At 45.1% G+C, this 144,179-nt stretch overlaps 1 protein-coding gene across 1 annotated transcript; it reads right to left on the bottom strand.

The window, feature by feature from the left end:
• Positions 1 to 27,379: 27,379 nt before the first annotated feature.
• SLC14A2 (solute carrier family 14 member 2) lies at positions 27,380 to 105,833 on the bottom strand. Its single transcript, XM_025365218.1, has 22 exons — positions 105,823 to 105,833; positions 104,650 to 104,653; positions 97,574 to 97,589; positions 84,997 to 85,180; positions 83,954 to 84,134; positions 82,659 to 82,848; positions 77,328 to 77,456; positions 72,219 to 72,411; positions 68,064 to 68,211; positions 66,538 to 66,672; positions 64,687 to 64,736; positions 63,712 to 63,886; positions 44,673 to 44,795; positions 42,369 to 42,451; positions 41,485 to 41,644; positions 40,569 to 40,758; positions 40,116 to 40,244; positions 39,086 to 39,278; positions 35,546 to 35,693; positions 34,778 to 34,912; positions 29,145 to 29,194; positions 27,380 to 27,841 (listed from the first exon to the last, which is right to left on the bottom strand). The coding sequence occupies exons 4-22, from the start codon at positions 85,144 to 85,146 to the stop codon at positions 27,641 to 27,643; spliced, it is 2,763 nt and encodes a 920-aa protein (XP_025221003.1). The 5' UTR covers positions 85,147 to 85,180; positions 97,574 to 97,589; positions 104,650 to 104,653; positions 105,823 to 105,833; the 3' UTR covers positions 27,380 to 27,640.
• Between the last annotated feature and the right edge of the window lie 38,346 nt (positions 105,834 to 144,179).

Below are 144,179 nucleotides of genomic sequence, written 5' to 3'. Positions count from 1 at the left end.
ATTGTAATGAGTTTGGGGTGTGGGGGGTTTTAAATTTTTCTTGGTGGTTCTAATGTGCAGGCAGGGTTGAGAACCACTATGTTGAATCTACTTAACCCTAATTCCCCACTCTCCAAAACAAGGAACAGCTTCACAGTGGGATCAGATAGATTTTGGAGTTTAATAGACCAGGTTCAATTTCCAGCCAGCAGTAACACCTCAGGGAAAATCACTTCACCTTTTTGAACCTAATTCCACTATGAAATTAATGAAGATTAATAATACCTACCTTCCAAATGTAAGTATCAAACAAGATCATAGAACAGGTCAGGCATTCAAGCAAAGGTAATTATTATTATTATTTCTCCTAAACAGTTCCTGTATCTAACTTCACGATTTCCTTCAATGGTGTTACCATTATCTCAGTTCCTGGGCTCAACAACTGCTTGCTGAGTGAGCACCAGATGGTGGAGCTGATCATCCTCCCTTGGGAAGGAGAAGTGCAGGTTAAATTTCACTCACTTTGGTGAATGTTTTCAGGTCTTGCCACTCAGAGTGTGGTCCCCAGATTGGCAGCATTGACATCCGCTGGAACTTGTTTAGAAATGAGACATCTCAGCGCCACCCAGACCTTCAGAATCAGAATTTGCATTCAGTAGGTCCCCAGGGGATTTGTGTGCACATTACTGTTTGGAAAGCACTGCTCTAAAGCATCCCTGTCCTTGAGACTAGGTGAAAAGGCATGAATTCAGCCCCTGGAGTGGGGACAGTTTACAAATTCCAGTGTCTTGTTTGGAGATGCCATGGTGAGCCCAAGTGAGTCATGGTAGCATTCCAGCTGGCAGCAGGGAGGGTGCTGTTGCATGCTGGGCCACACCAAAGGAAGGCAACACTCTAGGCCAAGCCTTGTCATCCCATTAAACTCCATCAAGTCTCCATCAGGTCCTGCCTTCTGCATGGTGCTGGTTGCTTCACATAGGTTTGGTGGGTGCCTTGAGGCCATCAGTTAACATGAGAGATCATCACATGTCATGGGAGGGTGATGCTCGCACGCACAGGAGCAGGACTTCCTCCAGCCCAGGGAGCCTGGCAGCACCTCCAGTGGTCTAGCCAGAGGCCTCTGCATCCTGCCCACCCACAGGACTGACACCCACTGCATTGCAGGAGCAATCCCCATCCCAGGGTCTCAGGGAACTTCTTGAAGCATTTTCTTGGTGGGCCCCATGCCCAGGTTTTTCCACCTTGGATTCCTTGACCTTTGTAAATTCCAGGACCCTGCAATAATTCTCTCCCATGCCACCCCAGTATACATGAAACTTCTTTGTCTAAAAAGCCAAAAAATAAAACACTGTGTGGAACTATACTTTCTATAGCCTACATTATAACAATAGACATATTAAGGCAATTTTCTAAATGACACTGCCATCCCATCTGCTATCCTTCCTACCCCAGGACAAGGATGGGTAAGCATCTTCCATCATGACTCCCTGTTGGAGGAAAGGTCAAACTTCAGGCCACAGCCATTGGCATGCATCTCCCAAAATATTTCTCTTTCCTCTCACCGTAATTACAGGATTTTGCAAGTGTCTGCTTTATAGAGCTTCCGCACTCACTGGCTAGCTTCTTGAGGGCAGAGTCTGGGATGGTCTTGTTTACTACTGTAGCCCCAGGTTCAGTGTCTGGCTCGTGGAGATTCACAATAGTTATTTGTTGAGTATATGGATGAATAAATGGGTGAACGACTCTGACACTTTTGAAGACTAGGATGAGTTCCTGTGAGGTCCTGAGATAGGGTGTGTGTGTCTCTTGGTTGGCAGGGAAGTCGGGGCAGAATTCCTCTAAATATAGCCCTCAGATCAGGGGTCCAGAATTATAACTGGGACAGGTAGCCCAGGGTCAGTGCCCTTGCTACTGGGGACACACGTGGATCTTAAAGCTCCTGTGGCTGGTGAATCAGCCTTATGTGTGAAGCTCTCAAGATGCCAGCCTTGCAGATCTGCCCCGAGGGGAGAGGCTTTTGCTTGCTTCTAGGACTGCCCTGAACCTGGGGAGTGTCAAGTCTCAGCTCTAAGTGCATAGATTGGTCAGTTCCAGGGACACCCGAGGCGTTCTGAGGATGGCAAGCAGGAAGGAAGCCTGTATCTTCAGGGCCTCTTTGGCAGAGATCATTGTGGATGACACAGGACAATCCCAATCCCAGCTGCCAAACCCGGGGGCCTGAGGTCCCTAAGGATCAGGTGCGGAATGGGACCGGTCCTCCTTGACATTGTGGTCACAAGCTGTAAATTCATGATCTCTTGGTTGGCCAGTTCACCACCTTCCTACTCTCCAAACTCAGCACCTTCTCTCAGGCTGCAGGCCATGCCCTTCCAATTAACTGTCATTTGTTCACCCCCAGTTTCTCATCCTGCTGAGTGTCTGGGTAAGTCCTCAGGACTCCAGGGAATGGTGTGAAGTGTGAGATAGTTCTCGCACCTGGGGCAGCAATAAGACACAGGGAGCATCAGTGAAAGTCAAGGCTGCATAAGATCAGTGGTGACCTTGGGGCAGAATAATGCTTCTTCCTTAGCACACAAGGGGTTTGTAATATCATGAGCTAAAAGGGAACTCATTATGTGGTCTTCCAGGGATGACCATCAAGTTCAATCAAGAACTGCCAGATTTTAAGTCTCCCCTAAATGATACTATGTGACATGCAATTAAGTGCTAAATTGTGGGCAGACACGATTTAAGATTAAGAGAGTTTGGGTAATATCAGTAGAGTCTAAGCAGAAGGAACTTTACTAAAGAGATCAGCCTAATAAGGCCCTTCATATTTGAGTAGCATTTAGTGAAGGCAGGAAAAGAGAGAAAAGCCTTCAGGGGAGAGACTTCAGGAAAAGCCGAGAGAAGCATGGCTTGTTTTAGGGGCTGCAAACAGACTGTGATCAGACTAGAAGGTGTGTGCTGTCAGTCATGGCCTACAAATCTAGCCCCCACTTATGTCCACAAGAAAAGCACTGCTCCTTTTTGTTTGCACAAGGCATCAGAACTGATAGCATCTTCTGACATTCCCTTCCTCATGTTGTATGATATAATGACCAGGCATGGAGCCCCTACTGCCCCTACCAAAGGACTCAGCATCAAATAAAGTACAGGTAAGAAAAATACTACATTACCAAAGACAAGATGCAACTATGAACCCCTATGCCATTTAAAATAGCGAAATTATGCTCTATGTTCTATAATATGGGCAATATGGACTAGAATGCATTGGGGTTTCCTATATAAAGCAGGAGTCAAGTAATAACTATAACAATATTCTATGTTGTTATAACATTCAATATATAACATGTTATATATAACTACATAACATTCTAATAACTATATAACATTCAAGTAATAACTACAATAAACTGTAAGCAAATATTAAACAGAGCAGTCTGATTTTTCTTCTTAACGTGGGAGAAATAAGCACCATTTCCCTGCTCTCTATTTTCCATGCGTTTCTATGATTCTCTATAATGATGGAAGGTTTCAAACACTTTCTGCTGGTCTAAAACCCCTCTTGGCCAGGCATGGTAGCTCACGTCTGTAATCCCAGCACTTTGGGAGACCGAGACAGGTGGATCACCTGAGGTCCGGAGTTCGAGACCAGCCTGGCCAACATGGTGAAACCCCATCTCTACTAAAAATACAAAAATTAGCCAGGCGTGGTGGTGGGCACCTGTAATCCCAGCTACTTGGGGGGCTGACGCAGGAGAATTGCTTGAACCCAGGAAGTGGAGGTTGCAGTGAGCCGAGATTGTGCCATTGCATTCCAGCCTGGGCAATAGAGCGAGACTCCATCTCAAAATAAATAAATGAAAATAAAACCTCCCTAAATGCGGCAGATGCTTGATAACTGTAGCTCCAAAGTTCTGCCTGCTTTCGGATCAAATAAAGAATACCAACAAATAAGAAGTGGTGGTTGCCACTTTAAGAAAGTTATGAAAACCTGCCAAGTCATTAGGATTTTTTAAAAAGTTCTTTACAACTTGGGGCTTCTCTGAAAACAAGGGTGTTGGAACAAGTTTTCTGAGGCTTTGCCGCCACTACCCTCTCCAGCTAGGGGGGAGGGGGTGTTCCTTACAGAACTGCTAACAAAGAAGACAGTTTTCCTGCCAAGCAAGCTGATGCTGGAGACTTACTGGAAGAGAGATTATGATGTTGGAAAATGATATGTGGGAATTATGAAGCCCAAAGGAAAGATGAGGTCTTCCTGATCATTGACTGGGTTTGCAGAGTGTCAAAAACCAGACGAATAGATATAGCTCTGAAGTAATTGGAGATCAGGAGGGACTGAAGTTCTGTGGACAGAACAGTGTGAGGATGAAAGCAGCACTTAGGGAGCTTATCTGGGAGCAGTCCATGGGGTGGCCTGAGGGCCAGTGCCAGGGACCCTCACTGTGAGCTCTCCTGAAGCAGGACAGTACTGAGAGGAAAGGGCTGAAAATATGAGATCATTCTGGAGGAAAAAGAAATACCTTAGGCATGGGGGTGATGGAAGGGTGAATCAAAAATGGTATCAAGTGTTGGCAGGGAAGTGGAGTTGCCAAATCTTACCCACACTGCTAGTAGAAATGTACATTGATACAGTCACTTTGAAACTGCTGGCACCAGCTAGGCGTGGTGGCTCATCCCTGTAATCCCAGCACTTTGGGAGCTGAGGCAGGCGGATCACCTGAGGTCAGGTGTTTGAGACCAGCCCAGCCAACGTGGTGAAACTCCGTCTCTACTAAAAATAAAAAAAAGTAGCCGGGTGTGGTGGTGGGTGCCTGTAATCCCAGCTACCTGGGAGGCGGAGGCGGGACAGTCACTTGAACCAGGGAGGTGGAGGTTGCAGTAAGCCAATATCACGCCACTGAACTCCAGCCTGGATGACAGACTGAGACTCCATCTCAAAAAAAGAAACAAACAAAAAATGCTGCTGGTAGCATCTATGAGAGCAGATACGCATACCCCATGGCTCTGCAGTTCCTTCTTGGGACTATACACAAAAGAAATGCGTATGTATAGTCACAAGAAAAGACATGCACCATCAAGTTCAATACAGCAGGACTTCTCATAACCCCCAAAGGGAAACAATCTGATTGCCATCAGCAGTAGATTGGGTAAGTAATACTGTACTTGCACAGCAAGCGAATGGGTGGTTTACACCTCCATGCAATGGTATGAGTGAATCTCACAATGTTGACCAAAAGAAGCCAGACATGGAAGAGAACAGACTGTATAATTTCATTTATACAAAGTTCAAAAACAGACAGAAGTGAGGCCATTGGCCACCCCGTAAGAGGGCCTTGGGGGACTTCTGGGATGCTGATAATGTTCTGCTGCTTGATCTGGTGCTTGTTACCTGGGTGTGTCCATTCATGAAGGTTCCTCAAGCTGTGCACTTGTGATGTGTGCACTTTAAATCTATCACGCTTTAATAACAATGTTAAAATGAAAATAGGAAGTGGAGCAAAGCGACCTGGGAGTCCGTTCTGTGACAAAGTCTGAGATGTCTGGGCAGGTAGGTGGACATGGCCAGGATGCAGTTGGAGATGTGGGACTCTGGTCTGGGCAAGAATCCAGGGCTGGAGACACTGAATTTGGCGATCGTTTACACAGAAGTGACAGGGAAGGTGAGAGCACGGGCGTAGGGGAGCAGTTAGAACCAGCTAGAAGCAGTTGGAGCCAGCTAGAAGCAACTAGATCCAGTTAGCTGTTAAAGGCAGGAGGATGAGGAGTGCGCAGAGCCGTTCATCAGGGGCATGTTCAGCATTTTCCCCCCGTAGGTCCCTGCGCTTGGTTCTGCCAGCTGTGCTTTCTGTCCTTTAGGACTTACGTTTTAATGGGGTGGGGCAGATGCTTCGTCATCGTTTCATGTGGCATCATCTTTTACAAGCTGAGGAAACAGAGGGTTGGCGAGGTGAGCTGTCCAGGGCTGGTGAGGGGCGGAGTGATGGAACCTGTTCAGCCTCCCGCACACTTCACGGTATGCGGTGCCTCTGACCCTGCAGCTCTCAACAGCAGAGGGCGGACCCTGGGCAGGTCAGCTGGCCTCACAGAAGGGCCCTGAAGCTCAGCCGAGGGGGTGGTGAGCAACATGCTGCTCTGCACTACTGCCTGGAGTACAGGACCTCTCGGGATAAAGGAGGAATGTGTTGGAATCCACGTGCACACACAGCAGTGACACAGGCTTGTTTTCCCACTGCCTTGTGTGAGCTGCTGGGCTTGTGCTTTTCCTGTAAGCACAGCAGGCCAGGAGGTCAGGGTGCCATTCCAAACTCCTGTGTATTGCCGGGGGCCGGGGTGATATATCAGTAGCAGAGCCAGCACATTTTCTCTCAACAGAAAATCCCAGGGCTGTGGGGACTACCAAACGCACCCACATGAAACATCAAGACATCTGCAGAAGAAATGCAGAAGAAAAACTACACTCAAGATCTCACATACGCGCGCAAAGTCTTCTCAACCATCACACATGGAGGGGTCAAGTAGCAGGTTGGGGCCAGTGAGAGATGCCCTTCATCAAGCTCCTCTATCTGTTTTCAGGACCCTCCCTATGTAATGGGGCATTACTTCGCCCCTCCATTCTTAACTCTCATTACTCCTCAATGGGATGTTGCATGAGGGTGTCAGTTCCTTCACAGGGGAAGTGCCCCAGGACAAATTGTCCTTATTCCCATCCCAGGCCTTTGCCTGTGCCGTTCTTTCTAGGAAGATGCACTGGGAGCCAAATGGATTGAGATCCTGGTTTGGGGGCTTCTGAGTATCATAATATGTAGATTTGGGACAAGTCCTGTTACCTCTCTCTTTTCTTTAAAAGGGGGACGACCCTCTCAGTGGTATCAGTGAGATGGCATACGTGAAGTTCTTAGTAGAGAGACCAGTACCGAGTTGGCAGGCAGGCAATCACAGTTGTTCTCCACCTCACTTCCCTTATCCCTTGCTTGGAATGTCCTCATAGTTGAAGTCATCTTGTTCTCCAGACATCTCTGGTTGTTTTGAAACTGACCCAGCTGTCACACAGATATTATTTTTAAATTTTTATTTTTTGGATAAACAGAAATGGACCCTTGTCTTAAAAATTGAAACTTACGTTTGTTTTATCTGAGTTCCTCTTTTAGGAAATGACCTTCAGGTCTCTCAAAAAAGTATAAAAAACTGAAACTCTGGAACAGATTGCTACATCCAGACAATGAGATGTCAAATCCCTTGTTTATCATAATTGCTTCCTCGCCACTCCCTAGTTCCTGTTTTCTTACACATTGTTAAATTTCTTTTCTGCTATGTAAATCCCTACTTTTAGTCAGTGTGGGAGATGGATTTGAGATGGAGCTCCCATCGCCTTGGCTGCAGCACCTGATTAAAGCCTTCTTCCTTGGCAACATCATCTCGGTCATTGGCTTTCTGTGGGGTGAGCAGTAGGACCTAGACTGAACCCCTGGTTTTCAGTAACAGCTTCACTCACTTAGATAATGTACCTGCTGCTCCTGCACCTGGCTCAGCTCCAAGGCTCAGGTGACTTGAGGGCTTGAGTTTTTCTTTGGAATGGAACACAGTATCTCCAGACCCTTAGAGTGACTTCCTCAGTGGCATTTTGGCTTCTGTAACTTCTAAAATGTCTTCAAAAAGCTAGTAACTGCTTGCATATTTGAAATTTGATAACTTTTAACAGTAAGTTTAAACATTTAAAATGCATTTTTGTGTACAATTGTTGAGAATCTTGTGGATAGTGGTAATATTCTGTTTCTTGACCTGCATGCTGGTTACATTGGTGTGTTCATTTATGGGAAATTCATTAAATGGTACATTTATGATTTGCTTGCTTTTCTGGATAGATGTTATACTTTAAGAAAAACATAAAAAAACAAAAAACTTGTTACAGGCTTTCTGAGCCCAGAGCACATCCTGCTGTGCTGCTCGACCTCATAGTATGTGTGCGATCCTGTAGTGGAGTGACTGGTGGCTTACCCTGAGGGCAGCAGGTCAGAGTTCTCACATCAGTCTAGAGGGGTCAGTGGAGAGGTCAATCGAAAGGCCACCTATGGTGAGAAAGGAGACCCCACCAGTGTCTTAAAAGCCAGATCAGAAATATTAGAGATGAAGTGTACATAAGTGTTGAGGAAGAAAACTTAACTTTGCCTTGAGGATCAGAGAAGTCCCTACAAAAGATGCTGGTGACATTTGAACTGCGTATTAAGGACTGAATAAGTGTGTTTCTGGTGGAAAACGGAAGAAAGGGATGACAAGAATAGCATGAACAAAGACAATAAAATTAAGATGCATTGGGTCTGAGGCTCAGAGAGTAATTTAATGTGGAAGAGCTTAGTGAGTAAGTGTGAGTGAGATTGAGTGTGTGTGTATGGGGAGAAGTGAGTCTAAAGAGATAAGCAACAGCTGTGGCATGAAGTACCTTGTCTGTCAAGCTCAGGAGTTTGGGCTTTATCCTTCAGACAGGTAGAACCTCTAAGGGATGCTAAGTAGGAAAATCTATCACCTCCAGTACCACCAATACCACTACCAGTGCCACCACCAGCTTCACCACCACAAATGCTGCCACCAACTCCACCATCACCATCAATTCCACCACCAAGTCCACCATCACCATCAATTCCACCACCAGCTCCACCTCCACCATCATCACCAGAATACCTATTACAATAATTGTCTTCACAGAATAAATTTTCATAATGCTAATTACAGCACAATTAATTAGGGAACACGTTTGTTTATTTATTTATTGAGACATAGTCTCACTCTCTTGTCCAGGCTGGAGTGAAGTGTTGCAATCTCGGCTTACTGCAACCCCTACCTTCCAGGTTCAAGTCATTCTTGTGCCTCAGCCTCCTGAGTAGCTGGGATTACAGGCGCCCGCTACCACACCCAGCTACTTTTTTTTTTCTGAGACGGAGTCTAGCTCTGTCACCCAGGCTGGAGTACAGTGGTGCAATCTCCGCTCACTGCAAGCTCCGCCTGCCGGGTTCACGCCATTCTCCTGCCTCAGCCCCCTGGGTAGCTGGGACTACAGGCGCCTGCCACCACGCCCAGCTAATTTTTTGTATTTTTAGTAGAGACGGGGTTTACCATGTTGGCCAGTCTGGTCTCAAACTCCTGACCTCAGGTGATCACCTGCCTTGGCCTCCCAAAGTGCTGGGATTACAGGCATGAGCCATCATGCCTGGCCAGGGAACAAAATTTTAACTATACATCTTTAAAAATTGATGAGCATAACGTAGAGAAAGAAAGCTGAGTGAGTGGAGTGTAAAGCATGAGAATGGAGCTGATCTGTTGGAGGGAGACCTCTCTTTTGTAACCTGCGCTCTTCTGTTCACCATTAGTGCTGCCAGCAAAATTACAAGGTTAAGACCAAAAATTATGGAGGAAATGGAAGGATTCTGAGTATATGGATGAAAGACAGCCATGACTGAACTTAGACTTGTTAATAATTTGTTAATGATAAAATTTAAAATTTATTTTAAATTACAAAATTACAACATTATTTTTGTAATTCAAGGTTTCTGATTTTCTAGAAATGCAAATAATTGCCTCATGGTAAAGTAACAGGAGCTGATCAAAGAGCTTCACCTCTGTTATCTCATTTTTTAAAAAATTGTAATTTATTTCAGGTTCAGGGATACATATACAGGTTACACAGGTAAATTGTGTGTCACAGGGGTTTGGTGTACAGATTATTTTGTCACCCAGGTAATAAGCATAGTACTTGGTAGATAGTTTTTTGATCTTCTCTTTTCTCCCACTCTCCACCTTCAAGAAGGCCCGATTGTCTGCTCCCTTCTTTATGTCTATGTGTACTCAATGGTTAGCTCCCACTTATAAGTGAGAACATGCAGCATTTGGTTTTCTTTTTTTTTTTTTTTTTTTGAGACTGAGTCTGGCTCTGTCGCCCAGGCTGGAGTGCGGTGGCCGGATCTCAGCTCACTGCAAGCTGCGCCTCCCGGGTTCACGCCATTCTCCTGCCTCAGCCTCCTGAGTAGCTGGGACCACAGGCGCCCGCCACTTCGCCCGGCTAGTTTTTTGTATTTTTTAGTAGAGACGGGGTTTCACTGTGTTAGCCAGGATGGTCTCGATCTCCTGACCTCGTGATCCGCCCGTCTCGGCCTCCCAAAGTGCTGGGATTACAGGCTTGAGCCACCGCGCCCGGCCTGGTTTTCTGTTCCTGTGTTGGTTTGCTTAAGATAATGGCCTCTAGCGGCCGGGCATGGTGGCTCACACCTGTAATCCCAGCACTCTGGGAGGCCGAGGACACCTGAGGTTGGGAGTTCGAGACCAGCCTGACCAACATGGAGAAAATCCTGTCTCTACTAAAAATACAAAAATTAGCCAGGCGTGGTAGCACATGCCTGTAATCCCAGCTACTAGGGAGGCTGAGGCAGTAGAATTGCTTGAACCTGGGAGGCGGAGGTTGCCGTGAGCCGAGATTGTGCCATTGGACTCCAGCCTAGGCAAAAAGAGTGAAACTCCATCTCAAAATAAAAAAAAAAGAAACATAATGGCCTCTAGCTTCATACATGTTGCTGCAAAGGATATGATCTTATTTCTTTTTATGACTGCATAGTATTCCATTGTATATATGTATCACATTATCTTTATCCAGTCAACTATTGATGGGCATTTAGATTGATTCCATGTGTTTGCTATTGTGTATAGTACAGTGATGAACGTATTTGTGCACGTGTCTTTTTGGTAGAATAATTTATATTCTTTTGGGTATATAATAATGGAATTTCTGGGTCCAATGGTAATTCTTTTTTAAGTTTTTTGAGAAATTGCCTTGTTGCTTTCCACAGTGGCTGAGCTAATTTATATTCCCATCAGCAGTGTATAGGTATTCCCTTTTTCCTGCAACCCTGCCTGCATCTGTTACTTTTTGACTTAATAATAGCCATTGTGACTGGTGGGAGATAGCATTTTCTTGTAGTTTTGATGTGCATTTCTCTAATGATTAGTGATGTTGAGCATTTTTTCATACGCTTGTTGGTCATGTGTAGGTCGTCTTTTGAAAATTGTCTCTTCATGTCCTTTGCCCACTTTTTATTAGAGTTGTTTTTTGCTTGTTAATTTAAGTTTCTTATGTATTCTGGATATTAGACCTTTGTCTGATGTGTAGTTTGCCAATATTTTCTTCCATTCTGTGGGTTGTCTGTTTATTCTTTTGGTCATTTCTTTTGCTGTGCAGAAGATCTTTAGTTTAATTAGGTCCTACTTGTCAACTTTTGTTTTTGTTGCAATTGCTTTTGACAACTTTTTCATAAAATCTTTGCTAGGGCCTACTTCCAGAAGGGTATTTCCTAGGTTATCTTCCAGGGTTTTTATAGTTTTAGGTTTTATGTTTAAGTCTTTGATCCATCTTGAATTGATTTTTGTACACGGTAAAGGAAGGGGCCCAGTTTCAATCTTCTGCGTGTAGCTAGTTATCCTAGTACCATTTATTTAATAGGGAGTCCTTTCTCCATTTCTTGTTTTTGTCAACCTTTGGCTTTTGTCAAAGACCAGATGGTGTATGTGTGAAGGATTATTTCTGAGCTCTCTATTCTGTTCCACCAATCTATGTGTCTGTTTTTGTACCAGTACCATGCTGTTTTGGTTACTGTAGCCTTGTAATCAAAGGCTAGTTGGTCAAAGTATTTGAAGTAGGGTAATGCGATGTCTCCAGCTTTGTTCTTTTTGCTTAGGATTGTCTTGGCTATTTGGGCTCTTTTTTGTTCCTTACGAATTTTAAAATAGTTTCTTTTTTTTCTAATTCTATGAAGAATGTCATTGGTAGTTTGATAGGGATAACATTCATATGGTTTGGATCTGTGTCCCCATCTAAACATTTTACATGTTAAAATGTAATCCCCAATGTTGGCGGTGGGGCCTCGTGGGAGATGATTGCATCATAGGAGCAGTTTCTTATGGTTTAACACCATCCCCTCCTGGTGCTATCATCATGAGAATGAGTTCTCATGAGATCTGGTTGTTTATGTGGCACCTCCCCTTCTCTCTCTCGGTCCTGCTACTACTATGTAAGACACCTGCTCCCATTTGCCTTCTGCCATGAGTAAAAGCTCCCCGAGGCCGCCTCAGAAGGAGATGCCACCATGCTTCCTTTACAGCCTGTAGAATCATGAGCCAATTAATCTTCTTTTCTTATAAATAAACCAGTCTCAAGTATTTCTTTATTGCAATGTGAAAATAAACTAATCCAGAAAATTGATACCGAGGACTGGGGCATTGCTATAAAGATATCTCAAAATGTGGAAGCGACTTTGGAACTGGGTAATGGGCAGAGGTTGGAAGAGTGTGGAGGGCTCAAAAGAAGACAGGAAGGCAAGGGAAAATTTGAAATTTTCTAGAGACTTGTTAAATTGTTGTGACTGAAATGCTAAGAGTGATATGGACAATGAAGTCCAGGCTGTGGAGGTCTCAGATGGAAATGAGGAACTTATTGGCAACTGGAGTAAAGGTCACTTTTGCTATGCTTTAGCAAAGAGCCTGGGTGCATTTTGATCCTTCTCTAGGGATCTGTGAAACTTTGAACTTGAGAGTGATGATGAGTTATCTGGGGGAAGACATTTCCAAGTAGTAAAGCATTCAAGAAGTAGCCTGGCTGCTTCTAATAACCTATGCTCAATGTGTGAGCAAATAAACGACCTGAAACTGGAACTTATATTTAAAAGGGAAGCTGAGTGTAAAAGTTCAGAAAATTTTCAGCCTGGCAATGTGGTAGGAAAGAAAAACCCATTTTGATGGGGAAGAATTCAAACAGCCTGCAGAAGTTTGCATAAGTAAAATGGAACCAAATGATAACAGCCAAGACAATGGGGGAAAAGGCCTCAAAGGCATTTCAGAGAACTTTGCAGCAGACCCTCCCATCACAGGCCCAGAGGTCTAGGAGGAAAGAATGGTTTCATGGGTCAGTCCCAGGGCCCTGCTGCCCTGCACAGTCTTGGGACACTGGACCCTGTATCCCAGCTACTCCAACTGTGTCTAAAAAGGACCCAGGTACACCTTGAGCCACTGCTTCAGAGGGTGCAAGCCAGAAGCCTTGGTGACTTCCATGTGGTGTGAAGCCTGCAGGTGCACAGAGAGCAAGAGCTGAGGCTTGAGAGCCTCCACCTAGATTTCAGAAGATGTATGGAAAAGCCTGTTGCAGGGGCAGAGACCTCATGGAGAACCTATGCTAGGGCAGTGTGGAATGGAAATGTGGGGCTGGAGTCCCCCCCCGGCAACATAGACCCCCCTGGGGCACTGCCTAGTCAAGCTGTGAGAAGAGAGTCCTCCAGATCCCAGAATGGTAGACCCACCAAAGGCTTGCACTGTGTACCTGGAAAAGCTGCAAACACTCAACAACAGCCCTTAAGAGCAGTCTTGCAGGCTGAACCCTGCAAATCCACAGGGATAAACCTGCCTCGTGAGCCCACAGGGATGAATCTTCCCATGACTGCCCTGCTGGGTTTTAGAATTGCATGAGGCCTATTCCCTCTTTCTTTTGACTGATCTCCCTCTTTTGGAATGGGAGTATTTACCCAATGCCTATATATCCATTGTATCTTGGAAGTAACTAATTTGTTTTTCATTTCCAGGCTAATAGGCAGAAGGGACTAGCCTTGTCTCAGATGAGACTTTGGACTTTGGACTTTTGAGTTAATGCTGAAATGAGTTAAGACTTTGCAGGAAAGTTGGGAAGGCATGATGGGATTTTGCAATGTGAGAAAGATATGAGGTTTGGGAGGGGCCAGGGATGGAATGATATGATTTGGATCTGCGTCCCTGTCTAAATCTCATGATTCAACATGTAATCCCCAGTGTTGGAGGTGGGGCCTGGTGGAAGGTGATTGGATCATGAGGGTGGTTTCTCATGGTTTAATACCATCCTCCTTGGAGCTGTCATCACAACAGTGAGTTCTCATGAGATCTGATTGTTTAAAAGTGCATGGCACCTCCTCACTCTCTCTCTCTCGGTCCTTATTCTGCCATGTAAGATGTCTGCTCCTGCTTTGCCTTCTGCCATGAGTAAAATCTGATACCTATCCAGAAGCTGATGCTGCCATGCCTCCTGTATAGCCTGCAGAACTGTGAGCCAGTTAAACCCTTTTATCTTTAGAAATTACCCAGTCTTAGGTATTTCTTTATAGCAAATGTGAGAATAGATAAATACAAGCACTGAGTCTATACATTGCTTTGAACAGTATGGTAATTCTAACAATATTGATTCTTCCTATCCATGAGCACGGAAAATTTTTCCATTTGTTTGTGTCATCTCTGCTTTCTTTGAGGAGTGTTTTTGATTCTCACTGTAGGATCTTTCACCTCCCTTGTTAACTGTATTCCTAGATATTTTATTCTTTTTGTGGTTATTGTAAATGGGATTGCATTCTTGATTTGGCTTTCAGCTTGGACATTGTTGGTGTATAGAAATGCTACTTTTGTACATAAATTTTGTATCCTGAAACTTTGCTGAAGTTTTTTTTTTTTTAAATCAAATCTAGGAGCTTTTGGGCAGCAACCATGGAGTTTTCTAGGTATAAAATCATACCATCTGCAAACAGAGATAGTTTGAATTCTTCTCTTTTTCTATTAATGCCTTTTCTTTTTCTTGCCTATTTGCTCTGGCTAGGACTTCCAGTACTATGTTGAGTAGGAGTAGTGAGAAGCATCCCTGTCTTGCTCTGTTTCTCAAAGGGAATTATTCCAGCTTTTGCTTATTTAGTATGATGTTGGCTGTGGGTTTGTCATAGATGGCTCTTACTATTTTGAGGTAAGTTTCTTAATGCTTAGTTTGTTGAGGATTTTAAACATGAAGAGATAATGGATTTTATTGAAAGACTTCTGCGTCTATTGAGATGATCATTTTGTTTTTAGTTCTGTTTATGTGATGAATCACATTTATTGATTTGCATATATTGAACCAACTTTGCATCTCAGGGATAAAGCCTACTTCATCATGGTGGATTAGCCTTTTGATGTGCTGGTGGATTCAGTTTGCTAGTATTTTGTTGAGTATTTTTGCATTTATGTTCATCAAAGATATTGACTGGAAGTTTCCTCTTTTTATTGTGTCTCTGCCAGGTTTTGCTATCAGGAAGATGCTGGCCTCATTGAATGAGTTGTGGAGGAGTCCCTCCTCCTTATTTTTGTGGAATAGTTTCAGTAGGAATGGTACCACCTCTTTTTTACATACATCTGGTAGAATTCAGCAGTGAATCCTTTTGTTCCTGGGCTTTTTCTGGTTGGCAGGCTTCTTATTACTGATTCAAGTTCAGAACTTGCTATTGTTCTCTTCAGAGATTCAGTTTCTTCTTGGTTCAGTCTCGGGAGGTTGTATGTTTCCAGGGATTTATCCATTTCTTTTATGTTTTATAGTTTGTGTGCATAGAAATGTTTATAACCCTCCATTGCTGGAGGGTTTTATTTTTGCATTTCTGTGGGGTCAATGGTAATCTCCCTTTGTTATTTCTGATTGTGTTTATTTGGATCTTCTCTCTTTTTTAAAAATTCATCTAGCTAACAGGCTATTAATCTTATTTATTCTTTCAAATAACTAACTCCTGGATTTGTTGACCTTTTGTATGGTTTTTCACATCTCAGTTTACTTCAGTTCAGCTCTAATTTTAGTTATTTCTTGTCTTCTGTAAATTTGGGGTTGGTTTGCTCTTGTTTCTCTAGTTCTTCTAGATGTGAATTAGGTTGTTAATTTGAGATCTAACTTTTTGATGTAGGATAACGCTAGAAAATTTCCTCTTAACACTGTTTTAGGTGTGTCCCAGAAATTCTGGTATGTTGTATCTTTGTTCTCGTTAATTTCAAATAATTTCTTGATTTCTGCCTCAATTTTATTGTGTACTCTAGTCATTTAGGAGCAGGTTGTTTAGTTTTCATGTAATTGTATGGTTTTGAGCAATTTCCTTAGTAGGTTTTAAAATTAATTAATTTATTTATTTTTTTTTGAAATGGAGTCTTGCTCTCTCACCCAGGCTGGAGTGCAGTGGCACGATCTCAGCTCACTGCAACCTCTGCCTCCTGGGTTCAAGTGATTCTCCTGCTTCAGCCTCCTGAGTAGCTGGGACTACAGGCATGTGCCACCATACACAGCTAATTTTTGTATTTGTAGTAGAGACAGGGTTTCACCATGTTGGCCAGGCTGGTATTGAACTCCTGACCTCCAGTGATCCACCTGCCTCAGCCTTCCAAAGTGCTGGGATTACAGGTGGAAGCCACTGCACCCGGCCCCTTACTATTGACTTTTATTTTATTGCTCTGTGATCTCAGGATGTGTTTGGTATGATTTTGGATTTTTTTGAATTTGATGAGGATTGTTTAATGGTTGGTTGTGTGATTGATTTTAGAGTATGTGCCATGTGCAGATGAGAAGAATGCATATTCTGTTATTTTGGGGTGGAGAGTTCTGTAGATGTCTGTTAGGCCCATTTGGTCAAGTATCGAGATTGGGTCCTGAATGTCTTTGTTCATTTTCTGCCTTGATGGTATGTCTAATACTTTCAGTGGGATGTTGAAGTCTCCCACTATTATTGTGTAGCTATTTAAGTCTCTTCCTAGGTCTCTAAAAACTTGCTTTATGAATCTAGGTGGTTGTGTTGGTTGCATGTCTATTTAGGATAGTTAGGTCTTCTTGTTGAATTAAACCCCTTTACTATCATGTAATGTTTTTTGTCTTTTTAAAATTGGTTTTGATTTTAAGACTATTTTATCTGAAATTAGAATAGCAACCTCTGCTTTTTTCTATTTTCTGTTTGCTTGGTAGATTTTTATCTATCCCTTTACTTTGAACCTATGAATGCCATTGCATGTGAGATGGGTCTCTTGAAGACAGCATATATTTGGGTCTTACTTCTTTATCCAGCTTGCCACTCTATGCCTTTTAATTGGGACATTTAGCCTATTTACATTCAAGATTAATATTGATGTGTGTGGATTTGATCCTGGCATTCTGTTATTAGCTGGTTATTATGCAGACTTGATTGTGTGGTTGCTTTATGGTGTCAATGGTCTAAGTACCTAAGTGTGTTTTTGCAGTTGCCAGTAATGGCCTTTCCGCATTCAGCATTCCCTTAAGGATCTCTTGTGAGGCAGGTCTGGTGGTAATGAATTCCAAGAGCATTTGCCTGTCTAAAAGGATATTATTTTTCCTTTGCTTACGAAGTTTAGTTCGACTGCATGTAAAATTCTTGATTGGAATTTATTTTCTTTAAGAATGCTGAATACAGGCTTCCCAGTTGCTTCTGGCTTGTAGAGCTTCTGCTGAAAGAGCCACTGTTAGCCTAGTGGGATTCCCTTTGTAGGTGACCTGCCCCTTCTTTCTAGCTGCCTTTAACATTTTGTTTTTTATTTTGACCTTGAAGAATCTGATGACTATTGTATCTTAGGGATGGTCATCTTGTATAGTATCTTGCAAGGGTTCTCTGCATTTCCCGAATTTGAATGTTGGCCTCTCTAGTGAGGTTGGGGAAATATTCATGGATGATATCCTCAAATGTTTTCCAAGTTGCTTGTGCTCTGTGCTCGCTCTCACTCTCTCGCTGTCTCTCTCTCTCTCTCTCTCTCTCTTTCAGGGATGCCAGGGAGTTGTATATTTGGTCTCTTTACATAATCCCATATTTCTTGGAGGTTTTATTTATTCTTCTTTATTGTTTTTTATTTTTGTCCATTTTGTAGAACTGGTCTTCAAGCTCTGAGATTCTTTCCTTAGCTTGGTTGATTCTGTTGTTAATATTTGTGATTATATTATGAAATTCTTGAAGTGAGTTTTTCATGTCAGATCAGTTTGGTTCCTCCTCAAAATGCCATTTCATATATTATCTCCTGTATTGTTTTATTATATTCCTTAGATTCTTTGGATTGGGTTTCAACTTTCTCCTGGATGTCAGTGACCTCTGTTCCTATCCATAATCTGAATTCTTTTTCTGTTATTTCAGCCATTTCAGCCCAGTTAGGCCCCATTGCTGGGGAACTTGTGTGGTCATTTGGAGGTAAGAAGACATTCTGGCATTTTGAGTTGCCAGAGTTCTTGTGCTGATTCCTTCTCATCTGTATGGGCTGATGTCCCTTCAACCTCTGAAGTTGCTGTCCGTTCAATCTGTTTTTGTTTTTTTGTTTTTGTCTTTTTTTTTTTTTTTTTTGCTTTTCTCTTCTTTTATGAAACCCTTGGGGGTTTCGTTGTGGTATAAGGTGGGTTCAGTTGACTGGGTTCATTTCTGGAAGATTTTAGGGGCACGGCTCAGCTCAGCACTCCTGGTGGACTCTAACTCTGGGGAGCTGGTACCAGGACCCCAGCTTTGTTATCTGGCCCCCTGAGATTGGGAACCTGCTGCATCAGAGGGGTCAAGGTGTTCCCGGTCCACTGGCCACAACCCTCTGATGGGTGGTGCCAGACAAAGTGCTTCTTTGGGGCGGTGGCAGCAAGATCTGTGCTCACTCACGTGTTCTAGCACCTGTGGCAGGGTGCTTATGGGGTACCAGCAGAAGTAGAGCTGCTGCATTCCTGTGTGCACTTGTACCTGTGGCAGGGTGCAGGTGGGAGCAGGGTTACCAGTGTCTATGCTTACACTTGCACCATTGGTCACAGGGGAGGGTGCTGGCAGTCACAGGGCTGCTGACCTTTGTGGGCACATTCACCTGTTACCTCATTTAACCATTAAAATGAGGTTAAATGAGGTAACATTTAACCTGTAATTGTAGTTACAATAACAGGCTAATAAATTAGTTACAATTCATTACTATATTATAATTACAATAACAGGCTAATAAATTAGTTCCTTGTTAGGATGTGAAATTTGGGCTCAGAGGCAGTAAATAAATTTCCAGGCCCCATAATCAGTGCGTTTCTTAGCAGCTGTGCACTCTCCTGAGATCCAATGTCCCTTTGAATATCAGTGAGGCAGGAGACAGGCCTAAGCCTGGAAAATTAGATGCCTAGAATAGAATGCAAAAGCCTGGAATGCAAAAGGAGGGCAACGAGCAAATGGAACCTTCCATGGCTTTTGGAGGGGCTCTGGCGCCCTCTGCTGACACCGTGAAGGTTTCATAAGCCAAGGAGTGAGCAGTGTGCTCAAGTCCATTGATCATAAGGGAGGATGTGTGAGCATGCAAAAGGGCACAGAAGGTGGGCAGTGCAGATGAAGAAGGGAAGGGACAAAGGTACAGAAAGAGCCATCTTGGTCCTAGGTGCATGTCAGTCTCTGTCCCCTATCTCTTTGCAGATAACTGGGTTCACTGTCTCTTAATTTCAAGGAAAAGCATGCTTTTCAAACTTCGATGTGCACAGGAATCACCAGGGATTCTGGGGTCGGGGGGTGCAGTCTGGGCTCCAGCCCCAGTGTTTCTGAGTATTAGGTCTGAAGGGGCCTTAGGGATCTGTGCTTTTTAACTACACCTGAGTGATTCTGATTGAGGTGGTTCTTGGACCACACTTTCAAAAAGTAAAACAAAACAACAACACACGCATTAATATTTCAGTTTAAGAAAAATGGCACTTCAGAAACAAACTAAAATTGTGGCTTCTACATTCGGTTTCTAAATAAAACCCCAGAGGAATTCGTAGTTTATTGTGTTATTTCTGCTTTGCCCTGGTTAAGTTAAAGATAAAAGCTACAACTCTACAAAACACACACACCCCAACCATCCTGTTAGCCTAACTCTCCAAGATGAAATTAAAACAACCCAATAGTGTTCAAGTCAGTAAGTCTATTCTTACAAAAGAAAGATTCCAAAACTTGAGGTGTTTGGAAGTATACTCCTAGAGATGTTAATATGTGGACATACACACACACACACACACACACACACACACACACACACACACACAGCCTTCTCTGGTAAAAGAAGGATAAGTGATTCATTAAAAGCACACTGACATTAAAGTCTTTGAGAAGCCAATGGTATGAAAGATGTTTAACTTTATTTGGCTTAATGTACCTGGATCTCCTTGGATCATATGACTTTTTCTTATTTAAAATTTTTTCTTTTGGATATGTATTTATTAAGATCCTTGACTGATGAGTTACAGAAATACTACCTTAGAGCAAGAGGAATGAGAACTAAAGATTTTTCTAGATTCTGAAAAACAATCCCATATGCAAAAAAGAATAGTATTTTCAATAAATAGTGCTGGGACAACTGAATATCCACTTGCAGAAGATTGAGGACTCTACTACCATACACAAAAATTAACTCAAAGTGGATCAGAGACCTAAATATAAGAACTAAAGCTATGAAACTTTTAGAAGAAGAGTTTTGTCTCCTCCCTAGCCTTAGCCCTTAGAAAACTCAGACAGTTTTGTCTCTCCATGGAAGCACATCCAGCATCCTCTTATTCTTCTCGGATAACGGTCTCAGAACCAGGAGTTCAAATAGTAAGTGAATCAAGCATCAAGGATATCCTGTGCTCAGTAATGTGTTTGGTCTCCAAAGTATGTTGTGCTCAAGTAATTATAAGATGAGGTCTTTGACCTTAGAGTTTCCCACCTTGCTGAGCAAATAAAACCCTTCACCCAGGTGACAGGTGATACCAGATAACATAAAATTAAATGTTGAAGTATATGGTCAAGATTAAATTTTATGTAAAAACTAGAGTTTTCTTAAAGAATACAGAAGCTACTAAGACATTCATAAGGGATGTAAACTGAGGTTTTTCGGGTGTGAAAGGCACAAACTATATGTCCCTCAAGTTACGCCAAATCATATTTCCATTCTTTTCTCCCAGTGTCAACAGTAAGTGTGGTTCCCACGAGCTCCTCTCTGGGCCATTTGGGCGACTGCTGTGATGGTAAGGAGGGAGGGTGGGCATGGACCACAGAGGCCATGGAGCCAGCCGCAGGTCTGCTGCTGCTCTTGGCAGATGGTAGCCACCTGCCTTGACCCTACACCCCCATCCGCAGTCCCTGTGAGGGCCTTCCTAGGATAAGGCCTTACAATGACTGGATTTGCAAGCTGCCCACTGACCCACGGCCACTCATGCAATCATGTCCTGGGCTTCTAAGTGAATTCTACTCAAATTCCTGTGCTGAGGCCCCCCTCTCTCTACCTGCCTCCTTCAGTTCTTCAGACAGTCAGGAGAATTGGCCTTAAGTCACTTGCGATGCAGGTAAAAATGCAGATACCCCATCACTTACTGAATCCCATTATCTTGGGGTTCAGGGGAGGTGCTAGAATCTGCATTTTGGTTAAACATTACCTCGCTTAGTACACACCTCCTGGAATCAATTCCAGGTTTACAGGGATGCTGAAGGAGGGATCCATCTGTCAGTCAATATGTATCAAGCATTTGCTGCGTGCCAGGCCTGGAGATGGGGGCCATGAAGATACATAATCTGTCCCCTCAGAGGTTATAACGTGGTGGGGAAGATGGGTTACTCAACAGGTTGTGGTGTGATGTGTTGGGCAGGAAGCCAAGTCATGGTGGTACTCCGCGCTCACACACGCTTGTGATTGGGTGAAATCCAGCTAAACGTTGATTCAAAGAGCCCCCAGGGTGGTATGCAGGGATGGACAAAAGTCCGGCTGCTCTTTCTGCCTTTCTCCAGTAGGGAGTTTCACGAGCTGATTATGAGTAGGGGTCTGTCTCGGTCTTTCCTTTGCTCCAGCTGGAAAATCCACAAATATTTTGGTTGCTGGGTGCCATCCTGGTTTGTTCCAGTCCCTGCACCATGGAGCCTGGGTGTGCTGGGTCTTCAGGGTGGAAGGTGCACTTCCTTTGCTCCCTGGGATGCTTGTCAAGTGAGTACCTCACAAGTGAGGCTCTGTGTATATCGCAGCTCTGCGTTGCTCTCTCATGCTGTCATGAGTGAGGAAGGAGCTTGAAAGCAGAGAACTAGCCCAGGGGGATATTTGATGCTGCAGCCATGGGAGAGCAGGCTCCAGTTGCCACCAGGAGCTCAGCGCAGGACCAGCTACGTAATTCATGGGGCCCAGTACAAAATGTAAATATGGGTCCACTTGTTCAAAAGCTATTAAGACTTGTGAGACACTGATGGGAGGACAGATAACAACAGAGAAGGCAATGCCTCTTTTTTGCTGGACATAATTTGGAGGACCTACTTTAGGATAACTGTGTCTGTCACTCACTCACTCATTCACTGCCCCTGGGGAGAGAGGCCCCAGTTAGGGGAATGTACAAAATTCATCCCTGTTCACAAGGAGCTCACAGTCTGTTCATGCTGAGAACCTGGGGCTAAGGCCAAGGAGCCACGGTGGGGCCTGGGAGAACAGGAAGTCAGCCCCTGAAGGCGGCTTGTGGCCCAGCTCCAGCCACAGCCCAGAGTCCCTGTCCTGCCCTCCAGATTGTCACTTTAATCTTGTGTCCTGAGCTTTCCATCTTGCTGTATGCTAGGGTTAGAAACTAGCTAAGCATCAGTGTCTCTCTGGAAGCTTAAAAACAAGAACAACACACAGATGAGCAGAATAGGATTCACAGGTCTTTAGAGGGGCCAAGAGCAAAGCTTACATTTGTCCAGATCCAGAGGTTAACAACTGCACGGTTGCAGGTCTCCTCTGACCCCAGGGACTGAGACAATCTCCACTTGACAAAATCATGCTGCCTGGGGCTCCTCCCACTTGAGAGCTCTTTAGAGAATCTTCTCCCTGCAGCCCTGCATAGTGCAGCACAGCACCGAGTGCCCCCCACAGCTTCTACTGAGGGGGCCCCCTGAGGAGCTTTGAAAACCACCCAGGCGTGGGCCGCCCCTAAGATTCTGAAAGAGCTGGTCTGGGCTGTTGCCTGGGCACCAGGATTTGTAATGCTCTGCTGTAATTTGTAGTGCCTGACTTGCCCATCTCCCCACCCCATGACACCCTTTACAACTACTGCTCAGGCCATGCTGTAAGTGACACGTGGATCCTAGTGACCCAGACTGACCCCTCCAGAAGCAAGTACTGGGGAAAGGATTGAAAGCTACCCCATCCCTGTCCCAGCCCAGCGCTGGCCCCACCGGACAGTTCACAGAGGGGTGGAGCCTCACCCCACCTCCAAAACTGCTAATATTTTTTTTTTGCCCTCTTCCTGTTACAGTGCCAGCTGGCCACTAGTACCTGCTCTCTACATGGCTCCATGTTCTGCTTTTCTCCACCTCCTTCACCCCTGACCGCAGATGTCTGCCTGCACAGGGCTCCCTGCATGCCTGTCTCAATGGAGCTGCTTTTCTACACCCACTGCCTGCCCACCGGCTTGCCCTCTTGCAACAACTGCTGTCATCACCATTCCCCCCAACTTCCACCTTCTGCCCTCATTCCAGGCCAGCCCTTAACCCCATCCTACCTGCTCATAGGGCATACCTGCTGCTTCTCACTGGGGCCACGCCTCTGACCTCTAGCCAGCTCTGCGGGTGCCTGTGCTGCCTGACTGAGAGCAGCATGGTTGGAGGAACTCCGGACAATCCCCTGCTCCTCTTTTCTAGTGCCGAGGCACTCACTCAGCAGGCTTCTAGGGCCAAAGCAAAACCTTGTTTTTGTGCTCAGCGAACTGAGCCGGATGTTACTGGTTAGTGGTTTTTTTTTTTAAATCTAGTCTTCTTTGGGGTGCAGGGTGAGCCCCCAACAACAGTGAGAAAGAGACAAACTTCACTTTAGAGGATTCTCTGTGCTGTCTGTGCTCCTCCTGCCTCAGTGCCCAGCGCTTCTCACTGCATCCCATGGCAGGTCCAAACCCACCTGGGGACTGAGGATGGGGACTGGGGTTAACGAAGGGCTGAAGAGTGACTCAAATTAGAAACAGTTGGGGCCCAAGAAATAGGCAGCACAGTTGTTTTCCCATCCCAGCTGCATGTTAGAATCACCCCAGGAGCTTTAAAAAATTACCTGTGCCCAGGCCCATTGCTGGCTTAATTGGCCTGAGGTAGGGCCTGGCATCAGAATCAGAGGATCCTAATCTAGCCGAGAGTAAGAACCTGTGCAATGATCTCTGAACTTGGATCCCGCCACATCTGTATAATCTGAGAGTTTGTTAGAAGCACAGATTTTTGGTTCCACCCAGATCTAGTGAATCCAAATCTTTGAGGTTGAGGCCCAGGGATTTGTGTTTTAATAAGCCTTGCAGATGATTCGTAGATGCACAACCAGTGTGTCTGTTCTTAGATTTGCAACCAGTAAATTACAATATGCAATGAAAGGAAAATAAATCAGTGGAGGCAGCATCCTATTTCTAAATCTATCTCATAAAGTATGGGCTCCTAGACCCACAGCATCAACATCTGTGGAGAATTTGTTAGAAAAGGAAATTCTCAGGCCCTGCCTCAGGTCCACTGACTGACAGTCTTGGAATAGGGCCCACTAATGTGTGTTAAATAAGGTCTCCAGGTGATTCCGACACATACTCGAGTTTGAGAACCAATCTACCATCGATCTACCTGCTCCTCACCTGAGAACATTACATAGTTTAAATGTCTGAATAACAAAGGCTCTGTAAGGAAAGGATGGTTGTAGAAGACTGTTTGCAAAAGGGCCTTGAAGTTATTGCTCATAAAATGATGGAATGCTGAGGGCTAGATATCATGCACCACTCTGAAAAGTTCTTTTCCTGAACCCTACACATGTGTTTTGGGAGGAGGCTACAGGCAGTAAGTTCTGGAGGCAAGTCAGTTGGCCTAGTTGAGAGCCTGTGTATCTGTTATAAGTACGTTGTTGTGTGCGTGAAACGGTTTTCAAATTCTAGCCAATAGAGTCTACAGAATTTATTCTGTAGAGAGAATAGAAAAGCAGCTCCATTGAGACAGAGGGGTAGGAGGGTGTTTCAGTCAATTACTCAGTTGCTATTTCTCAGGGCTATTATGTGCCATCAATGGGCTAGTTCAATGAAGGAAAAAAAACTTGTGCGTGTATGTGTTCATATATGTGGCACACACTCTGCCCCACTCATTTGAAAAATTTCCTCGACAGTTGAGTTAATCATGTGCCTTGGTACCCAGCGTATCTTCATGGGCCCATGTAAGGCCCTTCTCTGGGATACATAGGTGTGTATGTCCTTTTATGTATTTTATTTATTCATTCATTCATTCTGAGATGAAGTTTCACTCTTGTCTGGGCTGGAGTCCAATGGCATGATCTCTGCTCACCGCAATCTCTGCCTCCTGGGTTCAAGCGATTCTCCTGCCTCAGCCCCTTGAGTAGCTGGGATTAGAGGCACGTGCCACCACACCTGGCTAATTTTGTATTTTTAGTAGAGATGGGTTTTCTCCAAGTTGGTCAGGCTGGTCTTGAACTCCTGACCTCAGGTGATCCACCTGCCTTGGCCTCCCAAAGTGCTAGGATTACAGGTGTGAGCCACCCCGCCTAGCCCTGTCCTTTTATTTTTATACCCTACTCCCTTTTCCCTCTCACATTCCTGTATACCTTTTTGTGTTGTTGTTTGTATGTGCGCTCGTAAAGCATGTGTTGGTGTCTTGTGTGCATGCCCAGATTTATAGAGTTTGCTGATTTCTGTGATGTAAATACTCCCACTGTGGCCGGTTTCAAGCTATCAATGTGATGTCACTGAATGGCATGGGGAGAAATGTGCTCACGTAGTGGGTTCGCAGGAGCTGGTGGAACCGGCTGCAGCTCTCCACTGTTGGTGCTTAATTGAAGTGCTGGACTAGACTGGCTACTTTGGTATTCTGTAGACCTTGTATGTTTTCATAGATCAAATTCTTCTACCCCATCTATTTCTACTTTGCTTAGTATCGTGGGCCAACTAAGCTTGCTTTATAGCCGAGGATATTGGAATACTTAGAACAGCTGAAGGGCTTTATTAGCGGTCAATAACCAGAACAGCATGCACGTGAAGGGTTTCCTGCTCTTAATAAAACCAGATTATAACACTTTGGTGGAAAATGCATGAAAACTGGTGCTTTAATAGTTGTATGTCATCATTTGGAGGTTCTGGGGCAACTGAGTGAGCTGTGAGCATAAACAGCCTTCTGGTGAAATTCCTGGATGCTTAATCCTCAGAGAGCACTCATTCCATGGTCATTAAAATACAGCCTGAGACCTTCTTGGCCTCAAGGTGTGATTGCAAACTCAGAGGTAGCCTCTGGAGTGTGACTCGCTTTTTCTATGTGGAGGATTTGTTTCTACCCTTAAGTGCTGCATTTTCCTGGAGAAGTCGTATGGGCTAGATATGATGTTGAAGAGAAATATGCCGCCCAGTGCTCTTGGGCTGCTAAAAGATGGCCAGAATCTTGGGGGCAGACTGAGAAAAGGTAAACATAGAAATTAACTTTTTCTAAATGAATTACATTTGGTAAAATGTAATTCTTTCTTTAAAGCTGTGGTTATAGAGGGTCTGTTCCTGCCTCTGCTCCCCCACATTCCCTCTTATGTCCTCATCTCCATGACACTAAACTGGGAGTGCGTGTGTGTTTGAGGGGTGGTGGGAGGCCCCACTGTGGCACTATGAGAGGTTCATTCCCCCTGGAGAAGGGGTGGGAAGGTCCGGCCACATGGAGTTCCACAAAGAAGGTTTGTGGCTCAGGAGCTTGAAACTATAACCAGAGTTGACTAAACAAGCGTTACTAGCCACTCAAGACTGGCTTGATTTGTAATTTGGGGGCACAAAGCTAACAGACTCTACCCTAAATAGTGAGATGGGTTATTAACAATCTGTGCTTCAACTCAAACAGAAAACCATATCCAAAGTCATTTCTGTGTAATTCACTCCATAAGCAAATCAAACCTGTTCTGATGATTTTGAGCCCATCCTTGTCTCTTTTCAGGCACATGCTTGACCGTGGAAAACCCCTCAAGTAAGCAATGTGTGAACCTCTAGGTGAGCCCCATTTTAAGAAAACCCTGATGCTGACTTGCAAATTTAAACAGTTTAATGAGAGTACGATTATGAATATTACAAAAGGAAACACATTTGTTTATAACATGATTTGAGTGTTGATACAGATCAGTTTTCATCTGACACCTCCGGAAATATTTCTGTAATGTAAAGGAAAGCACATTGGCATTTTCAGTGAATTTAGATTCCTAACCCCAAGTCTGGAGAGCATCTTCCCATAACCCAAAAATAAAACTTTATAGAACGTTAACATTCTCCTGCCTCTTCTCGGGTAACCCTTCCATCCTTGACTTAAAGTAATTACTTGTTGTCATGCTGATTTCATCAGACTATAGAAGAGAGAGAATAATCAACACTTCTGAGGTGGAAAGGACTTTCACATCCCTCCCTGTCACGAAACTGATTAAGAAATTGAGGCGGAGAGTGGGGAAGGACTTGCTCAACATGGTAGGGGCTCATTAGCAGCAGAGCTGGGGCAGAACCAGCCCTCTTGCCTTCCGGGCTAATGCACAGCTCCTGGTATTGTGCTTTCCATATTAAATGACTGAGTTGTGTGACCATGTCGCTGACCTCTATCCCTTTCTTGGTGACTTCTCTTTAAGGATGAGGCTTATTTCACAGAAGAGGGCAAGTTCCCCTCAAAGGGAGCTCTTATGGAACAAACTATGGGTATAAAGTTTCAACTAAACATATCTTTGAACAGTGTTGTGCATCTTAGAAAAGAGAGGTTCTGGAATGGTGACTACATACATGTTTCTTTGTGTTTGGGGAGAGAGTCCCAGAGCAGACCGAAGGGAAGGCTAAATGGTCTCTTATCCTGGGGACCTGGACTGCCTGCTGAAGGCTGAATTTACAGTGATGTGTTTTAGAGAGGGAAACTTAGGAGATGTCGTAGGCCTGGTACTTTGTTATGATTGATGCCCTTCTGTTTCTCTCCTGGGACAGGTAGTAGATGCGGTTGGCCTCTGGGTAGGTGACTTTGCTGAGCGGGAGCTTGTAGATGGCGGGGTTGTTGGTCGTCAGGAGCAGGAAGGTGAGAGCTGAGAGACAGAAGGGCCAAGTGCAGGGTGGCAATCCAAACTGGGGGGAAAGAACACAGATAAGCCTTGGTCATATCAGGTGCTTGTGCTGTTTTAATCAGCCCTTATCAATCACCTACAGCCCTGGGGACAGGAGGGGCTGCTTTATGGGCATTGATGAAGATACTTCATTGATGACCAATATAAATAAAATCATGCCAGTGCTATTCATTTGCATTATAACAGGTGAACACACAATCTTCAAAATGCAGCCACTGGGAACCCTAATAGTTGGGCTAATATGCCCTTATGTAGAAGTCATCAAAGCATAATATGCCTTTTGTAGAAGCTGTGTTTTGTCAGAAGCTGTGTTTCTGGCCAGGTTAGACTTCTAACTCTAGGAACTATGGTCATCCTGTGTCTTCTTCCATCAGCCCCTGTTGGAGAAGTGTCTTTTGCATCTAGTACAATGAGTACTAGACTCATCACAAAACTGTACAACATCAAGTGTTTAGCTGAGGTGTGCACAAATACAATGAGGCCCAGAAAAGAGATTTAGTTCACTGGGGAAGACAGGATAGTATCAGGGAAGGCAAATTCTACTGCTTAGAAAAATTCCTTCCTATGCTAAGTCCAAACCACCCATTTTCACTAAAGGTAAGGGAGAGATTTAGGCAGGTGTGACTAGAATGCCCACCCCCTCCTTATCCACAGGATCACCTGGACTCCTCCTGGTTGTCCGCGCAAAGTGTGCCCTTGTACCCTTATCTGAGAAGGGGAGGCACCAGCTGCAAGTGGGGCCCTGAGCCCTCTGCACTGGGGTTGGGGGCCAGCATGGGCTCCTCCTGACCTCACACATCACCCTACTGGAGCCCAGATGAGGAAGGGGTTCCCAGACTGGCCCGTGACCTTAAGCTTCAGCTCTGGCTTCTCTCTGGCCTGGCTGGGGCTTCACTCCCCTTCTTCTATGGAGGGGAGCTGGTTAGTTGCCGTGGGGCAAGGATATATGCTGGCTCACAAGCTAGCTGGGCAGACACACACAAATTAAATAATAAATATTTAAAAATATTTACAGAAGACGATAGAGAGGAATTTGATTTACAAGATAATGCTCCTCAAATTGTCCTCTAAGGAGCTCCTGGCCTACTGATGATAGGAATGGATTGGCCCATAGTTGAAATGTAAACTTTTAGGGCCTGGCTCCCTCTGCCTAGCAGGTGCTAAAGTGAGTAGTGTGACTTGAAATGAGGGAGATGAACTGGGGAATGGTTCTTAGAGGAGAGAGGTTTTCTGCAGGTTTGGGGGAAACCAAGAGGACACCAGGAAGGATGTTGTAGGCATGTTCTGAACCTGTGTCGACTCACCACAGATAACATGTTATCCAGGGCAGCACCCAGATAGGCAGCAAACAGTGCTAGGAAAAAAAAAAAAAAACAAGAAATAGACCAGTAACTATTTAATAGCACCTCGAGATTGGTCTACATATTCTCTTCCCATCAATTTTATGCCACAAATGCTATCTCTAAGATTTTTTAAAAATTTGAGTTATGTTTCCATTCCTTGGCAGCTTTAAAAGTGTTAAATTCCATGCAAATGCCGGCGCAGCGAAGACAGCAGATGAACTTGTTAAAAAGGGCCAGAATTGAGCTGTTACAGTTCTCTTGGGTCCCACCACCTTGCATTCCAGTAAAGGAACATTTAACAGCATAAACCATAAATGAAAATTTTACTATACGGCGAAGGCAAGTGAATCCCAGAACTCCCTACAGGAATATTTCATCACAAGTTATTAACATAATATGGGTTTCTAGGGAAGAGCAGCATTCTGAAAGCTTGAAGAAGACTCGACATGCCCAGTGCCTTGTCGTGTAGCCCCTACGGAAGGCACGATGAGGCTGAGCACTGGGAATGAGCCCAGTGTCGGCAACAGGGGAGAAGCTATTAAAGTGTGCTAGTGTAATTGGCCTTTGCTTCCAAACCCTTCATTTCTCACTGAGAGCATCCCAGTTGTCCTTAGGATTATATTAACAAGAGCTGACCTTTATTAGTGTGTTATTGTATGCCCAGCTAGTAGCAATACTACCATAGCTTTCAGCATTCCTACAGTGTAAGCACTATTATTGTCATCATTTCACACATGAGAAAACTGAGATTCACAGAGGTGAAATAATATGACTGTTTGGCCTGTATTTCAGTTGGAGAAGTCTCTTTTGTTTTGGAGGTGGAGATTCAAGGTGAAAGAGTAGATGAGATTAAAGAATGAGTTACACAGCCGGGAGTGGTGGCACATGTCTGTAATCCCAGCATGTTGGGAGGCTGAGACAGGAGGATCACTTGAGCCCAGGAGTTTGAGACCAGTCTGGGCAACAAAGCAAGATATCATCTCTACAAAAACCAAAAACATTAACTGGGTGTGGTGGCATGTGCCTGTAATCTCAGCTACTTGGGAGGCTGAGGCAGGAGGATGGCTTGAGCCCAGAAGTTTGAGGCTGCAGTGAACTATGATCATGCTAGTTACTATGCTCTAGCCTGGGTGACAGAGCAAGACCTGGTCTCAAAAAACAGCAAACAAACAAACGAAAGAGAATGAGTTCCATGAGTTATATGAAGTGGAGTGTGCGGCTGTCAATGGGCATCACAGGTCACACGAGGCAGCTTATTCTCTGAGACTGAACAGGAGCCCATGCCATCCTTTGTGTTTGCTGAATCCTCATTAATTAACATACATCATTTAACTAGAGATAATAGAGCTTAGCGCTTACTGGATATTCCCTATGTGTCAGCATTATTCTTATCATGTTCACAAATGATCTAATTTGATCCTGACAACAGCTGTAGGAGTTGGGCACTGTGATTATCAGGCATTGAGAGTTCAAGCAACTTGCCCAGGATTACATGGCTAACCAGTGGCGGAGCCCCAGCCATCTGGCTCTGGGAGTGGGCTCTTAACCCGCCTCTCAGATCTGAGGTTGAAAAGACAGAGTCAAACCAAGCACCACCAAGGCCCCAGGATAAAGGGGAGCCAGATGGCCCGAGAGGGACTCTGGGCTTGGTCTGTGAAGAATGGAAGATTCCAACTCCATCCATCTTCCCTGGAATCCAGAGCCAAAGGATTCATTCTCTCTCCCTCTTCCCCCACTGATATTTGCTATTTTATCAAATTCGGTGGTGTTACTAGCAGGAAAACCCTCTGAAAACCCCGCGTGGACTCCTGTGTGGCTGTAGGGCTTGCAGAGTTGGGAGAGAGGAGGAAGGCTAGAAGAAGGAAGACGAAATGAGACATGCAGCTGCCTGGGCTGGAGGGAGAACTGTCTGTCTCAGATGATGTGCAGAGCAGGCTGTGGTGGAAGGAACCTTTGTGACAGGATGCCTGGCCACCTGGCCTGTCTTATTCATCACTGACTGTGTGATGTTGGAAAAGGGCCTAACTGTTCTGGGCTTGAATTTTTTCACTGGTAGAGAAAGCACTGGCTTCAGGAAACAGTGTGGTGTCCTGAAAAGAGCACAGTCTTTTACAGTCAGGCAGATCTGACTTCAAGCAATGTATTTAGCTTCCTTTAGCCTCATTTCTCCATCTGTGAAATGGGGGTATTAATATCATCCACACACTTTACAGGGCTGGAGGGAAGATTAAATGAGATGGCCTGTGCCAAGGTTTCACAGCTCCAGCTCCATGGACACCTTGGACGGGGCAATTCCTTATTGTAGGGGGCTGTCCTGTGTATTGTAGGGTGTTTAAGAGCATCTCTGGCTTTTACCCATTAGATGCCAGTAGCACTTCCCCCAGCCTCAGGTATGACACACAAAAATGTCATCAGACATTGCCAAATGTTCCTGGGGAAGGGGAAAATCACCCCTGGTTGAGAACCACCAGGGTAATATCTGACATAATTTGGGCATTTAAGATTTGTTTGTTGAACATGAATATTCCTTAGTGAATAAGCAGAACTTGGAGTTGGTATCCAGGGATATCCTGTAATGTCCTTTCCCAGCTGGTATCCTAGATATCCTTGTCCTCTGAGACTCTGGACAGAAGTTACAGCTCCAGGCTTCAGATGCAGCCACCTGCCCACCCCGCTATGCCCCCCACCAACTCCCCAACCGGGCCACCTGCTCTGATCTTACGTGGAGTTCGTGGGCCACTAAGAGAGCCTAGAGTGGCACAGTCTTGACTCTGAATCTAAAAATTTCAGGACTCCTTGACTTTTCATTTCTAGCATTCAAACTTTTAATTTTTAATGGGATGAGGCCCAAACCAATTTAATAATATAAATGATGACATATTTTAAAGATAGCTGAGCATTTAGAATTTTTGTCATTGGGACATTTTTATGGAAGGAAGGAACTTAGGCATAGGTCTAGTTTCAGATCATGTAAAAATGCCAGCCTATTAAGAAGTTAAAGTTAATTTAAATTAAAATATTAACAGTGACATTTATTTCCAGTGGGGCTGTTCTGCCTGTGAAGGAGCTATCATTCCCTCCTGCTCTCACTGCCTCCTGGTTGCCTATCAATGGGCCCTACACACAAGTAAGCTTGACTACACGTTCCAGATTTTCTAGATGGCCTCAACTTCTTTTTTTCATTGAACCTATAAAAACATTTGTTTGTGAGGCTGAGTGGGCAGATCACTTGAGCCCAGGACCAGCCTGGGAAACAGTGCAGCCCTGTCTCTACAAAATATATATATAAAAATTAGCTGGGCATGGTGGTGCATGCCTATAGCCCCAGCTACTCAGGAGGCTGAGATGGGAGGATCACTTGAGCCCGGGAGGTTGGGGCTGCAGTGAGCCGTGATCATGCCACTGCACTCCAGTCTGGGCGACAGAGCAAGACCCTGTCTCAAAACAGCACCAACAATGAAATGCCCCCCAAACTCTACTTGTATATGTTATAGACTGCTTTCCCATTTTTAGTCTATAAGTATATCACTGGATGCTTCCAGATCTTTCTTTAACTTGTAGAAGGAGGGTTGACTCTACCTCTGCCCACAGGCAAGTCCTTTTACCTCCCTTAGCCTCAGGCACCATGGCTATGAAATAGAGCTGGAGTTTTCAGCTTCTTAAAATGATATAATGAAGTAATATTTGGAAAAGTGTTTTGGTGAAAACCAATAAATGTCAGATATTATTACTGTGTAGTCTGTCTGAAAGTTCAAGGATCCACCTAAAAGGGCTTAAAATTCACTTTAGTGTATTTTCATGTTTCCTGAAGTCGTCAGGCCCGTTGGCACTTTTGGAAGATGATGTGACTCAGTTTCATTGAAGCCAATGAGTGCGCCTTGGTTTATGAGAGGCTTCAGAGAGAGGTGCCATGCTGGAAAAGGGGGCGGGGAGTTTGAGTTTGGACTGAGGAAGACCTATCTTCATGTCTCAGCCTTGTCTTTTACTACGCAGTTGAGCCGCTTCACCTCTTTGACAAGGCTGGGACTTGGGGAGGTGAGTGAAGCACCTGGGGTGCAAAATTTCAGGTGGCCTTCACTCTCAGGGTCACGGGGATATGTCAGGGTCATCACTTGCTTGACCCTGAGAGTAAGCACCTCCTTAAATTTTGCATCCCAGCTGTCTCCCTTGTCTCACCTTAGTCTTGCTCTTTGACACAACTTTTCCTCGTTTGTAAAATACGAATAGTAATACCAACCTTGGAGAATTAGTGTTAAAGGTAGAGACACGAGGTATTTAAAATTCCTACTTCAGCCGGGCACGNATTAGTGTTAAAGGTAGAGACACGAGGTATTTAAAATTCCTACTTCATAGTGGGTGTTAGGTGAATGGCTACCTTTTATTTGGGCAATATGACAGCTACTATTTTTTTTTAAAAGTAACTACAGTGTGCTGGCCTTAGGTTGGGGTAGCAAAACGTAATTTTAAGAAGAGCAAATGAAAAAGACAGCAGCTTTACCCTTCGTATCTTGTTTAGAGTTTGTGGTGACTGTCATAAAATGCAAAAGAAAATATATCTACAAATTATCTTAAGGAAACAAATATATGGCCATAGCTGATCCAGAATATCTTCCCTAGCAAGAATATTTGGAAAATTTTTATTATAAATGTATTTTTAAAAATAAGTTTATAGGCTGGGTGCAGTGGCTCACGCCTGTATCCCAGCACTTTGGGAGGCCGAGGTGGGCGGATCATGAGGTCAGGAGATCGAGACCATCCTGGCTAACACAGCGAAACCCCGTCTCTACTAAAAATACAAAAACATTAGCCAGGCGTGGTGGCGGCGTCTGTAGTCCCAGCTTCTCAGGAGGCTGAGGCAGGAGAATGGTGTGAACCTGGGAGGCTGAGCTTGCAGTGAGCCGAGATCGCACCACTGTACTCCAGCCTGGGTGACAGAGCAAGACTCCATCTCAAAAAAATAAAATAAAATAAGTTTATATAGATAATGTTCACAGAGTCTACGGATGTACTGAAATAGAACTTCAGTTTTAAATGTTCTGCTCAAAAGGAGTTTTGTTTGGTTTCTGTTCATATAACATCAAGAAATAAAGGATGGTCAAGGATGAGGACATATAAATCTAACAACTTGTTAGAGTTGATCTAATTTCCTGGGACTCTGAACCAATACATAACAAACAGGGGTCATTTGAAGGGCCACAGCTAATGTTTGAATGCTTAAGGTGAAACGCTGTAGATGATGTAAATCACCCAATTCCATATGTAAGGAGTAACCTGCATAAGAGTTGCTCGGTCAGTTTGCTCCAACCCCCGCCAGGAGAGTAGCAATCATAGGAGACAGCCCAGGAACAACACCCAAACCTCCACCACTGTCTTCATGTGACTGAACATTGTGTATTCGGTGAAAATAGCGTTTAATCTATTAATTACTAAATAACCATGGAAGACAGTTTTATGTAAAAACCCTTTTATAAAGGAAACAAATCCTCCCATCCATATTTGGGGGAGTAGCAGAATTTTCTCGGGGTGGTTTTCTCTGCCAGGATAGAAAAAGGTCTCATCTGAGGTCATCAGGGAATTCTGTGGGCAGTACCTACCGCAGGCGATGGCGAGGAGGTGCGTCTGCCAGGTGATGACGTAGAACATGCCTCCTATCGCTATGCATGCAAGGGTGCTGTTGAAGCCACACAGGCCGAAGTAGATGGAGTCAAAGGGCGTCGCAATACTGAGCGCTGTGAGAGAAGGCAGGCATCAGGGTTGAGTCTAGGGTCTTATGGGGCCCATCTGCTGGCCCTGAAACCTACCACAGTCCTCAAAGCCCAGAGCCAGTTATCTTCTTAGGTAGTTATACAAAAAGGACTTATGGCTTTATTCTGTGAAAAAAACATCTAAAGGAAACAAATGGCCATAGAGTCCCATGAATACTAGCAGTTAAGCTGGCATGGGTTGAAGAGCTGCTTTGAGTAAGGACAGAAGTCTGATTTAAACAGCCCAGAGAATATCCTTCCCCTGCCAAGAAAGAGAACCTCTCCTTCATCGATACCTTAATTCTCTAATGGAGAACAAATCTTTCTTGTTGTCACTGGAGATGACTTAACATGTAAATATGCCTGGAAGAAACTTCTCCCACACTTTAAATTTATACTAAGGTGTAAATGACTAACACCAAAGCCTTTCTTGAGGGCAGCTGTAGCTCAGAGGAGGATAAAGGGACTAGACCAAAAATAGAGTAACAGGGTACAACAGAAGGAGGGAAAGTTCACAGGAATCAGCAGGTGTAGTGTTGAAGATGAAAGCCACCATTTTATTTGGAGCCAGCCCCAGGCTCTAACCCCCTCACAGCCCAGGGAAGTGAGGACACAGACCTGCTAGCATCCCCACGGTGGATCCAATTGCTGCATGCAAGCAAATGAGAGGTGAGGATATGAACAGAGCTGTGAGAAAGATGCCTCCAGTCCAGGGGTTATCACAGCCATACACTTGGCCAATTCCAACGGGGATGGCTCTCAAAAGCTGTAGGCACAACAGGATTACATGCTTATTATGGAGGCAAAAGAGACAACTTGACCTTGGCTGCAAGAGACTTGGCACCGAACCCTCCCTGCTAACATTTTGCAACAGATGTCCAAGATTTTTATTTCTATTCAAATAGGTTAACCTTTAACAGGAACAAAAGCTTTATTATCTTAATATTGAGTTCTTAGAACACTGATGGATTAGGATGTTGAGTTTCCTTTATTTAGAAATATGAGTGTAAGACATTTATTCCCCAGGGAAGAGAACCTGAAAACCTTTCAAAGTAGGGTACTATTCTTTAGAAAAGTAATATATGTCTGATCAAAGTTGGGGTTTAAAAACCCTTTGCGATTTTTTTTTTTTTTTTGAGATGGAGTTTCACTCTTGTTGCCCAGGCTGGAGTGCAATGGCACAATCTTGGCTCACCGCAACCTCCACCTCCCAGGTTCAAGAGATTCTCTTGCTTCAGCCTCCCGAGTAGCTGGGATTACAGGTATATGTCCCCATGCCTGGCTAATGTTGTATTTTTAGTAGAGATGAGGTTTTTTCCATGTTGATCAGGCTGGTCTTGAACTCCTGACCTCAGGTGATTCGCCTGCCTCGGCCTCCCAAAGTGCTGGGATTACAGGCGTGAGCCACCACGCCTGGGTGTGATTTTTTTAAAAAAGCTAAAAAGATGATGAGAAGGCGAAATATTAGACAAAAAAATGATCCTGTGTGTTTTCAAGAACAACATGTTTGGGGTGTGATTGTGTTAGTAAGGTCTGGAGGAGGAACTGGACTAGTATCTATAGGAGGGGCCAGGAGAAGGTAGTATCGCCCAGCATCTGCTGTTTTGATTAGTAAACCCCCGGGGCACCCTGCTTGATTCCATCCTCTACCTATCTCCGGGGCTGGTGGGACCTGTCTGAATGGAAAAGCACTTGAAAAAGTCTGGTGCCATGTGGGCACCTGCACAAGGGTCCTAGAGTTCCTGGAAATGCCAGCTTCCCCAGCCACAGGGACTGTCTTTTGGAGGGTCTGGCCAAGGCCCTTGGGCAGGAAGCTGAGGAGAGGCAGTGTCCTGGGGCGAGTCTGTGTATAGGTTATGGCAAGGATGATCTTCTCTAGAGAGCTCTTCCCACTGGGCATGGCGGGGGAGGGAGATCCTGCCGCTCGGGGGCCCTCACACCATAGTGAGTGTGTGTACAGGAGACCGGCTGAGTGAGTTAGGCTTTGGGCTCGGTCTCCTGTTACCCAGGGCAGAGAACAGAATGAGGGCTCTGGCCTCACTATGCAGGACAAAGGGGACAGGCGAGAGAGAGTTGTATATACAGAGGCAGCAGCATGGGCAGTTTTGTTCCCAGCCAGTTGCACCCTTCAGGGGGCTCTCAGTGGTCACAAGAGCAGAGGAACCTGTGGGGACTCAACATTACTGGGAAGTTTAGATTCTCCCTCTGAAATTCACCGCTTATTTATCAGAAACTCAAGGCTCTAATTTGTCAAAAAGACAAAACATATGAATCATTGCTATAATCTATTCAGTTGGCCAGAAAGTTACTTCTTAAAGAACAATGCCACAAAATTGAATTTTTCTTTCCTGGAACGCTGGTGGAGTGGTGGTGGTGGTGGGGGTTCTCAAGTGTTTGTACAAGATCATTCATTGTTTTTCCATTTCTATAAAATTTCAAAATATCTTCTCAACCGAAACTGTGACAGAGAATGCAATATCTAAAATCTGCATTTTCTAACATCTATTTCCCCTTAGCATACCACTTAGAGCAAGTTTGTCTCCAAAAGATATTAATTGGGTAGACTAAGAATGGGCAGCTTAAGAAGCTGAACTGCCAGCACAGCACCTTTTCTTGTTTCTGGTCCAAGAAGGTCCTCTCACACCCAAAATGATCAACAAGGATGCAACTAACACAAATAGTTCTCAGCCAGGTGCAATGGTTGACACCTGTAATCCTAGCACTTTGGGAGGCTGAGGTGGCATGATCGCTTGAGGCCAGAGGTTTGAGACCAGCTTGGGCAACATGACAAGAGCCGATCTCTACAAAAAAATATAAAGAATTAGCTGGGCCTGGTGGCACATGCCTTACGTAGTCCCAGCTACTCAGAAGGCTGAGGCGAGAGGATCGCTTGAGCCCGGGAGTTTGAGGCTGTAGTGAGCTGTGATTGTGTCGCTGCACTCCAGCCAGGGTGACAGAATGAGACTCTATCTCCGAAACAAAAAAGAAAAAAACCCAAATCGAATAGTTTTCTTGCTAAATACTGGTGCTTCTCAGTGTAAATTCAGGGCTCTTTCTACTACACCACACTGTTGCTTACTGTGGAACGCTGAGAGAAATGAGGCATCATTATTTCAGAGAAAGTTCCTTCAACAAGCCCAAGTGACTTTGTGGTCAGATGATGAGTTGCCAATAACGAAGTCTCAGAGTGAGTGCCAGATTGTGGGGCCGTTTCGTGTAACGGAAAGTAGGAGGGCCTCGGAGAAAACATGCCTAGTTAGATAAGGCGGCTGGCTAATGGGCACATTTCTCCAGGCTGACTTAATGCTGTGAGTGCAGCTTCTTCTTAATCACCTTGGCTGACTTCCAGAGGTCAGGATTATATACAGAATACTTACTAAAAAAAAAACTTTAAAAGCTCTGTTATATGTTTCTTAATGAAAGAACACCTGTGCTTTAAAACCAACAGCGTGGTGTAGTAGAAAGGGCCCTGAGTTTACACTGAGAAGCACCAGTATTTAGCAAGCAAACTATTTGATTCTGGGGTTTTTGTTTTTGTTTTGGAGATAGAGTCTCATGGAGTGCAGTGACACAATCACAGCTCACTGCAGCCTCAAACTCCTGGGCTCAAGAGATCCTCCCACCTCAGCCTTCTGAGTAGCTGGGACTACAGGCATGTGCCACCAGGCCCAGCTTTGGCGAGTGAAGGGAATAAACTCTGGAGGTTGGAACAATGACTTCTTAAGCTAATAGATGGTAGCATGATGTGTACGACTTGAGTGATTCCGTGTGCTTGAATGAAATAAAATGCACAATGTAAGCTGTAAGCGTCAAAAAGACTTTTTAAACATCCACAAAGAGCCCAAGCCTGGAAGTCAGGAGGCTGAAGTTCTAGTCTTGACTGTGCTCCTCCCTAATTGGTTGTAAGACCTAAGGCAGGTCTCTTAACTCAGCCTCAGTTTCCTTCTCTGTACTATCATAAGGTGGGACCAAAACTAGCCCTTTTTGCTCTCAGAAGTAGAAAAGGGTGGTAGCTCATGAGATATGTATGTAGCATGCCTGGTACCATGTAATTGTTAAGAATTATTACTTGTGGATGTTTCTGATGTGCAAAATATGCAAATGCCATTAATATCCAGTGTGGATAGACACTGCCCTTCCTCCTTCCATGATACATACCAAGGGCACTTGGACCTCTGACCAGGTGATGTTGGGTGTGGCGGATGCAGGCTGCACCAGCGTCGTGGGGAAGAAAAGGTTGTAGTGACCCGTGGCTGCCAGGTACAAAGTCACAGTGATATTGAAGGGCAGTGTGAAGACTGGGAGGTCCCACTTGCTGAAGATGGTACCCAGGGCGCTGGAGAGGATGGGGCTGACGGCAGAAGAGATGCTGGTCAGGAAACCGCCTGGTCATAACACTAGACTGCTGCAGTGGGGGCTCCCTGTGCCTTCCTAGAGAGGAGCAGCCTGCTGGGTATTCTCTGGAGCCTGACTGGCTCTGAGCAGGTCTTTCCCCGGGCCTCTTCCTCCCTGCACAGTGACAGGGTGGGGCACCCAGACTCAGCTTCAGAAGGAGATACAAGGCAGGCGGTCTTAGAACTTCCTTCAGGAGTCCTACAGCTCCATCTCCAGGCATCAGGAGAGAGGGCAGGTTGGGGAGGCAGAGGAGAGGGAATCACATTCATTCAACAGATGCTTTTTGAGTGGCCGTGTGCATTGGCTTTGTGGCCAGGGTGCCCTGTGTTTTCTCAACATGGGGTAGAGCAGGCACTGAGGGCTTACCTGTGGCTGGGCCTTCAGCCTACCCTGGGAGGTGGTTTTGGTCTGCACAGGAGTGCCAAGGATTTAGAAAAGCTGGGGTGGGGGAGGGTTGAAAAGATTTCGAGAAACTGACAGGACCCTATAGTGCAGCTCTTAACCAATGTGGGCCTCGGTTTCTTTCTCTGTGCTCTCGCAGGGTGAGACCAAAAACCCTTTAGATTAAAAAAAAAAAAAATACTAAAGAGTGGTCACTAATGGGATACTGTGTATAGACCTAGCATGGGGCTGCCATGGTATAAACTTAGTCATTATTTTCAGTGGGCATTTCTGATGTGCAAGCTAAATACATCCCACTTTAGCATCACGTTTAGACAGACGGTCATGGGCTTGGGATGAAAAGGTTGGTGGCCTTTGATATGAACCCACAACCCCTCAAAAGCAAACTTACCAAGACATGGACATGATGATGACGGGGAGCAACAGCCACCAGTAGTAGTCACCTTTGTCTGAGAACACGGCCATCAGCAGCCCCACCAGCACCCCATTGTAGCCGTGAAGTCCTGCCGCGATGGCCGACCTGGCAGGAGAGGGAGGGGCAGGTGGAGCAGGGGCTTCCCCAGGGCCTTTTACATTTTCCTATTGAGGCAGATTCTTTTTACCTGGGACCTGACTACATACACCTTCAAACAGACCAAGCTTCTGGGAGTGGGGAGGGAAGACAACCCTATGAATCTTTCATCTTTCTCTAGACCATGTGTTGCTATGACAAAACCAGGGAACAGTCATTTTTAGTTATCAGTGTCCTTATTTTGAGGGTTTCTGAGCTGGGAAGAGGGAGAATGGTCCCCATAGGGAGTGACTTCTTGGCCGCATGCTTGGACCCTGAGCCTCTGGGACTTACTTGTCTTGATTCAGGATGAGGGCTGTCAAGGTGGACATGATGGTACCTAGGCAGCCTGAGATGGCCCACCAGGGGTTCTGGATGAAGAGGCCGAGGATGATGAGGATGCCGCTGAGGGGGTTGTTCACAAACATCACTTGAGATGTGCCTCGGAGGACCCAGTCAACGAACTGGAACACTGGGGACTTGTCTGAAATGGAAGCAGGGCAGGAAGTAGGCGAGTGCTCTGTGTGGGTGGCCGTAAGTGGGCAGGCAGAGGGTGCGAGGGCATCTGGATGTCTGAAGTGGGTTTGCAGAGAGCCCGCCACCTGCTGTCACCTGCCACCAAAGACGGTAAATAAAGAACCCAAGAGAGCATCTGACTGCCAAGGAAACTCTCGAGGCCCGTCTCAGCCGGATGTGACCTTCAGGCTGGTTTTGTGGCAGGGGGGATTAGGTGCCCTGAGCTGTCTCTGTCCCCTATGGTGGTACTATGAATTTTCAAGAAAATGTTCTTGCTGCATAGAGGGCATTAAACCCATGGGCTGAGCTCTGGAAGGAGTGCTAAAGAGAACCTATTGGCATGGCAGACACAGTTCTCCCACGAGCCATTCAGATGGTGTTTTTCTAGAATGCTGGCTCTAGAATCCCAATGCGAAAAACACCCGTCTGCAATATTTAGATGGGATATTTGAGATACCAGAAGTGTTATGTTCAGAAATGAGAGCTCATGAGCTCACACTCTTACATGTATTGCTATTTATATTCCAAGAGGCTGTATGTCTGTTATAACAGCAGAACTCCCAGCTTTCAGGAAAGACCACAGTAACCGAGCGCATTCTAGTCTATAGGGAACCCCCATGGCAATAGGTTTCCTGGCGATGGGTGGAGGTGACTTTTTAGGGTCAGGGTCCGTGTTGCTCTCATAAAATTTTACCTTCGAGTCCCTCTCCACACTCCTTCATCTCTCCTGTGATGTAGCTGAGGGCTTTGCTAACCCTTTTCCCACCAGCAACCATAGAACTCCGAATCCAGGATGTCTCGGAAATGTTTGTTTCCACTTTTATCTCAGCGCTCTCCTCCATGGTGTCCAGATCCTGTCCAGGACAGAGATAGGCAAGAGTCTCCCACATTTGGTGGTTCTTACACTGAGAATTCATGCTCGTGGTCAGTCAGGGACCAAATAAGATTGTCATTTGGTATTTCATTAAATTACAATTTAACATTCTCCCTGTTTCTGTAGATTAGACTGTCTTTTGTTTGACACGTTACCTCATCTAATAGGTTAACTACTGTGAGGCACAATAAGATAACATCTTGACTCTCATTCTGTAGATGAGGACTCTGGCATGTGCAGGTTCTCATTTTTGAAGGTCAAGGTCAAACAGCAGAACTGAGTTAACCACATATTTTTAGTCTTTTTTTTTTTTTTAAATAAAACATTAATAGTCTTTCCAGAAGAAATGCCTTTCTCCCTGGCATGTCCAGTCTTTAAGATATAACTGTTCATAAACATAAGGGTATGAAATTGAACATGGGAAGATTCTGTTTTTGAAAACAGGCACCAGCTTATTTCCTAAATGCTTGAATACTGGGTTTAAAGGAAGCCTGATAATAATTCAAATAAAAGGAATATGAAAAGTCACAAAGTAAACTGTGAAAGAGACATTTTTGTCCCAGGTAATTACATTTCAGAAAATATGAAGGCAAGAAAAGTTTGCCTATATCGGAGAACCTTGTTTACAGCTCTCATCTCCTTCATCTGCTGTGGGCTCTGTGACTGCAGGGTGCTGTCCCTGATCCAGGACACTCAGTACTCACAGGCAGCTCCACTGTGGGCTTCTGGTGTTGATAGGGAAATGGGTCTTTGGTTTGTCTCTCCTGGTGGTCGCCTTTTCCAAACACTGGAGTTAGAAGGAAAGAGGACCATCAATTAGGACACCTCTACTCTGGCACCTCAGAAGCTAATGTCCTGCAGGGCTCAGGTGTTAGACTAAGCAGTATTTCCTGTTTCTCCTGAGGAAGCACAGCATCATGGAGCCTTGCAGCAGCTTGAAGCCTCTTTTGTTCTTTTACTGGTCATGGATCCATCTGGGCCCTCGCTTTGGGGAAAAAAGTATACATCTTCATATAAACAGGGCATGTTACAAGGAATTTAGGGAGCTCAGAGATTCCACTATTAATTAAGAAGCCCTCATTGAGCTCAACCTTGATATTTTTTTAGATGAGAAAACAGCAGCCTGGAGAGACAGTGACTTGTGCTTGATCCCGGAATCCAGGGCTCTTTCTCCTGTTCCACATGGGGAACTTGCAGGTGAACAAACAAAACAAAACAAACAAACAAAAACTTGGATGTTGTTGAAGCCCTTCACTTCCTGTTCATAAAGTATTAAGCTGCCTGAGCCATGAGCCATGCATGATCTGTGTTTGAATTTGCCCATGATTCTCCTCACCTGGATGACCTCAGGCTGTTCTGTTTTTGTTGTTGTTGTTGTTTGTTTTGTTTTTTAAGGTATTGTAGTAGCAATGGCTGGTGGGATTAGGACAAGAGACATCCATGTAATCTCTTGAAGCAGATTTTGGCAAGCCTTTGTAATTCTAGAAAACTCTTGTAATGTGGATCTAAACATTTTTTATTATTACAGGTTATTTACTTTTAGAGACGACCAATTTCAGTAGAGTATTGTGCATCATGAAAGATGTTCAGGCCCTTGGAAGTTTCCGTCTTGATGCTTTGGTTCCCTCCTGTGGTCAAGTGTGAGAATAGCAGGCTGGGCTCTGACCCTGTGTTTTCAGTCTGAATTGCCTGTTGCCCCGTTCTGCACTCATGAGTCATCAGGGTGTCAAAACACTAGAAGGGATATATCAAAGGCACTGTGTTCCCACTTCTGAAGGGGCAGGGACTGCAGATACCAGTATGGTTAGGAGGTGACCCTATTCAGGAGAAACAAATTCACTTTGAAAGCTTTGAAAGGAAGAGTAGGAAGCAGAGAGGATCACTTGAACTTGCAGGCCTGTGTGTGTGATATCCCCACTGACCCGCTGCTTCTGTCTGAAGCTCCTCTCTGCCTGCCAGTGCTGCGGGGCTCTCTACTATGCTCTCCCCAATCCCAGCCCCTGTCCTAAGACGATGTTAGGAGGAAGTTATGAAGCCTTTGAGGCAAACCATGGTCTCTTCCACACTCTGCTGGGGAACCCTTGTCAAAGACAAACTCCTGAGCTACAGGGGCCCTTGAGATATGCAATGTCCTTGGCAATCCCCACTCCACCTCATGTATTTTCCCATAGTCATTCCAGGTCCAGTTCTCTGGGCTGGCTGACTTGTGGTATGAAATGATGAGACTTGGAGGAACTGGAGAAAGAAGGTCACTCAGGCATCTTCTGGGGAGCATGAGATGTTGCACTAATTCGGGAGTCACTTTTATTCCAACAGTGGGTTTAGTCTGCTGTGTGACTCTGGGCAATGCTGCCCCCGTATCTGGAGATTGGGGGTAGGATTAGCTTGTCCCTGTGTCCTGGATCTTTACGAGGCTGCTCCAACCTTGCAGCTGGTTGAGGAAATCTCCCCAGACTCCTCCCTGTTTGCTGCCACATGTTCTCAGCTTCCAAGTCCAAGTTTCTGGCCTCCACTTATTCAGCTTTAGCGGTCCTTGGATACCCTCTTCCTGGCCTTTGGCAGCCCTTTCCCCACCATGGGTCTCTACCTGTGCCCTTGGCCTTCCCACCATTGCCATAGGTGAGAACTTTTCATCTATAGCCTCCTAGACCAGTGGTTTTGGATTTGCTGGCAAATTGGAATCTCCTGGAGAGCTTTAAAAGCTCCTGATGCCCACCCAGGCTGCTCCCCAGATGAATTAAATGGAGGAGATGCAGGTGGCTCCAATGTGCAGCAGAGTTGAGACCCCAGAAGCTAACTGCCTGTCCCAGCTTCAACCTCTCGGAGACCCAGCGGGCATCCAGACACATCCGGGGAACTGTGGCCTTGGTCAGAGGTCAGGTATGAGAGGTCAAGTCTGACTCCAGCCGGTCTCCCCACCACCCTGTGAAGTAGGTATTGCCATTGTCCCTGCTTTATTAGAGACTAGGAAGGCAGGGATCCAAGCGCGAGGGGGAGGAAATGCACACCTTTGCTCCTCCTCCGAATGGATGACCGCTCGATGTGAAATACACTCCTGTGCTCGGACAGCACAGCCTCCGAGGCCTCCTCCACCTTTGGGCCCGCTGTGCGTGGCTGCTCCCCACTGCCTCCTAGTCAGGGGCAAAACAAGACAGGTCAGTGTCCCACCTGGTCCACACCTGAGAGCGCCAAGCAGCAAGCCAGGAAAAATCACACAGATGCTGGAAAGGAGAGAGTGATGAAGTCTGAAGCTGGAGTAGTAATTGTATCAGTCTCCGCATAAAACACTTAGCTCTCTATTTCTCCCATTAAAACTTCTGCTTCCTCTCCCCACAGTAACCCAAGTTATAGCCCATCAAGAGATGGATGAGCAGCTTGCCTTATTTCTCCAGCAAGGAAGCACTCTAAGACCCACTTAACTGCAACTTGCACTGGCATGAGCAGGTGGTAGCCAGCGTCTTGGACTTCATCTGTGGCAGGGAGTCCCAAAGCTGCCTGCATGTTAGAATCACCCAGGTGCTTTAAAAAAAATGCCTGAACTCCACCCCAGACCAGTTTTTAAAAATTAACGTTTTGAATGCCCATAGTATTTAAAAGATGGCTCCAATATGCAGCTTGGGCTGAGAACTGACATCGGTTCTTGCTACTCAAAGTGTGGTCCCTGGACCAGCAGCATTAGCATCATCTGCCTGGGAGCTTGCTAGAAGTGCCGAATCTGAGGCTTTAACCAAGACTGATGGAATCAGGATCTGTATTTTAACAAGATCCACCGGGAGAATTCTGTGCTTATTAAAGTTTTACCAATACCAATTTATAGGGAGCTAGGAGTCCTGAGTCTGTGATCACCTACAAGAAGCTCTCTGCTGTACCTTATTATCTTCAATTTTCACACTATCAGGAGAGCAGAGCACTCTTACCACTTGGGCTAGGGTTTCTCAGTGTGTGGTTCAAGAACTGACAGCATTGAATTACCTTGGTGTCTTGTTAAAGTGCATGCTCCTAGCCTCACCCCCAGGTCTCGTAATTGGAGAATCTGGTGATCCTGGGGGGTATGCAGTGTTAACTTGCTCTGCTTCGGGCTCCAGTACACACTAGAGTTAGATGGTCCAGCAGCTGCTTGGAACAGTAGAAAACATTCACACTGTTACATCTGTACACTTTCTGGGTTGACGCACTTGGCCCTTTCAGTAGTGCCTTGAACAGAAGGGGCACTATACATTATCACTAAAAGGAGGAAAATGGAGGCTCAGAGTGATTTCTTTAGCATCCTATAAATGGCGAGTCACGTGACTCAGCTCCTAATCCTTTTCTCTGCATTTTTGCTACTCAGAGTCTGGTTTGTGGACCAGGGAGCTTGCTTGGAATTCAGAGTCTCAGGCCCCACCCCAGAACTACTCAATTTGAATTGGCTTTTAACAAGATCCCCAGCTGATTCATGGGCATACGAAAGCTGGAAAGCACTGGGGTAGCTCCTACTGCTCATGTAGAAACAACTTTGGCAAAGCTCAGAACAGAGCAGGGCCAACAACTAGAGAGTCTGTGGTGCATGCATGATTAAGGAAAGCAGGTCTTGTCTACACTTTTTTTTTTTTTTTCCTAAGACGGAGTCTTGTCACCTAGGCTGGAGTGCAGTGGCACAATGTCAGCTCACTGCAACCTCTGCCTGCCGGGTTCAGGCAATTCCCTGCCTCAGCCTTCCAAGTAGCTGGGATTACAGGTGCCCACCACCACGCCTGGCTAATTTTTGTATTTTTAGTAGAGACAGGGTTTCACCGTCTTGGCCAGGCTGGTCTTGAACTCCTGACCTCGTGATCTACCTGTCTGGGGTTCCCAAAGTGCTGGGAGTACAGGCGTGAGCTACAGTGCCCGGCCTTGTCTATATTTTCATGCTGAAAGTTAACACACCTGATCACGTCCCTTCCCTCTGGCTCAGAATAGAGAAGCAGCTACTGTTTCAGCATCCTGTCCAGGGTTCAGTGTTGAGCTATAACTCCCGAGGCTGAGAAGTGCCCCTCCACTCTGCACTTCAGAGACACCTGGAGTGTCAACTTGTCTTGGGATGCCTGTGCAGGCAGGGTTCATGCAGGATGAGAACTGAGGGGTATCATTGCATCACCTGACCAAGCAGGGCATTCTCCCATAGTGCCATTCCCCAGAGCACATCTGCCAGACTGGGAAGGCACCTCTGCCTGTCCACTGCTTCTTGTTCCTCATATGCCAAGTGTCTACTACCCCAGTTATCCCCTTGGTAATCCTAGTTTGACCTTAGAATCATAAACTCAGAACTGAATGGGAGTTTCAAGATCACAGTTCACCTTCCTCGTTCAGAGAAATTAACTCACCCAAATCATACAGTTCATAATCATGGCAAAGCTAGGAATTGCACTTGGGTCTCTCAGTTCCTAATTCACTGCTCTTTCCACCCTGAGGCTGCATTATATTGAATGGCACAGACCTGTTTGGTGCAAGAAAGGAGTTTTCCTTTTAGTCTAGGGCCTGAACCTGGATATCGGAGGGCATGACAGACATCATTTACTAACCAGTGTTACTCTTCATATATCCAAAGAGGATTTAACGAAAATAAGGCAACATCTACCAGGAAAGTTATTGGTTGTTAAGATACTCCAGATTTGTCCACTGAGGAGTCAGCCATAGTAACACAGGTGGAGAGTGCTGAGCTTGCTGGTGGAAGATCTCTGGGTGGGTGGGTGGGTGGGTAGGTGATTGCCCTGGCAGAGCTGACAGATGGCTACAGAAGGCCAGTGGCTCAGCCTCCACTCCTTGATTCTTCACAGTTAGCAGTCCAGATTCTGCGCTATGTGTTCCCAGAGTTGATGGCCCAGCTGCAAAAATCAAAAACAAAAAGTACCTTTCTCACGTGGCCAAGACTGGAGTGCTGGGCTATAGACCAGCTAGGGAGGGCAGCAGCTCCTCACGATGTGGCAGCCAAGAGTTGAGAATGGGAGAGAGGAACAGATGCCACAAAGAAGATTAGAGATAAAATAGCAAACTTCTCAAGGCTGTGCAAACACTTACAGTGAAGGTGACAGCAATTTACCACTGGCCTCTGGGACAAATTCTTAGGACTTTCATCATGGATAAAGACACTTTCAAGAATATTATGAACATGTCTATCACATGTTTAGAAATGAGATGTGCCATTGGTGAGGTGGGGAGAAAAGAAAACAATAACGCTGGCTGGGAACCAAAGTCACTAATGTCTGCATGGTGTTTTGAAAGTCACATCATCTCATTCACAGTTTCCTCAATGGCAGGCATGAAATTCTCCCAGAAAGAAATATACAGACCCTGTAGGGTTGACCTTGCAAACCCAAACTGTAGATGATGACAGATATCTCAGGGGTACCTGCCATTTCTTTCTCATATTGTTATGGAGATGAGATAATGCTTACAAAATGCTCTGGAAAATAACTTTGCAGTGTTCACAAATTAGGCATCTCCTGGGGGAGGACACATTCCTCTGATGGAACTAGGCCCCTCTGCTCCAGGCAAGATAGTTCCTTATCCTTAGGTCACACCTGGCATTTTACACCTACCTGCACTGCCTCTTACCTTGCTAAGAGTTAATTACGTGTTCTTGACTATCACCTTTATATTATGGTGAGATCTTTGACAGCCAGGATTATGCCATTTTACCTTGGTCCCCCACTAACTATCATGAATCTGGTATACTGTTGGTACTCAGAAGTGTTTGTTGAACACATTAGCGAGCGATAATTATCCTATGACATTTTAATATTTTTTTGAGACAGGGTCTTGCTTTGTTGTCCAGGCTGGAGTGCAATGGTCCAATCATAACTCACTGCAGCCTAAAACTCCTGAACTTGAGTGATCCTCCCACCTTAGCCTCCTGAATAGTTGGGACTACAAGCATGCCTCACCATGCATAGCTAATTATTATTATTATTATTGTTGTTTTTAGTTTTTGGTAGAGCCAGAGTCTCATCATGTTGACCAGTCTGGTCTCAAACTCCTGGGCTCAAGTGATCCTCCTGCCTCGGCCTCCCAAAGTGCCAGGATTACAGGCATGAGCCACAACATCCAGCCTGCATTTTAATTTCTGAATAGCATAATGGACAAAGTCATTAGATATTTCAGGGTATAAACAAATTAAAAAAAATGTATCTTAGGGTAAATGTTAAATGTTTGATAGACATTGAAATACAGATGAGAGTCCTTCATAGGCTGAAAAAAGTTATAGCTGAATTGTGTACGATTTTGGAAATTGCAGGGCAAGGACTGATTATTTCTAGTGTTATTTGGATAAAAGAGTAGAAGTTTATAGATGGTGATATAATGGTTGGTCATTTATGATCAACTAACCAGAAACCTAGGAGCTCTGAAAGAGTCGCTAGAAGAACTCAATTAATGAAAGACAAGAAAATAGGCTATTGAAGATGGGGATCTGGCTCCCTGTGATTTATTTTGGTTGCTAAGATATTACATAGGTCCATTCCATCTGGCTGTGAAACCCTAAGCTCTTTGAGGTGGGACTGGGCATTCTATAGCTCAAGAGTAAATTTTGTTTACAGTAAGCACTCAATAATTGCCTTAATCACTTTTTTCACTCCCCACCTCCAATACCATGGCACACATAGAAAATAGTATTTGTACAGCATGGTGCAGTAAATGGATGATGTTTATGGCCAGAGGGCCTGGGCCCAGGAACTCTGCCACAGTACCTGGCTGCTTGGAGGTCAGGGGTAGCTCTCTTGAGCAGTTACACACATGTCCTGGAAAAGCTGTTGGGTGAGCCTCGGAAGCTGAGTTAACTCCTCGGCATGCCTGCCTGGTGTAGGGGCTGCTGCTCTCCTCTCCTCTAACTAGCCTTATTAAGTGTCCAGGTGCATGTAGCTCCACCCTGGGGGCCATTCAGGACCGTTCCAGGGGCACGGTCCCTGCCCTCGAGGATTGCCATCATCCTGTGTTTTAACAGGCAGGAGGCCAATGGTACTTTCTTCTCATTGACTCAGGGAAGGAAAGAACAGTTATGAGCCATGATGGTTTGCTCAGGAACACTTTCCTTGGGAGAAGTGATCCTGAAGTACTCGTGCCTCTGACTCATGCCAACTGTTCAAATATCAGTGGTTAAAAAAAAAAAAAAAAGATTTCATAGAAACGCCCACTGGTGAAATAAAGTTATAACACTTATTACAATTTCTTTGAGAGGAACAAAATAAACCTAAATCATATGTGACTTCTTTCAGAGGGGAAATAATAATCTACCCTTTTTCTGAAAAATCGACCTTTACCCAAACAGGTCCATGCATCTACACTTTTTGTGAGTTGCCTTTCTCAGAGTTGTTTTTGTTTTTGTTTTTTTTTTTGAGTTGGAGTTTCGCTGTGTCACCCAGGCTGGAGTGCAGTGGCACGATCTCGGCTCACTGCAACTTCCACCTTCCGGGTTCAAGCAATTCTCCTGTCTCAGCCTCCCAAGTATCTGGGACTACAGCTGTGTGCCACCACACCGGCTAATTTTTACATTTTTAGTAGAGACAGGGTTTCACCATATTGGTTAGGCTGGTCTCGAACTCCTGACCTCAGGTGATCTGCCCACCTCTGCCTCCCAAAGTGCTAGGATTACAGGTGTGAGCCACTGCACCCAGCCCTTTCTCAGGTTTTGAACAGGATTTACTCTCTCCTGGGGGCGAATCGATGTTGTCTATTTTTCAGTAGCAATGTCCAACATAAGGAGCATAAGAAGCTACCATCAAGACCTACTTGCCATCCCTCCCCAGCTTCCTGGGCCTTCCAGCTTCCTGATCTGTTGTTTGTGGACAAACCCACACATCGCAAGGCAATTTCCTGGCTGCAATACCAGAACCACTTTCTTTGAAGTGACACATCATATATAATTTGATCTTTTTTTTTTCTCTACAACCAGTTCTATGCTTTGACTGACTATGCTTTGGCCACAGTTCGGATAAATGTTTCCCCACATGGAAGTTGAGCTTTGCACTAAGACTTGTAATTTCTCTGGCTATTCTCTGTGTGTGTGATATGGATACTTGTGGGTGGTAAGTGGGGTGGTACCTTTTTCTGTGAAGTTGTATTTAGTAGAAATTTTCAAAGATCATTCTCTAAACTCTCTAAGGCATTGGATGTTAGAATTGGAAAAGGCTTTGAGATGATCTTGTCCAGCTCTCCCATTTTACAGATTTGGAAACTGAAGCCACAAGAAATGGGATGACTTCCCCTAGGCTACACAGCTATTGGCAGAGCTGAGCATAGATAAGACATAGGTCTCTCTTCTCTCGTATCTTGTAGTCTAAGATTAATTTCCGTAAACCTTACTCCCCATTAGGGGTTTAGTTTGAATTTCTTTCTTTCTTTTGTTTTTTTGAGACAGAGTCTCGCTCTGTCACCCAGGCTGGAGTGCAGTGGCATGTTCTCAGCTCACTGTAACCTCTGCCTCCTGGGTTCAAGCAATTCTGCTGTCTCACCCTCCTGAGTAGCTGGGACTACAGGTGCATGCCACCACTCCCGGCTTTTTTTTTTTTTTTTTTTTGTATTTTTAGTAGAGACGGGGTTTCATGGTGTTAGCTAGGATGGTCTTGATCTCCTGACCTCAGGTGGTCCACCCGCCTCTGCCTCCCAAGGTGCTGGGATTACAGGCGTGAGCCATCATGCCCAGCCTAGTTAAAATCTTTCAATTCAACTCTGCTTTGGAATGTAATGGCCAAAGTAGGTATTCTAGAATCAATTTCTCTTTAAACCGTGGCTTCCTTTCCTCAAGAAAAACCCCAGTCTTCCTGAGACTTCCTATCTGGACCGGGAGGTGGGATGAGAGATGCATGTAAGGAAGAGGAAGACCAGGTCCATGGGAACACTTGGAGATAAATTACTTGGAAGCCTCAACTTCTTACTCCATTAGCCAATTTTTTATTTTTAAGAAGGTGGGGGTATAAGTCACTGTTACCTTGAAAGAAGTGAGACTCATCCTTATAGCAAATGCTTTAAACTTTCTCTTCTCCTTCCCACGCAGCTCACTTGTTGGCCAACGGACTAGCCTAAATTTCGTTTCTTTCAGTGTCTTTGGCTCATTCCGTGGGGAAGATGTTAATTAGCATAAATGAGTTGATGCCTTATTGAACCTCGTGATACCTGATGATAAAGCCTCATAAATGAAGTTAAAGAGAGTACAAAGGTCAGAGCACCCCATCTCTAACTGCGGGACACCTGACTGATTTTTCTCCAGAATGTCTTTGCACTCTTCTCACTGTTCCTACCCTGGCCCACACCCTCAGAATGGCATGTCTATATCATCAGTTTCCCTAATCTTCCCTCTTTCAATCCATTCTAAACTTCAGCAGCTAGACCATATTATTATGTCACTCTCTTACTCAGTAACCTACATGGCTCCCTATTGCCAAAAGTATTATGCTCAAATTCCTCTGCCTGGCTTTCCTGATGTTCTTACAACAACTTCATCCTCAAGCCTCACCCGTTTCTTTCCCAATGCACACCGTGCCAAGGTGTTCTGGCCTTATCACTGGCCCTCTGTGCTCCCTCCATGCCTCTTCTTGCTTAAGTTCTATCCATCTTTCAAGGTCTGCTTTGTGTTCTACTTCCTCCATGAAGCCATCCTTGGCTTATTTGGTCATATGGGTGATTCCAGCCCTTGAATTCCCATTGTACGTGCAGAGGGTACTCTACGCTACATCTTTTGAAGTTGGGGCTGCAGTGGAGTTTCCTATTGATAGTTACAATGCACATAACCAGTATTCAATACATACATTCCAATCTAATGAAACTATTTGGAATTAGCAATTCCGTGTAACCAAGTGTCCTTTGAGTTTGAGCACTGGCAGAAGGAAACTGAGGCCCAGAGATAAGTAGCATACCTGAGGCCACACCTGGTCAGTTAGGAAGCAAGGTTTTGACCTCCTGGTTTTGGATTCTTTACTCCTGCAATGTAGGTGTTTTACAGACAGTTGGAGCCTTCTCAAATGATATCAATGGATTTTCAACTTTTTAAATTAAAAAAATTAAGAATTATTTTGTATCTCAAAATGAGTTACAAAAATTACCAAAAATAATGAACACTGTTGTGTCATCACAATCGCAATACCCCCTGAAAGGCCATAGAAAGTTCAAAGTTCTTCTCTTTCATACTCCCTTTCTCCACATGCTCTTCTATGCCTTCTTCTTCACCACCTATGGCAGACATAGCTATGCAGAAGGTATGGCAACCTATGGCAGACATAGCTAATTGACCCCAGCACTCTTTCCCTATAAGTCTAGATACAGCCTCAGAATCCTTCTCAACACAATGATCTTGAAAGCCAGTACCAATCAGGCACTTTAGAGTAAATGTATTTTTCCCTCTAGCCACACAGAAAGGTGTGGACATTGCATACATTTCAGAGAAGGGGTCCAATGAGGCCAGGGTGGTGATAGTAGGTAGAGGCCTGGCACGACCTACCACATCTGGGCACATCCACACCTCACAGGATTGCTTTCCCTCACCAAGTTCACCAAGGCTTATATTCTTTGGTACTGGTTTTGGAGGATATCACATACTTTACAAGGCTGTCCATTCTCTGATAAGAGAACTTCAATATCCTGGAATGTTGTTCCTTATGGCATGGCTATTTGTCTTCCAGACACATCCGCTGTCAGTGGTTGCACAGAATAGGTCTACAGTAATCTGAGTGTGTAGAAGAGGGACAGGAGACAGGTTGTTAGGAGCTGGGATGTTAAGATGTTTGTGGACACTGGAGAACCCAGTTCTATTGGTGTTTCTGAGGAAGGGGTACAGGACCTGAGGAGAGAGGCCAAGGAGCCTGGAGCAGAAGCATCTTCCCTGGAAGCTGCAGGTAATGAATCGTGAGCAGAAGGTATTCACTTCTATCTCATTAGCCAGAGGTGATATCCCAGAGGCCCAACTTGGCACAGTGCTGCCCTGGAAATCAAACTGATGTCACAGCCATGGGTCATAGAGTCATGGAAAGGATGACAAATAATGAGATGGCTCATCCAGTGGGCGTGTGTGGTGGTGAGGGATTTGAGGGCTGATGGATGAGCCTGGTTTCAGCAGGAGGTGAGCAGATGAGCAGGTGAGCAGGAAGTACTCAGGGTTATGAGTTAGGACACTTGGACTTTTGTCCAGCCTCATTTACCACCTGGACAAGTGTCTGGACAAGCCGTGGTTTCCTCATCTATAAAATAAGAGGTTTGAACTATAAATATTTAAAGGCCTATCCAGCTTGAAGCTTCCAATATATACATTGTCTCTGGCATTCTTAGTAAGGTTCCCACCCCAGGACTGTCTTCCCCAGATGCAGTTCAACAGAAGGAAGAAACAGAACAAGACCAGCCTTTCTTTCTTCTCTTCCTTTGAAGAGTTAAGTGGTCTTGTTGGCTAGGACATGTGCCTGGTTCAGCTCTCCCTCCCAGGACCTCTTACCTGGGCTCCTTTTGATTTCCTGCATGCAGTGGGAGGAATCTAGACCACTGGGACTAGAAAGCAGCAGCTTCCTTCTGATTGGGCGGCGTCTCTGGTCCTCAACTCCAGGTGTTGTGACTTCTCCTAAACACCAACCTCTTCACCTCCCTGAGCCCTCCAGGTCATCCTCTGGCTGACTTGCTATAAATTCACTAGCTTGCATTCCTTGAACTTGTGCCTGGCACACGTCTGCCAGTTGAGGAAGGGTACTATGGAGGACCGGGGAGAAGAAAGACAAATGCCCCTTCTCACAAATGCTCACCCATGTCCCCCCAGCCTTCCTGCCAAAAGACTATTTCCTAAACTCCCTGGGGAGGACTAGCTTCAGCTACCATAGTTCCCCCAACCTGGTTGGATCAGGTAGGTTCTCTTTAAAGAGGCAGAGCTGGGGACTGTCTGGTAGCTTCTCTCTTGTCCCATAGGTTACCTCCCAGTTGCACCTCTCATTAGAATTATTGCTCCAGCATTTGCCTTTAAAGCAATTATTTAAGTGTTATCTCCTCAGGGGGCCAATTTGCCTTCCCACCTCAATAAACTCCCTTAATTCCCCATAGGGGCAGGGCACAGGGGAACAGTATTGCGATCAGTATCTGAATGGAAATTTCTGCACAGCCCAATACTAGATGCTGCCTTTCTAGTTCTATGGAAATTTTCAGACCTTTCTTCCTTCTGATTCCTGCTGACTGGGGTCCTGGGGACCTGGAGGCTTACTGCCGGACCCTCTCAGAGCAAGAAGGGTGTGATGAACCCCCACCAGCAGGAAGAACTCTGAGATCTGTATATTAGGGAGCTGGCCATTGCAAGTCCCATGAGGCCATAGGGTCTGGGGGCCTGGAGTTTGGGGAGGGGGCCCAATCCAAACATGTTTTGTTTGGCTTTGTGAGTATGATGGGTCATGCATCAACCCCCAAGCTTTTGCCCTCCCCACTCCACATACACACACTCAGTGGTGGGGTGTGAGGCAGTCTACCCAGGTTCCTAACACTGAGGAAATTAGCTACACCTGAGTAGACAAACTCCGCCGCTGACGTCAAAGGCCCCCTTCCCACGTGCCAGGCGTTTTGGAACTGTTAAAGAGGGGTCCTAATCACAGAGGGCCTTCTGAGGAAGGAAAGCAAACAAAGGGGGTGGGAGGAGCCCAGTAGGCCCCGACATTCCAGGGAGAGGTGGGGAATGGTGTGGAGGGGAGGTCGGTCGCCTGCATAGGGGCCTGTCCTTGTGTTGCTAGTTCAGGGCCCATGGCTATCTGCTGGCAACACGGAGCCTTCATGTTTTTCTTGTCCCTGCTGGCTGGCCTATTGGCTCAGCCCTCACTGCTGTCCCTTGTTCTCTTGCCCTGGCTTCTCCTAAGGGCTCCTGAACTTCTTGAGATGAGCTCACTCCAGCTACCTAAGCATCCACCTACTCCAGACATAACAGGGAGCCACCTGTGAACAATATGTCATTAATTTGAAAAGACAGGAAATGATGACCTTAAGAAGGCTTTCAGGAAGTTCATACACATTCCATTAGCCAGATGGAACTATGGTTCTTCAAGATGTACTGAGTATCTGTCACACGCACTAGACTCAGGATGGGGCAATAAAGTGCTATCTTGGAAAGCAGAAGGCCGAGATGGAATCTTGTCCCCAACAGGTCCTACTAAAGACTGGAGCTCAGATACCAAGGGCTCTTCAAGAGATCAGTTTATGCCTACAGACTCTTTATTTGAAGGCTCAACTGGAATTCACTTGAGAACGAGGTTTTCTTCACAATGCTAGTGGCTTCCTTCAATTCTACGTTTTCAGCCTTACAGAGGGAGGAGGCCTGCATTGACCACCAGGAGCTAAACTTGGGGAGGTCAGATCCTCCAAGGGAAAGAGCCCAAGTCCGTGTGGAATAAATGCAAGCTGGAGCTGGAAGTTCTCCAAAGGGCTACTTACTTTGCTTCATTCTGCTCCAGCAGCCTGTGCAGCGGTAGAAGGGGGCTGGGAGGTCCTTGTTATCAATTTGCAGAGGATTAAAAAGGACTTGTCATTTTCTCACTTGTCCCCTTCTTGGGGTCTTGGAATTTCTAGTTCCACTTGGGGTAGAAGGGCTCCCTGTGGATTCTTTCGTTTTTCTCTGAATGACTAGAGACAGGAAAAACCAGGCAAGTAAAAAAAGTCTCACATAAAATGTGAATGCCTTTAAAGTTGCCAGATGAGACCATGGTTTATCGAGTAGAAATCATACCCATACTGAAACTGCCAGTGCCTGCCTGGTTTTAGATTAGAGCTGTCCTCAGGCCATCACAACCTTCATGACCCAAGAAAACTAAGCTCAGGCTCATACAGGAAAGCATGAACAAATGTTCCATGATGTTTGCACACTGGTCTGATATAACCACAAACTCAGGCTGTGAAGACATAGTTTTCTGACAGGCAGATCTTAGAGGGTTGGCCAGAAAGAGAGTCCCTTCAGAGGGGAGAGTGATGGGAAGGAGAAAGTCAATGTGCAGTTGAAGAATGTTGGTCTCCAGCTTTTGTCCATGTAAACAACCATGTTGAGCATTTTGGTAAAGTGGCCAAAGGGCTAACTGGTCAAGCTCTAGAAAAGTAGTAAAGGCACTTGTGGTATATTTTTGGTACACATGGTCTTCATGTTCTTACCCTTTTACCACCTCAGTGATAACTCCTCTTTATTCCTCCTTGGGAATTCAGGGTCATAGAATCACAGAAAGTTGGGAATTGGAAAAGAGAGGCTGCAGTGGTCATCTGGTCTGGTTAACCACCCAAAACAAGCATCTCCAACTGGCCTCCACACCCTGCTCCTGCACTATGAGGGCAGGAATCCTAGGACCTCACAGGACATTATCTCTCAAGCAACTTCCACTGTTAAAAAGCGCCCTTCTCCACTGATTCAAAGTCTGTTTGCTTATCACTCCCACCTAGTGCACTCCCTCTGTGCTCTGAAGAAACATTGAACACGTTGACTTCTCCCACAATCATTACCTAATACTGCAGACACACATAGCCCTAGCTCTTTCATCTCTTCTCCAAGCCAAACACAACCAGCTTCATCATCATCCTCCCCTGTGAGATGAGGGTGCTCCAGACCCCCATCCATCCAGCTTGGCCTCATCTTGCCATGCCCTCCTTTGCCAAAGATTCTCTCGAAATGTGCCACCCATTTTTCTTTGTACTCTTTCTTCCCTTTTCATCGAATCTGTTCTCAGAAATGGCTCCTTTGGCCTAAGATACAAATGATTGATCATGCTTACTGTGGTACCTTCTCAGGACTATTTACAGCTGAACAGATTCAAAGCCTTAAGTTGAAGGAATGGCTGGGAATACTTGGGCAGCAGGTAATGGAAAGATAGGGGATACAAGGGGACAGGGCACTGAAATCTTCCTGGAACCCTTAAAATCATGCCTAAAACACTTTTTAAGCAGAAGATTAGCCTGACAAGGTCAGGAACTCAAGACCAGCCTGGCCAACGTGCTGAAACCCCGTCTTTACTAAAAAGTACAAAAAAAAAAAATAGCTGGGCATGGTGGTGGGTGCCTGTAATGCCAGCTACTTGAGAGGCTGAGGCAGGAGAATCGCTTGAACCTGGGAGGTGGAGGCTGCAGTGAGCTGAGATCGCACCATTGCACTCCAGCCTGGGCAACAAGAACAAAACTCTGTCTCAAAAAAAAAAAAAAAAAAAAAAAGAGGTGGTGCTGTGACCTTCAGTGGGCTCAGGCAGTCTGCATCCTCATCTTCACCCTAGGTGAGACTACTCACCTGGCCGGGTATATTCCCATAAAATGAATTCCTTGCAGGCAGGAGCTGTTCTGATTCTTTCCTAATTTGTTGTCAATCCTGGGGCCTGAGTAACACATTAATAGTTCCTCACGCAATGTCTTCTGGGTGAATGAGTGAATAAGGTTAGGCCATGAGGCAGACAGAACTTCTCAGCTCATGAAAGTTGGCCAATGGCCCTGGGCAGGCTACACAGGGGCCCATCTGTGATGGATTAAGGGGAATGGGCAGAAGCTTGGGGCCAGGAGTTGTGAGAAGCTGTATCTGATTTCTGGAGCAAGAGGAGATAGAAAATTTAAAAAAAAATCATAAGCACACATGGAGATTCTATTTTAGCCCTCATCTCAAAGATTTTCTGAAACTAAAAACATGATTTTTAAGCTAAAAAAGTTCAACTTATCTGTTGAATTGAAGAAAAGAAAGGTTATTGTTGGGACCTAAATCAGTGGTCTGGAAGGTCAAATGGAAGGCATATCTCAAAGCAGAGCAAAAATACACATGATAAAAATTGTGAAGAAGAACACAAGCAACTTGAAATAGAGATCAAGGAGGCCTATCACATGGATATAGGAGTTCCAGAAACAGAAAAAAGGAAGAGATAGAGGGAAACCGATAATGAAATCTTAGAAGAAAAGTCGCTAAGCTGAAGAAAGACTTGAGTTTGCAGATTAAAAGGCAGGATTGATGAGAAAAGACACCCCAGGCTTAGCTTCATAAAATCCCCGAACTCCGTAGACAAAAAAGACACCTAACAGTCATCTAGAAAGAAAGAACGGGTTATTTACAAAGGAAAAAGAATGAGATTGGCACCACATTTCTCATGTGTAGCACCCAAAAGCCAGAAAATGAAGGAACAACATCTAGAGACCACTGAGGGGAGAGACTGCAGGGCAGGAGCCCCACGCCTCCAAAATGTCACCATCTGCCAGGGTAAGAAACTCTGTCAACATGTAAAGAGTCAAAGAATATGTCACCATATTCTCTCATAGATTACTTGAAGAAAATACAAAGAGTTGTAAACAAGTAATAAATGAATTGGAACAGAGATAGCAAGACAGGGGAAGAAGAACAGATGAAAGAGTAATAAAAGGTAACATGTTCAATACAAATGGTAAACTCCAAATGGACGATAGAATGGCTGGGAATGTGTGATGTATGGGCTCAGTAAGAATTCTTGTGAAAAGAAGAGGCATATTGCAAGGGGAAAATAATTAACAATGATAAATGATCTTAGCACAATTTAGGAGTGGGAGATGGCTGGAGAAGTAAACACATTTTAGGGACTGGGGCGCTGGGGAGGGGAATAGTGAAATTATTTCAAAGGCCATAGTTTCTCGGGGTAGGGAAAGGTCATTGGAGAAATGGGGTATCTTGTCAGGGAAAATTATTTTTCATCTTGTTTTTATAAGAGAGAAATATGCTTTTGATTATGAGTGTTGGGAAAGGAGCAGTAACCACTAGCAGAATGTAAAACAACAGTGGACCAAATTAACAAAGGGAAGAAAGAAAGAGGGAGTACCATGATCAAACTTGTGAAACGAGAAAAATGAAATAACAAAAAAGCAAAGAAAAATGAATAGTAAAAAAATAAAGTGAAAGAAAAAAACTAGTATATTAGTTATTACATAAGATGTGAAGAGGTTAACTTATTAAATTATAGAAACATTGAGATTAGGTAAAAACATGAAACATTGCCATATGTTATTTTTAAGAAATAGTTAAAAGTAAACAAAGTTAAAAATTAAAAATGATAAAGGTTAAAACAAAGGGATAAGAAAATATCAGAAAGAAGGAAGGTACAACAACATTAATATTGGTTAAGTTGGAGTGATGGTTAAAAATGTTAACTAGAATAAAGAGGGTAACTTATAATAGGCAAAATTTATGAAGAATCAATGATTGTATAAATTAATAGGCATCAAACAATGTGGTAACTTATTATATGAGATAAATGCTTTAGAAACGCAAAATAAATTAATGAAACTGTACAATTATAGTTGATTTTTAACAAACTCTTTTCAGAATTAAGACCCCATATACAAAAAAATAAGAACATAGAGGAATTGAATAATACAATTAACAAATCAATTTAATATGTATTTCTTCAAAGTAAAATTTCATTTTATATGTCCAAAATCAGGTACTTGGCAACTAAGAAAAATTCACACAATTTTAAAATAAAGATTTTACAGGCCATATTTTCTGCTCATAATCCAATAAAACTAGATATACAAAGTTAAAAAATATCAAAAGATTCCTAAATGCTAGAAATTAAACCCATTATTAAATAATCCTCAAACAACCAAAGAGGAATAGAAATTAAAATTACAAACTGTTTAAAAAATGATAAATGTAGACTCCTTTATTCTAAAACCTATAGTATCCAGCTAAAGCCGTACTCAGGAGAAAATTAATAGCTGTAAATGACTTTGTTGTTAAGAGAGAAAGACCTAAAATGAAAGAATTCTATATCAATTTTAAAACATTAGAAAATAACATTTAAACCCTAAGGAAACAGGAAAAATAAATCAATAGAATACAAACCAAAACAAGTAGAAAGGACAAATAAATCCAAAATTGCTTCTTTGAAAAAGTCAATAAAATTAATGCACCCCTTGCAAACCTGATTAAAGAAAAGAGATAACAAAATTATGTAAGATTAGAAATGAGAAGGGGATAAAACCATGCATACAGGAGAGATTGAAATCATTCTATGAGAACATTGTAAGTAACTCTATGGCAACAAACCTCAAGATGAAGCAGAAAACTTGACTATGTCAATTATGGAAGAAATTGGAAAGATGATTTAAGATCTACCATTTTAAAGTGCAGCAGGACAAGACTGTCGTGGCTGATAGTAGAATTCATCAGTGTTGTATGAGAGGAGATAAAGATGGGAGAAAGTGTTGGGGAGGGCAGAAACTGGGAGAGGGGAAGTGGAAGATGGGTGCCATAGGGAAAGAGTTTGAGACACAGCCTCCTCTAAAGTCCCTTTCTCTCCAAACGGACACACCTTTAATGATTGCATATTTGTGTTCAACATAGACACTATCATTTGTATAGCCAAGAGCTTTTGCTTGTAGTTTGGGGTGATGGTAGAAAAACTGCCAGAATATGGGTCCCCAAACCCTTCTTCTCTCATCATGTCCATGCAACCTCATGTTGGTGCTGTGAATCTATAAGTTTAGAGATCTTTTACCTACCCATTCAGCAGGTGGCTGAGGTGAGGAAGCCCTGGGGAAGGTGGGACAAGATCACTCCAGGAGCTCTCCAGTCCCATGAGATGAAGTGAAGAGTTGGCAGGGGTTGGGGGAGATGGGGGGAGTTGGTGGGAAAAGAAAGCAATAATCTCATCCAAATCAGCTGAAATAATTTTTTATATCCAAATAGTTTTCCTCTCCTGGAGATCCAGTAAGCATGACTAAAAGACAGTTCCCAATCAGACCCAATGCTTTGGGTGGACAGTCTCAAAGGGCTTAATGAAGACAGGAGGGGATTTCTAGGGCAATGAATGGGGTCTCTGGTTGTGGTTATCTGTTGTTAAAATACTTTGGGAGTTTTGCCTCCATTTTGGGTAACTGAACCCCTTCTGGAAACGCAGCAGAGAACTGAAGCCCTTATCCTAATAATATAGAGGTTTTCCTGCATCATGGGATGGGACCACCTGATCTTCACACTCCCTTCCAACCTTGGGATTCTCTGAACCTCCCTGTCCTTCCTGCCTGGAAAACTCCAGCACTGAAGGGTCATCATTTTTTTTTCCTTGTCCAAGAATGGTGTGCTTTCTGGCAGATGAGAGAACGGGGCGAGAGGTTGGAGAAGAGTGAGCCTTAGAAATAGTTCCCAGACAATGTGGAACTATTGGTTTAAAACTGCACCCCTTAGTGCACATCACTGTGCACTAAGTTCTCCAGTAGCCCCAGAGCAGGGCCTCCTGATTCCAGTTATGCTACTCTCACTTTTCTGAGCGTCCTCCATTTCCTGAGGGTCTTCATGCCGTCACCCAGCATGTCAAACCCCTTTGCTATGTCTGTTGCAAGGGACTTGGTGGTGTCTGTCTGGGCCTGTGCACTGCCCACCAGTTTGTAAGCATTAATATGTTGACTGTCTCTATCAGGGATCTGCATAATACAACTTGGGGACCAAATCTAGCTTACTGCCTGTTTAATAAAGTTTTATTGACACATAGCCATAATCATTCATTTACGTGTTGTCTATGGCTGCTTTTATGCTATAATGACAGGGTTAAGACTTTGCCAAAGAGAATATATGGCCTCCCATCAGAAAATATTTACTATCCGGCTCTTTACAGAAAAAGTTTGCTGACCCCTGATCTATATATACATTTAAAGACCAAATGAAAGCTATTGACTATAGTTGGGAAACCAAATTATGAAATTCATAGATAATTGTTTGTCTTTCCGCAGTCAGGGCTACCTATTTGTCTTAAATATCATACACTTCATAAAGCTTCCTGTGCTCACAAGCAAATAGAAGAATGAAGTAGATTTCCCAAGCTTTTTACACATGGAACTTGGGTATTTTCCTTACCTGAAATCTCTGCTTAAAGATGCTGGTTTGATTTGTCCCAGCAATCCCATTACTGGGTATATACCCAAAGGATCATAAATCATTCTGTTGTAAAGACACATACACACATATGTTCATCGCAGCACTATATACGATAGCAAAGTCTTGGAATCAACCCAAATACCCATCAGTGATAAAGAAAATGTGGCACATATACACCACGGACTATTATGCAGCCATGAAAAAGAATGAGTTCATGTCCTTTGCAGGGACATGGATGAAGCTGGAAGCCATCATTCTAAGCAAACTAACACAGGAACAGAAAACCAAACACTGTACGTTCTCACTCATAAGTGGGAGTTGAACAATGAACACATGGACAAAGGGAGGGGAACATCACACACTGGGCCCTGTTGGGGGATGGGAGGCAAGGGGAAGGAGAGCACTAGGACAAATACCTAATGCATGTGGGGCTTAAAACCTAGATGACAGGTTGATAGGTGGAGTAAACCACCATGGCATATATATACCTATGTAACAAACCTGCATGTTCTGCATATGTATCCCAGAACTTAAAGTAAAATTTTAAAAAAATAAATTTTAAAAGAGATACTGGTTTGACCTAAACTAGGAAATGCTTATCATCCATAATAAAGTCATATATAGGATTCTAATTTATTAATTCCTCCCTGCTATGGAATATCACCTTGCCCCTTACAAAGACCACTGAATGGTCAAGACTCCTTTAGATAATTCCATGCCCCAGTTGTCCCTGTTTTGACTTTAAAATCCCATCAGTGTAAAATTCTCTCTCTGGTCATTAGCCTCTGGCTCAGCCACTAGAGAGCCTTCCCTTCCTAGCCTGTGTCCCCTGACTTACCCCCCTACTCTGTGTCTGCTTAGGACACTCAACAAGTTTAATTTTATAGCATCTATTATTTAGTTTAACATGCCAAGAAAATCACCTGTTAATTACCTTTCCAAAAGACTACTGTTTTTGTTTTAAGTCAACAACATTTAAAACACACTCCTTATTGCTAACTCCGGAAATCTTACTGTAATACCAACTTCCCTTAATGCCGCACAATAGGTAGTTATGGAGATTCAGGCAGAGAATGAAAATCAGCTTAGGGAAAGAAAGTTACAGGTGTGCTTGGTTCTACACAGGTGCAAGGAGAGGCAAAGAAAGTGAGTGCTGCAACTGATTGAACCAGAGCTGAGAACACAGGGAGCAGACATCAGGTCAGGCAAAGAGCATTTCTTCCCGGAACGTGGCTAGTCACCACTGGGGGCCTTCTCTTCTTCACCGCTTTTCACCGTCAGGTAGTAGATGCGGTTGGCCTCGGGGTAGGTGACTTTGCTGAGTGGGAGCCTGAAGATGGCCGGGTTGTTGGTCGTCAGGAGCAGGAAGATGATGGTGGCAAGGCAGAAGGCCCAGGTGCCTGGTGGCACGCCCACCTGGAAACAAAAGCATTGGGGGCTGAAGAAGTTTCCTAGTTTGCTGTGTTGGACTGGGGACCCTGGGGGAAAAGGATGTGATGGGCATTGAGGATGGAGATCCTCCCTCCAGCGAAGGCATTGATATTCCCAGATTTGCAATGTCATGGTATCTTGGTCAAAGAATTTGGGGCTGGATGCAGTGGCTCATGCCTGTAATCCCAGCACTTTGGATGGCCGAGGTGGGAGGATCACTTGAGCCCAGACTAGCCTTGGCAACAAAGTGAGACCCTGTCTCTACAAAAAAATACAAAAAACAGCTGGGCATGGTGATGCATGCCTGTAGTCTCAGCTACTCGGGAGGTGGAACTGGGAGGATGGCTTGAATCCTGAGAGGTTGGAGCTGCAGTGAGCCAAGTTTGCGCCACTGCACTCCAGCCTGGGCAACAGTGCGAGACTCTGTCTTGCGAAGAAAACAAAAACAAAACAGATAATTTGAGGCACAATCAGAATCTTTCAATGATGGAGCTGCAAATTGGTCCCCCACATCCAGTCACACAGTGCCATCTGTCCGTCCGTGTTTTCTGCTGCTAGTTACATTGCACTCTTTCTACACACACACACCTCCCTCCCCTAGAGGTACATGTATGCAATTGTCAATTCTTCTCTGGACAACCTTAGACAAACCTTGACAGAGATGTTGTGTGAGCACCAGCTACCATTATCCCCTCAATGTTCCTTTACCAGACCCCACAACCCCGTATGTCCAGAAGCTCTGGGAAGAGCACTTTGGGGTAGTGTTCAGGAGAATCCACACTTACCACTGACAAGATGTTGGAGATGGCTGCTTCCATGTATGCACAGAACAGGGCTGTGGAGGAACAAGGATCACCAGAGTGAGCTTCCCAGGGCCTTCCCCCTAAGCCACTGCCATTGCAGCCTAGGGAGCCCAGACCAAGAACAGAAGCCCCACCCTCTCTCCTGCAGCCTCAGATTCTGCACCATGCCCTGACATCTGGCATGCTTGCCTGGCATTATTTGTTATCTCTGTAGATAGGTGAGGCCTGTCTCCCACCAGACTGTTCATTCTTCAGGTAGAGATTAAAATTTATATTTCTTTTTGTCCCCTCCCTGCTTCTATAGTGGCCTTGCATAGAGTCAGGGGTCAATAAACATCATTTGCTTGTCTATGCTGATGGTAGTGAAGAGCTAGTACAGGCTGGATGATTGTCTGTTGTGGGGGAAGAGTGGTCAGACTATATGAGCTCCTGCCAAAATCCCTCCTATTCAAAACTCTGAGCAGCTGTGATGCTGCTTGATGTTCACCAGGTCTCACCAGGGCTGAACCTTACTGGACCCCTGAACCAGTCCCCAGGAGCCAGGCAGCTGGGTTCCCCCATGGGAGCTGAGTCCTGAGGACAGCCAGGAAAGCTTGTCCATGTAGCTGGTGCCTCTGGACAAACTCCTCCTGCCCTGCAGCTTTGCTCTTTCTCCTTCTCTACCCAGAACACCTCTTCCCTCTCTGTTTGTCAACTCAAATCCTACCAGAAGTGTTGTGATAAACCCTAGCCTCCCTCTGTAGGCTTCCGAGACGATTCCAGCCACTGAAATCTGCCACTTCTCTGAAGGCCAACGGCAGTTACAGTCTGAACCTCAAAATAGCAGGCACTTCTGACTTGACAAATATTTACTGGGCCCACTATCTCCATGCCCAGCCTCATGCTGGCTGCCGAGGGGGGCTACAAGGAATATGGAAGTCATTCTCAGTCTCCATGCATAAGTGAGAAAAAACAAAAGAGAAGCTGTTCCAGATGCTATTCTTCTGTTTCCTTGACTCTAGTTTTATTTATTAATGTCCTTTCCTGCTTCCAGAGAACAATGCCAGGAGAGGAGAGCTGGTGGGAAGCTGGGGCTGGGATTGACTCTCCCTTTTGCCATTAATAGCTATCTTCTAGGGCAAGTTAATTAGCCCCTCTGAGCCTCATTTCCTCATCTGTAAAATGGGCCAGGCAGGCTATGCCTGGTGGTATTCTTGGGGGGATTAAATGAGTTCATATATTTATATAACAGGGTATGGTGCTGGGATACAGGTATATGAGAAGGACTATGGCTGATTTCCCTTCTGGCAGCATATTCTGTATTTACTCTATGGAAATCGAGCTTGCATAATGTTGTTACGATTTTTAGTGCTCCTAGTACATCACCTCACTGGATCATTCCAACAACCTTTGTGGATGCTGCAGTCTTAGTAATTATTTGTGCAATTACTTCTCTTCTGCTAGGCTGTGGCTTCATGAGGATGTAGTCACCATGGTAACTTCTATGCCTAGACTAGGTCCTGGCAGTGGATGGTGCTGTATAAACAGTTGTTGAATGAGGAGTTATAGAGAGCAGGAATGCTGTCATTAGCACACAGGGAAATGTGTATGGGATTCCCTTGTAAACTTTACAACACTGTGTAAGTGTAACACTATTAGGTGGTTGTGATCCCATTTGACAGAAAGGAACCTGAAATCCCAGCTGTTAAGGGCAGCACTGGCATTAGGACGCCAGCCATTGGCCTTTCTGTCACTGCTGAACAGTATTGATTAGTGGTTCCCATGGGTTTCACAGAGACAAGAAGGGAAGGAGTAGCCAGAGTAACCTGGTTGTCAGCTTTTCTGAACACCTACCACAGATGAGGGCCAGCAGGTGAGTCTGCCAGGTGAGGGCATAGAACATGCCCCCGATGGCGATGCAGGAGAGGACGCAGTTGTAGCTCCAGAGGCCTGTGTAGATGGTCTTGAAGGGCGTGGCCACGGACAGGGCTGTGGGACAAGGTGTGGTGTTTCTGTCTGATTCTGGGCCACAGAACAAAGACCACCCTGGGGCTGGTGCCAGGTCTCAGGTCTCAGGGTGGCCTCCATACTGTTGTTCACCCCACATCTCCAAACCTGCCCATCAATAGAGCCTCTACAAATGGCATCTGGTCTTAGGAAACCTTCAATGAGAAGAGAACAGTGGTTTCCAAATCAGTTATCCAAGCCACAGGCTTTACTTGGAGGTCCGACTATTTCCTTCTAGGTGAGAAGAGGCAAGGAGGTGGGATTCTAGGCCCCTTCTTACTCCTTTGACTACAGCAACTACAGTCTTAGCAAGAAAGATTCCAAAAAGCTTTAGAAGATTTAAACAAATATTTTTAAAACGTTGTTTCAAATGGCCCAGAAAAATATTTCTTTACCCTTATGGATATATGTAGATAAAGGAATGATACAGCAGAAGGAGTAAGATGTGGGTATATCTGGGGAAAGAATTTACAGATGCCTCATATTTTTATTTTTACCATTTTTTGATGAGTTTAAAATTATTTCCAAATAAAAAAATACTTTTAAAAATTTTGCTTCCAAAAAATCTTTGAAAAATATTGGAAGAAGTCTAAAACAGGTTCCTACTCCCAATGCTACTACCCCAATCTCTGACTCTGCTGTCAGAAAGAGCAAATACCTATCTAAATGTGTGTACATACATATACACAGGTAACAATATTAAAGCTCATTTGTCAAATGGCAATCCAATGTTTGAGAACAATTTTCTTTGTATCTTACCAAAAATTTCAAAGTGCTGGGACATGTATTATATCACAGTTGGTCTTCGTTACTGCTCCCGCCCCGATCCCTGTGTCCCTCCAGCACCCTCAGCTCTAGGGGCTCAGTTTGCAGGCCAGCTTTGTTCTTACCCCTTTGCATCTCTCCATGTTGTTGTTTGTTTGTTTGTTTGCTTGTTTGTTTGTTTTCTTTTTTCTTTTTTTTTTTTTTTTTTTGAGACGGAGTCTCACTCTATTGCCCAGGCTGGAGTGAAGTGGTACGATCTTGGCTCATTGTAACCCCTGCCTCCTGGGTTCAAGCGATTCTCCTGCCTTAGCTTCCTGAGTAGCTGGGATTACAGGTGCCCACCACCATGCCCAGCTAATTTTTGTACTTTTAAACTTTAATTTAATTTTATTTTTTAGTAGAGATGGGTTTTCACCTTGAGCTCAGGTCATCTGTCTGCCTCGACCTCCCAAAGTGCTGGGATTATAGGCGTGAGCCACCATGCCTGGCTCCCTGAAAGTATTTAAAACTTCAGGGAAGAGAATGTCTGGAAGATTTGCTGTATGTAGGGGAGAAGTGACCTCAAGTGAATTATCCTGAGGACCTGAAGAAAGGGAGCTCTGTCCTACCTGCTAGCAGCCCCACGATTGAGCCAATGGCTGCATGCAAGCAGATGAGTGGCGAGGAGATGAACAGAGCCACCAGGAACACACCGCCTGTCCAGGGATTGTCACAGCCGTACACCTGACCGACCCCAACAGGGATGGCTTGTAAGAGCTGCAAAGTTAACAGAATACAGGTCACTGGAGCATGGACCAGTAATGTAAAACCAGACTCAGGACCAGATTTGATCCATTCCTTGGGGGAGTAATCGAGTGGAACAGGAGGATGACTGCACCTTCCAGTGTGTGAGAGAACACGGGAGGCATGAGCTGGAACAAACAGCTCCTCACTCCACCACCCAGCAGGCATCTGAGCATCCCTCATGCAAAGCCAGGGCCCCCAACACGGGCTGGGCATGGATGCTTCTGAGGAACATATGGCTTCTGCTTTGAGGGGACCAGAATGCACCTCCTCCCTAGAATGCCAATGGGAGTTTCAGGGCTCTTGGGGATTTCCTCTAGACCTTCTGAAATCCATACAAATATTCTAGGAATATTGGAAATATAATAGGCCATTTTGATATATGATTTGACTAAAAGTCACCCAGCCTGTTGGTAGCCAAGTGCAGACTAGAGGCTCTGAGCTTGACCCCTAGCTCAGGTCTGAAGTCTTTGTCACCCTTGCTGTCTCTTTGTCAAGCCACTGCTGACACATCCTCTTTGCTGGCCCCTGGCCATTCACAGCTACCCTGGGGGTTGTGAGCCCTTGGAAAGGAGGAGTAGGTGTGTCCCCTGCTCACAAAGACTGCATAGCATTGTGGAAAGGTAGTATGTGGAACGTCTGGAGAATGGCCTGAAGTCCAAACATCCCTGAGCCTGAGAGTAACTTGGTGGTGCTGGAATTCGGGAGGATTTATTTGGCAATGCTGTCAGATGGCTTTTCTTCGGCCAGGCTGAATTGTGGATATTTTTGGAGTCCTTTGAGGGCAGAAAAAGAAAGGAGGGAGAATGGCAGGGCAGGCAGAGCAATGGCCTGGGAGTAGAGGGCTCCAGCTTCCATCAGGGCTCTGCACAGTTCATTGTGTGGCTGTGAGCGTGTCACATCCTCATCTATAGCATGAGGAGGCTGGCTTGGCAGATGATCTTCCAGCTTTAAGACTCTGTAGTTCTTTTCATAATTGCCAGGTCACATGACCTCTGTGAGGACAGGGCCCTTTATGCCCAGGTACATCATAGGTGCTTAACAAATAGGAATTGATTAGGTCAGTGGTTCCCAAACTTTGCTGTACAGTAGAATCCTCTGGGAATCTTTAAACAAACACTGATGGCCAGCTCTTCCCTAGACATTCTGATTTAATTGATATGGGGCATGGTGGGGCTTAGGTGAGTCTGGCATGCACTGGAGATGAGTTATGGATGATCCACTATCGATGTTGCTATAGACGCTGGGAATCATTTAGTTTCTCCCTTTGGACCAGATTTTGTACTTTTTTGACAATTTGATTTAATTCTGGAATAAGTATGATTTCTTCAGGGAGTAGTATTTGAAGAGCCTAGAGGGCTCTTAAGCTTTGCCCACTCTTGTATCTGAATGAATGGCCTTTTAATAACCAAATGCTATTTGGACCAGAGTCTATAATCTTGTGAAAGGAATGGCAAGGGTGGGGTGCTCAATCATATTTATAGAAACCCAGAAAACACTTTGTACCAGACCAGGGAACTCAGCTTAAATGTTGGGAACAGGCTGGAAGTCTACTTAATAAATACCCCATGATTGCCAAGATCTGAGGAATGCGGGATGCTGAGGGGAGTTCACATCCACCTTTCTTTCTGGGAATGCAGATTTTAAACTCAAGGGCTCAAGAATGAGAGGAATGAAGGAATTGAGGGGTCTTGCAATGGAGCCTGGGTTTAGAATGAAGCTTCCTCCATTGGGATCCACATTTCAGCCTGGTGAGCTGTTCCCCAGGTGGCCTTCCCTCCCAGCACGCTGCTCCCAGGCCGCAGCTGACACCCTGGGTGAAGGGCAGTCAGGTGTGCCATGGAAATTTACTGAGCACCAGGCCTTCTCCACACTCCTCATAATTCTTATGTAGCAACAACAAGCTGATTAAACAAATAGGAAGGCCTTTCTCTGTTGTTTCAAAGAGAAAGAGGGAAGTGGCATTGATTCTTCAAAACTCAGATCCAGAAGGTGGAAAGAGAAGGAAGGTGGTTGTCAGAGTGGTGGGCTGGTGGGGTGTTAAGGGGGTGGGTATGGGTCTCAGGATGCCTGGTTTTGGTTCCTACCACTTTCTAATTGCTTATTTTGAAGGTGAACAAGAGGCATCTTTTCTCTGTGACCCATACCACACTGATCCCCTCGGTGTTGGGTTGTCCGGCTAGCAGTGTGGAGTCGGGGCTCGGAGAGACTTTCTTCCTGCTGGTGCCACATGTGCCTTTGGCCATTACTTGGGCAATACCTCATGCATAGGGATCAGGGACAGCCTGTGGCCTGATTGTCAGACGGCCTGTCACTGATGCTCCTGGCAGAATTTTGAGTGTCATGCCTGCTCCTGCTCTGCCTGTTTTCCACCTGAGAAGGTGGGCTTTCCCTTAAATGCAGAGCTCTGTCTTTTCCATGTTCTTGGGTTTATGCCCTAACACTGCCACTCGTGCCCCAGCCCCAGCCTCAGACACAACTTGAAAAGGTTTTGCATTGTTTGCCGCAGTGTTAACAACCACGGCTGGGGAAGCATTTCCTTTTCTGCTGGGTTTAGGTTTAGAGTGTGGCTGTCCCTGGAGGACCCTGGAGTGGTAGCTCCAGAGCTGAGCACAGCAGCAGGCTACACTGAGGTTGCAGCACACCTAGACGGGCAGGACTCAAGGATCGTATCACACAAACAATATTTGAGGACTTAGGTTATGATAGCAAATATTCAAAAGACTGTTGCAGAAACAATAGCCTGAATTGCTCTAGAAAGCAGACTGGAACCAATGGGTGAAAGATAAAGGGAGATGGATTTCTGATGAAGGTAAAGAATACTGCAACATGACAGGGTGGATTGCACCAATAAGTAGGGGATTTTGCCTCACTGGGATTGTTCAAGCTGCATGTATATGTCCTGCCTTGGACTAGGCGGGTGATGGTTCAAAGCTTAGGCTTTGTGTCAGGCTGCTTGGGGTTTAAGAACAGGCACTATCTGCAGTTGGACTTTGGCCAACTAACCCTCTCTGTGTCTTAGTTTTCTCACCTATAAAATAGTGATAATGATGGTACCTACAGTATTAGGTTATATTATGAGGGCTAAATGAGTTAATATGTCAAGGGCTTGGAACAGTATCTGATACATAGTAAGCTTGCTAAGTATTAGCTATTAGCTATCTCTGTTCATTAACAAGGCCAAAGTTTTACAATTCTATATATTTAATCTTATGTTAGATCTTTACTACATTCCTATATCTTCAATGTCTAGAGATCAGCAGATTAATGAATATGTACATTTACCACAAAAGGACAGAAAGCAGGGTTTCTCCCCTTTGGCCCTATTGACACTTTGTTCTGTATTACTCTCTGCAGGGGCAGGGGGAAGCTGTCTTGTGCATCGTAGGATGTTTGGCAGCGTCCCTGGCCTTGACTCATTAGATGTCAGTGGCACCTCTCTAGTCTTGACAATAAAAATGTCTCCAGACATTGCCTAATGTCTCCAAGGGGCAAAATTATCCCTGCCTGAGAACCACTAAGAGAGAGAGTATATAAAAATTAACCCTCTGCCTTCTATGCTAATTCCTTTAAAATCCTAATTTTAAATGTTTATTTTAGTATCTTGCCCCTTTATCTGACTATACATTTTATCTAATATCTTTTACTCAACCACCACGATTCTGTACTGTCAACGCTTATCTGTTCACTTGTGTGTTGGAGTTTCCCTGTATAGAATGCAGGCTTCACAAGAGCAGGATGTCATCTTTGTGTGTTCTCAGTATCTGAAAAAGTATCCAGGCCGCGTTACTTGTTCAATAAGTACTTGTTGAAAGGATCTATGGACATGGCAGCAACCTTTTCTGATACCCTGCTGAGGTCCATCATCTGGCAGAGATGTTTCTAGAGAAGCTGAGAGCATGGGTAATCCACAAATTGGTTGGCAAGAAGGCCTGCAGTGGAATATGGGGGTCTCAACTCATCACCACTGGGTAACTTACCAGGGGCATTTCCATCTCTGTCCAGGTGATATTGGGCACTGAAGACACAGGCTCTACCAGTGTTGTGGGGAAGAAGAGGTTGTAGTGGCCTGTGGCTGCAAGGTACAAGGTGACTGCAATGTTGAAGGGCAGCGTGAAGACTGGGAGGTCCCACTTGCTGAAGATGGAATTCAAGGCACTAGAAAGAACTGGGCTGCAGATGGAAGAGACAAAGGGTTAATCCCTGTGACATCCTGAGGTCTACATTGTCTCAGCAGCTCTGGCCACTGTATCATCCACTGACTCCTCTCCTAGGCACAGCGTTTCTGGCCCCCTTGAGACTCCAGTGTTCCACTGATCTGGGATAGGGAATAAGGTATTCAATTTCTGCTCTTACCTTTTTTTCTTTTCTTTTCTTTTTTTTGGCCAATTTATTGTCATCTGCTTCATAAGCTTACACCACTGAGAAACACATTTTAAAAATATCGTAACTTATTTTGAGTAAAACACTTTATAAAATAATGGAAATATTTCCTTGTTTTTTAAACCGAGAAAACTAAACAAAATGTGACCCTTACAAAATGTAACGTGTTGCCTTTGAATAGTACAATGACTATTGTTCAGGGCTGTGATAACATTTTAGAAGACTGACCTTCTAGGAGGAGGCTGCAATGGCATATGGGCAATTTGCAGGTCTAATTTCAGCAAAAATACTTGGAGCTACTCTGGAAACTGCCAGGGGAAAAATAGGACCTTCAGTTGTTTTACCCTCTGTCTTCTTCACCTTTTCCTTGGAAAGAGAATGGATGTTGGAGACAGACAAAGCTTAGTGCAAATCCTAACTCACTCCTATGCGTACATGCTGAAGGAACATTGTTAGGTAATTAATCTCCCTTAGCTTCAGTTTCCTCTGGAAGGCACCAGCCACCCTAGACACCGAATACCCCACATCACCCACACTCAGTGACCTGCTGGGCAAAACCTGAAGTTGCATGATTTGTTTAAATGGTCTGCTTTTAATGAATGACCATGAATTTCAAAAAGGCATTTAAGACTTCCTGAAAACCCTCCTACACATCCCTCGCCAATTAACTCTCCAACTTACTGAGACAAGTATTTCACTTTTTCACCTTTCTCCTCAAATCTTTACTGTCTGCTTCCCTTTAGCCTCAGCCAACCACCTGGCTTTACTTCATTAAGAAAATAGAAGTGACAAGATGAGAAAGGCTTGTTTTCCCAGCCATAAAATCCACACCTTGTCTGCTTTCTTCCCACATACTCTGCCTCTCTGCCTTTTTCACATAATTGAAGCGTCCCTGCTCCTTCATCAGGACAATTCTTTTCCCTTTTCTTTGGATCTAATCTGCCTCAGGGACTTCATTCCTGTAATTTTCTCCTTTCTCTCTTACAGCTTTAATCCCTTTTCTCATCAGGATATAACATGCTCTAGTGTCTTCTACCTTTAAACATCTTCCTCCTTTAACCTGATGGCCACTCCAGCTGTGGCTCCATTTCTCTGCTCCCTTCAGGGCAATATCCTTCGAAATGGTTGGCTTTCTGTGCTGTCCCCAATCTTTTCCTCCTAGTCTTTCCCAAACCCACTTCAATCAGGTGTGTGCCCTCATTACACCATGGAAATGGCTCTTGTCCATTTCACCAATGGCATCTATCTTGCCAAGTCCATGGTCATTCCCCATTGCTTTGATTTGACAGTTGGACCTGCCCACCATATTGAAATACTTTCTGTCTGGGCTACCGTGACACTGGATTTTCTTAGTTTTCTTCTTGCCTGCTCCTTCTTAGTCTTTTTTGATGGTTTTTCCCCTTTCTTGCCAGACTTCTAAATGATGGAAAAGCATATGATTCTGTCTTGAATCTTTTCTCTCTCTCTCTCAAAAAAATCTTCTCTGTTGGGTGATTGCCTTTAGTACCATAGATGAAAGCTTCTGTGTGCTTCCGCCTCCCGAATCTTGATCATATCACTGTGTTTCAGATTTGTATATCCAATTACCTTTACAACATCTCTACTTGGAAGTCTACAGTATAATGTGTCCAAACAGAATTCTTAATTTGTATCCTGTCTCCTGCCACCAACTGTCAGGCCTCTGAACCCAAGCTCAGCCATCATATCCCCAGTGACCTGCACGTATACATCCAGATGGCCTGAAGCAACTGAAGATCCACAGAAGTGAAAATAGCCTTAACTGATGACATTCCACCATTGTGATTTTTTCTGCCCCACCCTAACTGATCAAAGTTCTTTATAATCTCCCCCACCCTTAAGAAGTTTCTTTGTAATTCTCCCCAGTCTTGAGAATGTACTTTGTGAGATCCACTGCCTATCCCAAAACCTGTAAGAACTAATGATAATCCCACCACCCTTTGCTGACTCCTTTTCTGGACTCAGCCTACCTGCACCCAGGTAAAATAAACAGCCATGTTGCTCACACAAAGCCTGTTTGGTGATCTTTTCACACGGACGCGTGAAACAACAACCAGTTCTTCTCTTGGTCTTTTGTATTAACCCAGGTACTCGGGCACATTATAGGAGTGTATTCGATTTTCTTTTCTTTTCCTTTCCTTGGTATTCCACAACGTCCCAACAAGTTGTGTTGCCTCTGTTGTCCTTAAAATATACCCCAGACCCACTCACTTCTTACCATGTTCATGGATATTACTCTAATCTAAACACTGTCATCTCTGTGGGGTTTTGTAGCAGATAATTGTGGATTATTGTAGCAGATGCTTCCAGTATCTAGTCTTACTCCAGTTAAAATCCGTTTCCATCCTGCAAGCAGAGTGATTTGTTTAGATTTAAACCATATCCCATTACACCTCTGCCTAAAACTCTCCAACTGCTTTCTATCACAGCTGATAAGCTGATATAGAAATCAGTCTTACTGGGTCTTCAGGGTGTACCTGGTCTGACTCTCATCGAGTCTCTGCCCTCCCCTCCTGCCACTCCTCCATCCTTCACTGGGCTTCTGCCACACCAGTCTTGTCTGTCTTCCTAGAATACATCATCACACTTCCCCATTTGGGGGCTGCTTTTGCCTGCAACATCCTTCACCCACGTCTTCAGATGACAGATGCCTTCTTATCATTTAGGCGACAGCTCAAATGTCCCCTCTGCAAAGTTGTCTTCTCTGATCACACATGTCTGGAATCATTTGCTGTCCCATTTAGCCTCTCTTGCTTTCCTCAAAGCACTTATCACATCTTGAAATGATCCCTTTTATTAACTAGTTTATAAGTTTATTTCTGTCTTAGCCGAGAAGAATGTGAGCTCCAAGGGAATAGAGACTTTTCCTTGTTTACAAATATTCCCAGCATCTGGGATCGACCTTTCACTCAACAAATAGTTTCAGGCACTCAACAGATATTTGTTTACTGAACGAACCTGGAAAATGGCACTACTAATACCTGCCCTATGACTTGAATTTCAGGGGCCCCATAAATGGATTGATGAATGCACTGGAGTAGTAGCACAGAGCCCAGGGTGGGGTGCTCAGTGTTTTTTGTCCTTTAAATTGGGAAGGGGGATAGGGGGCACTGAAGTCTAATTGCCAGCCAGTGCAATGTGGCTGAGGAGCTGTGCTGAGGGGCTTAATCTATGTAGTTTTAAACCAAATGTATGCAAATGAAGGCAAGTTCTCCTTTTCACAGGCGGGAATGTGGGGGGCATTAAGAAAATCCCCATAGAAATGACTGTCTTGGATTTTGTCCCAATGGATTGAGAAAGAAACCCTAAGAAGAAAACTAAATTGCCCAGAATGCTTAATGTAGTAATTTATTTGCAAGCACTACTAAAAAGCAATAAAACAGTACTTAAGCTAAATTAAACTAACTGGTTTTAGTAACTGCAGACTTTGAAACCAAAGAAAGGCATTTACTTCTTAGAGATGTTAAAAATAAATCATTCTGTCTGATTTATTGCTGAGAATAGGAATAAATCACCCTGTTTGAGGGAAGTTGAGAACAGGGTGGTATACACATGTGAAGTCAGGGTCTGGGGGACAAAGGTTCACCATGACAGCGAGCACACAGCAGAGACCCTGAGATGCTCGACAGACCTGCTGTAAATTCATGTGAACTAAGGATCACATGTGTGAATGGCCCAGCAACCCCTCACTCGGTGAATATTTGTTCCTAACCCCCCTTTCATCCTGACCTTCTTATTTCATCTACAATATGAGGTGATTGCCCAGCAAGATCTCAACCGATACTTCCAGTTCAAAGATTCTATGCTTTACATATAAATATTCTGTTCCAAGAAAGCTCTCTGCTTCTATCACAAGCAGGTTTTCAGCTTTTAGGTCTTGGTTAGGCCACATAATAGACAATTCCCATGCAACCTGCGGTTTAATAGTGCATATTGGATTTGGAATACCAGCATCAAAAACTTCCAAAAAGTACAACCTGCTGCAAGTGACTTAATCTCTGCATGCCTTGGTCTTCCCTTCTGTAAACTGTGGGCAAATGTAGCCGTGCTTAGCACTGCATAAGCCCTGCTTAGCACTATGTCAAGCAAGCAGGAATAACTTAGGAAATGCTGACCTTTATTACTAAGAATGTCATTCAGGAAGATTACCATTGCAATAAAACACAAGTTGTCTTGTTGATTTAAAGAATTCTCCTGGCCAGGTGCGGTGGCTCATGCCTGTAATCCCACCATTTTGGGAGGCTGAGGCAGGCGGATCACGAGGTCAGGAGATCGAGACCATCTTGGCTAACACGGTGAAACCCTGTCTTTATTAAAAATACAAAAAATTAGCCGGGCATGGTGGCGGGTGCCTGTAGTCCCAGCTACTTGGGAGGCTGAGGCAGGAGAAGGGTGTGAACCCAGGAGATGGAGCTTGCAGTGAGCCGAGATTGTACCACAGCACTCCAGCCTGGGTGACACAGCGAGACTCTGTGTCAAACAAACAAAATAATCCTCCTTATTCCATATCTCCAAATGACCCCCTTGTGTTACAAGAGAACTCATGGGCTTTCACAGTGTCAGACAAGCTAGCCTGGCTGTGAAGGGGCTGGGCCCCACATGTGTATGTCCTGTCTCTGGCCAGTGTAAGACACACAAATGTCTTGGGGCCCCATGGAGCTGTGAGCAGAAAAAATGAGGTGCCTCACCAGGCCATGGCTGTGAAGGTCACAGGAAACAGAAGCCACCAGTAGTAGTCTAACTTCTCTGAGAACACGGAAATCAGCAGTCCCACCAGCATCCCATTGTACCCATGGAGTCCTGAGGCAATGGCAGACCTGGTGGGGAAACAGAGTAACTTTGCATTTGAAGTTGGTGGTGTTAGTGGGCCCCTCCCTCCTGGTGCTTTGAGGATATGCTTCATTTAGATGATTCCTTTAATAATAATGCTTAGAAAAAAGTGAGTTCGCTCAGTGAATATTGGGCAGTCACATAGCTGCCAGCACCTTTCCTGATAAAACACACACCTGCACGCCCTCCTTGTCTTGCTGATCAACAATTAAAATTATGCACTTTTTCTGTGGCGAAGCTCTTCTTTGCTTATCAGGGGAGACTTAGACTGCTAAGTATAGGGGGAAATATAATAGAAACCTGAGGTGTGACACAAGGAAGTTGTGTGTGGGAGTTGGGGAGAGAAAGGGAGAGAGAAGAGAGGGAAGGAGAAAGAGTGTTATGATTACATTGTGTAAAATTCTCTGTAGTTGGCCAGGCACAGTGGCTCATGCCTGTAATCCCTGCGCTTTGGGAGTCCAAGGCGGGAGGATGACTCGAGCCCAGGAGTTCAACCAGCCTGGGCAACATGGTGAAACCCCATGTCTGCTAAAATACAAAAAGTAGCCAGGTGTGGTAGTGCATGCCTGTAGTCCCAGCTACTTGGGAGGCTAAGGTGGGAGGATCACTTGAGCCCAGGAGGTTGAGGCTGCAGTGAGCCAAGATCTCACCATTGCACTCCAGTCCAGCCTGGGTGACAAAGGAAGACACTGTCTCAAAAAAAAAAAAAAAAAAAAAAAAAAAAAAAATTATCTGTAGCTGGAATCTGGGTACTTTCTCTCTCTGCATGTCTGCACCAGAGTGAATAAGCTGGTTTAGCTCCGGGTTCCCAGGTGCTCCTTGGTGAGGAATGGCCCAGAAGTGTGGTATAGTATCCACGCATGAGTCTGGCACCTCCTTCTTTTTCAGAGGAGAAGCTGGGGTGTGCACCTACAATTCTCCTCCTGATCCTAATAAACACTGTCCTTGACCTTTCTAATTGCTCTGCCGGGTGAGGGGCATGGGTTATGGGTGAGAGAGGGGTGTGGGCAGCTTGCACTGCAAGATCCCTGCCAAGGAATGACCTGTGTGTGCTTGTGGTCAGTCCCTCTGCACTCACTTTAGTTCTATGAGGGCTGAAGTGTGTCTGTGTGTCTGTTGCTGTGGCCCAGTAACCAAGCAATGTCAAGGAGGCTGTGCATGGAGGCTGCTCAGCCAGTATTTGTTGACTGAACATGTGTGCATGCTAAACCTTACCATGTGTTGGCTGTTCTTGCATGGCAGAAGCTTCTGGAAGCTTAGGGCTCCCTGAGATGCAGGAAGGGAATTCTGGCTAGAGGAGGGCTCCAACCCAGCAGGGGCTGTGACTTAGGTCTGGAAGGGGGAGGACCTTTCACCTCTGTAGTGACCAGGAGGTCTGTAACCTAGATAAGAGGAGAGCAGGAGGATGGGAAAGGGGCAGGAGAGCGCATATCTAGACAGCTTCCTGCAAGAAAGCTGTAGCACAAGGCACATGTGTGGACACTTGTACTAGACACAGGACAAGCTGTGTCATCAGCTGCTCTTGAGGCCAGGAAGATACGGGGCAGCTGGAGACAGGCAGCAGGTGGGATGGAGGGAGGTGGCAGAGAAGACCACTGGGGAGCACTTCAAGAGCAGAAATCCACGTTTTGGGAGAATCACATTTTTAGTGTGTTTGCATTTTCTCTACAGTTTCCCTTTTGTGTTTGGTGATATAATTTAGTGCTTTTTTTTGTTTTAATACCAATAGCTGCCCCACTCTGTGGAGAGTGTCCCTCCAGAATTCTTGTTTTTACTAAAACATTGGTGGCTTCTGGATTTCCCTCCCTGACTATAAAATATACAAAATTAGGTTCAACACCAATGCCAAAAAGGTCTCCATTCAGACCACATTCCATCAGGGAACTGCAGCGTTGGTGTTGTTGACCTTCAGTTACCATCTGTAAAGTACAGTCTTAGGCTAGTGGGGAACTGGGGGTGGGGACAGCGGGGGTGATTAAAGGGTAGCAGGGGTGGCAGAGGTCATGCTTAGAATATGCAACTGTGTCAGTGGTTCATTGTGGACAGCAGTGAGCTCGTGGCTCCTTAGAAGACATGTGTATTGATGTTGTGTCCAGTGGCTACAGCTTTGAGCCTATGGCGTAGAACAAAGCACCAACCTGTCAGCAACAAAGCCTAGATCTTTTCTAGGCACTGTGGGTGTATATGGCATATTGGAAACCAACTTCTTCTCCTGAACATGCTTAGAATATAGCCAGAGAAAGAAGAATAAAAAAACTTACAGAACAATTCAGTCTAGTGCTGGGATGTGTTCTGTGGTTGTTCAGAGAGAAAGAAAGGTTCAGAGAGCACAGAGGGAATCAGGAGTGGCTCCCTGTGGGAGGAAGGATTCCAGGGAATGGTAGAATTAGATAGACAGGTACAGCTGGTGTCAGGGATCACAGAAGCAAAAGTACTTAACTAGGGACAAGTGTGATGTTGATTGAGCACTAGGTAGCATAAGACCCATCAAATGACACTTGGGGAGCCAAGCCGAGGGGCTGGGTTTTTATCTGATGCAATTTGTCTTAAATTCTTAATCAGGATGTTTGTGAGGATTAGGCATGCCTGGTGTGCGTCCCCCCTTGTAAAACTGAAGTCTGTGAAGCGACTCTCTGAATGGCTTGGCAAGTTTACCAGTAGATTAACGGTGGGGAGGATAATCAAAGAATCAGAGTGTCAGTGCAGGGAGGGTCTTGGGCTCGTCTCAGCTGGACAGTAGATTATACAGATAGGATAATGGGGCTGGAGGGGGAAGTGCTTGCCTGAGACACACAGCTAAGAAGGCAGTGGGCTGCACAGAGTTCACGCCAGGTAAATTTCAGCACACAGTGATGAAGCAGTGAGGCATGGGCTGATCTGCCAGGGTCCCAGTTCTATGCCAGCTGCCCATGGTTGACAGGTACTTGGGAACAAGGAATAGGAGGCCCACTAACCAAAGCAGACACAAGATCCTGGCTGGAGCCCATTTTTAATCTCACCCACCAGATGTGCACTCAGAAGAATTCAGCCTCTCATCCATCTGACCTCGAATGGCTTCCTAGCATGCTAGAATCGGAGTGGTCCTCCAAGGCCACCCTAGAGGTGCATGAGCAACTTCTCCCCAGGGCCAGGCGGACTCACGGGTTTGTCTCAGTGGAATGAGGAATGTCAGCTGGGCCTGAGGTTGGTTACAACACATCCAGCTCTGATTACTTTGGGTTTACCAATGGGCCTCTGGCCATGTTGTCCTCACAGGTACCATGATGGGGACAGCATGACCTTGAGCCCAGAAGATGCAGGTCATGCCTCCAAGCCTAAGTCCTGCCACCCATTGGCTGTGGCACCTTTGGTAGGTATCTCTCCGCTTCCAGTCTCCTTTCCCCCACGTGCAAGATGTGGACTCTGTTGCCTTCACTGTGCCTTGTGAATGGTGGTAAGAGTCACAGCTAACAAGATATGACAGTGCTTCTTAGTTTTTTTTTTTTTTTGAGAGAAACCCACTGTAAGAAATGCATTTTATATTATGACTTAGCTTTCACTTTCTTTCTTTCTCTCCCTCCCTCCCACACACACATCCCCAACATAAATGAAACAAAAATTTCACCAAATAATATTTACCATTACCATATATAGACTACTCTCATCAGTTTTATTTTATGCTATTGTTTTAACTTTAAAAGATGCTGCTGACAATTAATTCATGATCTGGAAATGGGTTGGTGATCCCCAAATTGAAAAACACTAAGATAGGGGATAATCCAGTGTTTCCCAAGCATCAGAAGCATCCAGGAGGACCTTGTTAAAAGTACACACTCCCTGATCCACTGAATTGGCATAGCTGTGAGAGGAAGGGGAGGGGTGGACTGAAACTATTTCTTTTCTTTTTTTTTTTTTTTGAGACAGAGTTTCGCTCTGTCACCAGGCTGGAGTGTTGTGGCACAATCTCGGCTCACTGCAACCTCAGCCTCCTGGGTTCAAGCGATTCTCCTGCCTCAGCCTCCCAAGTAGCTGGGACTACAGGCGTGTGCCACCATGCCCAGCTAATTTTTGTACTTTTAGTAGAGACAGGGTTTCACCATGTTGGCCAGAATGGTCTCAATCTCTTGACCTTGTGATCCTCCCGCCTAGGTCTCCTGAAGTGCTGGGGTTACAGGTGTGAACCACCGTGCCCAGCCTGAAACTATTTAACAACCATCTTAAGTGATTCTGACCATCAGGAAAGTTTGGGAACCACTGGAATAATATACGGCAAAGTCTGAGGAAGTGGTCAAGTTCTACAAAATGCGAATTGTTATTGTTCTTTTTTATTTTTTCTTTTCTTTTCTTGCTTTTTTTTTTTTTTTTGAAAAAGAGTCTTGCTCTGTCACCCAGGCTGGAGTGCAGTGGCACGATGTTGGCTCACTGCAACCTCCACCTCCCAGGTTCAAGAGATCCTCAGCCTTCCGCATAGCTAGGAATACAGGCATGTGCCACCACACACAGCTAATTTTTGTATTTGTAGTAGAGATGGGGTTTCACTATGTTGGCCAGGCTGGCCTCAAACTCCTGGCCTCAAGTGATCTGCCTGCTTTAAGCTTCCCAAAGTGCTAAGATTATAGGCATGAGCCACCATGCCTGGCCCTTGTTGTTGTTACTTGACTTTGCACAGCCAGTGCGAGGCCAGCTTCTTTCACATCTGTATCTATGCCTCCTGCCGGCCCTGTTTGCTTCCCTTCCTCAGAGCCCCTTCCCACACTGTCCTCCCCTCTCCTTGCCTTCTCTCCAATCCCCCATATCCAACCTTTATAGCTAGGAAGTAGCCTCTCTAATCTTCCCAGCACTTGGTGATGTCTGTCTTCTCTGAACTCAATTATATACTGTACCGTATTATTCTGAGACATTCATTGCCTATTAATCTTGTCTCCTTCAACTAGATGGTAGGCTCTGTGAGGGAAGAACAGCTTAGCTATTCCTCTGCACCTCCCTCTGAGACAGTGTTTGCAGAAGTCTCCACAGTCAAGTGAATGTTGACACTGTCACCTGCTGTGAGCAGGAGCAGTGTAATTCTGCAAGGACCGTCAGTGACCTGCTTAAAGTTGATAGGAGATTTTGGCTGTCTGGGAGGGTCAGGTTGGCTGATTACTCAAGTAAACACCTCTCTACTTTCTGTCCCACGCATCCTGCTAAAATCCCTATAGAGAGGGACCCACCTGTCTTGGCCCAAGGCGAGAGCTGTTAAGGTTGAGACCACTGTCCCCAGGGCCCCAGTGATTGTCCACCAGGGATTCTGGATCAGTAGCCCTATGAAGATGATGAGGCCGCTGAGAGGATTGTTGACGAACATCACCTGAGCGGTCCCTCTCAGGACCCAGTCTATGAACTGGAGGGCAGGGTGCTTGTCTGAAAGAAAGAGAGCGAGCCATCAGCAGGTCCAGCTTGGGCTGCTCTGCTGAGCTGCTGGTTGGCATGGCAACAAAGGAAAACAGGGATGTGTAAGCCAGGACACTTCCCATTCAGCCAGGCCAGAGATGGGGATGGAGGGGTGGGGGTAGAGGGGAGTCTGGTGCCCAGCCCACATCTCTCAGTGGCCCAGCAATCATTCTGCAGTGGGTGGTAGGTTTTGCCATATAGCCAGAGGCACCGTGCTGAGACTAATTTAACGCTGTTCCAGCCATTGGCTTGTTTGGAAAAGAAGCTCTGGGAGGTTCTTTTTTTTCCAAGGGAAATTTATTGGTCCAAAAGAAAGGGTTTTGGAAGGTTGGGGGTGGGGGGTAGGAAATTCTTTTTTCTGTAGTGCTGGATGACTCAGTTGAGGGCTGGTATCTGAGAAGCAAAAAAAGTAGCCTGAAGAAAAGACACTGGGGAAGAAATTGTCGCAGCCCAACTGTGAAAATCAGTACTGAGTCAGGGCCTGGAGGAGGCCAGGTATAGGAAAGGGGCATACATTCTGCCTCGTCTGCTGGTTTGGTTTCCAGGACAACTTGTGCAGGTGTCGGGGCTAGTGGGAGTGGAAGGGTGTGGTGTTCCTTTCAGTGTTTAGTTCGAGAAGAAGTTAAAAGGAAAGAATCCTGAAGCTTTGGGAAGGATAAGGCCAACATTTTCTTGGCACATAATAGACACATAATAAATGGCTGTGCAACAAGTGAATCGAGTGAAGGAATGATCATTTAACTAGCTTGGGAAATGGCTTATCTGTTGCTAATATGGTTGTCCTGTATCTATTTCACATAGGAACGAGCAATTTGCAAAGAACTAAGATCAATGCATTTAATTCTGAAACCATGAGAATTCCAGGCCAGTAGGGTATATCATATCCCCTTGGAGTCAGCTTAGGGCTGAAGTCCCCCCAGCTGTGGACTCCAGCCCTGGGTGAGGCCCAGTCCTGGGTGAATCCACCCAGGGTGAGGGTGAATGAGTGAGGGAGCAGCTTTGGACTGAACCGGAGAGAGGGTTGTCTCCCCGGCCTGGTCTGGTCTGGCTGCCTCTGCCCAGGGTATTTTCCTACCTTTCAGCCAGATCCTGTACTCCTTCATGTCACCCGTGAGGTAGCCCACTGCTTTGCAGAGCCTGATGCCCCTTTGGCCTGCTGAGTGCCGATGGGCCACCCCGTCTTCTTTCCTTTTACTCCTTTCATTGGGCTTTTCAATCTTCACAATGTGGCTATCTTCATTGGAAGACCGGAGATCCTTTTAGGAGAAACCAACAAGACATCAAATGATACAGCTTTCTGAGAGCAGGGACATTTGGGGATAGAGGGTGGTGGCAGTTTTTTTGATAAAAATAAAGGATCATGAGACAAAGGGTGAAACACATGCCCATTGTCTGCGGCTGCATAGAGTACCCCGTACAAGCCTGCTCTTCCCGGGACCATGCACCTTCTTCACAGCAGTATTTCTTCACTTCGTGCCATGGGTCCCTTTTGGCAGTTTAATGAAGCCCATGAGCTTCTTTTCAGAATAATGTTTGTAAATGCAAATATCAGATAATAGGACTGCAAACCGAACCAATTATACTGAAATACAGTTATAGTCATACTAAAAATTATGATATACATGTATGCATAGCAGATCCAATACCTTCTGTAATTTCAAAGTAGTGATGAGTAAAGATATGGGACCTCCTTACTGCAAGTCAGGACAGCTCTGGAAGGCCATCCCAGCAGTCTTGAGTCCCTCTCCACTGCAGCAGTGGCCAGCCAGTCTACCTCTGTGCTACCACCGAGGATGCTAATGGCCTGCGTTTCAACAAAGACCTTCTGTTTGGAGACAGTAGGGTAGTTCAGGGAGCAGGTTTAAGGGGAAAGATTTTGGAGACTGGTTGGAAGACTGGTGAGTGAGTGCCTGTATTCTGTACTTGTCCTTAAAATCATGTCTCACAAAACCACACTATCTAAGGCCAGGTAGGACCCACCATGGGTGTCACCATGTACTGACAGTGGCACTTTCTCAGTGTGCTAAGTTCTTTGGGAAGGCGGGAAAGCGGCATCTTTTAATGCCCTTTTCCTATCCCCTCCCTCCTAGGAAACATGCTAGGAGGAACCCTCCTCACCTTTTCTTCAGGCATTTCCAGGAGGGGCAGAGCTGGGTGAGTATCCGGGGATGTCGAGGGCCAGCTCGGGCTGGTAAACTCTGCCTCGTAGAGTTTGTATCTGCTGGAAAGTGGCTCTGGCAGGAGAGGGCTGCTGTGGGGGTCAGACATTCCTTCAGGGCACAGCTGCTTTTTTATCAATGGACTAGACGGAAGGAAAGGGAAAGAGCTAGTGAGTCAGGTCGGGGCCCAGAGGGACTTGGCTGAGGCTGGTCTCAGACCTCAGGTCTGTCCTGGGGGTTGGACGGTGACACACGTGGGATCTGCAGCTTTGCTGCCAGAAAGAGTTGAGGCCATTTCTCTACCTCATTACCTTTCAAAATCCTCCCATTCTTCCGAGTCCAGAAGAATGTCCATTTGGTCGATGAAGATATCCCTGACCACTGAGTTAGAATGGAAGTCTCTCTTTTTCTCTCGATCACTGAGTGTTTTTTCTCCGCCTCTCATATTGCCTGTTGTGCCATCCTATTGTGGTAGTTAGTGGTACATGTATTTTCCCCTTGATACGTATACACAGATCCAGTACTGATTGGAGGTGGGGGGTGTCTAAGAGAAACTACTTCTGAATTGCCATGGAGGCTACACTGCTTACAATTGATCTCCAGTCTTCCTTTTCTTCTCTCTACCATTTCCAGTCCCTTCCCTATTTCCTTTCCCCAGGAACAGTAGGAAACACTGGTCTATTCTTCTGCAAGCTGTGTGCATCCCAGCTGAAGGAGCTTCTCTTCATGGGGCTCCTGTCCCTGTACCACCAGGGTTAGGGCTTATGCCATGACTTGCTTTTGGAACATCCTTTGCCTAAGGTCCTCAGTTTCCTGGTTTTGTCTGGCTTCCCCTTGGTAGTGCTGTACTCTCTCCTTCCCATCCAGCCATTTGTGCCATTCTTCTTTAGCCTCCTCCAGCTCAGTTATATCTTATTCATTTATTTATTTGAGAGGTGGTTTTGGACCTGCATGCAGTCTCCTCTCAGTGTGACCTAGAGCTTTCCCCATTGCTCCGTGCTCCATGCTGCATCCCTTGAGTGTAGGACAGTCTCTCTTAGGACAGGGATCACAGATCCCTAACATGGGTACTACCATTCCATATACTTATCATTCCAGACACTGCTCAAGGATTGCAGGGTTCCCTTCAAAAGGGGTTAAAGTCCCTTTTCTAATTTTGCATTAGTTCCATTTCGCTGGGCTATTACCTCTTCTGCTCCTAACGAGAGGAATTCTTACTCTCCACAATTTCTTCTGAGCACCACTCACCTTGCTTGTGCAGAAACCCTTCTTCTTTGAGGCTTATACCAAATGGCCATACCATCCTCTCCAACTGCTCACTGCTGTGTTATTGACTCTCTGGTCACTGTCTCATTCAATGAAGACTTGAGGTGCTCCTACCAATCATCTTCATCCCCCCTCCAGGAACTTTAAGCAGCTTCAATATCTAGGTAGATAACTCATCATCCTATTCTCTGGTTTCTTAGATCCTTGTCCTTCTCATCTCCAGTGGACCTTTTCACCTCGCCTTTTCAACAGCCGATTTCCACAGTCCCAGCATGGGCTTAATATCACACACACTGGAAATCTCAAAAGTCAGATCTCTCCTCTGGCCACTTCCTCTTGTACCTTTGGCTCACCTGCTCAGATGACCCCTCTGACAGCCCTTCAGCTCCCACAGCCCCTTGTCTTCCCTTCCCTCCTTGACCAACTTAACTTCATGCCCCCTTATGTTACTTCCTCCAACTCTCTTGCTCCTGTCTCCCTCCTTCATGCTTGCATGGTAAAATTCCAGCCAGGATAAACCCAAATGTCTAACTTTTCCATGCTTTCACCAAACAACTGAACATGGCTAGAGAACAAGGGTAATAACTGAGTAGATTGCTTTCACTGTAAGTTGGATTGCTGTCCTCAGGTGAACACTGGGTGCTTCCCTTTTCTCTCTTTAGTCCAGCTCAGTCTGCTTTCTGCTATGGCTGCCTTTGCTGTGGTCTCTAGGGCCTCCATGGCAAGTCCACTTTCAGTCCCCATCCCACCAGGCTGCTCGGCGGTGTTCTGAGAGTTGTTCACCCTCTTTGACACACTCTTTGGCCTTTATTCCTGATCCCCTCTGGTTGCTCCTTCACACTGTCTTTGGAGGCTCTTCTTCATGTAACAGGAGCATTTTGCAGACCCCTGTTCCGGGCCCTCTTCTCAGCCCTGGTGCTCCTACCCAGGTGATGTCAGCCCTCAGCATGGCTTCGTATTCCATCTCCATGCCGATGACCCCCAAATCTCACATTTCCAGCCCAGTTTTGAGCACTGGATTAATAGATTTAGTTGTCTACTTTACACTTGCATATAGATGCTCCAAGTACCTTAATTTGCCAAAACAACTCATAATGTTGCCTTCCCAAATCCTATCCTCCCTCACAGGTGACCACCCTAGAAAAAGCTGTCTCCCCCTTCCAAGCTGTTCCTTCAGAAAACTCAGGAGTCACACTTAATGCTCCCTTCTCCTTACTTTCTAAAGTCAACAATTCTGTCTCTAAAAAATATACCTTCACGTTCATGGTCACCAGTTAGCCACTGTCACCTCTTACCACATCTTCAATGACTTTCATTTGGATATCCCTACTTTTTCCCAGGTTTCTCCTCCAAGCCATGCCCCGCAGGGAAGAGGTGCCATATTAATATTCAAATCCACTCATGTTGGATCTCTGCTTAAAGCCCATCATGGTTTCAGATGGAAAACCACCTCTTTGACAGGGTGTGCAAGGCTCTGAGCTCCCACTGTGCTTTAGTGAGTCCCTTGCTTTCCAGCTCCATGACTCCTGGCCCCATGCTGGCCTCCTTTTAGTGCTTGTAAGGTATTGAACACTTTTCACCTCAGGGTCTCTGCAAGTGCTGGTTCATTGGCTTGAAGACCTTTCCCTCACTCTTCCTGATCAACCCCTACACTTCTGCCAGGCTTTGTCTCAATGATCACTTGCTAAACAAACCCTCGCAGATCCACCCACCATGTTCTCCTGTCACATACTCTCATGGGAGGTTTGTATATTTGTATGGTTTCTATCTCCCCATCAGAACTTAAATTTCATGAGGATGGTGGCCTCCTCTGTTCTGTCTATTGCTGCATCCCCAGCTCCTAGCACAGTGCCTGGCATGTAGTAAGGGTTCAATAAATAAATATGGAAGGAAGAGAGAGAGTGGGGAAGAAGGGATTGTGAGCAAGGCTACTGGTGACTGCTAGATAGGGAACACTTCTCTGGATAACTTTATAAATCCCTGTGGATCTCAGGAGTCTCCAGTGGTTTCAGAACAGCGCGGGGCCACCCACCAGCCATGCATTTTCTGCAGGCAGAACCCCCTGTCATGTCTAGCACCGTTCTCATTCCCAGGAGGAGCTCATTAGACCATTGTGAATTTTTGTGTAGGTCCGCAAATGTCATTCAGGTCTAACTAACCCTGATGCTGCCTCCGGAATGGAGGCCTTTCGTTGTATTCTGACCCTGTAGGTAGGGTTTTAGTAAGGGGTGGGCACACTGCCATAGAGGGGGCATGCCAGAAAGGTTTAGGAGACATTGAAATCCAACAAGCCCGAGAACTTGTTCCTCTCCAATGCGCTCTCTCCCTCTGGTGGCCAAGAGGTGATACAGCATCCCTGGCCCTTGGTAAAAATTTCCCTTCAAGCCAACCATATAAAAAGTAAGCAGGGGCAATCAGATATCTAGACACAGATATGCATGACACCATACAACTGGATAAACTAGAAATGTTCCGGAAAGGCCTTGTGTTAAATTCAGTGGCTATGAAATCTATTAAAAGTCTAGCCGAAAAGTGATAATGATAAAGGTTTTTCCTAAACATATTTCATGGAATTTAAGATGTTATCAGCTGTCAGACTGATCACTAATTAGGTATCATAAAGAAGAAAATGCTTCCATTCATAATTGCAAGATGCATCTTGATTTTAGAACTGTTAAAATATGACAATAATATACATCATATAATCAAGGAAATATAATGTTCTTTTAAGTAGTGGGGCTGAAGTGTCCAGGTAGGAGTTGAGAATGGGTATACTCAGAAATTATTTTCTAACCATAAGAATTTAAAGATTTTTATACTTCTTTTGATGAAAAAAATGTGTCTACTTTATAACCCCTTTAAGATCAGGGGCTATTACCTTGTTAATTTTTGCATTTATACCACCCAGCAGAAAGCCTTACACCTAAAAATCCCTTTATTATTACTATTGCACAAGGGAAGTTCTTTCTAGGGTACTCTCCAAAGAGGTACTTAACCTTTGAGTCCCTTCTGCATGCAGACAATATTCCCATTTACAGATAAATCAAGTCCTCGAAAAGCAAAATAGGAATTGTTTCTCATGTGTATGTTGCTGTCTGCATTTTCCAGAGTAAGCTCACCTCATTGTGACATTTGCAGGACCCAGAAAATGAGCAGCTTGCTGCAGAGTCAAGGTTAGACCCAATTCCCCGCCGCACTCTCCATTACTCTGTCTGCCTGGCTGGGCCTTGCACAGCCGAGTGGCTGGCCCTCGAGCGCCTGGGTCTAGGGCCTCAGCCCAGTGTTGTGTTTCTCAAGCCTACGTATCCTCTACAGGAACAGGGCCTTGCATCTCCTGTAGGGAATACAGCATTCCTTTGCCACGGGAATGTTTATCCTGTTACAATGGGGAATTTTGGCTTTGGAGTAGGGGCGAGACATGCAGCACCAATGGCCCTGTGGAGAGCAGGTCGCCGCACGCGGAAGGAGCACGGGCTGTGAGGTGGATCTGCTCCTGCCTCCCTGCTCTGCCACTCCGGGTTGCATGGGCCTCCATGTCTCCGAAGGGCAACGTAGGCTTCTCAGGACAGTGAAATTGCTGACTTGATTCCTGGCACATAGTAGGAGCTTAGTGATTTTACTTTCCCCTCTTCTCGTGCTCCCAAATTGAAGGGAGAGAGGGTGAGAGCAGCCAGATGAAGTACAAGCTGGCTGGTCTGAAACAGAATAGCTTTCAAAAGTTTCCATAAGGCGTCGCCACTTGTTAGAACTGGATGTGAAATCCCTGCCCGAGCCACGTCCCGGCTGAGGGCCTCAGCCCGTTCCCAACTCCGCTCAGCGCCAGTCCATTAAACCTGCTTCCAAGAACACATAATGATCTGCTTGGCGCGCTCGGACTCTCCTTGGCTGCCCACACCTCCTCTTTTCCTTCAGAAATATGGACAGAGAGGGCTGTTTGGATCAGTCCCACGTCTCTCCAAAAACCAGGCCTCAAATGTCTGGCAAGGGGCTCCCAAAACAGACCGGCTCCTCCATCCTCTTTGTAAGAACCCTCCTTGTTGAATATCTACCGTACGCCTGTGGGCTACCTTGGAGGGATCACAGCTGGAAGGTCCAGGCCTTGCCTGCAAAGGGCGCACATTCGAGTGGCCCAGGAGGAGCAGTGAGCAGGCACTGTGTCCTGAGCGGGAGGCACAAGGGAGGGCAGAGGGCAAGGGGGCGGTGCAGAGAGCACAGAGCGGCTGCCCTGCCCTCCCAGCCCTGCGGAGACTGGGCTCAGCTTCCATGTCAGGACTTGGCTGAGCAGGCGAGAAAGAGGAGCACACTCCAGAGAAATGCCTGAGAAAATACATGGTTTGGGCCAGCAAGTTCCAGCACGGACCCTGCTGCAGCCTGGGAGAGATGTCAGCAGGCAATGAAAGACAAAACTAGGGTGTCAGAATCAGACTGTGAGGAGTCCTTAGTGTCTAGGTTTGGACCCAAATTCTTCCAATGGTTACAAAAAATGTGGCTCCTGCTCTGTTATACTAATTTTGAAATTCTTCTCCTGATTATTTTCTCCTAAAGACCATCCGTCTCCAGTGGAATTGCAGAAACACGCCCATGCCCAGTGAAAAGGGGCTGTGGCTGTTTCTCATGCTTCTGCTGCCCTGGGAGGGAAGGGGCCCAGGCTCAAAGGGATTTCTTCAATTGTTGGTGTGAATTAGTGCAGAGTCGAAGCTCTCTCCCTATCCCTGGTCTCTTGGGTTTAAGTATACCAGTCCCCTGGTCATCTGGGGATGAATCTCAAATGGCCCCATTTACTTCTTTTTTTCTTTTTGAGACAGAGTTTCGCTCTTGTTACCCAGCCTGGAGTGCAATGGTGTGATCTCGGCTCACTGCAACCTCCTCCTCCCAGGTTCAAGCAATTCTCCTGTCTCAGCCTCCCAAGTAGCTGGGATTACAGGTGCCCACCAGCAGCCTGGCTAATTTTTGTATTTTTTTGTAGAGACAAGGTTTTATCATGTTGGCCAGGCTGGTCCTGAACTACTGACCTCAGGTAATCCACCGGCCTCGGCCTCCCAAAGTGCTGGGCCACCGTGCCTGGCCTTACTTCATCTTCTAACCAACTGAGTTATTGAGGCCACGGCAGCTCTGGAGAAGTAAAAGTGATTAGCAAGTTCTCCAGAATATTAGTTGGATTGATATATTTTGCCTAAGACCTTGCAGTTGATGCAAGGAGAGTTTCCATAAATTTCTACGACCTTAGAACCAAGAGGGATGTTCTTTGCCCTCTCTCAAATGATGAAGGAATCCATTCTCTAACACCTCTGGATACCTAGCTTCTCCTGGCTGGGGTCCCTTTCCCCTGAGGCAAGTTGTTCTTGTTGAGAACGGCCCTGCTTACTAGAAACCCTTGTATCTGTGGAGCTGACATCAAGTTCCTGGGACTTTTTCTCCTTGCTGTTTCCAGTTCTGTCCATTACGCCTGCACAGGATTTAGGGACTCCTTTTCCCACTTACGAGCACTTCAGAGGTTGATCCTAAGCCTTCATTTTTCTAGGGCAGTCTACTTGATTGTTCTTCAGTCTGGCTCACCAAACACAGCCCCCAGACTCTCTGCCATCTTGCCACCAGGATCTCAGTGACAGCATCATTCTGAAAGGACTTTGCTGAGTGAGTCAGGCTGGGTCCCTGGGAGCACTGGCTTCATTCATCCCTGAGTTGGTAGACTCTGAAGGTGAAAAATCAGGTGTGTGGGGCTAGGTGGATGTTTGGTTAGGCTGCCAGAATGGGAACAGATGAGGCCCCTGGACTGGTGCATCACACCCCAGGGAGATCAGGGAGGGGAGGAATCCAGGAGACACCTGGGCACTAGGAGTACAGGGCAGGTAAACAGTCCAGTAGCTGGCTGAGAGGTGCCTTGCTCAGGGCTGGGTTGTATAAGAGACTGGCTGAGTGCCGGCTTTTATTAGGGGTGGCTTAGAGTTTTCTTGGCAGCTCCAACTTAGTAAGTCTGATCTGGGCTGAGAGGAGACTGACTCACTGGGGCCAGCGGGTCAGGCTGGGTGGGGCAGAAGTCAGAGGCAGCACCACCTCCTATGGGTCTTCTGAGGACTGGCTGGGGTTAGAGATGGCTGGTGGCCAGTGGGTCAGGGGCTTTATCTTTCTGGTTTCAGCTGCAGGGCCAGGGCTGGGGTTCTGCAGCTGAGAATCCAACCAGAGCCTCGCAGGGGAATTCTGGCCTCCAGCAGAAAAGCTCTGAGGAGCCTGCAGTGACTGTGAGATGAGGTGGGGGAGAGGCGACCACTTGACCTCTTTTGACGCTCCTCCCTAGCTTGTGTTTGGAAGAATCTTATAGATCACCACACTCTTCTTATGTGACTGTTTTTTTTTTTTTTGTTTTTGGGCAATGGAGTCTCCACTGTTGCGTGGGCTAGAGTGCAGTGGCGCAATCTCAACCTCCATCTCCTGGGTTCAAGTAATTCTCCTGTCTCAGCCTCCTGAGTAACTGGGACTACAGGTGCACGCTGCCATGCCTGGCTAATTTTTTGTATTTTAGTAGAGATGGTTGCCCAGGCTGGTCTCAAACTCCTGAGCTCAGGCAATCTGCCCACCTTGGCCTTCCAAAGTGCTAGGATTACAGATGTGAGCCACTGTGCCTGGCCCTTATGTGACACTTCTAAAGTGGGGTGACCCTTCAATGTTCCACATATTGAGCCCTCTCATCCCATGAATAAATGGCAATTTATTGCCTCTTGCATTCCATCAATTGCAATTACTCAGCCATCAAGTTCTCCTTCAGAGCTCTCAGTCGGGATCAGCCCATTATTTCCCTTTGAGCCAGGCCCTCCCCAATGCAGGTCACCTTCTAGCTGACTTCCCTCACTTCGGGCTCCCCAGTTTTTCTCCAGCTTGCCACTGGTGATGGGTAAATTATCTTAAAACATGACTTGGTCGTGCCACTGCTCAAAAACCTTCTGAGGTGCTCCATGTCTGAGTCCTTCGCTCCTGGAACTGGGCATGAAACTCTGAGCCAGGGTAGTCAATGCTCAGGATGAAACTCTGAGCCAGGGTAGTCAATGCTCAGGGCACAGAGAAGCACGGTTTTCTGGAATGCTGATTGGGCTTGATATGAACTAATACAGAATAATAGTTGCATATTTAAGCAAACATGGCTTATAAAAGAGTCAAATGCAACTCTTTATATTATTAAAATAAAATATAAAGGGAAGAAATGTAGAGTCTGCAGGTGGCTGCTTCAGGCTGTGCCCTCCTACTACCTAGGGGTAATGTGTCAATTCTCCCCATCAGTTGAGGCTACTTAGGGGGAGAAGTTAAGAAGCTCTGAAGATAGCAACATTCTTAATCTCCCACAGTTCTACCCAGGAATGCTCCACCTGTGCCCAAGACAATTTTCAGCTTCTCTGCAGCATGTGCCACTGTTCTGGGCAGGCGGCCTCCTCAGGTCCCACAGCTACCTCCAGTTCAGTTCTGCATGCATGAATATTGATCTGCTTTACTCACACACATCCTGCTCACACACCCAGCCCTACCATGGCCATGGCACCTTCCTGGCCTCTTATGAGCATGGTGATCTCTGCTCTGGCTTGTGTGGCGGACTAATTCACAATGCAGTAGTCTCTCTCCCTTTCTTACACACACACACACACACACATATACCCCTACACAGACACACACACACACATGCACACATACTTATATACACATGAGCTGCCCCGAGGTGGCTCTGGGTAGTTAATTTTAGTGTTATTAGATAGTGGTGGTACAGTAGAGACAGAATACCCGGATTCAAATCTTGGCTCCCCCACTGTAATAGTCCATTCTCATACTGCTATAAAGAACTACCTGAGACTGGGTGATTTATTTAAAAAAAAAAAAAAAAGAAATTTAATTGACTTACACTTCCACATTGCTGAGGAGGTCTCAAGAAACTTACAGTCATGGCGGAAGGCGAAGGGGAAGCAAACTTGGACCTTCTCAAATGGCGGCAGGAAAGAGAGATTGTGTGGAGCAGGAACTTGCCAAACACTTATAAAACCATCAGATCTTGTGAGAACTCACTCACTGTCACGAGAACAGCATGGGGGAAACCGCTCCCATGATCCAGTCACCTTGCCCTGGGTCCTGCCCTCAACATGTGGGGATTATTGGAATTACAATTTGAGATGATATTCAGGTGTGGACACAGAGCCAAACCATATCATTCTGCCCCGGCCCCTCCCAGATCTCATGTTCTTTATACATTTCAAAACACAATCGTGCCTTAGCAACAGTCCCCCAAAGTCTTAACTCATTCCAGCATTAACTTGAAAGGCAAAGTCCAAAGTTTCATCTGAGGCAAGGCAAGTCCCTTCCACCTATGAGCCTGTACAATCAAAAGCAAATGGCCGGGTGCGGTGGCCCACGCCTGTAATCCCAGCACTTTGGGAGGCCGAGTTGGGTGGATCACTTGACGTCAGAAGTTCGAGACCAGCCTGGTCAATGTGGTGAAACCCTGTCTCTGCTAAAAATACAAAAATTAGCAGGGTGTGGTGGCACACACCTGTAGTCCCAGCTACTGGAAGGCTGAGGCAGAAGAATCTCTTGAACCCGGGAGGTGGAGGTTACAGTGAGCCAAGATAGTGCCAATGTACTCCAGTCTGGGTGACAGAGCAAACTCTGTCTCAAAAAAAAAAAAAAAAAAGAAAAGAAAAAGCAAGTTAGTTACTTCCAAGATACAGTGGGGGTGCAGGAGGCATTGGATAAATGCTCCCATTTCAAATGGGAGAAATTGGACAAAACAAAGGGCTACAGGCCCCATGCAAGTCCAAAATCCAGTGGTGCAGTCATTAAATCTTAAATCTCAAAAATAATCTCCTTTGACTCCATGTCTCACATCCAGGTCATGCTGATGCAAGAGGTAGGCTCCCATAGACTCAGGCAGCTCTGCTTCTGTGGCTTTGCAGGGTACAGCTCCCCTCCTGCTGCTTTCACAGGCTGGTGTTGGGTGTGTGTGGCTTTTCCAGGTGCACGGGGCAAGCTGTCAGTGGATTTACCATTCTGGGGTCTGGAAGACGATGGTCCTCTTCTCACAGCTCCACTAGGCAGTGCTCCAGTGGGCACTCTGTGTGGGGGCTCCAACCTCACATTTCCTTTCTGCGCTGCCATAGCAGAGGTTCTCTATGAGGTCTCTACCCCTGCAGCAAACTTTTGCCTGGTCCTCCTGGAGTTTCATACATCCTCTGAAATCTAAGTGGAGGTTTCCAAACCTCAATTCTTGACTTCTGTGCAGCTGCAGACTCAACACCACATGGAAGCCGCCAAGGGTTGGGGCTTGTACCCTCTGAAGCAATGGCCTGAACTGTACACTGGCCCCTTTTAGCCATGGCTGGAATGCACAGGGCAGCAGCGGGGCCCTGGGCCAGCCCATTTTTTTCCTCCTAGACCTCTGGGCCCAGGATGGTAGGGGCTGCTGCAAAGGTCTCTGACATGCCCTGGAGTAATTTTCCCCATTGTCTTGGCGATTAACATTTGGCTTCTGGTTACTTAGACAAATATCTGCAGCCGGCTTCAATTTCTCCCCAGAAAATGGGTTTTTCTCTCTCATCACATCGTCAGGCTGCAAATTTTCCAAACTTTTATGCTCTGCTTCTCTTTTAAATGTAAGTTCCAATTTCAAACCGTCTCTTTGTGAATGCATAAAATTGAATCCTTTTAAGAGCACCAAGGTCACCTCTTGAATGCTTTGCTGCTTAGAAATTTCTTCTGCCAGATACCCTAAATCATCTCTCTCAAGTTCAAAATTTCACAGATCTCTAGGGAAATGGTAAAATGCCACCAGTTTCTTTGCTAAAGCATAGCAAGAGTGACCTTTACTCTAGTTCCCAACAAGTTCCTCATCTCCATTTGAGAACACCTCTGCCTGGACTTCATTGTCCATATCACTATCAGCATTTTGGTCAAAATCATTCAACAAGTCTTTAGGAAGTTCCAAACTTTCCCACATCTTTCTATGTTCTGAGCTCTCCAAACTGTTCCAATCTCTGCCTGTTACTCAGTTCCCAACTTGCTTCCACATTTTCAAATATCTTTATAGCAGTGTTCCTCTACCCTGTTACCAATTTACTGTATTAGTATGTTTTCATACTGCTTCCTAAAAAACTGCCAAAGACTGCATAATTTATAAATGAAAGAGGTTTAATTGACTCACAGTTCCACATGGCTGGGGAGGCCTCAGGAAACTTACAGTCATGGCAGAAGGAGAAGGGGAAGGAAACTTGGACCTTGTCACATAGCGACAGGAGAGAGAGAGTGTGTGAGAAGGAGGAACTTGCCAAACACTTATAAAACTATCAGATCTTGTGAAAACTCACTCACTATCATGAGAACAGCATAGGGAAACTGCCCCCATGATCCAATCACCTCCCACTGGGTCCGCCTTTGACACATGGGGAATATGAGGATTAAAATTCCAAATGATATTTGGGTGGGGACACAGAGCCAAACCATACCACCCACCTACTTAGCTGTGCATCCTTGGGGAAGCCCCACAACCTCTCTGTGTCTTGGTTTTCTCATCCCATCTGTGAGGTAAGGACAATAATAGTGCCTACCTCATAAGATTGTTTTAGAAGAAATAATGCATGCAAGTTGCTTAGTGCAGTGCCTAGCACATATTAAGTAGCTAATAAACGTTAGTGATTTTAATTGTTCATGCTTGTGCTGTGAGTGATGTATTCGTGTGGCTGAGCATCTTCAGGGCTAATGTCCAAGAAGCCCAATCAAAAGTAGATTCAGGCAGTAGAGAGATGGGTAAGGAGTTTAAATGCTATTCTGCATGGTCTGAGAAGTTAAACTTGCCATATTGGAATGTCATGGGCACATAATATTCTGACCAGCTGATTTGCTTGACTTGCCAGCCCACAGAGTGTGAGCCATCCTTGCTCTTTCCCACTGAGCTCTGGGCAGTTTTCTCTGATGACCTTGGGCTGGAAGATCTCTGAGTAAACACCTGTAAATGGAGGCTGGGAGCAGCAGCAACTACTTGAGAGCTCTTCATCTTTCCTTTTCCAGGCCTCAGCTATCTGTCATTGCTGTTTATGTATATGTCTCATCTCTAGGAGACAGATGGGAGCCCCTTATGGACAATTTCCTTGTTTTCTTGAAGTATAGCATCTTGCACACAATAGATGCTCAATAAATATTTGATGAATGAGTGAAGTATTCACTGAAGATTGCAGACTATGAACTTTACAAATTCTGTACTGTTTGAAGTCACCATGCACATGGTATTTTATATGTTACAAAACACTTTCCTTCCTCAAACTGCATTTATTTCCTCAATCAATCTCATGATAGGGGGTAAGCTATAGATGGTGCTGTTCTTCTTGTTTTGCAGGGTCAGAGATGTGAGGGTACCTGCCACATGGGCCACACAGTGAGTTGACACAGGAGCTAAGACTGTCTCAGCCTCCTTTGCTCAACAGCATTCCCAACCTACTTGTGTTGGGCCCCAGACTCTTCTCTAAGGTTCCCTCCCTCATCCAGTGACTGTGGGCATGTGAGTCCTTGATTCTTCTCCCTGGAGCTGGGCCTTATGTAGCTTAAGCTTTTTGTCTTTGGATTCAATGTGTACAAACATACATCTCCTTTCAGGTGCTAGGCCATGGTGTGAAGCTGGGTCTTCCTGTGTGCAAGCTGGGCTGGCATGTAGACCTTCTCCTTCCTTTTGGTGAGGATGCACTTCTGCACTTGACCTCTGTAAGGGCTCAGTGTGGCATGTCCTTTAGGCCCTTGAGCTACCTTCTTCCTTTTCAACAGAACCTTGATCCCCTTTTCCTGCACAGATGTTTATTTTCTAAGAACAACATGGCTTTGGAGTCAAGAGGAAGGGCTGTCCCTGGGAGGGGGTGGAAATCAGGATGGATCCCATCAGGTGCTGTCCCAAGAGCTTCTTATTCAGGTAAAGCTCAGAGTCAGATGACTATTAAAGGTATTCCTGGTGTGGAAAAGGATAACTTGCAGTCAGAATGGGGGTGTTTGGAATGGGAGGAGGCTGGTGTTTGGTGAGGGTAGGGAAAATGCTTAATGGGCTGGTGTTGAATCTCAGGTCTTCTTAAGCACCAGCTGATGGGCCCACCATGGCTGAGTTCTCCTAGTGCAGCACCTGGGTGTACCCATCCTCTGTGCCTTACGTGGTGTTTCTCATCATGGCAAAATGTGTTTTAGGGTCATCGCAGGCAGTAAACCAACAGTCCTTTAAAACTGGCATTCAGCACACATTTTCTGTACAAGAAGACCCTAAGTCATGCTTTTATCCTGAGTTGGTGGAAAACTGACAAGGTAGTAGGTGATGATGCTGTCACCTCATTGGTGATCTATGGGTGTTGGGGAAGACCAGGGTTAGAGCAAAACAAACCTCTAGGTGAAAGAAGACCATCAATGGATGTGTGTGGCCACACTAGGCCAGTCTGGAATTCCATGCAGTGATGGAATTACAGAGCTTTGCAAAGTGTACCATTTCCAACATATGCCTCCTGCTGGTCTATTGACAAGAGCTGAAACCTACCATGAGACAGGGGTTCCTTTTAGTTCAGTTACAGCCTTGTTTCTAGAATGCCTTCCCCTTCCCTTTCAGCTGGATGTGAACACTCCTTCCTTGAAGCCCTGAGAGCTGAGATCCTCAACCTTGACAGCACACAGTCATCTTTATCTGGGGAGCTTTAAAAAATGCTGATGACTGGGTCGCTTCCCCAGAGATTCTGACTTAATTGGTGTAACCCGGGCACTGGAATTTTTAAAAGCTCCCTAGGTAATGGTAATGTTCAGCCAGGATTGAGAACCCCTGACCTAGATCTTTGTGTCTATGCTCTTTCTGCATATATTTTATGCCCTTGCTACTCCAGGTGAGTGGGGGTTCAGCATCAGCTTCACCTGGGAGCTTGTTAGAAATGCAGGCTCTCAGCCCCACCCCCATAACAGAATCTGTATTTTGAATAACACCTTAGGTGATTCCTGTGCTCAGGTCTGCACACAGGCTTCTCAGGGGTGTAATGGGGCAGTACTGGGGTGCAGACAGCTATAAGAAGGGAGAGGGGATGGTAGGGGAGGGGCTGGAAACTATCTTAATTTCTTTTACAATTTTTGCTTAGTGGTCAAAGCATTCAGATCAATGAATCAGATTAGATTTAGCAACAGCAAAACCAACTCAACAAAAACTAGATTTATGACTTTAATTAAATGCCATTTGCATCCTGCATCTCCAGATGAAAGGAAGTGGCAAGCACCCCAGTCTTTTTCAGCTTGTGTCTTGGCCAGTGGAATTTAAATTGCTGCTTCCTATGCAACCTGCTCAGGGTCGTAGCAATGGCATGCTCCTGAGGAATCTAGTTATAGGTGGTATACAATTTCAGAAATAAAAGTGTATCACCTTTGGAAATGGAGTCTTACTCAGCTATTGAAATAGCTAAATGAAATGCTCACCTTTGCTTTGTAAACCCACACAAGAGGATAGAGAGGAGAGACAGACGGGTTATTGATTTGCCCAACCGTGACGGGAACAGAAGCATGGGCCCTCTGGACTTAGGTTGAGGTGAACCAAACTTAGGAGGCTTTACTTGTGGCACCCTCATGGAGTCTTGCTATAAACTCCAATGAGGAATGCTGGCAGTGGGTGGTGGATGCCTTAGTGGAGAGCTCTAGTAAAAACCATAAGTAGTTGAATAATAATTCTGCATTACCAAAGAAGAAAAGACATAAAAAGCCCCACCTGGAGTGGAAAGGGACATTTTGTGGAGTTAGTGAGAAGAGAAACATAGTTGTGATTGGCACAAAGGAAGGAAAGAGTGAAAGGACTGGAAAATTTTAGATAGATGCAAGAAAAAAAGGAAGGAGAATAAGGAGAAAATGGGGTAAAGGAGGAGAGAAGAGAAAATGAAGCCACAGTGAAGGAGCAGTGGGTGTGATGGCGGGAAGGGATGTGCCAAGAAGGAAGCCAAACAAGCCTAAAGAGGAGACGGAGCAGGGAGACAGAGAGAAAAATGGATGCTCCTGAGCCATTTGTCCCTACTCTGAAGGGGGCAACAGCCTGCGAGCTGCCAAAGACTCCCTGATGGGGCTTCTTCCCCTCCTCCCTTCCTTCCTCCATGAATCCTGTGTAGGATGAAGCAACAATCTTCCTTGAGAAGCAACATTGGGGCTCTTCTTTTCCATTTGCCCTGTGGCTCCTGGAAAACCAGCTGGACTTTGAAATAGACATCCTGTGGACCAGCTACCCAAGGAGGAAGTGCAGAGGGGACCTGGCATGAAGAAACAACTTTGCAAATTCTAGTTTTATTCCATGCCCCCCTCATGCCTAACCAAAGGAGCTTTCATTATATTCCCAAAGAAGCTACTTCCCAAAGAAGCTACTTAGAGTTGCCTTAGTTGAGCATTAAGGGATATGAGCATGCTGGAAGTGGCTAGAAGGCATTTGCCAAGATGCTTGTTGTCTGACTCCTCTGAAGCTTGACTGAGGTAATGGGACAGATAAGTCGGCTATATTTAAACAGCCAAAACTCTGAAAAGATGGAATTTGTCTGGACATCACTGGAAAGTAAATTGAGCTTGTTGTGAAATCTCTGAAGATATGTTTTCTAAAAGGAGGGTGAGTGTTGATGAGCAAAACCCACTGGGACAGTCACAGCGGGTGGAACAAAAAGAGCATGGACCCAGGAGCACAGCCAAATTGCAGCTCTTCTACTTACTCCAGAGCCATGTTGGACACAGAATCCTCCTTATCCATGAGGCAGGGATGGTGAGAACTGCCTTGTGAGGCAACACACAGAGGGCCCAGTGTACTGCGTGGTATATAGTAGGTGTTAACAAGTGTCAGTTTTCACCTCCTTCCCATCTTTTCTGGGGTTGTTCACAAGTGCTAAAGACTCCAACCATCAGGGATTTAACGAGAGTGGATCTGCTGAAGTAAATAGGAAGGTTAATCTTTCTAAAGCACCAATTTCTCTATAGCACATCCTGTACCAGATAGTATTCATTCAAAAGTGTTTGGTGAGCACCTATTATGTACCAGTCACAGGGGATTCAACAGTGAACAAGAAAAAACTCATCATGCTCTAACAGAAACCAGAAAGTAACTGTTAATGCCCAGGAATAGGGTCGTGGCCGTTCCCACTGTAGGGTAGGAATAGAGAATGGAGGCATTGGAGAGAATCTTTCGGTTGTTTCAAGGACTGAGAGGCACTCTTGGGTCACTTGCTCTGGGGAAAACTGCTGCCATGTTATGACAACACACAAGCAGCCTTATGGAGTTCCTTACAGGGGAACTGAGAGCTCTTGTCATCAACTTGCCCGTCATGTAAGGGAGCAACTTTGAGAGTGGATCCTCCAGCCCCAGTCAAGCCTTCAGGTGACAGCAGCCCTGACTGACATCCTGACAGCAGTCTCATTAGAGAGCCTCAGCCAGAAAAACCCAGTTATGCTCCTCCTGGTTCCTTAATTCCAGAGACATTAAGAAGATAATACATATTTATCATTTTATGTTGCTAAGTTTGGGCAACTTGTCACACCTTGATAGATAACTAATACATTAGCCATTAACGGCTCTTTAAGAATCAGAATTAGCTGGTCTCCTAGCAGGAACCCAAAAAAGGTATGCTTTTTATGGAGGAAAAGGTTCTTGGTGAAAGGAAGTAACTAATATTTGCTGAGTACCTACTATGTGGTAGGTACTGGTACCTGTGTTATTTAATCCTCCTAGCAACCATGTAGAATAGTGTAGAGGGCACTTGCCTATAAATCTGCAGGTAGTCTGCTGACAAAATGGGATGACAGACCATGTTAGAAAGATGTGCAAAACATTGCACAGTTGGTTTCACAATTTTGCAGGAAATTAGTTTCCCATTGGTTGAGTCTCATGGGGCATAAACGTCTCTTGGGGATAAAACCCTGACTGGGGATTGGTTTTGAAGACACAACCCATTAATTGAAGAATTGTACATACCAAGCCCTCTGGCTACCCCTTGGGGACATACCCAAGAAGTACTTAACCAACATTGCCTTCAGAGAGATTGAATGCAGAGACAACACTCAAATGCATGAAAAAAAAAATCAGAAAGCAAAGTAAGAAAATATTAAAACAGTCAAAGTGCTCCATCATTTAATTATTTGTCCAACCTTAGCAAGAACCTCTCATTCGCAATGTCTGTAGTCTTGAGGATGGGAAATACATGATTCCTGCCCTCCAGGAACTGAGGGATGATCAGACATATAAAAACAACATAGGATGTATTATGTGGAAAATTCCTGTGGTAGAACCTGAGTCTGGCTTGCTCAATCCTCCTCACAGTGTACCTTCCTATACCCAAGAGGCTAGATAACTAAAAATTAGATTTCTTAGCATTCCTTGCAGCCAGTTTTTTTTTTTTTTTTTTAAATTTGTCAATTTTAGGCATTTAGGTAAAATTTAGAAGGTGAGAGTGAAACAAAAGATTTTTTCCTGGTCTTTTTGGCTATTTTCTGATGAAAGTAAGTAAGATCATGGGCATATGAGGTTATCTTGCCATTCAGTGCTCAGCCACCAGCTTTACGGGGTTTGAGAAGCAATAGCTACAGTGGCGTCATGATTGTGACTGACTGATTCCTGGAATACAGTGGTTCCTATGCTGAACTGTGACTGATAGATTCCATAAGAAAGGAACCAGATAGTGTTATATGAGATTGGGGCAGTGGAGAGGAGGGGAGGGATGGAATAATTAGAAAGGAATTTTTGGAGGAGGTAACTTTTTAGCATAAAGGAGTAAGGATTTCAAACAGCCCAGGAGAGATGAGGGTTCCCTGGTGGGAGTGATTAAAAGGGGCTGTTTCTCCTTTCCCCAACTTGATACTTCCTCATCACCTTCCCCCCTCCAGCTGGATGGTTATGGTTTTTATTAAAGCCTGGACTTGAATAGTTACTTGGAGTTTCTGTTTGTTGTCAGCGGGAAATGTGTTATTTCAATATGGAACTCAATACCCAGAAAACAGATTTTCACGTAGTGGTCTCATGGATCCTGCAAAGATAAATGTATCTGGAAAAGGCGGTGCATTTCCTCTCCTGTAGCCTTCCTTCATCACCCTTCTGGAGACTGCAGGCTGCTGTTCCATGCTAGGCTCCTGATAACTTATCTTTCTGGGAGAGGATAAAATGGAGGGACCAGGTGTTCTCTGACATGGCAAATCAGAAGAAAAATCATTGCATTGGGAGTGAGGAGACCTGGGATCTAAACTTAGCTCTGCTGCCTACCAGCTGTTTAACCTTGGTCAAGTTTAATTAATAACCAAATCTTTAAAATTTTGTGATTCTGCCCACTTCTCTCCAGTTTCAAGGCTGCAACCTTAACTCAGACCGTTATTATTTCTTCTGTCATCTGTGCATCCTCCACAGTCCATTCTTCTTACAGCAACCAGAATAATCATCTTATCACTGAATCCCATCACCTCTCATTTAAGACTCTTTAATGCTTCCTGGTGCCCCTGGGAGGTCAAAACTCCTGGCAGAACTTAAAGTCTTATTTGTCTCAGTGGGCATCTTCACCCTCTTCTCCAGAGGGGGTTGTATTTTAAGGTGAACTAAAACCAGTGGTCCCCAAAGTGGGGAGTTTGCCCTGAGGGGTACATGAGACAGTCCATCAGGGCATGGGTAGAAAATATTAGAACTTTTATGTATATTTTTATTCAAAGGTTAAGAAGGAAATTAAGCTTTACTAGCCTGGTTAGGATTGTCTTTCAAGTTGTTACCTGTCACATGTGGTCCTTGTCTACTGTGCGTGAAGATCAGCATTGCAAAGTGAAGATGTTGGTGGTTGCTCGTGCAGGCTCTGGAGCCAGATTGCCTGGATTAGTGCTTCCTATTGGTTATCAATTATTGTATTATGATGCTGATCACTGTGGGGAAGAGTGGAAGCCTCATTGTGCAGAAGGATGTACACAAAATTGATACTCAGATTAATCAGACTCTTGCAAAGAAGACTAATGGAAGCCCAAATAATTCATACGAAAGTGGTAGGGCTATTGCTTCCTTCGTTCTGATTATGAGCTCATCACCATCTATGTTGTAAAGTAAAGACAATGATAATCTAATCAACCACGATGAGAACAGGCCCTCCAAAACTGTGAAGTCTACTTTAAACAAGGATTTACATTCATTGTCATTAAAGATGACCCACACCTAAGTGTGTATTGTGCCTTGACATATTAGCTGATGTAGATGTAATTTATATTTAAACAAACATATTGGGGGTGACTGCCCAAAAATATTTTTTAATGGAATTGCACAGTAAAGAAATTTCGAGACCACTGAAATAGGCACATGCTTGGTTATGACTATGCAGAGTTTCACTAGACCCCATACGTATCTTCTGATGTAACATAAGAATGTGGACCCGTTGGTTACCGATGTTCCTGATGCATTTATAAAGCAGGGTTGTTTCTCTGCACTGTGTTTTCAATGGGTTTTAAAGGAGTAGACTGCATGATTTGGAGTATTTTAACTGCAAAATCATTTGATCTAGATATTGTCAGATATTTACTTAGAATTTTAAAATGGTAAATATTATGTACCATACAAAGTTATGTTGCTGCTAGGATGGGCTATGGTAACATGCCTCCACATGATGGTGAATGGCTTCCTGACATTAGGATTAATTGGATCTCACACCAATTTCATCATTTAGAACCCAGTGAGAAATGACTTTTTTGCATCATATTCATTCTTGAAGTAATTTGTTTACCCCAGCCATCAAAACTCAGTTAATAAACCATGGGGATTGACAAAATGGCACTGTATAGGCAACAGAGAAATATTGGAAAAGTGAATTATAGGTGTGAGTGACTAGTAATAAATAATCAACTTATTCCTGGTGCAGAAGTGTCTATGACCAGGAGAAAATCTGACCGATGGAAAATTTGAATCCAACAAAAGTGAGCCACCTAATTATGCATGAAGACATTTGAAAGTAAACATGTTCTGGTTCTCTAAGTAAGATTGTTCTTCAAATACATGGTTTTGTTAAAAGCATGTCTTCTGACTCTTAGACCCTCTCCAGTTACCTGGCATCTGAAATTATACCATTAGTGGCTCACTCCTTTGGGGTAAGCATAGACCACTTCAGGTATCTTCTTTTGAAAAACAAGCACCCCTAGTAAGAGTTAGCACATCAAGTCAATGACTCTTTGGGGTGACTTAGTCTTTTAGATGATTCCACCACTGGGAGAGCTCTGGCACAGTGTTAGGGTTCTGGGCATCCTGGGAGGGGCTGTATGAGAGAGGATGAGAGCTGAGGGTTGAAAAAGAGTAAAGGTAGAGGGAGGAGAGTGGAAAAGGCTAGTTATAATGGTTTCAGTTTTGACAAATAAATACCCTGATTGTAACCCTAGAAACTACATCACTGAATTTATCATCACCCTCTGGTCTTGGGTAGAACTCACATCTTTCAGAATAATTCAATGTAATACACTATTCAAGAGACCCCAATAAATACAGCGAACTCCCAGTTTTCAGTGACTCTGTCATCTGCTTGTTGACTGTCAGTGGTTAATCTAGGACAAAGATCAGACCATTCTCTTGGAAATCACACCCATGTTCTTATCAATTATGGACCAACAAGAGACAGGAAGAACAAATTTCTAGAAAGAATAGAAAAATGCTCTTCAAAGCACAAAACTGCTGTGATTGGGGATCACCTGTTATACACTTATCAGGATTCCATTTCTCACTGTTTTGAATGATTGAGCAGTGGTCATTCTGATTGAATCTTTGTGATGATTCATTTGTGATGTTCCCCTCCCTGCTTGTTCAGCAAGCTGACACATCTGCTCAATACCACCCCATCCCAACAACTGATTGACTCAGTAGATTCAGTGAAAAAAAAAAAATCAAAGTTGTTTGACAAAATGTACTTTTTTGATAGAATCTATCAGTCAGTTGCTAACTAAATTGATGAGTTATTTTTATCTTGATTTTTTATTTTTGTTTTTGGAAATAACAAGTTAGCTAACTAAAAAGACCAGGTGTCTAATCGACTTGGCTGGTTGTGCTGACAGATACTTGAGATGACATCAATTGGCTAAACTGATGGGAATTTGAATGAGTTCAGTCAAAATGTTTGAATCCATCAGCGGGGAGTGTCAACCAATTTTTGCTTTGGAGAAAGCACACAAGTGTCTGCATTTTACCATGAGGAAGCAGAAGGCTTTTGGCCTTAAGACACAAAAAGAGGAGAATTCTTCGAAAGAGTCTGAGTGAAATTTTGTGTCTTCTGATCTCTTGCAAGGGCCTGAGTTTCTCAAGGAAAGACCAACTTCTCTGCCCCATCATGGTCATGTTTTAAGTCTCTGCAGACGATAGAGCAGCTGAAATGAGTGTGGGGTGAAAGTGTTTTTCACATCATATCAAAGACCCCTATGTTACCTCTATCCTTGGGGTGAGGCCAGAGCTCATCCATGGAAAAGCCACACAGGGGAAGTGGCTTTTCAGTTTTCTATAATCCTTGCTCCTGCCTCCTTGCCCTGCTTCAAATTCCTTTTTAGATCTTCCTCCACCTTCACAGGGTATCCAATGCCCTCATACTCTCCCTCTCCAGGGCAGATATCCTCCAATCTCTGTAAGGAATGAGTGGCAAATCACCCTGCTCACTAATCCTCTTCAAGAGAGAGGAAATTTTCATTAAGGACTGACATTAGTTGAACACCTATTGTGTACTAAATACTGTGCTGGGCACTTCACACACACTGTCTCCTTTAACTTTCATATCTATTTACCATGGTATGGCTCATCCATGGCCTTTTGATATTTTATGAAATAAGCTTCTTTGACTGAGGTTTAGAACTGAAGGTCTGGGTGGAGTTTGCATATTTTTGGCTTAATCTGGGCAGTGAATGAGTACTCCTAGAGTGGGACTTGGATCCCAGAAAGAAGGAGACCCCTGGGCATCATGTATAGCCACACATGCCCTCACCAGACAGAATGGCCAATGCCAAAGGCTCTGACCATTCAGATCTTTCAGCCAGTCCTGCCTAAGTAGATGCTTCCTGGATAAGACCAAAGAAAATGCTTGCAGTCTTGTCCAAGGAAGTGTAAGTCACCATAGTTCAGCTGAAAAGACTTAAAGACTGAAGATCATCATGGTGTTGCTTCATCATGCTACAGACCTGGAGTCTCTTCAAGTCAATGCTTATTAATGGGCCAGTCTGATCACTTGCTTTCAGAAAAAAGCATTGTCAGAATTTTTCTCAATGATGTTCATTTAGAAAACATTGGTTAGGCTCAGTTGGGGATTCCTTCTGGATCATGAATGGAGAGCACTATCCAGTTGGACTGAAAAGATAGAGGGGAAAGAAAAACCCCATTGGAATTAAGACAACAAAGTCAAAGTAGTTGTATACAGACCCAGAAAATATTATAGCCCTGAGTGGTGAATGGATCCAACCTTGTCCCTTTCTTACTATGTGGCCACAGAACAATTCAATGGTAGAACATGCACACTCTCCTCTTGGACATTCAGTCAGTTGCCCAGAGGGGTGGGGAAAAGCCTGGGAAAGGAGGAGATGGCAGAGAGATCTGGGTTCTGGCTAGGGCTCTCCCACTAGATACTAAAGGCTTTGCTTTTTATTGAAGAATTTGAGGAAAATTCTGACAATTGTACCTTTATGACCCCATGGGTTTTTTTTCTCTGCAGCGCCTCCATGTGGTAGGTTAGGATAAAGCTCAGAAAAGTAAAATGACTTGCCAAGATCATGAAGCCAGTTGGTAGCCAGTTAGCATGAAGCTGCAGGTTGGGCCGTGCATTCTCTTTTGTTTTTCCACCATACCATGTGGTGCAGCACTGATCATCCTGAGGGGTGGCAGTCAGGTTTGGTGGAATAAAGGACAGCCTAGGGAAGTGGTAAAGAATGAGGTTCTGGAGGCAGATGACTGAGTTTAATTCTTGGTCTCTCCTCCCATCCCACCCTACTTCATTGCATTATGACTCTGGGCAGAATACAGAGCATGAGCTCCTTCAAATGAGGATGGTCATAAAATTGACTCAGAGTTGGCTTCATGGACCTGCAACCAGCAGCAACCAGTACAATTTGCATGTGGCCCTGTATAAAAACCAGTACAATTTGCATATGGCTCTACAGTCACCATCTTGAAATTCACAATAATTCAAATATTTTCCATTATTTAAAAGCTTGAATTTGTGTTTTGTAAGGGAAGTCCAGTGGGACAATGGAGCATGAGCCACTAGATCTTCTGCTCACACTCAGTCCTACCTCTTGCTGCCTCCCTTGGTTCACGGTTCTTGAGTGCCTATTACCCACTTTTTGGAGCCCAAGGACCTGCCCAGCCTCTTCCTCCTTGCTCCCTACCCAGTGACTGCTGCTGCTGTCTGTGCAGAGGTATGCACAGGTGAGGGTCAGATTTGAGAGCATGTACTCTGCAGCATCTTAGCCCAATTCTGGTGCCAAGTGTATCCTGGCATCGAGATTACCATACCCTGAGGCTGCCTGTTCACTGTGTGTTGTGGTGGAGGTGGAAGGCCTGTGAGAAGAAGGGATGCCTGATTCAATTTCTCCACTCCTGGTTGGGCACAGCAGGTCAGTCTGATGGCTGGTGTGTTTGTTGGGGGAACCTGGTGGCCAGTGGGCCATTTGGGAGTACACTGAATTGTAGGATGGAACCCCTGGGTTTCCGTGATGGTCTTCACTCATCTAGCAAGATTTTTTTGTATCCCAAGCAGTGTGACAATAAGTAGCAAATAAAAACCACCATGAGAGGGAGGGAGAGAGAAAAAGAGCGCTCACAGAAGAAAGAAACAAGTTTTATATTTTAGTATCTTTAACTGCCTCTTATTTTCTCTGCTTTTTAACAAGCGCCCTACATTTTCATTTTGCACCTATAAATCCTGTAGCTGGGTCTATATCTACCTCATGGGCTGTTGTGGGGATTAGATGAGCAAGTACCCGAGAAGGGCTCTGATATGGTTTGCCTGTGTCCCCACCCAAATCTCATCCTGAATTCCCATGTGTTGTGGGAGGGAGCTGGTGACTCATGGGGGCAAGTCTTTCCCATGCTGTTCTTGTGGTAGTGAATAAGGCTCACGAGATCTGATGGTTTTACAAGGGGGAGTTTCTCTGCATGAGCTCTCTGCCTGCTGACATCCACGTAAGATGTGTCTTGCTCCTCCTTGTCTTCTGCCATGATTGTGAGGCTCCCCCAGCCACATGGAACTGTAAGTCCATTAAACCTCTTTCTTTTGTAAATTGCCCAGTCTCAGGTATATCTTTATCAGCAGTGTGAGAACAGACTCAGAACAGTACCTGTTGCTCAGGTAGTGCTCAGTGTCCTCTTCACCTGTGTCCCTGCTGGAGATGCAGAATGGCTGGGTCATGCTCTCTGCACTCTGGGGAGGGAGGGACACAGTCATGTTCCATGGGAGAGTGTCCCTCCATTCAACAAGCCCATCACAAAACAGAATTGTCTGCTCATTTCCTAAGTCCTGACTGACTTCTTTAAATTGGGCCAGGTAACAGAAAGGTAACTACTTTTGCAACAGTCAGAGCAGGTCGGGGCCAGGACCGTATCAGGCATCTCGCTGAACCTAACTGGAAGAAGAGCAAGGGGGGTTGTCATATGGCCACATCCGCTGTGATTCAACTCATTGCCAGCACGATAATGAATTCAAGAATGAGCTTCTGAAATGAACCCTTGATCAGGAGGGAAGCAGTAATTGTGCTGGTTATTAGCGATTACTCCTGGATGGGGGTTAGGGGCGTGAGCAATAGAATTAAATGAATTTCCTTTGAAAGTTCTGCTGTGCAAAGTAAGAGATATAAATGCTACATTATGTGTTTAAAATGCCTCCAGGGTTTGGTTTATAGACTTGTTTATATTTATATATTTATTTGAATGTTTATGACTTTCTGTCATTTTCACATTGGTATCTTCATACTCATTATGGTTTTATGGCCGCTTTTTGGAAACCAGTGGCTGCATATACCAGCACATGATTTGATGAGAGAAGAAGATCCAGAAAGGGAAAATGAGTTTAATGTTATACTTGGGAGGAAAAGCCTTCCCTTGGGGTAAGAAAGTTAAAAATCAAGCAAGCGGTCTGCATGCTTTAGTTAGAATATTGAGGAATTATTGCCCGAAGGCAGCTGAGAGAGGCTTCTTAGAAAGATAAGGAAAGAGGAACCTTGAGTGGTGGAGGGACTGATCGGAGGTCTCAGAGCGAATTGTTAGAAAGTCAGGACAAGAGCCCAGGTCCCTGATGCCCACCGCCAATGCAGACCCACCTCTTCTCCTTCCTAGACAGAAAGCCAACTTATCCACTGGGTACAGGAGGCACAATGCCTACAGCCCATGATATTTTTAGGGGCCTATAAAAATGCCTTAATTTTTTTTTTTTTTGAGACGGACTCTCACTCTGTCGCCCAGGCTGGAGTGCAGTGGTGCAATCTTGGCTCACTGCAAGCTCCACCTCCCAGGTTCACACCATTCTTCTGCCTCAGCCTCCTGAATAGCTGGGACTGCAGGCCCCCGCCACCACACTCGGCTAATTTTTTGTATTTTTAGTAGAGATGGGGTTTCACCGTGTTAGCCAGGATGGTCTCCATCTCCTGACCTTGTGATCTGTCCACCTTGGCCTCCCAAAGTGCTATGATTACAGGCGTGAGCCACTGCGCCCGGCCAAAATGCCTTAATTTTTAAAATCAGGAGAAAAAAATGCATAGTATCATACTTGCATTTGTCTCAATACCAACACAGCCATAAAATACAATTTTTGTTTATATTTTTATGGAGGAAGGGACTTACAGAGGAAAGCACCTAGGACCAGTCTCCTGAGCAGACCCAAGCTACAGTGCTGCATCATTCCTCCCTCCCCTTCTCCACTGCTTTGAAGCCCTTGGGTCTTAAATATCTTTTTGTCTCTACAGAGAGATCATTTCAAACAGGGAACTGGAGCTTCTGGGTAATCTATTCTGATTGGTAAAATTAGACAGATAACCTACATGGGCACAGACACACTAACAGTAGGGGCTGGCTGACTCCATTTTGACTAGAAGGCCCTTGAGGTATTGGGTCTTGGGTCTCTACAGTACAGTACGTGTGAGCCATTAACTGCCGTGTGAATGTGTAGATTGCCCGTTTGTAGAGAGTCCCATTTAGTAAAATGCAAAATGTGTTGGGAACCTCTGATTGGGTGTGCATGACTGGCCTGCACCTCTCCACAACCCATTCTCCCATGAGGCTCCCCCGTCTCAGTACAAGGCACTGTTACTTGCCTGGTGGCTCAGACCTCTCGTTCACACACCGCACCTCAATGCAACAGCAATTCCTATTAGTGCCACCTCTAAATTATATCTGGAATGTACTTTTTTCATCATCATTACTGCAAAGTGACTAAGTCTAAGGCACCACCGTCCCTCTCCTGGTTTAGGTGAATAGGCTCCAGACTAGTCTGTGTCCTCCTGTGCCTGCCCTCAGTCCATTTTCCACACAGCAGACTGAGCATTCCTTTGAATATGTAGCAGTGTCCCTGTCCTGCTCAAAACCTCTGCAGGGACCTCCTAGCTCACTCAGACACAAGCCAAAGTCCTTCTATGGCCCACTGGTCTCCATGACCTGGCCTCTGGCCACTTCTCTGACATCATCTTTTACCTCCTGCCTTCATCCCCCAAACTTTCCAATCCTTTTAGCTACCATTTTCCCCAAAATACTCACCATTACCTGGCATTCTTGGGGAACTACCAGGTAGTCACTGGTTGAGGCCTTCACTAGATCAGGGTCTGTAACAAGTGCCATAATCAAATATTTACTGAATAGATGGGTAAAATACTGTCACTGTAAACTCGATTTCTTTTCTTTCTTTCTTTTTCTTTTTTCTTTTTTTTTGAGATGGAGTTTCACTCTGGTTGCCCAGGCTGGAGTACACTGGCAGAATCTCGGCTCACCGCAACCTTTGCCTCCTGGGTTCAAGTGATTCTCTTGCCTCAGCTTCCCAAGTAGCTGGGACTACAGGCACACACCACCATGCCTGGCTAACTTTTGTATTTTTGGTAGAGACGGTGTTTACCGTGTTTTACCATGTTCGCCAGGCTGGTCTCGAACTCCTGACCTCAAGTAATCCACCCGCCTCAGCCTCCCAAAGTGCTGGCATGAGCCACCGTGCCCGGCTGCAACCAACCTTCTTTGGAGACTTGTCTGAGGTTTTGATGGGATTGGTTAATAGATGGCTCAAAGGCCATTTCTAGGGGATGGGACATCCTAGAGGAGGCAGAAAAAGGGTCCAACAGTAGAGGAGGTAGGTGGGGTCTGAGTGGTGAGGAGTGCAGAGCAGCTGTGAAGGCAGTTTTTATGTCATCTGGGTGAGACCACGGTTCCCATTTGATCAATTAAACACTGATCCAGGTGTTGGTATGGGAAGGTACTTTGTAACTGTATTAAGGTTCATAATCCGTTGACTTTAAGAGCGATTATCTTCGATGACCTGGATGGGCCTGATGTAATCATTGAAAGGCCTGAAAGGTAGCACCGAAGCTTTCTTGGGAAAATAGAAATTCTGCATGTGAACAGTAGCTTCAGCTTTTGCCCGAGAGTTCCAGCCGCCCTTCCTGATGGGAACACGCACACATGCCATGGTAGAAAGACTCTTGTCTCCCAGAGATACCCAAACCAACATGGCCCTACAGACCTCACTTTGTAAGTTACCCCCTTCTCTTGTTCAACTCCTGGGTAATTCCCGTTGGGTTTCATATATCACAGGAAATGCCCATTCTGGCCATCTTCCTTCCCTTTTAATTCTAATATCTCCCTGTTCCCCAATAAGAGTTTGAAATATACCCGCAGTGTTTTGAATGAAGATTCTGTTCTAGCTACGCATGCCTCCATTAACCAAAATCAAGCTCAGGAGTCCTGGGGGTGAGATTAATTTTGTTCTAGGTAGCTGTGCCAATTTCCACTGCTTCCAATAGTATTTCAAACTTACTGAGAGCACTTGGCAAGCGAGGCCTTTCCACATGGTTTACCCACATTAATTAATTTAGCCTTATGCCACCGTGGCGAGATAGGAGAGGGCAACTGGGGTGCACAGGCAGAGTTTACAGGGAGACTAGAGAGGAGAGGTGCCTTGTGAACAGAGGGAGGGGAGGGTCTTTACGGAACAGATGCTTTCCTCCAGTCTGTACTGGGTGCTTTTCTTTTTCTTGGATGAAGTCTGTGCCACTCAGCAGGAGGGCTCCAGGAAGCGTGAGCAACGTGGGCCCCATGACCTCATTTCTGCCTGCATCTTCATGATTCGAGAGGGGGACCCTCCTCATTGAACACCCTGGGGGCAGCCAGCTCAGTCTGATGTTGGCTCCAAACATCAGAGATTGAGTTGAACACGGACATTCAAGGCTTCAGAGTGTGTGGAAGGGAGGAAGGTGGTGAGCAGGGAAGAGGACAAAGGCTGCCACTAACTGAGTACCTAGCACCTGCCAGGCCATATCTGAGAGTGTTTCTTAGTCCTAATCCTCACAGCAACCCTGCTAGGAAACAGAGGCTCTGCCTGGCATTACAGTCTTTGCTGTTTCAGGCACACGTGGAAAGGAGAATCTAATTGCAAAGCTTGAAAGAGGCCATGAGACCTGGTGGAGAGTACACAATTTCTAGCCCCAACCATGTGACTTCAAGTAATTCATTTAATGCCTGGGTACCCCAGTTTACTTAATGGTTAAGTGGAAAGACATTCTAAGTGCAGTGGCAAAAGTGTGGGGTTTGAAGTAAGATTGCCCAGCATCAGGCCGGGTGCGGTGGCTCAAGCCTGTAATCCCAGCACTCTGGGAGGCCAAGGCGGGTGGATCACGAGGTCAGGAGATCGAGACCATCCTGGCTAACACGGTGAGACCCTGTCTCTACTAAAAATACAAAAAAATTAGCCAGGCATGGTGGCAGACGCCTGTAGTCCCAGCTACTGGGGAGGCTGAGGTAGGAGAATGGCATGAACCCGGGAGACGGAGCTTGCAGTGAGCCAAGATCGCGCTACTGCACTCCAGCCTGGGCGACAGAGCAAGACTCTGTCTCAAAAAAGAAAAAAGAAAAAAGAAAAAAGAAAAAAAAAAAAAAAAAAAGATTGCCCAGCATCTTATATGCTTCAGCCTTAAAAAAACCCCAGCAAAATGGGGAATATAAATCATACCTACCTTACAGGGTTATTGATGAAATGAGATACTGCATATAAAGTGCTTAGCACAGGAGTGCAAAATAAATGTTAACTATCATTAATTCCTCACACAGACGTTGTGAAGATCGTTTTTCTAGCCCAGTTTTACTGAGACCCTGCTTTTTGCATAACATTAAGCTTAGTATTCTAACATGTATGCAAACACATAGAAAGGGTGTAAAGCATACTATTATTTTTTATAATACAAGAAAATGGTTTAAAAAGGCGGTTGTGCAAGCAGGTGAAAATGCTGAGATGGTTGAGTAAATGAGATGGTCGGATTTCCGGGTGGTTAATGTGGAAAGGATTCACGGCAGAGTGAATGTCTGGGTAGGGTTTGGAAAGAGGAGAGGATTACATTCTGGAGAAGGAAGCAGTTATTTCTGAAGGGGATGAAGTCTTGCAGGGGTCGGGGGTCGGTGGGGAAGTTGTGCAGGTGTGGCATGCGTAGTTGCCTGGTGGAATTCTGTTCTGACCAGGGTGTGACGGCTGCTGGGAGTGGTGGAGCCAGGTTAGTGATGAACCATGAAGTCTGTGTGGGGAGAACCTCACTTTGGTGACAAGACTTAGGCTCTAGAGTTCTGACTTGTTTCCAAGAGTTCCAGAGTTTACAGCTAGAAGACATTTGGTTCAGCCTCCCATCTCTCAGGCTAGAAAACAGTATCCCAATTTTTACAAGGAAGAGACAAGTAAGGTGCCGTGAGCTGCGATGGATCTAATTTCTGGATGGTTGGAAGGCTGTGCTCACTCTGCCTGGGTCCGCCCTGCTGTCCAGATGCCTTTTGTTCACAGAGGCAATGACTGGTCCAGGAGAGAAAGGAGAGGAGGGGATGAGAGAGGGAGGGACAAGCTGAACCTTTCAATCCTAACAGTCAAATGAAGATCAAAGAAAGCTTGGCAGGTGATCATTGAAGTTCATGGAGAAAACCTGCAGTACCGTTTTCTGACCAAATGAGTCTATGGGTTGTTCAAATTCTGCTTTCCCCAGACTCCATGCCCTGATTCCTTTGAACCTCATATCTAACCTCATATCTAATGTCCAAGCATTCTTTTATGTGTCTTACACGTAAACATCCCATTGCTATAGTGCATTTCCTAATACTCTGCATCCTGGTCCCGTGTGCTTGTGGTCCTTCTCAAATCCTCTGCTGTCACAGTGACTAGTGTGTGCCATACAAATTGACCCCTCCCTCTTGTCTCCCAAGGCCCTATGTCCCAAACCTTGCACTCATGCAAGCACCCGTGCTCTAGTAATCAAGGTCTTCTCATTCAAATCAAATTTTTAAAAAGTAAATAGCACTAAACACCTCACTGGTTGAGAAACTCTGGTAGGTGCTATTTTGGGTTGCCCACTGGCCTCTCCACTGGTCAGTTATAATTATGGAAATTTTTACTGAAGGAGCTTAGGGGCACCGGTCTGGCCAGGACTGGGGGAACATGCTAGTGTCTTAAGAGTCTTATTGTATAGTTTTTGCTTAGGTCAAATACTAAAGGTCAATAAAAATAGCATAGTTTTCTAAAAATCCTTTTATTTACCCTTTACATAAGATTCAGGAAATGCGGCCAGGTGCGGTGGCTCATGCCTGTAATCCCGGCACTTTGGGAGGCTGAGGTGGGCAGATCACGAGGTCAGGAGATTGAGACCATTCTGGCTAACATAGTGAAACCCCATTTCTACTAAAAATGCAAAGAATTAGCTGGGCGTGGTGGTGGGCGCCTGTAGTCCCAGCAACTTGGGAGGCAGGAGAATGACATGAACCCAGGAAGTGGAGCTTGCAGTGAGCTGAGATCACACCACTGCACTCCAGTCTGGGCAACAGAGCAAGGCTCCGTTTCAAAAAAAAAAAGATTAAGGAAATGCTTAGTTATCATATCTCAGAATGTCATTCTTGGGATTTCACTATTATTAGTATTATTATTGTTTGGGGGGTTGTAGGAGATGATGGGAGAGCTCTCGCCTACGTCCCTCCCCACCAGCTCACACTGCCTCACATGGGTGGCTCACATGTTATTTCTATTGGACAGCTCTGGTTTAAAACTTTGGACCTTTAGTTGTTTGACAACGCAGGTTCCAAGGGATCCCCTTGGATTCCATCAGGTTGGAGAAAAAATCCAGAGAGTATCTGATTTATTGCCAACAGTAACTCAAAGGAATAGCTTCACATTATTGCCCACCTACTCTTTGCCTTAAAGAGTTAACAGAGGTTACAATTACATAACCCAGACATGAAAGAGCAAGGATTTGGGCTCAGCTCTGCTGGACTTGAACTGTCTACTGGGCCTCCCAGGCCCTCATTAGGCCATGGTGCTTGGCTTCCCATTGCCAGAGACAGCCAGACAGAACAGGCCAGGGGTCAAGTGCTGCCCCTTGCTGCTCTCAAATGCCTGTATCTTTTGGCTGTGCAAGGCATTGAGAGCTGGTGGGAATATAATACAGTGTGCTTTGGCTGTGGAGCAGAGTTCTGGGGACTAGACCGCTACCTTCTAGTCTTGAGTCTCAGGCAGCATGCTTGGCCACTATGGGAAACCAACTTTCCTGCATCTGCTTCCCAAGATGAGACTGGGAATGGGGTGCTTAGGGTTGTGTGGAAGCTATGCTTTTATGGCACTCAACCTCCAGATGGAAATGAAACTGGTTCCGTCTGATATCCTGATGCATGATATTGGCAACAATGACATCGGAATACTGAGACATCCAGAGAGTTGGTGGATTTTTATTTATTATATAGGCTTCTGTAGACTCATAGATTGGGGGTAAGGAGGGGAGATAGGTTGAAAAATCATCTACTGTAATTTTCTCATTTTACATTTCAAAAAAACCCCTGAAATCAGAAAGGTTAAATATCTGCCCTAACTCTCCCAGCAAGAAAATGGAAACTGCCATCACTGGGCCAATTCCTCTTGGTAAGCAACCTTTCCCCAGAATGGATGGGAGGGATTGGGTGCTGACTGTTCTTGGCCCCAGTGATTATTATATATTTATTACTGCCCTGCCATGGGTATAGAGGTATTGGACTCTCTGTTCCTGTGTCATCTGGCTGTTGCATGCTGCTGAAGAGATTAAAATCAAAGGGCTTCTCAGGGCTCCAAAGACTCTGCACTCTTTCCCATGTCTACCAGTGCCTGGCACTTGAGGTTTGGAAATCTAGTGGCTGTACTGATGGGTGGCAAACGGGCTAGCCTGGACCACAGCTGTGAAACTGATGAAATGTCTTTGGCCCTCCCAGGTACCTTCTTCTGCGTGTGTCTTCATTCCATGTACCCACAACTCTTAGTGTATAGTGGGGTCTCTTTTGGTGCAGAGAAGCAATCGGGTAAATAGCCTAGAGCCTTGCTACTCAAAAGTGTGCCCTATGACCCAGCAGCAGCACTGGGGGCTTGTTAGAAACATGGTTATCTCAGCTGGGCGTGTGGCTCATGCCTATAATCCCAACACTTTGGGAGGCCGAGGCGGGTGGGTCACAAGGTCAGGAGTTCAAGACCAGTCTGGCCAAGGTAGTGAAACCCTGACTGTACTAAAAATACAAAAACATTAGCCAGGCGTGGTGGTGGGCACCTGTAATCCCAGCTACTTGGGAGGCTGAGGCAGAGAACTGCTTGAACCTGGGAGGCGGAAGTTGCAGTGAGCTGAGATCACACCACCACACTCCAGCCTGGGCGACAGAGCGAGACTCCATCTCAAAAAACAAAACAAAACAAGAAATATTGTTATCTCAGACTCCCCCACAGACCTACTGAATGAGAACCTGTATTTGAATAGGACTGCTGGGGGTATGTGTGTGCCCATTACAGTTGGAGAAGCATTGGCTTAATTAGTGACTTAAGCTATTACCACCCTCAGGGATATTTGCATTTCAGAAGAGTAAGGAGAGGGCAGGAAAAGTTTAACTAAAAAAATGCACCTCCAATACGGGTGAGAAGGGGGAGAGTTAAGACCTCAGTGACTGACATGTGGTATTTAGGTCTGTGTGTTGGGGTGGGATTGGGAGTGGGGAGGGTAGTGGCAATTTGAGAGCTCAGACTCTGGAGCACACATGCTGAAGTTCAAATACTGGCTCAGTCACTTATGTTGGTTATGTGATCTTAGTCTGTTGTGAGACCTTGGGCGACTTGCCTCAATTTTGTCATCTGCAAGATGGGGATAATGTCACTACACTGTAGGGTTTTTAGGATGAAGTGATTTAATCCATGTCTAGAGCAGTGCCTTAGAACAGTGCCTTAGCACACTGTAAGCACTCAGTCAGTGTCAGCTTTTACTCTAATATTCTAGGCATGAAGCTGTTCCTGGCAGCTGGGTCAGAGATGCTGTCAACTGCAGGATGTGACATTCCTACTTCAGGGTCTTTGCGTGAATGGCAGGTGGGTCCTGATGTTCCTGTCTGCCCTTACATTCCAGGGGTCTGGACTTTAGATCCCTAGGGTGCCAAGACCTGGGAAAGGAGAGCCCCGCTTGGCTTTCTGCAAGACAAACTCTGTACACACGTGTGAGCTCCTGCAATTGCCTGTGTCCTGTGGTGGTTTCCAGAAAACAAAACCAATTCACCTCCAGAGACTCCTCAGCCTGTTCTGTTTGAAAATAAACAAGCAATAGTTTTATGATGTGAATTACAGTCCACTGGGAAATGAACTAAGACTGTCCAACTTCTTTAGGATGGACCATTTCATAGCTGGGGGGAGTATGGGCCTGTGAGTTTATGCAAAAAACAATGTTGTCAGCAGCTCTGATCAGAGGCAAGGAGAGCCAGCACCGGCAGTGAAGCTCTCCATCTCATCCTGTGAAGGGACATGCTTTGATGGAAAGAACCAAATGGGGATTCAGGAACTCTGGGTTTTCAAATGGTTGGATCTTGGGCAAGTAATTCCCTCTCTCTCTGCCGTTGGCTCCTCAGCTAGAAGACAAGGGGGAGCAGAACCTAAATGTCTGCCAAGGAATTGCTGGAGTCTCATGTGCTCTGAAACAAATCATCCCAGCGGCTAGACTGGTCAAAGTGAGATGTTCACCCACTTGGGAAAGGAATCATGGCGACCACCTCATTTTCTGAGAAGAGCCAAACCTCAAGAAAGCCCAGTTCTGCTGGGGTCCTAAGGAGCTCTCACACTCAGACACAGAAGTTTGCAAGCTCCTCAGAATTCCCTACCTTTCTTTGCATTATTTCTTCAATAGCACCTCCCTCCTCCCCTCCCTGCCCCAGCCTTGCCGCTTCCCTCTTCTTCAGCAAGTTAACCAAATTCTCTCTTCATGGACAGTTCAATGGAAAGTTAGTCTGAAACGACAGTATATCATATTTCATGAATTTAATAGGGTTTTCATGATTTTACAAAGTGCCTCCACCAGACACTCGCAGCTGGAGGCGGCTCAGCGGGAGGCTGAAGCCCTGCATCTGGGTTTTTCAACTCTTGCCAAAATCCATTGAATTTGATCCGGAATGACTATGAATCTTTGGAATGTACAGTCCCTTTTCTCTTGCCTTATCCAAATAAAAAAAAGGGGAGTGGGGAGGGTGGTGCGGGGAAATGTCCTATGAGAATTCCATATGGAAACACTAAACGTGCATTATAAAGGATTTCCTATAAACAAAATCACAGTCAGGGATGTTGGCCCCTCACCATGCTGAAAACAAAGGACCCTTGTGTGTGTGTTTGTGTGCACTTTAAGACATACATGTATATCCATTTGGGGTACCTTGCAGTCCCCCTTTCTCTAACTTCTTTCCAGCTCCCCACCCCGCAAACTAGCCCCCAACTCTTAACAAGAACAAACTTTAATCGTTCTGCGCAGTAAATCCCCTACAAATAAATATCCAGGGCAACTTCAAACAGGCTTAATTGGAAGCACATGGGAAGAACTCCACAGTCCTGGCCGAGGCTGCGGAGTTGTAATTTAATGTTATGATCTGCCATAAATATGCGCCATAATGAGTGGAGTTTGGGTTTCCCTTCTGTGTATCAGAAAACTGCAGGTTTGACTTTTTTCACATTCTTTTTTCTCCTTTGCTCTCTTTGTTCAGTCATCAAACTTCACATTTAACACCCCCCACCCACCAACCCCAAACAAAAAAAGACAACCACAAACTAAACAAACCTTCCTCTCCCTTTCACCTCTCCCTGTAACTCCCTTGCTCGAAACTGTGCATGACTGTACTGTCTTTCCCTTTGCTGTAAAAGAATTATGGTTTAGGGTTTATAGGGTTTTAGAAAAAATGTCTTCAATCACCAGAATGGGAGAAGTGAGGCTAAACCACCTCTGGGCCCTCTAATGGTTTTATCGTAGAGTTGTAGCTGGAACAGGCTGGAGGAAACTGGGAAAGGTCATGAAATCCATCGCCCTGCCTGCACACTGCTTTACCCAAAGCCGTGAGGGCCATTGGTATCCCCATTCTCCTCAGAGATCACCAGAGTGGAGTTTTAGTAACACCCTCTGGCAGCTGCACCCTACGTCTAAGCTCACAACATAGGAAGTCTTTCACAGGGCCAATGGATGTCACATGACTTAAGGCCGTTTCTCCTCATCCCATCTTTAGGGGATGGAGGCCATTCAGCTGCAATCCTTTGGGATGACTTCATTAGGGAGAATGCCTCCAGCCATGTGGGTGGGAGAAACACTTTTTTTGAGACAGAATCCAATGCCAAGTCCCTGTAAACAGAACTGTTACATATCAGGCCTGAAGGAGGCTTCAGAGGCCATTCAGTCCAATTGCCCCTGGAGCTGGAGTCCTCTCAGCAGTGCCCCTGACTCACTGACCTCCAGCCTCGGCCCAGGACATCTCAGAAATTGGGAGCCCACCATTTCCCCAGCCTGCTCCTTCTATTTTCAGAGAGCCCTAGTGATCAGACAACTCTCCTTCCTGTTGGGCCCAAGTCCTCATTCTGGCTCCTTGCTCTGCTGGTCCTCATTCTGCCTCTGGAGCTACATAGAAGAATTTGAATTTTTCTCTGAATAACAGTCTTTCCATGATCATACTCACCTCAGCATTCCCCTTTTCAAGGATTAAAAAAAGGATCAATCCAGAGCTTTCAATCATCTCCCTGCCACCCCAGTCCCTGCTGCAACATACGGTCCAAACCACTAGGCAGAATCTTGGGCTTCGTTTGTTCTAGTTATGAAACAGGGATAGCTGTGGCATCTGTTCCTGCCTTCTAGGATGGCTATGAAGATTGCAATGAAATGAAGAGGTTTGTGCCCTCTGCATCTTTTTTCAACACCGACATAGCAGACCATGGACTGGTGAGGGTGGGAGATTCCATACATAGCTTCTCGACCTCACTATCTTCACCTGCCTTTCCTACCTGTCCTGGGCCAGTCACTTCACCTTCCTGGGCATCAGTGTCTTTCTCTGGGAAATCAGAGAGCTGGATTAAGTAACTTCCAACATCCCTTCTGGCTCAACAGCCTCATAAGGGCAGGTTTTGATGCCAACTGGTGCCTTGAAAGGTTCTGTATCTCAGATCCTGCTGCCCTCTGCTCATCTATCCACTGGTGCTGACAGTGAACTAGACCAGAGGAGGAGAAGGTGCAGTTCCTGCCTCCTGGGAACCAACCTTTAGGTTCATTGGATAAAAAATAGACAAGAGGACAGAATTGAAGGGCTGAATAAGACATTTTATAACCATATGCCCCAAAAGGTATCCTGGAATGCAGTTTTCAACCCTGGTGTTGATGTACTGGTGAAAGCAACTGATTCCGTATTGGTACCTTGCAAGCCGTTACTGTGCTATTAGTATAGTTAAGATACTGAGTTTGTGAGGCCATAATTTAAAAATTAAAGAATGTGGCTCATGTTTGTAATCCCAGCACTTTGGGAGGCTGAGGCAGGCAATCACTTGAGGCCAGGAGTTCAAAACCAGCCTGGCCAATATGGTAAAATCCTGTCTCTACTAAAAATACAAAAAATAGCAAGGCGTGGTGGTGAGTGCCTGTGATCTCAGCTACTCAGTAGGCTGAGGCAGGAGAATTGCTTGAACCTGAGAGTGAGCTGAGATCATGCAACTACACTCCAGCCTGGGTGATTGAGTGAGACTGTGTCTCAAAAACAAAACAAAACAAAAAAATAACAGACTTTTTTTTTTTTTTCTAGTAAGGACAGTTATTCTCGCTCATGCATATTCTATAAGTTCTTAAATTGATAGGGAAAGGGACAAAGTTATAGTTGGCATTTTATCTCCACTTCTTCTTATACCCCCAAGGCTCCCCCTCTAATCCCTGCCAGTGTCCCTTGCCTGGAAGGGTGTGGTCTGTGGGACCCTCATTCAGCTTGAAGGTAGGGTAACCAAAGGCTGCAAACCACTGACACACCTGATTGTAGATTGGGAGATGGAGAAAAGGGACCTGTGGACTCTGATGGAAGAGTAGGGACTCAAAACGTGGACCAGCTTGTGGTACGCTGGGGCATGGGGAAGGGCAAGCAGTCACGGCCTGTAGGTCACCACTGTGTGTCACCTGGACTGGTGCCATGGCCTGCCATTCTGCCTCCACTCTTGTTCCCCTGCAGAATATTCTCCATTCAGCAGCCAGAAGGATCCTTTGCAAACCTAAGTCATATCATGGCACTTCCCTGCTCTGGACCCTTTAATCTCTTTCTAGCACACTATGAACAAAATCCCAATCAGTGGCAAGGCCTTCACAGTTTATGAGCATCAGCTTCTAGCGATTTCTTCTACTTCCTCTCCTCTCCTCCGCCACTCCTCACTACACTGACATCTGAGGCTCCTTGGACAAGGCAGGTGCACTCCTGCGTCAGGGCCTTTGTACTGATTTGGTTCCAGGTGTAGGACTTGCTCCCTCACTTCACTGAGGTCTCTCAGGGCAGCCTTCTCTGACCACCTCACCTAGAGTAGCACTCCCTGCCATTCTCTCGCCTAACCCACCTCACTTTAAAAATATTGAAAGCAATGGCAAAGCCCCTATTACTTTTGCACCAACCTAATGGTATTTATCACTAGCTGACGGTGTATTATATATTTATTAACGTATTTGTCACTTGTCTTTGTCATAGGAGGGCAGAGGGCACTTTGTCTTGTTGGCTTCCATATTCCCCATTACACCCAATTAATCCATGTAGACTGAATAAGTGAGTGAATAAAGCCTTACTTTTCCTACTGAGAGGTAGCATCACAGGAACCCTTGAGCCTGCTCTAAGTGCAAGATAGGGTGTAACCAGTCCTGCTCAGGAACAGGTACTCAAGGACTCTTGTAGAGCCATTGCTCAGAGCAGGCCATCAGAGCATCTCTGAAAATGGCTCATGCAGAGGGAGAAGGGGGCAGGTGGGCACTAGGGTATCTGCAGTAGGGAGGGAGTGGAGTTGAGGATTAGAGGAGCAGGCAGCATGAATGGGAGGCTGTGGCTTATCAGACAAAGGAAGCCATCCTGTTAGTTTCACTTCTCTGGGCTCAGGGCTATAGGGGAACTAAGCTGGTTCTACCTTGCAGGGTGGGTAATTCAGGTATGCCTATGATACATTTCTAGAATTTTGGCTCTCAACTTCTCTGGTAGAATGCTAATTTATATTAATAGGAAACCATAATCTTGGAATGTGAGAGCCAGGATGGTTCCCATTTATTCATTCACTCATTCAACTAATATTTGTTGAGGACCTATTGTGTGCTGTTTTAGATACTGGAAATATACCAGGTTAAAACACTGACAACAATTTCTGACTTTATAGAGATTATATTCTAGAGGGGAGGCAATAATCAAAATATATAAGTAAATGATATGCTAGGGAGGTGATAATTTCTATGAAGGAAATATGATAGAGGAAGGAGTTACAGTTTAAAATAGGGCAGTCAGGGAACACCTCACTGAAAGGTGTCCTGTGAATGAGATGTGAGGGTCAAATGAACAGCAAGAAGGCCAGAATGTCTGAAGCCCAGGGAGGAGGAGAAGGAGGTCATCATGGTGTTAGAGAGGTGGGGTGTGGGAATCTGACGCTGAGGGACATGGGAAGCCACTGGAAGGTGTTAGGAGAGGGTGTCATGATCTAATTTCCACTGGTCACCTAGACTGGCCCTTTCCTTCTAGTGATGAGGAAAAGGCCCAGAGAGATTAAATGACTTGCCCACAGACTATTTTTGATATAGCCAAGAAAAGAACTCGGGTTTTCCTAGTCATATTTTGTGAATCTCCCACTAAGATCTGCTGCGTTTCATCTCAAGATTCCAGTACTTAACATTTTTTTTCAGAGCATTTTCATAAACATCACTTTGTTACATATTCAGAAACCTGCTACCAGAGTCTTAAAGTCAGATTACAGAAGCATAGGCCAAATGACAGAAATGAAGGAATTTTCTGGCTCACACAGAGCTAGAGCTGGGTTCCACGACTTCTGATGCCTGGGCCTCTGCTTCGAAGTTGCAAACACTCTTTTCAAAAAAGAAGGCCCCTACATTCGCTATCTTGAGGCTCCTAAGGGACATCTCAACTCCTTGGCTAATCAACAGGTGCATTTCTGAACACTGTGCATTCATATCTAACTTCTGAAAAATCATCGTTCTGTGATGGAAGGAGCAGTCTTGGAAGGAGGACCATTTCTGATGCCGAATTGACACATAATGCAGAGAAAAAAACTTCTACAGGTTGTTCATTAGCTGCCTTCAACTCCACATACAAAGCTGGAAAGAGTATGTGGTAATTAATAAGTGTAGGCATGTGGTGTAGGATCCTGATGGAGCAGGCATATGGCTAAGATGAGGCATGAGTTCCTGTTAAACTGTAACAGATCTGGAATCCTCCTATATTAATCTAGCTCACAAGACAAGTACTGTTTCTGCCTGAGGTTGTAAAAACGCAACACCATCTAAAAAATCACCCTATATACAAAATCTTAAAAAAACGTGGTGGCCAGGTTATTCTGTCACTGTGTGGCTCTGATTCTGTGATTCTAGCCCTGCACAGTTTTAACACAGTGGCCACTAGCCAAATACGGCAAGTTCAAGTTCAGATGTACTGCAGTATAAATACATACAGCATTCAAAGACTTTATATGAAACCAAGAATGTAAACTCAGTAATAATTTAAGAAATATTTTGGGTCTATTGGGCTAAATAAACACATTATTAAATTTTTCTTTTTACAATTTTTAATGTGATTACTGGGAAATTAAAATTACACATATGGCTTGCATGCAATGGTGTACTGGAGCCAGCTCACCAGTTCATGAGAGCCATTTGTGTGTCTTTCCCCTCAATTTCTGTGTTTAGTGAGGTCATAATGGTAGTGTGAAATCAACCACAGTGGCTATTTTTATATCATGGAAATTGGGGCTTTTTTTGTTGTTGTTTTTGAGAGCTGGTTTACCAGCACATCACTCCTTACATTATATTTCACAGTCATTGCTATTCTATATGTTTTATTTCCCAAGATTTCTTATCTGGGTGTGCAGGTTGAGCGTGGGAGTTCTGAATGCTTGCTTTTGTTTCTTTCCCCTAGTGCTTGTATTATCACATTCATTTATTCATTCATCTACAATCACTGAATAAATACCATGTATACGGTACTATTTTAGACCATGTAGATTTAAGATGAATAAATCACAATCCTGCTTTTAGGCACTCTGGAGTTAGTGAGAGTAATGATCTAGAACAGGACAGAAATTGGAGCAGATTTCCAAGGCAAAGATAAAAGTGAAACCCAGTGAATAGGACAGACTGTAGTGCTTGGACAAGGGTGAGATGCAGGGGCAGAAAAAGCTTCAGGGAGGAAGGGCTGTTTGAGCTGGATCTTTAAGGATGAATAAGAGTTTGTCAAGAGAGAAGCTGGGGGAGATCATTTCAGGTGTAATGGGGTTGCCAAGTGGCTTGGAGTTGCCATGGCCTGGGAGGTAGGAACAGGGCGTCCTGTTAAATGAGACTGAAAGAGGATTTAGAGCACAAGGAGGAAAGCTGTGTACAACATGCTGAAAAGTCACACAAATGTATTTACTCTACTCCTTCCTGCTTCCCTTCTCTGATGTCTCCTTCCAGGAAAGGATAATCAGAATGTACAGCATCTAACCTTGAAGCCTCATGTCCCAAGGATCAGGATTCCATGCAGGAAACAAAGCTTTGATACCAGACTCTGGTGGGTGGGTGGTGAGGAGATTAGACTGTACCTGGAGACCCCTCCACAAGGGCCAGGAGGAAGATGAGACTCCATGAGTGGTGGTTGGGCAGGGGGTGGTTCCATTTTGTCATCTGGAGTGTTCTTAAGGGGGTGGGTAACTTTGAAATTCCCAAGGGTGTGTCACATTGACGATGCCATGTGAAGATGCCCATCGGTGACAGCATCAGTGTGAGAATGACAGGGAAGAGCCAGCAGGAGTAAGTCACAGATAGTGACACTGCAGTAAACGGTGGTGGGAGAGCACATGGTCAGAAAGTTCTCTGTGTGACCTGGGAATATCATCCCCTCACTGGACCTCAGTTTCCTCATCTCTAAAATCAGCAAGTTGGACTGAAGTTTATGTGTTTTAATGTTTATTGTATTTATTGATTATTTTACATTCCCTTTTCCTATGTTTTAAGCATGGTGGTATTTCTCATAAAATAAACTTGATTTTATTTTTTACAGATATGGCTTTTGTCAGCATTACAAATGGTCAATGGCACATAATAGAAAAAATCCTTTCTTATCTCTGCATGTTATACCACCTGCTCTGGTATGTCTGGATACTAAGTCCTAAAGTGCAGAATTTCTAACCTAGAAGCAGAGGATTTTGCACATTTCCTAGCATCTCTAGCCCAGTATCATTTTCTTAATTTGTAAGGGGCCATCTCAGTCCCTTCTTAGGTCAGGAATTATATTATTTAGATGCTAGAGGTAGAGGCTTGGGTACCTGGACCGTGTGCCGATGGTGAACCCTTCTTGTTCATCATCTCCTGGTATCTGAGAGATTCTTGCTGCTCTGGAAGTCAGTAGGTCAAGAGCAAAGGTATTCTGAGCTGAATGGTGTCTTGTATGTTCGTTTAGACCTTTTCTCTTTTTATCTGTATCTCACTGTTCAGGCCACTCACCAGATGCTGGCACCATGCTCTTGGACTTCCCAGCCTCTAGAGCTGTGAGCTGAATAAACTTCCATTCATTATAAATTACCCAGTCTATGGTATTCTGGTATAGCAACAGAAAATGAACTGAGAGCTTATTCACCAGGCTGAGCATACAATGGGGAAATGAGGGCAGCTTCTCTGGAGGACTAGAAACAGATCAGGCTGTGATTCTCTTTGGGCATCTTAGAGGTAGTGCTGCTCAGAAACTAGATCAAGGCTAGTCCTCTAGACAGTCTTCTGACTGTCCTCTAGGCTCATTCAGGACTCAGAGTCTGCTTGATAACAATACAGCAACATCAACAACAACACAGCTAACACTGACTGCTTATGTGTCAAGCACTTCTCCCCACAACTGTGTGAGCAGAATTATTATTATATCCATTCTGAGGACAAGAAAACTGAGGCTCAGAGGAGAAACACCGCTTATCTTGGGTGAATGGCAGAGTCAGGATTAAAACCCAGTCTGTATGACTCAGGGCCCTTGATGTTGGTGTTTTTTGCCCCATCTAATGCACTTAGTGTGGTGAGTTTCTCTTCTCCATCGACTTCTAGCTTTCGTTTACTCTTAGAAGGACTCTTGAGCTTGCTACTTCTCAACTCCCTCGCCCACTGCTCTGGGCTCTCCTGGCTCCGCGGCCTCTCTCCTTAGTTTGGATACTGAGCCTGGACATCCCAAAGGGTCACTCTCTAGGACCCTGGGTCCCTTGCTTCTCTGTCTGTCCCATACCTGTCCTTTGTCCCTGCAGCCCTGTGCAAGGCACACAGGTGGTCCATGTCCATGAGATGCCCTCATCACTGGGCCCACACCCCACTACCCTCTGTTCTCATCTCCCTTTCTCATTCCCAAAATGCCCACTCTAGACAATCACTGCTTTTTTCGTTCCCATATACCCTCACTCCACCCTCCCTGCACAGTGAAAGAAGATGACAATTCATGGAGAAAGCAGGAAATTCCCTCCACATTCCCTCCCTTCCCCATGGCCCTGGTCTCCCTGCCTCTCTGCCATGTCTCCTCTCAAGGACTTTCTTCCTTCCAGCTGTCCTGCAGAACAACTGTGCCTCCTGCCTCCTGCTCAGCCTGGCTTTGCCTGAGTATCTCCCTCTTCTGCCTTCAATCCTTTTCTAGCAGTTTCCTCTTCACTTGTAAATGTGCCTGCTTCTCTCATCCTAAAGATCAGTCTCTTGCCCACTGTCCCCTTTAAATTACAATCTTATCTCTCCTTCTGTCACCATAGCTTCAGTATGAATCTCAGCTTTGCCCCTTACCTATTCTGTGACCTTGAGCAGGTTATATGACCTCCCTGTGCCTCCATTTTTTCATCTTTAAAATGGGACTCATCGCATTACCTACAATATATGGCTGCTATGATTTAAAAAAGTTTAATACATGCAAAACAGCGAGAATGAGGGCTGGCACATGCTAAGCCATCACTGAGAACTAGCTACAATTATTCTCCTCCCATGCTCCCTAGACTGTCTTCTTCTGTGACGGCTAGGCACCATTTTCCTTCAGGCTTCCCTCTCTCCTAAGATTGAGACTTCTAAGGCTCCTCTGAAGTAACCACCTCCTCCCCACACTCTCTCTAAAGGCTGGTGCTCCTCAGGACTGTCCTCCCCTAACCTTCCTTGCCTCAGCCTTGCTGTATGTTCTTCCCCAGTGATCCCATCCACTCCCATGACTTTAGCTAAGACAGATCTGCTGACGATGACCACATCCCTTTTTTCCAAATTCTGACGCTTTTATTGTACATGCAATCATGTTCATCATAAAAAAATGCAAAATGTAGATAAGTGCTACCTCCTTCCTGTCACCACTGGCCTAGCTATAGTTCTGGTTTACATTGTCTCATTTCCTACACAATCAAAACCTTCCCTGCTGTCCACAGACATCTTCCAAAACACAAAGTCTGATCCTGTGGCTTTGCGTAAGGATTGAGGTATTGTAGCTCTTACAATCTGCCCCAATCTATTTCCCCAACATCAATATCCCATCTCTCCCTCCTATGTCTCATACTTGTTTCAAGGCAACCTCAAGGCTTCCCTAGTCCCCCATTCCCTTTCACAACTCCATGCTTTTGCACATCGTGTTTCTTCCACGTGGTATTCTTTCTTCTTGACTCTCTGCACGGTGCACACTCCCTCTCTTTGTTTTGAACCCAGTTTACTTTTGCTGCAAAGACTTTCCCGACACCCCCAAGTAAAATTTGCTGCCGTTCTTTCTGTTTTCCACAAGTTTTGGTTCATACTTCCAATACTTTGCACTAATCTATGAGCATCTTGAGGGCAGGGATGAGGTTTTATTTGTCACTGCAGCTCCAGTGCCTGTTGTGGGCCTGGTGCAGCTGGTGTCTGGCCCATGCCTAGTGAATGAATGAGTGTACTCTTGATTTCATGCTGCTGACATGAAAGCTTAGAAAGGCATGACATTAACATATACCTAAAAAAGACAGAGGTTTGAACCATAAATGCAGATTTCTTTTTCTTTAGAAGGAAATATAATTTTGAAACATTTGAAAATAACTAGCTTATAAAGCCACTTAAAGAGGGAAAAGCAAGTTCCCCATTTACGCAAATGTATCTGAGAGTATCACTACCACCCCAAACCCTATTGATAAGAAAAAAATCTTCCATGATAATATTTATGCCTTGCATGAAGTTGTGTGTTTCTTCAAAGATCTCTACATTGGTAATCTCATCTGATCTTCATAACTTCCCTGTGGCAGACTGCAAAAATGGTCTCAATTCTCCATTCCCCCTTGCATCCAAGCCCATACAAAGAACCTTTGTAGCATTTCTCATCAAGAGATGTAATCTATTTTCTCATCCCTTGGATCTGAGCTGACCTTGTGATTTGCTGTGACCAGTAGAATGTGGCAGAAGTGACATTTTCTTTTCTAGTCCTGAGTCTAGTCCTCCAAAGGCCTTGCAGCTTCTGCGTTCTCTGTTGGACACCTGTGACTACCATGTAAATAAGTTTGGGCCAGCCTACTGAAGAATGAAAGACCACATGGAGCAGAGCTGAGTCAGCTGATTCATCCCAGCCAAGACCTCTGATGCTTGAGCAAGCTGAGCAAAGCCAACTGGTAGCTGAACTTCTAGCTGCCCACAGACACATGAGCAAGGCCATCCTAGACCACCCAGCCCCTAGAAACCTTCAGTTCCAAAGCTAAATAAACTGTAGTTTTAAGCCAATATGTTTGAGGTGATTTGTTATACACCTCTAGCTAACTGATAGACTCTATAAGAGAAAAGGATAGGAGTAACAATTATCTCCATTGTTAGAATAAGGAATCAGAGGCTCGAGGAGGCAAAGCTTCAGTTCCTAATTCAGTGCTGTGTCTAACAGTGGTGGTTTTCAATAATTGGTTGGACACAGAGTTCTACCTTCAGGCAAAATTGTATGTATTCCAATATGGAAAGCCAGTCAAAAGAGTACCTATTCTGTTGAAGCTGGCATAGGGCCCTAGAACCCTATACCTTTCTTACTCCTTGGCTCTTTTCTGCAGGGTGGTCCCTGGATCAACACAGTTCGACAACACTACATTTATACCACCAGTCAACCACTCCCAAAATATACATGGAGTAGCTACTGGGTGCTTAGGCTTGGCCTTGAGACAGTGGGTGGCATTAAGGGCAAGCAGAATGTGTGGTTTATAGTCTGCAATAACCTAAATCAAGATGGAGAAAAACAAGTCAACAATTATGAAGTAATAACGAACCACATGCAAATGGTGACATGTAAGTGAGTGGTGAAATTTGTGGTAGAAGGTCTAGGCCCTAAAGGCGTGGTAGAGATGGTGATGGTTGTTTGGGAGATGTCAGAAAGGGACTCATGGAGAAAGTGAACCCCGAACAGGACAGGACTTGAATGGTCAAAGGAGAAAGAGGAGAGCCTTTCAGACAGGGAAATGGTAGGGTCTAGGGGAAGGGGGTGTGTATTTTGTTTGTGGGACAGATCAGGAAATATGGCCCACAGGGCTAAAGAAATTTCAGGGCCTTGGAATGGAGTGAGCTATCCATGGAAGTAGATTGTGAGCTGCCTCTCTGTCCTTTAAGGTCCACCTTTTCCATGAAGCCTTCTCTCATTACTCCCCAAAGAATAATTGATTATTTTTCTGAATGCCATGTCCTTCATTAAGTAATTAATGACTTTTCCTCTCCACCACAGTGCAAATTCCTGTAGGGCAGAGCTAGTTTTCTCCTTTCTTGATATTATTCATGGAGTTGGACTTGGGAGATTTTGGCCTGCGTACTTTGACTAATGATAAACTTCACTATGGACATGTTGCTGTACTTCACAGCAAAGGGATCACAACTTCTCAGTCTCAACCCCCGTCATTTTACAGTCAGAACAGTGTCACCCTGTCTAGCATTTTGGCCTGGGAAATGGGGTGCTAACAGATGGGCAATTGGATTTAGCACCTTTTGAGTCAAAGGCTTCTGGATTCTAAGGGATGGGGAAAGGGGCCCATTAATCACAAATGACATTTTGTGAATACTCCGTTATGAAAGATTGCTGGTTTTAAAACAGGGTCACAAATTCTTTGATGCTTCTTCTATCAACAGGTGGAGTCCAATTCTCTTGATTACGGGCTGGCCTTAGTGACTCTCCTCTTACAAACAGAAAGTAGCAGAAGTGATACTGTATGACTTTGAAGCTAGCTCATAAAAGGCAAGATAGCTCCTGCCTGGCTCTCTGTAGCTTTGGAGAAGCTTTTGAATCCCTGATCTACCATGTGTATTAAGTATGTTTTTATTCTCGGTATTTTGATGCTTTGATGTCTGAGGCCTTGCTGACCCTGGAGGTTAGCTAATTAATCCTCTCAGGGTTAGCTAATTCCTAGAGATAAGAAACAACTCCTCAGGGAGGGTGCCCTTCATATGCACACCAAATAACCAGAGCCTGTGCCCCAACCACCTCTTTCGTGGAGTTCTCTCACTCCAGACCTCTCTGTTTCAGGCCTAATCACCCCAGGGCCATGTACCAGACAACTAAGAACAGCTGCTATGCCCTAGAGCCCACTGAAATTATTCAAACTAGACAATCCTAAACCTACTTGCCCTGCCTCCCTTGCCCATTCCTTTCCACAGGCACACAATAAAGGCTCTTGCCCAAATTCCAGCCCTGCAACCCTGGTGCCTGTGTTTCCCATGCGGCTCCCCTCGGCGTGCCATGCCCCTCCCCTTGGCATCTCTGAGTATAACAAACTGTCCTTGCAATGGCAGTTGTCTCTTGATCCGTTGGCCTCATCACATCTGAATAATGCGGGCTACATTTTAAAACACAATGTAGGAAGTCTGCCAAGCTGGAGGGACCACATGGACAGAGCACAGAGAGAGGGAGGGAGAGGCAAGGAGCCCCTGCTGTTCCAGCCTTCTCAGCCCAGGAGCCAGACACTGAAGAAGCCTTTAAGAAGACCCCTGCTCCAGTGGCTTCTGTAATCCCAGCACTTTGGGAGGCCGAGGTAGGCAGATCACGAGGTCAGGAGTTTGAGACCAGTCTGGCCAATATGGTGAAACCGATCTCTACTAAAAATACAAACAAATTAGCCGGGCGTGGTGGTGTGCACCTGTAGTCCCAGCTACTCAGGAGGCTGAGGCAGGAGAATCGCTTAAACCCGGGAGGCGGAGGTTACAGTGAGCCGAGATTGCACCACTGCACTCCAGCCTGGGCAACAGAGTGAGACTCCATCTCAAAAAATAAAATAAAATAAAATAAAATATAAAATACAATAAAATACAATAAAATAAAAGAAGACCCCTGCTCCAGCCACCTTCGGACTGAAACTGCCTGCGTGTTTCCAAGCAGGAGCTGCCCATCAGCTCCCAGAACCAGGAGAGACAATCATAATAAATGACTATTGTTGTTTTATAACACTAAGCTGGGACAGTTTGTTACAGTCATAGGTATCTGAAACAGGAGAGATGATTAGAGTTACAGTTCTGCAGGTTTCATTTTTATTCCCCTTGACTGCCAAATCACTATTTATGACTCTTCAAGATCATTTAATTCTTAAAATTTGAAATCCTTCAAGTTAGAGCAAGATGCTGTTGATGGCCTCTACTCCCCACCCGGGGCACCAGGAACATCTCTCTTGTATTGCTTGGTACGATATCTAAAAGAGAACATCAAAAACTACTCAGAAGTCTTTCTAGGGGCACCAGGAGGAAATTCAGAGCTCAGCATGGCCAACAAGAAAAACAAAAAAAGTGGGAAGGAAAAAAAAAAAAAAAAAGAAAAGAAAACAAGACAAACTAGGCTTTCAAAGAAAATTGAGGATCTGGAGAGCCTTCAACTATTTTTGATTTATATTTAAACGTTTCTTGAGATTGAAGTCTTGATTAGCCCAGTTCTCTCAAGTTCTGCCTTAGCCCTGATTTATGGGAAGGCCAGGCCAGAGCAAAATGAAAGCAAAATGCGGTGTTCTTTAAAATTACCTTGGAGCACTTGAAGGAGAGCACAAGTGCTCACATGGGGATTGAAAAGGAAGTGATGAGATGAGCTTCTGAAGCCCTAGATCTGCGGGTGCCTCATGTGTGGGGAGGGAGACTGTGAAGGATGAACTATAATCTCTGCAGGTGAAACCCCCGTAGGATTCTTTGTTTGGCTTGGTTCCCCATAGACTGAGTTCTCCATCAAAAGGGGGATCTGAGAGCCCAGGCTGGCAGCTTTGATTTAGTGACCCTTCCATCACTAGCTAGAAAGGAGAAACTTACAACACGCAGAGAATGACAGGGGCATGGAGGGAGGGGGCTACCTGGCAGTGGGTGGTGGTAGTGGAATCCACACTCACTGTGGCTCAGGGACTGAATCACCCTCTGTCCCAGGCAAGAGAGCTCCCTAATTCAGATTCCCCACTCTGACCTTCCTTTTACCATGCCTTTTCATGGTCAAGAAACCCACAGGGCTCAGAAGATATGCCCACGTGGAGCTCACTGCCCTCTTTTTGGCCTCACTAGGGGTACCTGGGATCAATAATTTCCTGAATAAATGGATCCAGACCCACTTCCATGGTCGGTGGGGACAGAGCTCCTCCTTGCTTCATCTTTCTGAGGATAGATATCACTGGTGATATGTACATTTCAGGACTTGAAGGCGGCTAAGTGGTGGCCATTTATAGGAGGCTGTAGAAAAGCCTGGACATACAGCCTAGGATGTTCATATGCATATGCCCAGGTCTCATAAAATGTAGGATGGAGCCAAGGGTGGGAAGAGAAGAGAGGTATAGGCCAGAGTCCTCCAGCTTTGCTACAGAAAGCTGAGAATTCTGAGAATTTGAAATTCAAACTTGGCTTTTCAGGTTGATGAACAGGTATATTTGTCAATGAAGAAGGAAGAAACATATTGCATTTGACATTTGTTGTCTTGATTTATAACTCTTGCATAGTTAGCCATATGGTATATGTGAGCTTCCATATGTACTTGTGCCCTAGGCATGCAAATGTTAGGACAGGGTCTGTGCAAAGGACAGAGGCAGTGTGTGTCATTGGTCTATTGTGTCAACCTGCGGAGAGCTCAGTCTTTCTTCAGCCCTCCCCCTTGAGGGTGGGACAGTTTTTGTGGTGTGGTATTGCTTTCAATTTTAACTCCACTCCCAAACCACCTCAGCTCAAGAGTCAGCAATGGCTGCTCCCGTCTATAGGAAGAACCTGAAGACCTATGGAATATTCTGGACCTAATCTACTGTCTTTAACCTATCTCTCACCACTATCCTCTTCTCCTCCACAAACCTTCTGTCTGGTAGCACAAGCCCCTTCACTACTTCTCCATGCGCCTCTCCCCATAACTCCCTACATTACACACACATGCATACACACACAAGCACACATGCACATAGGTGCACATACACGTACGTGCAGGTAAGTAGGTTCCTTCCCGTCAATTGATTCATGACGCTAATTCTGTCTCAAATACCATTTGCTCGTCTCTCCATCCCATCCAAATCCTAACCATTTAAAAACATCTAGTTTAACTTCCTAGATAAACTTTGTTTATTCATTAATTCATATGATAGTAATCAACACTGTACTAAGCCCTAGCTTACAGCCATGTGAATACATATTTTTTTCTAATCCAGTTTGCCTTGATCTCTGTTTTCTGAACATCTGTATATGTCATTTCTACTACATTTTAATAAAGTTTCAACGCTGTTGTCTAAATTTTCCCAGTTATATATTTTGTCTTAAACTGGATGATATATATATATATATATATATACATATATATATTTTTTTTTTTTTGAGACGGAGTGTTGCTCTGTGCCCCAGGCTGGAGTGCAGTGGCGCGATCTCGGCTCACTGCAAGCTCCGCCCCCCGGGTTCACGCCATTCTCCTGCCTCAGCCTCCCAAGTAGCTGGGACTACAGGCGCCCACCACCACGCCCGGCTAGTTTTTTGTATTTTTTTTTTTTTTTAGTAGAGACGGGGTTTCACGGTGTTAGCCAGGATGGTCTCGATCTCCTGACCTTGTGATCCGCCCGCCTCGGCCTCCCAAAGTGCTGGGATTACAGGCTTGAGCCACCGCGCCCGGCCACTAGATGATATATTTTTGATGAGCAGGAACTCTGTGCTGGGCCATGTTTACATTTTACTCATTGGCCTACAGAATTTAATGGCATAAAGTTGATATGCAGAAAAGGGCCATTGATTAAGTGATAGGCAGATTGATGGAGGGATCAACTGATTTGCTGCCAAGCCACATCCCATGTAAGGGAATTTTCAGAGTATGGGTGGTCTGGCTTCCATTCTTTCTCTGCCATTTTAAATGAATTGTTTCTGATGTATTATGGACGTATAATGCCTGAATTCATTTCAGCCCCTTTGAACATATTGATATTTTGGCCTGAAGTCTTAATAAGAATGATTTCTGTATTACGACTTTGAGTTTTTATTCGTAACTTATAACAAATTACTCTTGTAGAAAATCTTTTGTTGAAATAAATAAATTCAGTTATTTATTATTTCTTATTATTTCCATATGACATTTGGTTTGCTTTTCTAACATCTTCTCTAGTGGGCTGGAATCCCTGTTTCTATTTCTCTTCTTTCAAGAAAGAAGCTTATATTGAAGCAGTATTTCTCAAAATTATGAAGCCTGGGTCAGTGCCATAAGCATCATCTAGAAACCTGCTAGAAATGCAGTTATCAGGACCCAGTCCAGACCTATCAGTTGAACAAGGCTTCTAGGTGATTCTGATGCATGCTAAAATTTGTGAATCACTCTATTAGTTAAAAGAACACTGAGCTGGCAGTGTAGACCCTGAATTTTGGCTCTGGCTATGTTACTAAAGGCTGTGTGACTCACTCTGAGTCTTGGTTTCCTTGTGCCCATTTTTCTGTCTGTCTTGGTGTTTTGGGGGATAAAGGTGGACTATTCTGCTCTTAGTTTTTTTAACTGCTGACATGGTGACAATAATAATGATGCTTCATAAGGTTGTATTAAAGATCAAATAATTTATTACATACCCATCCTTATGGAATTTTTTTTTAAACCTCTCAGAATAAAGGGAGCCCAGGCTTTCATTATTTTACATTGGGTTGCACAATCGAGAAATGTTGATTTCCACCATATGTGTTACAGCCCAGTGGGGAAGCACACACACACACTTGCCCATAGAATGAGTATATCTGAAGTGCCCCGATAAGTGGTATATATGATGACAATAACCTCAGAAGAGGAAGCAGCTTCTGAGAGCTGGAGTGGTCACACTGAGAAGGTTGCATCTCAAAGATGAGTTCTGGATTGAGACTTAAAGATAGGTTACAGATAGATGAATAGTGAGGAGGGGCACTCCTGGTCAGCTCAGGCAAGTGAATGCCAGGGTTAAATATGGCAGTCTAAAATGGGGGTGCAAAGTGGAGACAATGAGATCAATTGCCAGGAATGGGGTGTGTGTAGAGAGATTTAGTGGAAGACAACTTGGAAAAGATACTGGGACCAGGTATTGAGGGTCTTGATAGAAGGCAAAAGAACCTGGAAACTCCAAGAGAGAACACTAACATAAGAGGTCAATGGTTATGTTTTAGATATCTTCAGGGTCAGAAGGATATTTACTAGGTGATTTGTTGTGGGCATCTTATTACAGGCTTTTAGGAAAGAAGACAGAAGTTAGTTCTGAACCCTTGAATTCTGTTTTGGGAATTGCCTTGGCTGGCTCAATGGAGCTAGTCTAAATGCATACGTGTTAATTAACTCCGAACAGCTTTAAAGACTGACCTAACCACAAAGTTTCAGATACCCCAGAGGAAAGGAAACAAGTTCATCATAGCGTTAGCTCTCAGTTCTGGCTATATATTAGAATCACTGGGGAGCTTTAAAAAAATCCATATCTGGACCCTACCCCAGAGATTTTGGTTTAATTGGTCCAGGATGGGGTCTATGCACTGTTTTAAAAGCTCCCCAGGTGGATCTAATGTGCAGCCAGGGAGTGAACCACTGCCCCTGGAGGAGCAAGCAGGTGTAACTGTAGGTTCAGATAATGTTCAACCAACCCTATCAACCCATATTATATTCTGCTCAATGAGAAAATCTTTCTGTTGTTTCAGACATCAGTTGTCTCTGATTTTTGGTGACTCTTCAAGTAATGGATCAGACTGCCATTGTCTTGGCAGGCTGGGGAGTCTGGTAGATATGAGTGATCTTGGCTAGTGTAATAAAAAAATATGGACCCAGAGAAGAAAACGTAAGGTGTGGGCCCCGTTGAGTGGAGCAGTGGAAAGGCCATCTTAAGACTTCTGTGTAACACTCAGCAAGGAGTCAGGAGCTACAGATTAGGACCATTACTGTAAAGACATTGTCTGATTTCTTAGAATTTTATAATGATCACATGTTTATTTTTAATACTCCCTTCTGTAGCCTCAAAGCATCTACCAGTAAATCCTTGAAACTGAAAAAGTCCGGCAGGCTCATTGTCAGGAGAGGAGAACTGGAGGGCTTTGTGGCATAGCATCTTGGAGGGAAGAACCCCCAGGCAGAGCCTGGATGTGGACAGCTTTCCAGAGAAAAGAGCAGGCTGCCAGGAAGAAAGCCAGCTGGGAGCAACAGTCCCTCATGGCTCCATTGTGTTTAAAAGTACAACTAACCCAATACTCAGCACAAAGAATTTATTAAATAAATGTTTGTCAAATTGACATGTGTCCTGTCCTGGCCTCCATTATTTATGGACTGTGTGTCCTTGAGTGTGTTATTTATTCATCTACAGCACTGGCTTCCTCCTCCTTAAAGGGGAGTTAACCAGTCTTCAGGAAGTGCCCCAAAGGCACAGGAGAATCAACCAATAAACTCTGACGAGTCTAGAGTTAGAGCCTAAAGTGACACACCTTTGATGACATGTCATTTCTCCAAAGTCTCAAGTTTTACCTTAACAACTCATATACAATGTTCTTTCATCCATTCATCATAATTTTACTGAGTGCCTACTACATGCATGACACTACTCTAAGCACTTAGGACTCAACACAGAGCAACAATAAAAAAGACCCTAGTTTTATGTTGTTCTATTCTAGTGGAGAGAGACACAATAAATTTCATGATTTATCTGTATTTGTTGAAAGTAGAAACAAGGAAACATTATTTGCAACTTCTAATTTCTAAACACTCTCCTTGTCTCATTTCACAATCTTGGTACCAAATGATACTCCAGGAGGAGGGGCATGGTCCTGGTGCCTGGCCTGCTGCCATGTATTAACAAAGGCATGTGGTTCCGGATGGGAGGACAGAGGATAAGGGGTTTGTTAGGATCAAGTAAAGGGACAGAAGTTATATTGCTTGATCAAAATCCTATGTAAATTGTAAGGGATGGCCACAGTTTTTAGGAATTTTATAATTCCAAGTGACTAATGTACCATATGCCAGAATGCAGTGGACTTCAGTGCCTCAGCTATGCTTTCTCTAAAGTGCTCTTATTCTCTTCTCACTCTCAGATTCTGGTATTTGGGTACATATAGGCATGTATGGATTTAGACGAGGGTGCTTTAAGATCTACCATCTGGGCTAAATGCCAGCCATATAATCCAAGAGGAGTTTCATTTCAAGGTGAGATAGGTGAGTATGTAGGGAGTCTGGAGGCTGGGTCTTAAAGAACATATCAGATGTCATAGAATTTTGGAGCCAAAGGGTAGCCCAGGGTGGTTAAGTGACAGGTTTAAAGTCACATGGAAAATTAGGGATGGAGCTAAGATGAGGATAGAGGGCTATGTTCTTTCATCCTTCTTTGCTGTTAAGAGATGCTGACCACATACTAGTCCACATCGCTCTGTCTCCAGCTGGTGCCCCTCAATGGCACACACTTGCTCTAGGATGAAAGACACTTTTTCCTGCGTATCTGGAACCATTTGATATAGTTCCAACTTTTTCTTCAGTTTTGATGACTCTATAATTTAGCACAGAAAACAATGATGAGAGTCAAGGAATTTTGCAGTTTTAAAGGCCATTGCAGGGCTTTTAGTCAAACTCTCTTGATTAAGAGTAAAGAGGGGTAGGCTGCAAACTGAAGCCTGGAGGAAGAATGTGACTAACCTAAGGTCACACAGCTGGTTAGTTGATGGCTGGAAAGGGGCCCAAGGACTCCTGGCTTCCTTCCCAGGGCTGTGTCTCCCACTGTCATTTGGAGTGGTTATCTGTGTGGACTCACACTCTTGGTAGACAGATTATTTAATGAGCCAGATAACTTTGCCGTAATGACATGAGCATTTGGTAGTAAATCAGGTCCATTGTCACTACAGCTTACCTAATTACCCACATGTAGTCAGCTAGGGTGAACTTTCTCCTTGAAATCCTTATTTCATAGAATATTGATTTCCCAGATATATTGTTGTGAGATGGCTAATGTTGGCCAGGGATGAGATATGAAGTCTGAATTAAATACACCTTGAGTTGCTTTTTATGGCATTGGATCTCTAAATCTTGAATTTTATTTTGTAAGGAGGAAACTCGTAGTAGATTCTAAGGCAGTGAGAAAGTGTAGCACTGGTATATTAATGAATCATTTAGAATAGAGTAAAGGGGTTAGTTCCAGGTTAAGAGATGAGTTTTATTTCAAATAGGGAGATAGTTGAGAGCATTCATAGGCTATTGGTAAGAAACCAGTAGAGAGACAGAACTGGGTTTAGACAGGAGGAGGGCAACAGATTTTTTCAGACTGAAGGTAAGGATGGGTGAAGATAGAAATAAATAGAAGATTGAAGCTATGTGTTGAGAAGCAGTTGGGATAAGGACAGCGGAGCATGAGGGGAGCAATTGAAGGCCCATGTCCTCCTAACTAGTGAAATGTTAGAAGTGCAAGTTAGGCTAGAATCAGTACCTAATGTTTAGGGAGAAATGGGAGAGGCAGGCACTTCCTCCTACTTCCATCAATATAATTTAAATCCTACTCAGTCTCCTGGAAATGCTCTCAGTCCATACCAGCTTACAACAAATTCCTGTTACTGCATCCAGAATTTACCATCAATTCCATAGTGTCCAAAACATACCTATCCACAGCCCTGTATTACTCTTGTTTTATTCCAGATTGATATGCCACACATTTCTGTATCAGTCAGGATAGGTTAGGTTGTACTGCAGTAACGACCCCTCAAGTCTCTGTGGATTGAGACAGCCAAGGGTTAGCTCTTGCTCATACTATAATACATGAGTGGGTGCTGGCCTGTACTTTGTCATTCAGGGACTTGGGCTGACAAAGGGCTGCTCATCAGGCAGGCTAGGTGACAAAGGAGCTCCCTTCTTGAATGTTGCTGGTACCTCATGCCAAGGATAAAAGAATACTTTCTGAAGTCTTGCCTCAGCAATTAATTCTGTGGCTCAGAAGAGACATGACATTTTTGCTCACAACTCATTCTTCAGAACCACACTTATGGCTCTGCCCATCATAATGAGGAGGAAGTACAGTCTTACCATGTGCCTCACATGGGGAGGGACCATAACATATTTAGCCAGCAGTACTCCTCCAGCTAGACAGCACGTTCCCTGAAGGCAAGGAGAGAGCAGCCCTCTGCTTCTCTGGTGGAGATGCTATATGGGGCAGCCCATAGAGCTTATCACTTAGCCTGGTCCTGTAGGCCATAGGCCATTTAGCTCATTAGACAGGTGAGATGAGGCAGGGGTGAGGCACAAGCCTGCTGGGGATGGCAGTTGGAGTGAAGGATCCCTTAGGAAGACGCAGAAGGGAGGCTGCTCATGATGACTGGGACCTTGATGCTGCCATTTTGAGGGGTCTGGTGCCCCCAGCGCCTCTCAGGATTGGGAGCTGGGCACTTTCATGAATGTTTGAATGAAGGGATCAGGACAGCTGAACACCCATGTTGGTCTGATTGCAGTGAACCGAGTATAAGAGCACTGGAAAGACCTGCCCGGGTCAAGCCTGTGTCACCTCCCGTGACCCAGGAACTGAAGAACAGGTTGTAAGGGATGTGGCTGCCCTTCTGTACACCTTCACCATCTTCTCCTGAAAGATCCTGGGGTGGGTCTGTTATTCATGAATCACTTGCACTTGCCCTGTTAAAAAGGTGTTAACATCGTTTTATAGGCCCTCCTCGTGAAGTACTGACTATTTTGACTTTGAACCCAGTAACTGTCCAATGAAGTGATCAGGAAAGGTAGAGGCCGAGAGAGGCGGAAACTGAGAGAGGCAGGCAGGGGGCTTGCTTGAGGTAAAATGGCTAAAGACCAGGAGTTCTGCCTTCCTCACACTCCCTGGGGTGGTCACACTCACCGGGCTAACCCCTGGACACAGGTTAGCTTTTTCAGAAACAGATTAAAATAGCCTCATGCTTCTGAATTTAAAGGACACTCTGACTCCTTCCCAGTTTTTAAAATATGCTAGGTATTGAATAAAACAGAGAAGCTTCCGTTTGTTCAAGGCTAACAGCCAGAAATCAGCAGACAGATCTGGGCTGTCCAGCCAGCTTGCTCTGTATCAGTCGGGGTCCCTTTAAGATGCAAAACTTGGAGGTAGGGAGGTCAAACGCAGGCCAGTGGAAGTTTCCACACTGTCTGGGCCAGCATCTCTGTCTATGTCGGCTTGGGAAGGGTGGACCCTTTTCCCACAAGGCTTGAGATTTATGACTTTAGTCTGGGATGGAGGGGGCGTGAGCCTTCCCTACAGGAGCAAGTGGGTCTCTTCAATTGTAAACAGTTACAAAGAAAATTCCAAACGGGTACCCCTCAATCTGTGTCAGGCTTGCTCCCTGGTCCTTTTCTCCTTGTTACACACACACACACACACACACACACACACAATGTGCACATGTCCTCAGCTATAGAATGAGGCAGAGTGATAGTGGTTTGTGTCTATATGTCCTCAAATCCTCAACGCAAATAAATCACCAGATTCCCATTGACCACATAAGGCAAAAACTTTTAGTTGTTAGTTGAAAATACATTAAATACATATAAGCACACATGCACACCCCCATTCTGAAAGCTTCTCACCTTGCCTTCTAGCCCTCACCAGTACTCCTGATAAATCTGTCCTTCTGAGCAAAGCTGGAAGTATTCTCTGTCTGTACCACCCTGCAGTTAACTGTTCACGGAGATATCACTTCCTGCCCCTGAGATTCTTTCTTTAATACACTGAAATATTGAGAGGCAAGAGTTGTTAAGTATTGAAGGTCCTTGGGGAGATTAAATGGGAGTCAGAGATTAGCAACTAGCTGGCTGAAACCTTAATTGTCAGTGGAGGGACAGTCACAAGGAAGGAATTCGGGCTGAGTTGGGAAGGCTGGGGTGAGCAGTGATGTGGACAGAGTGTGTGTGTGTGTGTGCGCGCGCGCGCGTGCATGCGCGCATGTACGTGCAACAGGGTGACAACGGGAGAGGCCTGCCATCGCTTTTTATTAAGAGAGTTTTTAAGTGGTCCTGTGTTTTAGGGAATCTGAATAAAGTTTGTGCTTATGGGAGAATTCTCCCTACTTTCTTCCATTGAAGGCAGTATATCCTAATGAGAACACAGGCTCTGAAATCAGACTATCTGAATCTAAATCCTGGCCCCGTGATTTCTAGCAGTGTAACTTGGGCAAACTCCTAAACTTCTTTAAGCCTCAGTTTCCTTGTCTATAAAATGGGCATTATCAAAGCATTGACATTACAGAGTTGGGACTGCGGAACGCCTAGCCCAGGGAGGGAAATCTGACTATTCCTTGATTTTCTATCTGAGTTGACATTTGGGTTATTCCACATTTTTATTTCCTTACCTCTAACAACTCATAAACCAACCAAAGTTTTTACTTCCACAACAGAAATGCTTTGTTTCCTTAAGGAGGCTGTGCACAAACTGCCCACTACTCTGCCACTGAAACAAAACACACATGTCCCCACCTGACACTCTAGTGCCTTGTGACTTTATCTGGGGACAGAGCTGGAGCCAATGTGTCAGGGTAAAAGGGCAAGGCAACTTTCTTCTCTCCCGAGTCAGGGCTGCCTAGAATGATTTATTGGAGTGAAGTGACCCCTGAGGCGGAGGGAGGATAGCCATCACAGGACGGAACTGGCATTCCTTCCTGTGCCTAGAAGGGCACTTTGCCAGTGGAGAAGCGGGTCAGGGCGCGCTGATTCAGGCCTGGCTGTATGTGGGTAGAAACTGATGCGTGTGGTGGGGAGCATCCTGCACAAGCTGTCAGGAGACCTGGGGATAGCTCGAGTTCTGCCACCGACCAGATGTGCCGTCTTGAGCAAGCTGC

The sequence above is a fragment of the Theropithecus gelada genome, chromosome 18 (genome assembly GCF_003255815.1).
Source record: "Theropithecus gelada isolate Dixy chromosome 18, Tgel_1.0, whole genome shotgun sequence".
NCBI lineage: Eukaryota > Metazoa > Chordata > Mammalia > Primates > Cercopithecidae > Theropithecus > Theropithecus gelada.
This window is presented reverse-complemented; position numbering and strand designations above follow the sequence as displayed.

Coding starts and splice junctions, on each gene's coding strand:
- SLC14A2 (XM_025365218.1), bottom strand. CDS start 85,146: ATGTCTGACCCCCACAGCAGCCCTCTCCTGCCAGAGCCACTTTCCAGC. Junction 66,673..68,063: donor AATCGTGGGGCTGCTAGCAG/GTAGGACAGAGC, acceptor CTTGTCCCACAG/CCCTGTCCGTGGCCACGCCC. Junction 41,645..42,368: donor AGCCCACAGTGGAGCTGCCT/GTGAGTACTGAG, acceptor TGTCCTGGACAG/GATCTGGACACCATGGAGGA.